Source organism: Chamaea fasciata, unplaced genomic scaffold (assembly GCF_029207755.1).
Source record: "Chamaea fasciata isolate MVZ Bird 193981 ecotype frontalis unplaced genomic scaffold, bChaFas1.0.hap1 SCAF_6, whole genome shotgun sequence".
NCBI classification, from domain to species: Eukaryota; Metazoa; Chordata; class Aves; order Passeriformes; family Sylviidae; genus Chamaea; species Chamaea fasciata.
In genome coordinates, this window is record NW_027094091.1 from 68,352,212 (window position 1) to 68,495,909 (window position 143,698).

General features: G+C 47.6%; 1 protein-coding gene and 1 long non-coding RNA gene across 4 annotated transcripts; one reads left to right on the top strand and one right to left on the bottom strand.

The window, feature by feature from the left end:
• Positions 1-16,263: 16,263 nt before the first annotated feature.
• Positions 16,264-19,661, bottom strand: LOC136291530 (uncharacterized). Of its 2 annotated transcripts, none has more exons than XR_010721595.1 (3): positions 19,549-19,661; positions 18,328-18,655; positions 16,264-16,484 (listed from the first exon to the last, which is right to left on the bottom strand). It is a non-coding gene; the product is annotated as an uncharacterized lncRNA (long non-coding RNA). The 2 variants fall into 2 exon arrangements; XR_010721596.1 differs by lacking the exon at positions 19,549-19,661 and adding an exon at positions 18,755-18,799.
• ANTXR2 (ANTXR cell adhesion molecule 2) lies at positions 19,002-99,277 on the top strand. 2 transcript variants are annotated; one of them, XM_066186712.1, is made up of 17 exons: positions 19,002-19,174; positions 19,642-19,713; positions 22,127-22,198; positions 27,872-27,953; positions 28,932-29,039; positions 29,138-29,206; positions 30,032-30,112; positions 44,551-44,611; positions 45,584-45,679; positions 48,327-48,396; positions 61,574-61,652; positions 63,912-64,007; positions 68,362-68,403; positions 68,962-69,057; positions 71,987-72,154; positions 73,054-73,134; positions 97,447-99,277. In XM_066186712.1, the coding sequence occupies exons 1-17, from the start codon at positions 19,047-19,049 to the stop codon at positions 97,483-97,485; spliced, it is 1,440 nt and encodes a 479-aa protein (XP_066042809.1). In that variant the 5' UTR covers positions 19,002-19,046; the 3' UTR covers positions 97,486-99,277. The 2 variants fall into 2 exon arrangements, with proteins under 2 accessions (XP_066042809.1, XP_066042810.1); XM_066186713.1 differs by lacking the exon at positions 19,002-19,174 and adding an exon at positions 19,327-19,402.
• The last annotated feature ends 44,421 nt before the right edge of the window (positions 99,278-143,698 follow it).

Consider the following 143,698-nt stretch of genomic DNA (forward strand, 5'->3'; position numbering starts at 1 on the left):
GAGCAGTGAAAGGACAGGCAGACGGGGCAGGGGGGAGGGAAAAAAATAAAGATGCAGAGGATTTCAGATCCAGCTCTGCTGCAGCAACTTGACGTGGGGTCTGTGAAGGATCTTGAAACTTAAAAAGATTTATTTTCTCTAGTCATAAATCTCATCCCGTTGTTCCTCTGACCAACCAAGCATGATAAAGTCCTTTTCCATAAAGTATTCAGTATTAAAGCCACAAAGCTCACCCAATCAGTGGCCATCTGCTTCTCCCATAACTGCTGCTCCAGAAGCAGGGAAAAGCAGCCAGAAGAGAAAGGGCACCACTGTTACGGCTCTGGGACAAATGAAGAGGCACTGAATAGCAGCCGAAACCTTTGGTTTGCCTTGTATATCTGTATCTATAGAGACAGAGGAAGAAAGGAAGCATTATATTGATACAACAATTGTAAAACAAAAAAAGGAAGAGGCATCTAAAGGGCAATACAGCGGGCATCAGAGGGCCCCGCGGGGAGGGATGCTCACAGATTCATACAGACCTTTAATTGCTTTGCAATTGAAAGATAAAGAGGCCGAGCAAAAACAAAACCAAAAAACGGAGAGAGCGGCAAAGCGACCTGCGTTACACGGCGGATCGGCGCCTGATCTCTCGCAGCCAGCGAGCCCGGAGCATTGCTGATTGGGGTACGACATTCCCGGGACCGACCCCCCATTGCACTCTCCCCGGCTGCATCTCGGGCGGCCGCCCCGCACTGACCTTGGCTTCCAGCCGGCTGGGAGGGGACAACCCCCCAAAGCCTCCCCGGAGTTCCCCGTGATGTAGAACACGTCCCGCAGCCGCCCCGGCCTTTCAGGCTGCCCCCCCCCGGAGGGGGTTTGGGAGGACTCCGCTGCACCGCCGGCCGCGCTGAAACAGCCGGCAACGATGTCACCCCAAAAAAGACGCGGGGAGGCGGGAGGGTGGTGGACTGGAGAGGAGGTGCAGAAGCCTACGGGGGCTGCAGGAGCACCGGGAAGGCAGCGGCCACCCGAGAGCGGCCCCCGCCCCTTCCTGCGCCGCCGCCCGCCGGGCAAACAGCCGGTGGGACCGAGTTAGGGCATTAACCCATTTACGGCCCCTGAGAGCCGGCGGTTCGACCCGGGACCCTACTGCACGCTCTGGGGAGGGGACATCGGCCCCAGCTCGCGGGGACACGGGCAGGGACCCACGGACACGGGCCGGGATTAGCGGCGGCGGGCCGGGATTAGCGGCTCTGCTGCCGCTCTCCGGGATTACGCCGGGATTAGGAGGCGGCCCCGTCCCTACTCCCGCGCCGGGCGGGCTGAGGGGGTGTCCCGGAAACCGGGAGGGGTTCGGTACGCCCGGGGGACCAGTCTTCCCCCTGGCCCCCCGCTGTGCTCGGCGAATGCTGCTTCCCTCCGATGGAGGGCAGGAGAGGAAAGTCGAAGCCCGGGATGCTGCCGGCGGCGAGATGCAGGTGCCAGGAACCTGCCCGCAGCCATCCCAGCTCCCGAGGGAACACTGAGCCCCCTGCTCGGTTCCCCATTTTGGGAGCCGGCGGGAGGCTGGAGGGCCCAGCAGGAGCCGGGGCTGGAAGCGCAGGGGACCAAAAGAAAAAAAAAAACCGTGGTGGGTTTTCCTTTTAATATTCCCTGGCACATGAGTGAAAGCAACACAAATACGATTTACGCACGGATAAAACCAGGGTCGAGGACCGGGAATCGCGGATGTGCTTCCCTCCCCCCAGCAGGTTTCGTTTCTCTCGCAGAGCATGAGCGGGACCAAATGCCACGTTGAAGGCACGGGTCGCTCCCTGGCTTTTCCTGAGCACTGTCGTGTCCAGCAGCCCTGTATTATGTCAAAAATCTGGCATGGCAGGCAGTGGCACATCTGTTAGGTGTGGATGACATTCATTAGCCAAGGTTCTCTGCTAAACGGCCTGCCAGAGTCTCAGCAGCGCTGCCCAATGCCAATCACTCGTCTGCTGCCAGCTCAAAGGCAATCCTGCTTCAGGAATGGCTCCTTTCCATGCTGGCAGGAGTAAGAGAGGAAACAATGCTTTTAGATGTTTGGGATGTGAGCAGGGTTGCACATGGGAGCAGCAAGCAGATGTAGCAGGAGAGGAGATGAAGTTGTGAAGTGTCATTCAATAATTGCAGCACAAGGGAGATGTGCTGGTGAGCTGAGGTTTGGGAGGGGAAATTGTTAACCCCTTTCCAAACCACAAGGCAGACACTGGTGGATGCTTTTTGGAAAGGAAACATAATGAGGCTAATGCAGCAAATGGCCTGCTTGTGCTTATGGAGGACGCACAGAACAACACAGAGAGATTCATGCCAGGACAGCCGGGAAAACCGCCCAGGCCAGGGGAGGGAGCTGCACTGACCTGCTCAGGGAGCAGCCTGGCTCAGATGTCTCCTTCCCCTCTGGGGGTCTACCTGCTGTAGCCTGGAGAGCCACCCTGCTTGTGACATAGTTGGCTCAGTGCTGGCCCTGACAGCTTGGTTCACAGCCCAAAGGGGCAGCTGCACACCCAGAGCAGGCTGGGCACTCACTGCCCTGCCCTACAAGAGATGTGGAGATCAGAGGTGGAAGGCAGGAGCATCTGCTTGGCACTGCTACAAACATCATTCTCTGGGAAGAGAGGCTCCATTTTCCTCTGCTCAGAAGCTCTGGAAAGATACTTGTTCCTACAAAGGAATTAAAACACCTCAGCTGGAGATAGATATAAGCATGTTAACCTTCCCCTCTTATTAATTTAATAAATTTACAACCACAGAATGAAGCTTGAATTTGAGCCACTATTCCAGGGAGCCTGGGGAGGCAACCTCAAATAGATGCTCAGTGCAAGCTCCCCTCAGTCCTGTTTTCTCTTAGCTTCCATTCTGACTTCTATTTCTGTTTATGTCCATTCAGGTTGTGGTTCATAAAATGTGTGAGATGCTACCTACACCCCCCACCCCCCCGAGCTCTTGCCTCACAGATAATTCCTGTGACAGCCTCAGTTTCTTAAATGTTCCAAAAATTACTTTTGCTTGCACCATGAAAGACCACTGGCCGCTTGCAGCACCTTTCATGCTTCCTTCAGCCAGGCAGGGAATCACAGGCTACTCACCCAGGACTGGCTTCTCTGCAATTACCTGTGCTATTAAATCCCCATGTACACCAAGAGCCCTCCCAGGTCAGCACAACTGTTCCACAGTGGAGCCCATCTCTGACACCGCGCATGCTCTTCCCACAGGCAGTGGCTTCCCCGACATCCTCTGCCTGACCATCTGCGGCACAGCTCAGCTGTGAGCCCTTTCCTTCTGCTCTCACCTCCCCAGGAAGTCGTTCTGCTCCGTCTGCATTCTGGACTGAGCCTTATCCACCTTCTGTTTCTGTGCTGGGTTTGTCTCTGTTCTGGCTAGTTGGTCAGCCTCAACCAACGAATATCTGCACATTATAAGAGATTTTCCCAATTTCCTACTTTTTTTTTTTTTTAACGCTCACTGTACCACATACACCCCAACACACTTCTGGCAGAGGCTATGTGAGCCCCATAACCTCCCATCCTCAGACACTAGAATTGGGTGGCTTTAAGAGCAGGAGCCAAATCAAGAGACAGAGATGCAATGCTTCTCCCACCTCTCCAAACATTATACCTTCGTTTAAATACATGAGTAATCCCACTGGATCTACTCCAGTGCTTAAAGTTAAGCCTATTAAGTGTTCACGGAGCAGTGGTCTGCAGACAGAGGAGTCAGAAGAAAAGGGAAAGGGGAGAGTGGCAGGCCATTCTGGCAGGGAGCCATGGTGGCAAGAAACACCTCCCTTCTCTCCTTCCCCTCAGGGTCACCTTCTCCTCTGGCTACTCCCAACTGCCCCAACACCAGGCTCCCCTCAGTGTTTGGTGCTGTCACTGATATCAGCGATGTGAGGGCAGTAACAGTGAGGCAAGATGAAGCAGGGGGGGAAAAGCGCTTTAAAAACTTGTCAAAACAAAAGCCTGGATTAATTTTTAATGCCAGGTTGGGCTTTGCAGTCACTGTGTTGGGAACTATATTTTGTTTTGTTTTCGAGATGCTTCTTGCAAAACTCATTGTGTTCACCATCATTATTTTCAGACAATGATATGGGAGCGAGAGAAGTTATCCCTGCTCCTACAAGGAGGGCTCTAGGAAAGCATTCATGCACGTGATTTCCTTTGCTCTCCGAGGATTTCAAGCATGTACTTAGATTTAAGCCTGAGTGCTACTTTTTGTAACAGGGAGCATCTCTTAGAAACAGGACTTGATTCAAAACCTGCACAAAACCTGAACTCTGGCTCTTGACACTGCTTCAAGCACTGGAAAATCTCCTGCCTTGGCCGCAACAAAGCTGTGTCCCACCCTTTGATGCATTTCTTGGCACGTGCACATTCTAATTCCCGACATCACCCTTTCTTCCCCTTTTCTTAGCTGGCTTTTCTCTGGGCACAATGCATTATGCCTTCCTGTATGTACTACTCCATACTGCTTGCACAATGTTTTGCATGATCTAATATTCTTTGTTCAAAACTGCAAGAAAATCTAAATAAAGACTATAGCGTGTCGCATCAGTATAGGCATCAGCTAACGTTTTCCATGGCATATGGTACTTCAGAAGCCATATGTACCACTGTTTAGTGATTCTGGCAAAGAGGCGCAGAATGGTGAAATCCAACTGCCAGGATTTCTGAAAACAAATATGTAAATGCTCCAGTGCTTTTGTTATTCATAACATACCTCTAACACAGCACATACAATATGCTGTTCATTCTGTAACGAGTATACTACTAAACTGTATTTGCTTCCGTTCTCATTTTAAAAGATTATTTTGTTCTGTATATGATTCTGCCATCCTCTCTATCAAAATCAATCTAAATTGCAATTCAGAAAAGGCATTTTATCTATTTTAAAGCATACACTATGGGGAAGATTATGTACCTATGCAAGGGTCTCATATCAGAACAAAGACAGACGTTATCTCTGCAGCCTGACGAGTGGAATAAAAGCAAGGAAGAGAAGTGCACTTAAGCAGATCAGTTGCATGGAGCAAAGCTTCTTCAGCCAGGAATAACCTCCCAGGGAACACGGGTGGGTTGCCCCTGCTCACAGGCTACTGCAAAGCAAGCAGGCGGACAAAGCATTTGTGAACAGGCCCTCAGAAACAATAGCCGGGAAGGAAAGAGAGGATTCCAGACACGTGGTCCTAGGTGGATGGCGGCTGCCAAACTCAGACTTGGGCTGGGGTCGGTCCTGGTGAGCCAAGGCTCGGCCAGCAGCCGCGGACAAAGGGGATGGTCCGTGGCTGGAGACTTGTTCCCAGAAGGGCTGGCAGCACCAACACCGAGGTGTTGGGGCAGTGCACAGGGCTCATGTGGAGCACTTGTGCATCACTAAAAGCTTCAGACCCCATCAGCCAAAACAGAAGCCCTCCTTCCAGAGCCAGCACCAGCAGGTAAACTGCAATCAACACACAATTCCATTAACCACCTCTGACAGCGCTACTCCAGGTGTTCCTCTCGTCCGCAGAGAGCTTGCCATCTCTGCCTGGGATCTTGCTGTGCTGAAGGATTTCAAAATGTTGCTGTTTAGCATTAAGCCTCCCCATTCACAGCAAACATTTTAACATTATCTGTTGCCACCATTGCCTCTGTCTTTCGGTTTATCAGTGTCCACAGAGACTGAAATTGTGGGAGTGACCGAGCCCATTCACAGGTCGCTCTGCAGCTCGCTCCTGCCTCAGAAGCAGGGCTCCTGTACATCCCCAGAGCCAGCACTCAGCATCCCGCAGCTCCTGGTGACACCAGGGGACCAGGCAAACCTCGGGAGGAGAGCACAGATACCAGTGCCTCCAAGAAAACCCTCTTGGGTTTTCCAGTCTATTGCTTAACTAATGTTGTTGAAAACAACAATGAACCCATGACTCCCAGTCTCAGCAAAACACTGTCACCCTACAGAGTCCTGAAAAAATTCAGCCATCTCCAGAAATGACAGTGTTATTCAAGACACACAGATGCCTTTTTCCCAAGAGATTGAGGACTGCTGCTCCTTTCTTTGTCAGTCTTGCACTGCAGCATCCCATTTCAGCAAGCACAATCTCCCTCATCAGGGTTTCGTGCCCACCACCACCACTTCCCTTGCACATCAGACCTGCTCATTACCTCCTGTCTCCTGCCAGCCCCCAATGCTTTATCCTAAGCTCAAACCATCTGGGTGCCCAAGCAATTCCTTTTTGGTAGGATTTTTCCCCTGCAACATAAACTGGGATCCCACTTTCCTCCTCTCAAGTTACATAGATACTCTGTTCTAAAGCTTAAACCAGACCTCTGCATGCAGCCAGGCCTTTCACCTCTAAACACTGTTTTTTTCTATTCTATCACAGAAGAAATCCTTAACATAAGCCTTTATGTTTTGGTACTTTTGTAGGTCCTTCAGCCAGAGTCTGGTTTGTTTTTTTTTTTTCTATTCTGTTCTAGCCAGCAGGTGATAAAAAATTGCCATAAGAAATGTTGGCTTTGAGCATAAGTGCCTGGATTAGAAAAAGAGACAATTAGAAAGTGCAAAGTGGCAAAAAGCTCTAAGAAGCCAAAAATAAAAGAACAAACATGCAATCTGGCTATCAAAAAAAGCCATGTTTTCCCCTTGCTGCGGTAAAAATCAACACTGTCAAAATTACAAAGTATTTTGAAAGACAGGAAGTCATGGAGAGAGGGAAAAACAGTCCCACATAGTCAAAAAGGGAAGGCCTGGGAAAAGCCACCTGAAGGAGATGACAAAGGATGGGACAGGAAAAGGCAAGCACCTCGCACTGTGCTGCCCAGATGCTGTAGTGATCCTGCAGCTGCCGGGTGAGACAAACTACCCTGAGTGAAGGGAGCCAAAAAAAGAGCCTGCTGATTGAGCTGGTTCACATGAACCCGCATTTATGGCAGAGCAAAGGTCAGTCTTGTATTACCTCTTGTGAATCCCTCTTGAACGAGCAAGCTGGGGATTTGATGAGCACAGGACAAAGATTTATCAACATGCCAGGGGTTGCTGGCCCTAACTCTTAACCTGCTGGCAGAGGTTGGGGCTTCTCATTAAGAGGGGGCTATGCATGGAATACTTGCAGGCTTCAGCCAAGAGTAAATGTGATCTCAGCCCACACAATTTGCCACTGCCTAAGAGACACCAGATTATTTTCTCTCAGCATGGAAGTCAGCAGCCCCCTGGAGCAGCAGAGAGCACAGAGGGGATAGTGAAGGGAAAGCTGGAAGGGGGTCTCATAATACATTGTTCATCATATCTGTGAGCTCTAGATCAGCAGAGAAAACCCAACTGTCCCTTCAAGCTGTACTCCTGTGCTCCACAGGCACCCCCTTTCGGGAGCCAGGCAAGCACCCACTGCCACTGCCAGGACAGGCCCCTCCTGGACAGGCTTGCTCCCTCTCCTAAATCCCCTGTCTTGATTGCACAAGCAACTGTGGTTCCAGGAGGAAAGAATAACCTGAGCAATTGGGTATTAACAACAACACATCCTTCTGCCTCTCCTATTAATTGTTTTCAAGGCCCATGTCCCTGCACCCCAGTCCCTCCACCTGGATCACATCACCTCTGACTGCCTGTGCATGAGCTGCTTGGTTATTTTCCCCTGCTTCTTCCTGAAGTGTTTCTATGAACACTGCTGAATCCATCAGACTTCATTATTTGAGATCCAGCACCACTTTGAGACTCTTGAGCTTTCCCCAGAATCTAAAATGAAACAACCTCAAAACATGGACTATGGGGTTTGACACTTGGTGTTCTTGCACACTTCACACTTGTCCCCACCTTTTTCTTTTCCTGTTGTGACCTGAATACCCTATGGTGCTGGCTGAGAGGACGTAAATTCACTCCCTCCTTCCCTTCCTGCAGCCTCTGGCAAAGCTCTCAGTTGCCGTGTTTCCCTCTTCACTCAGTTGAGAGATGCAAAGATTTCTCACCCAAGAGACACCATCCCAAGGATCTTCCCAGCCCCTCTGAGACACATACCCCCATGTCTCTTCAAGCACCTGGGCTGCAGCAGGCACAGCTGGAAGAGCCAGGCAAGGACTAGAAGAGGGATTCCCAATGCATGCTCCTGCAGAGTGAGTGAATAATTTCTCTCCTGCAGTTAGTGCCAGCACTTGCTCTTTGCCAATTGGCAGAGGGTTCTGCTTCCTTTTCTGAGGAATGCTTACACATCCACCTTTCCCCCACCCCAATGGGAAACCACAGAGGCTGGGGGAGTCTTCCCAGGCAGCCAGGCATCTGAAGGAGCTGCAGGCTTGGGGGAGGAGGAGGAACCCAGCAGAGAAGCCAGATTTTACTTCACAAACGTCTTTTAGCTGAAGAGGAGCAGGGAGCACATCTCTCCCTCACCTGAGAGTTCCCATGGGAACACAGAAGGGCGGTGTAACAGCAAATTTTGGAACGGGCACGTCTGCAAACAACTTCTGATCTAATATTTGAGTCCTCAGATGTTCAGCCACTTGCACATACTGCATGAGTGCCTGATTTGCATGGGATTTGTATTTGTTGGTATTCACATTCGTAGGAGAATGCATACATTAGATTAATGTCATCACAGTTTATGGAGATCATCTGTGCCACAGCACCAGCTCAGGGCTCTGATTGCATTCTGTGCCCTGTGGCACATGGCAGCCCCTCCTGCCCTGCCAGGGCCACCAAGAGTCAATATGGCTGTGGCAGGCTGAGCCCCGAGGCAGTCCTGCTGAGCTTGCCTCTTTTTAACACAAAAGTTTAAAGATCATTTGGAGTAACTGTCTAAAATTGCTTAGCCCACATCCCAAAGGTAAAATTAATCCAACTATTTGGATTTATTCTCTTGTATTTGTTTGTATGAACCTATAGCACACTCCACAGCCTCATTTTTAGTGCCTACTTAAAGACATTCAGCTGTCAAACAGACAAACTAGGTGGTCCCTTTTTGTCTTGCAAGAGCATCCCTCTCACAGTAAAATGGGATGGTTATAATTCCCTCCCTGTTTGCCATGACACCTGGGTGCTCTCATCTGCTAGACAGCTGTAAGCTGTCACTAGAGATGCTGTTCTCACGGAAGCGTTGCTGGGCTCAGTCAGACACTCTTTGTAAAGCAGATGGAACACCTCAGAAGAACAGCACTGCAGCAACAAAAGCTCATTTTCTGCTAGGGGATTTCTGTTATTGGGCAATGCTTCCTCCAGGTGACTTCACACCCCAGTGAGCCCACATGCCAGCAGAGTCCAATGATGATTCTGTTAACCTACTTCCACTTCTGATGCCTGGCAGTTCCACTTCCCAAGGCTGGCCACCAGACTCCTTTCCATCTCTGCACTTCCAAATCACAGAGGAGCGATAGCAATGAGGGCTCAACCCCCACTGTGGCCTTGCCACCCAGGATTTCTGATAGATCAGGATTTCTACTCTGTCCCCATGGAACGGTGCACACACGAAGCTCTCATGTTGGCACCCACATCCGAGCCACTTCTCGTGCACATGATCTGCAGAATCTGTCTCAATCTTGATGGTGCAACCCAGAGGAAGTGGGTGGCAAAAAGGAAGAGCACACATTTCCAAATGTAGCGATGATTTCACGCTTACCCAAGTAACAGGCCAAGTAATACCTTTTGCCTGCCCTTAAAATCCTTTTCCTCTGCAGCACGTGCCACCAGCCCATGCTCCAGCCCATGCTCCAGCTACCTGCACAATACAGATCCTTCCGTTGCTCGTTACCCAGGCACAGCTCTCCCACCCCACAGCACAGCTCCCATCCCACACCATTTGACACTTGGAGATGCTGTGGTATGCATAACTCACCCAAGAGAAGGGCATACCCTGTTCCAACTTGGGTAAGCAGACACAATTTCAATTTATGGCTCTTACAAACAAAGTCTCGAAAAGGCCTTTCAATATTTGAGTGCTTCAGTCTTATTTTCCAAGCAATTTATACACTAAGAAACCTGGATGGAAACCTCCGAGTGATAATCAAATCCCTTAGATATCTCAGAAAATGTTGCCCCCATATGATCTAGTACCCTCATGACAAACAGCTCTCTATTTTTCTTTGTGATGGTTCCTGCTTCCCACCAACATCTGTCACTGTGATTATGATCTCTAATGAGCTTCTAAATTATATCACAGCATTCTGCCTTGATGAGCTACATTCAGTAACTTTCATTCTGCAAGACATGAAACACTGCCTACAAGATGCTGAATGAAAATTCCCTCAGCAAAACAGCAGAAAAACTGGTTTGGAGGGTTTTTTTGCCTGTTTTGCTTGAGGTTTTTTTGGCGGGGGAGGGGGGGTGGCTTTTAGCATTCTGTTTGGTGTTTCTTGTTATACATCTTATTCCAGGATACCTAGGAACTTTACAAAGGCGGTACAGAAAGTTGAGCCTTCCTACTGCACACCCCTAAAATCTCCACCTGAAGATGGGAACCCTCTCATCACACAGCAACAGAGATGGCCCATTATTTCTGTAAGGCAGGACAGGGGGAAGAATGCAAGCAAAGGCCCCAGAGAAAATTGCCTTAATTTTTATGTTGGCTTCCAGCTACACATGAGGGTTAGTTTCGGTGATGTATCCAGACCCTTGGGATGCTGTACAGACTCAGTTTCCCTGTCCTGCCAGGATGCAGCATTACGCTCCACACCTGCCCCCCACGCACTCCTTTCCCCCAGTTGATCACACCAGGAGACTCCAGTATAAGTGAAACTGGAAAAGTGAATATTAACCCTCAAGGTTTGCTGCCCTGTCTGCAAGGAACCAGTGGCCACTCAGCCCTGCTAACACATGCCCACGCTGCCTAGCAACCTCTAGGGGACTTGGATCTCTCAGATCCATGTTCCTGTTTTCTCAGACAATGCCAGCTGCCCTCAGCATTCTCACTCAAACATGTTACTAACGTGACATCCAGTGTCACACCTTGCACTAATGTCACCTGCCCATCTGGAAAAGTGTGTACAGTGTGTCTGAATACAAGGACAGAGCAGGCTGATGTTTGTGTGTACAAACAGTTCCCCTGAGGCAGCAAGGTGCTGACTCCCTGCTGGTGACTCAGCTGCACGTTTCCCTGCTTCTCATCCAGGATCTGTGACGTGGCTCATGAGAGCTGAGCTCAGAAGGGTTTGATTTATAGGACAGGATTTATGGGGGTTATTTTTTACTTCCTGCAGATAAGGACAGACAGTGCTGATGAACAGTTGCCATGTTTCTAGTTCAGAGTAGCTGTGCTGTCTCTGTAACTCCTGCTTGTGGTCAACCTTGCACCTGGTGCCTGCAAAGCAGCTCCAAAACGAATGGGAAAAAATATGCTGAGCACAGCAAACTCAGGGTGCACATTGTTCACCTCTCCCAGCCAAATTGGGGAGAATCGACTGCCATTTCCCATGCTTCCAGCCTGAGCAAGCACTCGGGTGGGCAGGCAGCTAACAGGGAAGGTGCTGACAACACAGGCTGAGATTGCAATACAGCCCTGAAGTGGACAAACACTGCTGGCACACTGATCCTTGCTGATGAGTTCCCAAGTAAACTTTATTTCTAAGGGCAAAACTCTAATTGCAGAGCACTAGACTGGTTCCAAACAAACCCTGTCTGCCCACTCACTGCGGCTGACACCATCTCCCATTTATTTGCTCTCTGTGTACCCAGTACCTTTCCAAGCCCATGGTGACTCCGGCTCATTCTCTGAAGTGCAGCTGGTTCCAACAGTTCTTGCGAGGGCAGGAGCACAAAATCTTGGAACAGCAAGCAAAACAAGTAAATGGTCCTGAGTAGAGGAAGAAGGAGGGCACAGGACTGGCAGAGAGCTACTGAGGAGCTTATGCACCATGGCTTGTCTGTGCCACAAGATAAGCTGCCCAGGTGAGCGCACACTGACCCATCACTGTCTCCCACCCATGAAATGAGTTTTCCAAGGAACTAAATCACATCTTTGCATATCCCCAGCAGGGGCTGAAGGCCCTTCCTGCTCAACATGCTTCACTACAGGTGTCTTGGGCTATGGTGCCATGGTGCCATGGTGCCATGGTGCCATGGTGCCATGGTGCCATGGTACCATTGTACTGTGAGCTATTTTGCTTCTTGGTTAGCTTTGCTGAGCAAAACATTTCCTTTAAAAGGCCTTCTAACAGGCACAAGAGTTCAATATGAACATGAAAATACTGCCCCATGGGGGATGACAGTTTAGTACCCCAGCTCTCTTCCTGTGGCTATAATCATGTGGCAACTCTAACTGTTCCCCAAATGCAATGCCAAACACACTACCTTCTACACCTTGCTAAGCTGATCCACGAAAACATATGAAGTCCTTGCCAAGGTGCTACACCAGCTTGTCCCTGGGGGAAGGGACACGACCCCTCTTGCCCTTGCAGCATTTGTTGCTCTGCCAATAGCCCTGCAGAAAATGAAGCCTGCAATCCAGTCAACACTGCTCCACCTCTACACATCTTAACTGCCCAGACATAGAAAGAAGAAAAAAGGATAAAACCTTGGATGACAGACAACAGGACACAAGTATATATAGGTTAAACTTTTTACATGTGGAAAAATTGAGAAAAAGGTAATTCAGAGTCACACAGATGTAAACACCAGTCAAATAAAACACATCCCAGCTGCTTCACTCCTGTTTTAAGGCCAGCACAGTCACACTGATGATCAGAAACTTGTCATCCAGGCAGGTAGGGGAGCAGCTCACACAAACAGGGCAAGGCTGATGTACGCCAAGTCACCAGCGGGATTTTGCTGGTGAATAACCAGGCAGGGCAGTGAGTCAGCCAGCAAACTCACCCACACATGCACCCTTCCTGCCCTGCGGTCTGACAGCAGCACAACCAGGAGCTGACTGCAATAAAAATCCCATCCTACCTTCTGAATGTGGTGTTTCCCCAAGCACATCCTCTAGACAGTCTAGCTGGAGTTTGATGTACAAATCTTCACTAACCTGAAATTACGCAGGCCAGTGGAACAATGCTGTTCTCTGACAAGTTCAGGGGCTCTAGGCAAGAAGGAAAATCACCCAATCAGGCTGGAAAGTACCTCGGATAGTTTTACCTTCTGCTCAAAGCATGGCCAAGTCCAGATCAAAAATCTAGTCAGGCCTAAAAACCCCAAAGTGAGCTGACTCCAAGTGAACTCAGTTCTTGAGAGCCTGGTGCTTAAAATGCCAGTCTTGTGGGTTCCATCCCCATATGGGCCATTGACTCAAGAACTGGACTCAGTGATCCTCGTGGGTCCCTTCCAAGTCAGAATATTCTGTGATTCTGATCTCAACCATGCCCCTGTGGCTGTCCTGCCCCAGCGCTCAGCTCTAGCTGTGTGGTGACAAGGTTCGCCTACACCCTGCTGCATGCCTCTCCCATCCTCAAGCACACAGCCAGCCTGCCCCTGAAGAGCTTTGCACTCACAGAGGGCAATCCTTCTCACAGTAATCTCAGATCCACAACCCCCCGGTGTCCACATGGCATCCTGGACCAGCAGGGACAGTTAGAAGTTCTGCTCTTCCCACACTGGCCATGCCACAAGGATCTGCTCAAGCATTCCTTGGAGCTGTTTGACCCCTCCCAAGGGTTCTCCAGTCCTCCCCATTCTGCATGCCCAGTACCTAGAGCCTCACTCCACAGTGCTCCTTCCCTCACTTGCTACAAGAAGCAGGGTCAGACCCCTTCTCCAGCTTCCAGGTGGCACAAGCTGCCACCCAGCCCCACTGTGGAGCCTCCATCCCCTTTCATGGCAGCACCACCTCCAGCCAGTCCCCCTCCCATGTGCCCTGGCTCTTATTTGCAGGCAGGTCACTGCAGAACTCCACTGAAAGTTTGACATCTCTCCACCTTCTCCTCTTGGTGCTACACAGCTCCAAACCCTTCTTCTCCAGCTCTCTCCTCCAGCAGGCTCCCACAAGCCAGACCCCAGTCCCAGCTGTGCCAGCACCACATCTTCCTCAGGACAGCACCTGGTCCACCAGGCATAGGAAGAAGCAGGTACCATGTGGCCACCAAGCCTGTGCTGCACAACCCTGATGTCCTGGGAGCAGTAGCTCCACCTCTCACTGCCCTGCAAACCTCCACACCACCTCTGTGCCAAATGCCCAAGCACCATCCTCTCCCAGCAGCAGCAGCAGCAGCAGCAAGCCCAGGTGATCCCCAGGAGATCCTAGAGATGGGAGCTGCTGGTACAATAATCAGAATCCCACAGTCAGGGAAAAACAAACAGTTCCTGGGGGATGCAGCTGGGCTCAGGAGCAATCAGGAGCAGTGACCCCACCCCTGCAAAGCAGGATATACATGAAAAGACAAATGTCTAATTCCACAAAGAGCTCCTGGGGAAAAGAAGGGAAGAAAAAAATTAAAAAAAAAAAATTCTAAAGAAGCTTCCTCAAAATGTCACACAAGAAAAAAGCAGAAAAAACCCCACAATGCCATCCAAAAAGCCTCTTCCAAACTTATAAAAGCCTCTGTTTAAATACATAAACTAAATAAATGCTCTGCTGGCTATCTTCAAAACTGGGGAACTCCTCAAATTATGAGGGGGAAATAAAAAGAGGAAAAATGGGGGAAAAGCCATAAATAAATTGGCAAAAAACATGGAAAGGAATGGTGAAGAGTTGAGAAAAGCACCAGTAGCAATACCAGCAAGGGAATCTCCCTGGTGAAAAAACAAAGGGGAGTGCTTTTTCTTCCCAATTCCAAAATTCATCCCCCTGCAAGTGAACAGCCTGTCTTAAGTGCTGGTCTCTGCTGAGCGCCTACACTTGTCTTGGAATGTTCCCCCCAGCACACTGCTCCTTTTCAGCAGGCATGATAACCTGCAAGATGCAAAGCAAGCCAAGCAATTGACCCAAATCCCAGTGGGTTGCCTGAATTTTGTTTGTTCCCAGTTGAATTTTGTTTGTTCAAAGCACGGGCCAGGTGTTTGGGCACACAGAGCACACGGCTCTCTGTGACTGTCACTTGCCCCAGCCTTGCAGCCGGAAGAACCTGGCACAGATGACTTCATGAAACCAAATTAGGGGTCATACACAAGAAAGGACATCGCCACAGCTCTGGAGTAATTAGGGCCCATCATCATCAAGGACAGGAAATTGGCACATCTGCTTTTCGGGCTGCTGATCCAACGGTAGCTCAGGCAAGATGTCCTGCTGCAGCCCGCTGGCCCTGCATAAATATTGCCCTCATTGCACCCAAACAGTGGTACAAGCTGTTGTTTTATCACTCAGCCTCCCAGTTGCTCTTTACTCTTTCTCTTCTAGGCCTGGGAGGACAGAATTGACACAATGCTCTCTTGCTCTCCTTTGCAGCACTGAAGGGGCCAAGCCAATGGATAAATGTCAGCCCCTTTTCCTCCAGTGTGACCCCGAAGTGAACACAAGTGATGTTTCTGTTTGGATGCACCCTCAGAAGGTTTGAACCTGTCCCCCTGGAGTCAGTGATAAAACTGTTGCGAACTGGATGACTCCTGGATCACTACCTGTGCTTTTTTAAAAATCATTTTTCTCCATATCCTACTGAGAATTGTGTCATCCTTTCCCTGGGTTGCACTGCTCTGCAGGGAGAGTTCCTGACTGCTCCATTCTTCTATTGCCTCTGGTCGGGCCGTTGTTTCCCAAGAATACCAAAAAGGGTCACTAAAACTCTAGAGTTTTGCTAAACTCCCAACCCCAGTGATCCTGGGTGTTGCTCAGAGCCAGCAGCAGCTCATGGGCCAGAGTGGGATTTCCATGTTTTCTGTCCTGCTTTTTTATTTTGTCTCCCAGGCCAACAGTGATTTATTTTTATGCTGTTGTGGTTTGCACCAGGACAGCCCATCTTTCCCTCTTTGTTTTCATTCCTTCTGCTTGTCTGAGCACTGTGGAAACAAACAGCTCTGGAATAGTAGAAACAAGCATCTCTGCACCTTGTCCAGGGCATCAGGCAGCAGAGAATCACAAGAACCTCAATGGAGCCTGCTCCACTTCTGCTGAGACAGGAGTGAGCAGCAGAGATGATCCTGGCTCCTCAGGGATGAGTCAGCATGCAGGGACATTGCTCCATATTCCCACATTTATACCTTCCGTCATCCAACACACTGCTAGAATTTAGGTTTCCTGGCTGTTGGAACTGAAGGGTTTCCTTCCCCACTGTGTTTCTGTGCATATTTTCAGTGGGTATTGCAAATGTTTCATGATGTTGGAAAGAAAGAGCTATTCAGGAATTCTGAGCTTGCATAATTCCCAGATTTGTCTAGACAGATACTTTCCATCTGTATGATGCAGGCAATAACACATGGACACGAGAGTTCCTGTGTTACTTAATGCTGTCCTTTTTATTTATTCATTTCTACACTGCTTTACAGGATGCACACAGACACAAGGCTACAGCTGTAAAGGGAACAAGGATTTGTAGCTAATCCTTCAGGAGGCAGCTCTCAAACAGCTCAAACAGTTGTATAACTGTTGGAGTCCCTCTGGTTTCTCTTTCCTTGTACAAAGCATGTGACTTCCATGTGTGGTTCATATCCTGTGAGGTGAAAAGAAAAATATTTTCCTGTGAGCTGCCCTGGCTCAAGGCTTCCCATCATCATCACCTATCCTTGCATTTGCACAGCTCAGGAAGCGCTGGCTGGTGCCAGTGCTGTGGAGCTGTCCTGTTCCATGCTGCTCCTGGATGATTTGGCAGAAGGGCAAACCCAGACCTGAGTCAGAAAGGAGATTTAATTCATCAGCATTGCAGCCACACACAGAGACACACCCAAGTTTCATTTTTCCAAATGTTAACAATCACTGAGCATCCTGAAGAAAGCAGGCTGGCTCACAGCTGTTGGGCAGAAGTATCCTGGACCTGAACTGGATTTATCAAGTAATAAAGCCCTCCTTGACCCTCTGCAGTCTATGCAAGAGGCAGTCTGTGTGGCCACCAAGCCGCTGTTTGGCTCGAGTCCTGAGGTCATCTCACCACAGAGCTAAAGGATTTCCCCCCAGGCACAGCCTTTCTGCTGCAGCATTCCTGAGGACCCAAGGGCAGGGCCAGGCTCACAGCCAGGTTACACCAAGGGTAACTTTTCCTACCAACTACTCACTCCCCAAATACGATGAGTTCACTTTAGCACTGTTTGCCTGAGGTCTTCCCAACCAGCCTGGGCCAAAAAGGTGGGAGTGGGTGGATGTTAAGGGACAACATGTGGGGAAACCATCTGCAAATGCTGGAGATGAAGGAGGGAACTGTATAACCCCAAATGTGCTGTACGCTGTTCTGTTTACTACTTTCTCCACACTAAACCTTGGCAATGAACTTGCATTCATTTGCACATCGGCCATCCACATGAAAACTTCTGCTTCTAGAGCTGGGTTACTTTGAAGCTGTATTTTTTAAAGAGTTCTGTTTTAAATGACTGAGGGCAGTTTCTCCTTGGTTCCCCTGGTTTCCTTGCTGCCCCAGCCTCCAGGCACAAGAAGCCAGTGTAAAGGAGGTCCTCATGATTCCAGACAGGCAGGATGGGGAGTGAGGGCAAGCTGTGCCTGCCCCAGATGCAGAACCAACACCCAGAGGCAGCAGGAGACTCAGCTGGGGTTGGGCAGAGGTCTGCAGCTGGCCTGGGTCCCTTGGTGCAGGCAAGAGCCAAGGTCCCCTCCTGCTGCTGCATTATGGTCTTTGTTTTGGCACTGGCAAGCCACTGATGCCCCATCTGGCTCCTCGGATATCATGAAGATACCAGCTCAGGAGGCTGCTTTCCTGTGGGTTTGTGTGCACACAGGGAGAAATGCCTGTCCTGATGGGGCTGGGCACCCTGTGTCAAAGTTTATGCAGCACTATGGTGCTGGAAGAGGGTGGGGAGAGAGCCAAGCATCAGCAAATGAGTTCTGGGAACCGGGAAAGGAGTCTCCAGCCCTTGTGTGAATGAAGCCAAACAGCCATGAGCCACTGCCCTGTACTTCCTACATGCCTAGCTCCCTCTCATCCAGCCATTCCAGCAAAAATAGCCAGGATTTATCTGCTTCTTCAGCAGAAACCACAGGCTAAAAGAGGAACTCACATACTTGGAAACAAGTAAAGCATGAACTGGTAGTGGAGGCTTGTTCCAAACACACTGGGTCACATGTGCTTGAAGCAAGATTTCCAACATCTGGATAACATGACACGTATTCCCAGGCAACGCAAGCTCTTGGGGCTTGGGGTGGACTTATGCAGCTTGGAAAGCTGGAGTGCAGCTGGTTTTGGGAAGCTCAGCAAGCTTCCTCTGTCGTCTTGCACGCCTCTGCACGGCCTTTCTTTTGGCTGGGTCTTTGGCAAAGCCCAGGCTGCTCTGTCCTTAATCTCCCATGTTTTGTGAATCCAGGGGGACTGTAAAACACCGCTTGCTTACCCTTTGACTTTGCTCGCTCAAAGACATTAAGAACTTCGTGAGCCAGATCTCTGGCTGACATTATTCACTGCTGGTCCACGGGCTTTAAGTTTCCAACTTGCATCATAGGGAAGCTTGGCTTGGCGTTGGGGTTGGCATGGAGAAGGCACTGTAACACAGATGTGTTAGGTCAGAGCACTGTGGCTACAGTGAACCATCCAGAGACAGCAGGAACGAGGATGAAGTGAGATGAAAGGAAAACTCTCCAGCAGGATGACTCTGACTTCCCCATCTCCTCCTGCAGAGGGACGAACAAGATCCTTTTTGCAGTTTGATTCACCTCCACAGCCTGTGGGAGACACATAATCACTGTTAGGACGGGGCTTTTTTTGTTTCCAAACCACAGTGCTGTGGTGTTTGTGCCATCCCCAAACCCCCTCGACATTACATTTATTCGGGGTTTACTCTCCGGCACACGTGCAACGCGGGCAGCAACACGAACCGGAGCACGCCTGACGCGGATGGCGGGACGCAAGAGGGACGCACGGGCCGGGCGAGCGGGGGCGGTGCGAGCCCGCCCGCCCTGTCCCCCGCCCCAGCCGTCGCTGCGGGGAGGGAGGGAGGGAGGGCTGTGCCGGGCCGGGAGAGCCGCGGCGGCGGCGGCGGCGGCGAGGGGCGGCCACTTCGGCGAGAGGCAGCACGGCAGCGCCCGCCTGCGCTCTTCGCCGCCCGGAGGCTCCATGGCCGGGGCCGTGCCCTTGCTGCCGCTGCTGCTGCCGCTGCTGCTGCCGCTGCCCGCCGGCACCGCGCCGGCTGCGGGCGAGCCGTCGTGCCACGGAGCCTTCGATATGTACTTCGTGCTGGACAAGTAAGCGGGGAGGGAGGCGCGGGCGGGGTCGGGGGAATCGCCGCCATCGGGGATTGGGGCGGCGGCGCCGCTTTTTGTTCGGGGACCGCGTGGGGCTGAGGGGCCGCGCGCGCGGGGTGGTCTGTGAGGGGAAGCGGCGGGAAACGCACCGAGAGGGGCTCGGCGGGAAGTTCGGGAATCCTCCCCAGGGGATGTGGAGAGGGGCCGTTGGAAGTTCTCCCACCGGAGGTGCGTTTGCGGCCGGAGACGTTGGAAGAGCGAGCGGCGGCAGCGTTTGCCGTCCGCCCCACGGCGGCCGGGCTTTTGTGGGGAAGTTCGGCGGCCGCGATCGCCCTCAGGGCGAGGGGGAAGCGGGGCCCGGGCGACAAACTTACCAGCGAGAGCAGTAATTGTCAGAACATTGTCAGTTTCTCCCCGAATTGTTACCCCAGATCAGGCCGCTGATGTGCTCTGGTTTTCCTTTCTAGGTCTGGGAGCGTGGCGACGAACTGGCAAGAGATATTTAATTTTGTAAATCAGCTGACAGAAAGATTTGTGAGGTGCGTGGTGCTGCTTGTGATGCTGGAGTAATTCTGGGCTGTGTTAACCCCCCCCCCCCCCCCCCCCCCCGGTCTTTTGCAAGCTTAGGGGATGTGTTCCACAAACACATTAAAAGTTTGGCTTCTAAGACACAAATTACTGGAATATATCGGAAACTTTATTTTCTTGTGCTTGGAGCTCAGCAAAAGGGTGACAATATGTGTCTTTAAATACTTAATCTCTTAAATGACTCTCAGACATGATTTGATGTTTTTTAAAACTTGTTTTTCAATATACCATGTGCCTAATTTCTGATGGAGTACTGCTCAAATTCTGTGTTTGGAGATCTGTATAAAGAAACAGTCTTGAACACGTGTAAACATATGTGTAAGTATATAGTGCAGGTCAAAAGGAAGAGAGAGATGTTAAAGCTCAAACGCAGAGGAAGCCCATGCCATGCAACAGTGCATTTGTGGTGCTTAAATATAATCAACTTTGTTACTGTCAGCAGTGTTGTCGGGCAAGTCCAGCTCCTCTTAAAATAGCTGCTGTAAATCCTGGCTGACTGCTCTGTACAAACAGCTGAAGATTGCAGTGCTTTGCTTTGAAAAACCCTACAACAAAATCCAGAGTAAACCGAAGTAATCCCCCACCACACATAGGAAGAGATGGTGTGGTGGTAGGTTTTGTTAAGGAAAACCAAGCACAGAGTGCAGTTGTAAGAAACTTGCTTGCTAAGAAAAGAATACAGTTAGGCTTTTATAATTAAATATTGCTTATTTTCAGCTTGTGAAAAGCAAATCTTCTGTAAACTTCTGTAAAACTAATGTCCAGGGGGCAACAGAAACTTTTGAAAGTTGTTTTGTAAACTCTGAAATTACAGAAAAAAAAATAAAGGAAAAAAAAAGAAAAAAAACCTGATACCAAAGCAGGACTTCTTTGTGTAAGTGGTAAAACATTTGCCCCCCCCAAGAGGGAGGAAGGATTTCAGGGGAAATCTTTCAGTTCAGCATTGTCTCCAGCCAAGAGACACTCCCTCTAGCAACAACTGTGTGGAGGTCTGGCTGCATTCCCATCCCAGTGAGTGCTCACAGAGGAGGCGTGGATGGGCTGGCTTGTGGAGAGAAAGGTTCTGTGGGGATCCTGAAGAGAAGCTGGCTGAAACATAACTTGGAGGGTATAGTGTGTGGGGGTGCGTCTCCAGCAGGGAAGTCTCATGGTAATTGGTAGGCAGTGATGCACTTACCAGAGGCTGGGACTGCAAGTACTTGGTTTTTTTTGGAGGCTCGAAAGGGTGATAATCCCGTGGTTTCAATTCTGATTTAATTTAGAGCCTCTCAGATTTTGCAGAGCCATTGTGGATAGACTGCAAGTTTGGATCTTAAATCCAAGGTCTGTGCAGTTATGTGCAGACTTGCAGTACTTACATTCCCTTGATGTCAATAATTTTAAGTTGCATCATTGACATCAGTGAACTGAAAACGTGATCATTCAGCTTTTCAAGGGTTAAGTCCTTACTAACCATAACCTGATTAACTAATGCTAATACTCATATACAGTAAATTACAAAGTTAGTGAATATATTAAAATTGTGAAGAATAAAATTTAAAATCATGAAGGAGAGATGTTACAACTTACCTTGGGAAGATTCCTGTTCTGGGCCTCCAGAGCATCAGGCAACTCCTAAGTGTTTTCCACTGCTAATTAGATATGATTCCCTGTAAACTTGTGCAAAGAGACAAGTGACCTTCTTAAAAATAAATTTTTAAAAAAGATTGAATTCCTTAATAAAATCAATTCATTCAGCATTGCTTTTTACCATGTCATTTCACTGGATGCTTTTAGGGAAGAAGTTTTCAAGTCTCACAACTCTCTGGTAAGAGAAACAAACCCAGTCTCTCTCTGGAAGACCCTTCATGCTGCTTGCTTGGGGCTCAGACAGTCAGTAGGCACTGCTTCTGTGACTGGGAGGATTTGGTAAACAAAAAGCAGAGTTGGAAATAGACATTGTGTCATCCTGAAAGAAAAGGGGAAATTGATGGGGTTAGTTTCAAAGATGGTAAGTGTGTCTGGTTAGTACCCACAGGAGCAAGAGGGAACCGAGTGGTGTCCCTGCCTTGGTGTTATACCAGTGGCCCTGACAATTCCAAAGGACGTGCGTTAACTTCCATGCATGGGGTGGCCACATCACTGGAGACTAGTCATGTGAAAGAGAGTAATAATTCTGCTGCTTTGGTCCTCGAGCATCTGGGTAAGGAGAAGATGGGCTAAAATGCTTTAACTCCTCTCATTTTGGGTTTGTAGTTCAAAAGTACATTCCTAGGAAGCTGGAGGATAAAGATCACGTGAATGAGACTTGAATAAGTGAATGAAATGCTGTGCCTCTCTATGTTTCTCTGAAATGTGTTTTTGCCTTCTTTCCCTTTTCTAAAGCCCCAAGATGAGATTGTCATTTATCGTGTTTTCCACCCAGGCACATGTCATTATGCCGCTAACTGGAGACAGGTTAGTGCTCTGCTTTTTTAATTCTCTCCCTCCCTCCCTTCCTTCTGCCCTTACTGAATCAGAGGAGCAGTAACAGGTACAGAACAATGGCTGATACCTCTAAGTGGTGGCCAGTCATGAAGCTTCCCCACAGAGCTGATTTAATTTTGTGACCAAATCTCAGGATAACCTCATTAAAAAGGAGGGAGAAGAATGATAGGAAGCAAATCCCTGATGTTAACTTTGCAGAAAAACAAACAGTAATGTTTTCATCTGTGTGGCTTTTCATTTCCCTTGCCACAGTGCAAGAATGATTCTTTCATTTGCTTTTGTAAAGCAGCGTCCACAGAATGGTTATCAGGATTTTTTCATGTCTAGGAAAAGCATAAAACGGTAAATAAATATTTCTTATATTCTCACATAAGGTAGGTATTTTGTTTTGTGTTTCCTAATCTGGACTTCAGGGCCTGTTTTAGACAGTGGGGTTGGTGCCACTTGAAGGGTGTGAGATCTTTCTGACACTGGTGATGTACAGGTGTGCCTGAACTTTCAGTGCATGGTTTTGAAGGCTTTGGAATTCAAGGCTGCTCATCCTGATTTCTAAAGCAAGTGGGGATTTGCAGATAGGATAGCTTAGGATGGGTGGGGGGAAAAAAGAAGGAGGAGAAGCAGGTAGAAAAGAGACTACTGCAAAAATAATTACTGAACTAATGGAAATAGGGAAATGGTCATGTGGAAGGAGTGCTCTCAGCAGAGGACAGTGGCTCTGCTGTCATAGTCCTTCAGTGCCCTCTCAGCTTTTTCAAAGCCAACACGACCTCTGCTCTCTCTCTTCGGTCCAGAAGCTACTGCAGTGCACAACTTTCTGGGTTTTGAACATGTGGATAAATCATTTAGGGATCACTCAATAGATCTCTGGCAGGGGGGAAGTGAGGTGGTCCATTCTTTCTGCTCCCGATAGTAGGGTCAGTGCAAAATGTGATGTGCTGTAGTTGGTTAGTTCTGCTGTGGGTTTGTTTGTTTTAAACAATACATAACAGCAAATACAAGACTTCCTGAAAAGACCTGCAACTGGCAACAGGCACGTGTCATGGTATAGAAATGTAGCTGACATCTGAGATGTCTAAAAACTCAGGTCTGGGCCCCTCCTGTTCTAGCATTTAAAAAGTGGTCTGACTTGAAAACAGCCACTTCCCCCCCATCCAGACTGGGATATTAGATCTGCTGTCTGTGGGCAGAGACAATCTTATAAGCCATTTTTCCAGATGGCTTGAGAGGGGTCAGGAGAGGACACTTGAGCCTGTTCTGAGGCCTGCTGAAGTCAATGAGGTCCTTTCTCTCCATTTCAATAGGCTATCAGTGGCCTGTTCCTTATCAGCACTGATAGCACACAGACCACTTGAAATTCTGGGCAAGATGCTGGAACCCGGCCGCGGGGACACAAGCGCCTTTTTCATTGCCTGTCTCTGGCACATTTGGAGCCACGAACAGAATCGTGTTTTTCTTAGAAGCCTCATGTAAAGTACAGGAAGAGCCTCTGCAGTTCTAGTGGGTTCTCGTGTGGGACCTGGCTCTAGTTCCAGATTGGCTGTTGCTCTTGCAAGTGTGTCAGGGGAAGCAAAGTGCCACCCTTCTTGTTCAGGGGGAATTACAAGGAGAAGGGAGGAGGAGACTTGTAACTGTGACCATATGTACATAAGTAAGTATGAACAGATACAGTTGGAGGTGCTGTACTTTTAAATATTAAGTCAACAGAGGAAAAATACTGAGACTGTCTGGCCCCTATTGTTCCCAACAGAAAATAAAGATAAGCGCACTGCAGTTCTGGGATGGGTGTTTGTGAGGGTGATTATGGGATATTATGGCCTTGGTTTGTTACATACACTTTGGACTTGCAGGCATGTTTTTTTTGCCCTGGCTTACTTGCTGATTTCCAGATGTCAGGAAACCACAATTTCTTCACAGCAGTTAGATCAAAGTAGGGCAGAGTTTTTTTTGTTTGAAAAGCCTTAGGCTTCTGATTGTACAAAGTTCTTGCTGGGTTTACTGCACAGTAAAGCTGTGGATATAAAGAGGGCCATAACTTAGCGCTGAAGCCCCCAAATTCCCAAATATTTTGTGAGTGTGAGCAGTGCTATGACTAACTGTTAAGAGAAGTCATTGTTACTCACAGTATACACAGTGCTATAATAAATTCATAGAGTAATAACAACATCCAGGTGGAAAAGCCTTCTCATACTGGTTAAAGCCCATTTGAAACACACATTTGTGAAGTTGAGCTGGAAACTGTGCAATAAGTGGTAAACAAATATTGGTATACTCACCTTTGGGGCTCACTGTTGGAAAGCAAGTGGTTTAGGGCAGTGGATACCCTCAGGAGTACCATCCTGCTGGCACGGTTCTCTTTTGGCCAGCTGTGCTGGCCAGCAGCAGTCCAGGTTTCTGTGAGCCTGCTTTGGCAGCACTTACCAGTGCCAGTGGCCGGGACGAGCCCTGCTACCTCTGCCTGGGTGAAACTCCTGCTGGAGATAAAGAGAGATTGTGCTAGTGAAGGTGGAAAAGTAGGATGCTTGCGCACCTGGTACATGACCAAATGTAGCGTCCTCATCCCTCATCCAGTGGTGCACTGACTGCTCCTGGTTTCACAGGGATGTGTAAGACATGGATGCAGTTGGGGCCTTGGTCATGTGAGCCACCTCTGCGCTTGGGTCCAAGGCAGCTTGCCAAAACAGACTCATCTGCAGAGAGTGCGTTCTGCTGGGTGTATCAAGTACAGCAGAGTTGGCCACTGATGTGGTTTTCATCTGGAGCCCATGCAGGAGGCTCAAGTTTGAAGCAGAGTAATAAGTGAATCAACCCTTTGTAGTATTTAAGAAGCCAGAAGGCATAAGCCTCCTCCAAGTGATGCATCTGAGGAGGCTTGTGCAGGGTTTCCTTTCGCCAGTACAACAGCTTGCCTTATTAGAGATGGAGCCAGACCTCTTTTTTGTCAAAGAACACTCCCCCTCTCACTTTCACTGACACGTGTGTGTGTTTTCCTGTTTACTGTACATCCTTCCTAGCAACAAACCCCAAGTACCTGTTTTATTTGCCTTCATTTGTTAGGGATGAGCCCATTGCCTTGCAGCACACAGCCTCATTTCTCACCATAAATACATGCCCAGTGAGAGCTATCATCTCCTGCCAGCGCTCATATGCTCATCACATTGAGATAATTCAAGATTCCAGCATTTCATTAAGTGGAATGCAACACGGAAAAGACATACAGAATACTGTCCCTCACTCAGAGGAGCTAAGAACACCCATTCTGGAATCTGCATGGATATTAACAGCTGTGTTTGCCTGGCTGCTGCTGGAAGAGCTGTCTGAGGCAGTTACACAGCTTAGAGAGAGAACAGATGGGGTAGCTATTAAAAATTAGTTGTGCCTGTGCTAAAACACAGAAATGGGCTGCAGCACATATGCTGAGTGGGTAAAAGATATTAAATTTGCACTTATTCAGCCCAAACACAGACAGGCTGCGAGTTGCTGATTCTGTTTTGCCTCTTCATGTCCCTCCCTTTTCTGACTTGCACCACAAAGCCAGTGGCCCTCAGGCTCTGTTAGTGTTCCCAAGCTGTGCTATGGGATGTCCAGGCACTCAGGCTGAGGGCTCTGCTGTCATGGTACAGATGAGTTATACAGCCGGAACTTCCCTGGAGATTTCCGTGGCTTACTAAACAGCCTTACAGAAACTAGAGAAAGGGAAGCTGTGAGAGCACTGAAAAACACAAATGGGGGTCCTGAGTGCTGTGGTTGGTTGACTGCTGAGTCCCATTATCAGGACAGGGCAGGCGGGCACAAGTTCCTGTGCCCAGCCTTCAAACCAGCCAGGGGTGAGTTTTAAAGTGATGGAGCCCACCTCTCCTGCTGGTTCTGGGGCCCCTAGTCCTGCATCCACACTGACCTTCTGACATCCGGACCAGGATCTGCTTGCACTTGACCAGCTTGGAGAATGCAGGGATCTAGTTCACATCTGGCTGTGTCTGTCTACTGCAGCTGTGCCCTGAGGGCAAGAGATGGTGCCTGATTAAATGCAGCTAAAAAAGCTCATGCTACCAAAGATTTTCCTGGAACCCCTTGTAGGCAGAGGCCTGGCAACATGAGAGTTTGCTGTGTGACCAGGTTACAAGACATTGCAGATAAATAAAACTGAACTGATTGTACAAAAGCTATTTTTGCAAAATGAAATCTGTTTCAGAAAACTGGGACTTGAGTTTCTGCTTGTTTCTTGGCAGCAGAGCACTAACGCCTGTGATGTGCTGCCACTCATTTCTGGCAAGCACCAACTCTGTAGTTTATAATCTGCGTTCGTACATAATCACTTACAAGTTGTTTCTATAGATGCTGAATGTAAAATATTTGGATCAAACAGATTGTATTATCTTACATAACTTGTTCCCTTCCATACATTCAATGCCACATATCTCTTTTGCTCCCTCCGCTCTCTGGTTGTATCAGTGGATCCTGTGATGGGAAGCTTATTCCAGCTATGGATTGTACTTTGGAACAGAGCTGCTAAACATAGAGGAAGCCCATCCGTGGAACAAATGACGAGTGGGTGGCATTCAGGCAGTGTGGCATATGCATTCTTTCTCATTTGGTCTGGCCTAAGGAAAGCTTTCACTTATCCCACAATGTATTTTGCTTCCATCTCCTCACCCTTGCTGGGTTCATCTTTCTCAACCTAGATTTGTCACAGTGTTCCGTATATTCTGGCCCAAATTTTTACCCTTCTTAGTTTTTCCGTATCTTTTCCTAGCATGACTTTCCATGGACTTGGCTGAAACTGTGTTTGCAGAAGAATCAAGACCCTTTGGATTTGATTCTTTCAGGAGTCTATCTGCTTTTGTTCCCCCCCACAAGTGCTGATTTCACTGGAAATAATTCCTATGGTGTGGTCTGTGGACTTCTCCCCTTTCAGCCCATAGTTAGTGAGCACCTTGCAGGTGGATCTGCTGTACTGCTCGTGAAAAATCATGGTGCAAATGTATTCTCCTGTTAAATCTAAGTGAGCTGTGGACCTGTGTGGGATGTCTTATGAAAGGTCACACAAAAAGTTTTGACAGTCCAAATTTAAAAACTATCTTCAAATCCTTCTCTTTTCCCATGGGCACAAAAGGTGTCTTGCAAACACTGCATTTGCCTATCAATATTTTCTTCAGGGCAAAGGTTTTAATTATAGAAGTTCAGTTCTATGTGTTTAAATTCCTGCATATTGGTCTGGAAGATTTCTGCTGAAACAGAACTGCTGTTTTGGGGGATTTCTTCTTTGATTGCAGTGTGATTGGCAGCCAAGTTGGTTTAAAGTAGCAAAATAGACCTAATGCAACAGAATTTCCACTGGGCTATGTAATGTTGAGGCTTTGCCACCTCTTTGCAGTATCTGCTCCTCCTGAACAGTTTCCTTGATTCCAGCTTTTTGACTCACTGAAGCATATTGTGTTGCATAGGTCTGAAATACCTGTTCCCGCAGTGCCAGTTCTGTCATGAATACACAGTCTGCCTCCACGTGGGATCCTAGCTAAAGGCTCTAATTTACAGCTTTTCATTTCAGCTGTCCTTAAGGACAAATACTTCTTTTCAATTGATAAATTACACGCTTTCCACACTCCAGGTCACAAGAATAGTCTCTTACCTCTTTTTTGTTCACAGAGAGAAAATCAAGAAAGGTCTGAAGGATCTGGAGGAGGTGATACCAGCAGGTGAGACATACATACATGAAGGACTAAAACAGGTAGGTTTTACTCATCTTCTTGCAATCAACACATCCTCTGTTCTCACCCTTTGGGTAACAACCTGTAACATAAAGAGATTGATTGTACACCTCAGTCTGTTGTGCTTAAATCTTTCTGGTTGCCTGAGTGATCCCAGGGTTGCCCAGACACTCTGCAAATCCCATGCAGAAGATGATTAGCCATCACAGCAATTTGCCATATGAAATTTTTCTGACTTGCTCCTTCTCACAGAGCATGGGTCTGTGTCATGGATCTCAGAGCTCACTCGGCATCCCAATGACATGGTAAATAGTCACACGCAACTTGGTAGGGCTGCGGGGCTTGCAGTGCCCTCCAGAGTGCTCTCCTTGGGAATAGTTTACCACACAGAGCAGTGTTTGTGAGACAAATGCTCTTCATTTTGGACTGTTTTAATTATGGAGTTCCCAGCTACTTATATTTTTCTTTGTTCAAATAATGCAGTTTTGATGAAGGCCCTGGCCGTGAAGGTGAGGATCTAAGCTTTCACTGTTACAGACAAATCAGTTCTTTCCCTGTGACTGTGGAGCCATGTTTGTAACCAGGATCTGCACACTGAGGAGCTAGGCAAAGGGAATTTTGTTGCTATTAAAAAAAAATGGTTTTAAGCCATTCTTTTTGTATCTTGGAACCTGCTGACTGCATTTGAAATCTGGGGGGTAGCAAAGGAAATCCTAATGGTGCATTTGAGGAGATCTGTCCTGGAAGAGCTGTGTGTTGGCAAAGGCTGTCGGGTCACTGACCCGAGTGCTTTGGAGATGGGCTCAATGGTGGCTGGAAAGGACTAATGAGGGGTTTCCCTGCTGGTAGCAAGTTAAGGGAAGTAGAGGATTGTCATGAGAGAGAGGTTTGAGGATGAGGCTGTTATTTCAGGTATCGTATTAGATGCTTAGAAAATGCATCATGGTTAAAAGTTTGGGTGTAGTTTTAAGGTGGATAATTTATTTTGTTGTTTTCAGGCCAATGTGCAAATTGCGAAGCAAGGAGCCTCACGGTTCTCTAGTATCATCATTGCACTGACTGATGGCAAGCTGGATGGTCAGATTCCCTTGTATGCAGAGAAAGAGGTGAGCACAAGCTGGCAATACATGTCATGCTTTGCAGAGTTTGGCTGCTTCCTGTTGAATAAAAAAAATGCTTATTTCTCTGTTCTATGGCGCCACAGGCGAGGAAATCCAGAGAGCTGGGAGCGAGAGTTTACTGTGTTGGTGTCCATGATTTTGAACAAGAACAGGTAAGAATAAGAACTTTACTATTTTAGAGTACTAGGCAGTACCTCAACCTTGAGTTTTACAGAGTTAATGTTAAGTAGTACGGAACTTTAATTTTACTTACGTTAGGCAGTGTAATGTCTTCTCTGGCTCAGGAAACACTCAGATGTTTATATAGACATAAATAGAATGTGTGGGTGTTGTGCTCACTGCCAAGGAGACCTGTTGGAAATCCCCTTGTTAACTGGGAACTGCCAACGAGAGGGTGCAGGCAAGCCCCTCTCACTGGAATGGCAACCAGGTCAGGGTCCTGATCACGTGAACAGAGGAGCTGTAGACAAGATTCGAGCAGTGTATATGTAACAGTCTTGGGATGAGGAAAAGAACACAGGATTCATGTCCTTCATTGAAAAGCTGTTCCAGAGGTGCTGTGTCCCAGTGAGGGCTGTAGCTACTCCTGTTCAATGTGGCTTCAATGGAGAGGTACATGAAAGGCTCCTTCCTGCAGAAGATGCAGAGAAAGGGTTTATAGTGAAAGGGAGAGCAAACAGGGAAGGTAAATCTGGACAGAGGTACAAAATCACTGCCAAGATACAGGCCCTGAAAGGTTTCTTCTGTGTGATGCTTGCCATGATGACTAGCCACCATTTTGTTAGCTGCAGTCAGCTGTGGGAAGTCCTCCAGTTCAGAAAACTCTTAGCTGTGAGAGAGCGCTAAAGTTTCCTTCTCTTCACAGAGTTGATGAGGGTTGCTTTTAGACATCCATTTAAATTTTAAGGGTGTAAAGCAGTGTGTGGAATTTAGTTTGCCAGATGATTCATGTGTTTGCATGCATTTTCTCTCCAAAGCTGGAAAGAATTGCTGACGTGAAAGAGCAAGTCTTCCCTGTCACTGGAGGATTCCAAGCACTTAAGGGGATAATCAATTCTGTGAGTACCAGGCAATAAGTTTTACATTTCCTCTAGATTAGAGCATACTGTCCAGTCCCGTTTCCTCTTCTAGGCAGAACTGGTTCCTAAGGCAGGAATTGCAGCAGATGAAGTTCCCTCCTCATTACGTTAGAGATGCAGTTCTGTAAATCAGCACTGCTTGCACCTCCTGCAGTTATTCATGCTCAGACCTCATGCAGAATTTGAGGACTCTTCACAAGGAGAGGGGAGTTCACGTGGGAAGTCTGATGGATGCTCTGATAAATGACTGCTTTGAATTTAGTCCGGAAATCAGGAGACTGTTACACTGGAAGACTTGAGAACAACTGCTTAAAACCTGGGGAATAAGTGCAATTTAGGAATTATCCAAATCTTTACATACAGAGAGAAGCATTTTAAATCCATGACTTTGGCCACTTGTTATCCCAGTAAGTGGTAAGACTCAGTTCCAGTTTTCAGCATAGGATGAGAAACTCCCATTGGTGAGATGAGGCCATTCAGCTGATTACTGTGATTTGCAGGAAGGGATCAAAGAGAAACATTTTGGTTGTGATCAGTGGCTTCACACTGTTGCAGCCGTGTGTTAAGACACCTGTGGTTGTGCACACAAAATTTGTCTCGTTTTAGGCTGAAGGCCGTGTCTTTTATGCAAGGTTAACAGTGCTGCTGCTGCATATGGGCAGCACAGTGCAAACAGGCTTACTGGCAGAAGTCAAAAGCAATAATGAAATCATTTTTCTGAGAGAGAGCCAGCTGTCATTCATTTCACTTTTCTTTTTTTTAAATAACAGAGGTATACTACTCACGTACAGGATACTACACAGTCATGACTTTATCACTTCCCTTGAGCAGTGTGGTTTTTGGGAATACCATAATGCAACAACTTGTTTTCCTTGTTACTTTAAAGAAATGTAGTTCCAGAATCTTCCCTGTGCTTTCTAAAGAAAGGTAATTGATACAGGTTAGCAGGTGGTCAGAGTCTTATAAAGTATGTGCTACTGTTTCAATCTTTGAGGGTCCAGCCTTTACAGAGTAGTGGCTGAATTAATTTGCGAGACTGCTCTTCAGATATGTTTTGTAAAGCAGAAGGTTTAATAAGGAAAAGTAACAAAATACAAATGGAAAGGTAGGCACAGGTGTCTGAGAAACTTCTGACGCCCTGCTAAAACACTCCAGAAAGCTCTTTCCTTCCTTTATGCTCTTTCCTAAATACTGAATATTTAAGGAGGGGCAACCTGGCTGGAAGCCAACAGAGAGAGATACAGAGTTTGAAGAACGATGACAAGGTCCAATAGATGCTTCTCTTCTGGTACTGAGCCAATCCCTGTTAGAACAGCAAAGAAATTTCTGGGTTCTTTTCCTTGTAATAACTGCAAGGGGTGAGTCTTAAACTTTTCCCTATATGGAAAACACTTACTGGGTGTGGGAAATGCATGCCTACAGGTAATCAGTCTTTTGATGCATTGGCATTTATTCTCCTGAAAAGACAGCACAGCCCATGTGGTACTGCCTAAAACCTTTACTATTTAAAATCTCATTCTGTGCCATTTGAAGGCATTAGAGGATTCAGCTATGCAGCCAGTGCAAATGATCCCAGTGCTCGGCTTTTTTATAAGAGCTGAACGTTTAACCCCAGATGATGATGTTTTGTTTCCAAGGATACTGCTTTGCAAATAAGTATGTCAGGGATAGAGGAGTAAAGCATTCCCATTCAGTGTTTCCCCTCCAGCAAGAGTTACTGACCTGCAGATGGGCACATTCTGAGGGGTCAGGTCTCCGCGCTCCTCTGATCCTTTGAGAAAGCAGCACAAGTATGGTCGCTTGGCACTTCTGAGGAGCTCAACTGGAAGAGTCAGTCATTCAAACACATGGAAGGTTAGCTTAAGCTGAAGGGTGTCCCATTCTCAGCCAAGGTGGTCTCTGGCTAGTAGCACAGCCAGCCTGCCACGTCTATACCTCCCAGGAACTTAAAAGCACCTTCACTTCTGTGTGATAGGGAGGGAAGCTTTTCTGATAAGATATGCCTGATGGTGTTTGCACAAACCTCAATCCAGCTTCTTCTGATACTTACAAAAAAACCTGGCTGTAAAAACCCCAGATTTGGGCATACCATAGCTGTAGAACAGGACCAGACACATGGAATGGCAGTGCATTCTTTCAAGGTAAGAACTTAGCAGTGACAGGAAAAGGAAACTGATGTACACTGTTCTGCAGCTTACATGCAAGGTCTGCTTCTGCAGACTGAGCTCCTGAGTTGGTTCAGGGTTTATTTGCAGCCCAGCCACTGGACATGTCAACACTTGGCTTTTACCACAGAGCATGGATGGAAGTATCCATTGCAGGGTTTCTGGTCGGTTTGGATTTTGTGTGTGGGGGGGGGGGTTTGTAGTGCATGTGTGGTGGCAGTATTAATAAGATATTTTGGTATGTTGCAGTTAATACTCAGTTTTCTTTGCCGGGGTTTGGAGTGATTGTGACAATTCGTTCTCATAACAATATAGCACTGATAAGTAGATCTAATTGAACATGAAATAGTCAGTTTTCCTTTTTAGTCACTACTATAAATTCATTTTGGTTTGTAATTTAGCAAGAGAATACAGACTGAGAGACACTGATCTAAAGGGGAAAGCTATTTTTGAGCCAGATGAAAAGGAGATACGTGACAAACATGCAGTAGTATTGCTCAAAGTACAGTCAAAGGTGCAGTTGTGAAGCCCACCGTGAATGTTGTTGAACAATTTCTGTTCAGAAAAAACATTGTCTTCAGAAATGGTAGCAACCCAGCAATTAAAACCCCTGAGCAAAACTATAACCCGAAACAGCTGAATAGGTGATGCAAGAGCCTCTACTACATTGATCTCTCCAGGTTTGAGACTATTTGGCTGCTGTCCTGTTATATTTGTACTGTATTCAGGAGAGCCAAGCAGTTAGTCTACGTTTGTTAGTGTTTAAAACAAGAAAGTGATGAGTTTTAGTGCAGACTATCTGTAGTACCTGCTCCTGCAGTTGCTTTCAGTATAAGCAACTCTTCCAGTTTACTTTCTCTGGAGAGATACACATTGTCTGTTTAATCATGACCAGGGATTAAAATTTAAGACAGTTGAGATGAACATTTAAAGTAACCTTGGCTTAGATGCTGGACAGCTTGTGCCATGTTTTGACATTAGTTCTGATAAAATCTTAGGGAAGTGAGAAGGGTTGAAGCACCTCCATGCCGTTGTGTTTCTGCTGAATAACATCCACTACCAATTCTAAAAGTCTCTGCAGACCTGTGAAGAGGGAGCTGCTTTGCAAAGTTTCTTGCTCTGCCAGCATTGCTCATAGGTAGCTTACAAGGTCATAACTAAACAGCATTGTCAGGGTGAATAAATCTGAGCAAAACTCTAAAGCTTAAAAGCGAAATGCTGAAGGCAAGTTACTGCACTCTCAGGAACAGTTACTGATGGGATTTGGCTGATTATTACACAGAGTGTAGCCATGTGAGCAAGCCAGGACAGGGTGAAGGCTTTGGGAGGGCACAGTTTCTGTCACCATGCAGCAGATCAGTACTAGATAAGAAAATGAAACCCTTAATTAAACTCAAGTCCTGCTGATTTGTGAGTGAAAGTTATCTGGTTGTCTCTGCAGGCAGAATTGGACAAGGCTGGTACTTTGAAAAGTTACATTAAGGGAATTCACTAAAGTAACATTATTAGAGTGTATGACAACTCTAAGTAGACAAACACATTTTTATACTAAAGTAAGTTGACAGCACTTAATACAGAAAGTTAAAATATATATTTTTTTTTCTTAGGAAACACCACAAAAACTTACCAGATAAGACTACAGGAAGTGATACATGCAGAACTTTAGAGGAAGTAGTCAGTTCAAAAAAGGGTCATCCTAGAGTTGTTTTATCTTTCAGTGTTGCAAAATTTCTTAAAAATTCTACCTGGAAAGGATTAGAAATAGAATTAGTAAAATCTCCTTCTGATTTTTACATTTTACAGGTACTCAGTTTTTTTTGTTCATTTTACATGGGAAACCCACTGTTAAACATAATGGACAAAAAATCCCAGATCAAGTCATGTGAACTGAGTAGTTGCACCACTCAGAGCATTGTAAATTGACGCAAAATTCTCTCCAAGTTGGCTGAGCCTTCTGGGGAATAACCCTATGCCTCAGCATTAAGCTGTCAGTTTGTCCAGGAAAAGTTGCAAGCTGGGATACTCGAGGATTTGCTTCCTGGTGAAGGGGTGACTGGGGGAAAGGAGACCTCAGGGTTTGCAGGGTGCAGACTCCCAGGCTGACATGGACTGACTTAGACCCATCCAAGGAGTGCACCTGGGACCAGTGAGGCCAAACAAAGGATTAAATGCACACAAGGTCCTTAAAAAAATCCTAGATTCACCCAGTGTCCGACTCTGGCTAAAGGGATACAAACAGGGAGTGCTATAAAAATCTAAATTCTCTGCTGTAAAAGTGTTGTTGTAGGACGCAAAAGAAAGATGAGAGACTCCAAATGTTTGGAGGCAAACAGCATAAAAGGCTTTATTGTCTAAAAGGCAAAGAGCATAAAAAAACGGCTTTATTGTCTAATTCTTACTACCTTTTATAAGGTGTTCCTGTATAGACTTAACATGACTGGTGAATAGCAATGACACCTCTCTAATCCCATTGGTTAAACTAGAGAAACAGCAAAACACCACCTGGAGAAAGATTGTTTTGAGAAGAAGTTTTCTTGAGAAATTTTTCCTTGGGAAAAAGGTAGCAGCTGCTAGCAGGCTAAAATCTCTCAGACCCAGAAATATCAGGCCCACATAAAAGTATAGATTCTCTCCAGTAAAACTCTGGAGTGTTATCATCAGTGGGTGATGGTGGGAAGTCTGCTCCTGTTGCAAAGAGCAGTCAGCAAAATCCCTCTGGCATTTCGATCCATTTGGACACCAGTGAAGGGTATCTATTGAATATCCCGGGGGTTTCCATGTCAACTGGATGGTTCCTGTGTCACTCGCTGTGCATGGCAGTGCGTTGTTGCTTTGGAATTACATGGCTTGGTGACAGCCAGCGCAGCGGGGCCCGCAGGGAGCTGCTGCACAAACTGTGCGTGGCAGTGGCACACTCAGCGCTGCCGGTACCTCACAGAGTCACCTCTCATCTGAAGCATGGTGACACTCAACTGTCACCACGCTTGTGCCCCAGTGCTCAGCACAGAGAGGGGAGAGGGGCCCCATAGGCTGCTGACAAGACTTGGTGATGAGCAGATTTGTCCCTGTTTTGCTGTACTAACACAAAGTCAGCAGGGAGGGAAGCCCCCAAACCATGTTGGATAGCCCATTGGTGCCCAAGCAGGGACAAAACCAAAGTCTAGTGAGAGGCAGTCAGTTTTGTTGGGGTAGACAAGAAGTACTCATGTGAGGAACAATTTTAGCCTTTATGTTTATAAAACTTACTGCTTTGGCTTTCCGAAGACATGCTCAAGCCTCCCTCCATGAATCTGATGCCTTCTTTTCCAGCTGTGCTGTCAGCAGCACTTCCTCAGGCTGACCTGGCTTTGGCACTGGGGGAGGATAAATTACCAAACTCACATGAGTACAACAGCATGTCTCACTGGTACCTGCTGTAAGGCAACAGATTTTGTGTTTAGGGAGGGTGGGAAACTTCCTCACTGCTGCAGTGGTGCTCCAGTGTTAGACACCAGAGAATGCTGCTTCTGTGTCTCTAACGTGACTGCTTACCAAGGTCCACTGTCCAAACCCTGCTGTCTCGAGCCAGGTTGCAACTTGGGTACTGAGTGGCAATCAGGGACTACACAATTTTCAAGTAATCCCTACTGTTGTCCAGCCCGTGCAGCTCCCTCGAGCTAGGCTGCCTCCCTGCACTTCCTTGGGCAGTGTGCTCAGCCTGCTCCCTCCCTAAGTGCTGTCCCTCCACCGCAGATGAAGGGGGGTCAACCAGCTGACTGGACGCGGTTAAGATTTTTCAGGGCCAAAATCAGCTTAAATGGTTCATTATCAATTATATGTCAACTTAATTGGATCATTTCCTGTAGGAAGAAAATATGCTCGGTTTGTGCGCTGGGAATCCAGGAAGCAAACTATTAGACCTTTAAGGAGGTGGAGGGAGGAGAAATGCAGCAAGTTATCATTAAAAGAATTATTCTGATTAAATCAGTCATCTTATTTAATCCCCTTGGATGGTCTAATTTTCAAGCTGCACTGGGTGCAAGGTTCAGAACTAACGCTGCGCTATGTTTTCCATGTGATTGAGACTGAGGAGATAGTTTTGGGAATTACTGCATGTAGTTGTTAAAGGGAATCAATGGCCTGGAATAGAAATGCTTTCTGCTCTACCTTTCACTGCTGTGCAGCCCTCAATTTGACATTCTCTGACATATTACAAACCGTATAATGTTCTCCTGGAGCACAATGAGCTTGATAAGCCAGCACCGGCACTGACACGACTCTGGTTAGAGTGAGCGTGCCTGCACCCTGTGATTGGGATGGGACTTGTCAGCCAGCCCTGCACGGCTGGCAGCTCTCTTACATAAGGGATGCTTGTACAACTGGCTCCAAAGGAAGTAGTCACAGGTCCAAATGAAATCCAGCAACTCCTTAGTGAGAAGTTTCTTTGAGCCAGATTTTTCTTACTAATTAGAAAAAAAAAAATAAATGGTCCAAACAACTTTTTTTCCTGTTATGGAAAGTAACAGTTTGTCTTGATTCCTAGTTACATTAGTTGGTAAGTAATGGTTTTAGGGTTGTTTTTAGTAATTGAGGGGTAAAGGTTCCGATTCTGTTAGAATACGCATCTCATGACCTGCAGTTTTGTCATCTCCATTTGCTTTCCTCAGTGGCTGCCAATGAGGTGCTGCTCAGCCTTGGTGTAATTAGAATATTCTCACTAACCTAACGCCGCGCCAGGCTTCTCTTGGGTGGTGATTTTATGCAAGACCATATGTCTCAGAGATTTTTTTAATTTAGATAGGGGACAGGGTAGCAGCCTTCCTCTTCCCCTCGCTCTTTGTTCACGGCACTGCTGAGCAGCGTCAGGGAGCAGGCCAGGCTTGGCAGCGAGGTGTAGTCACGAGCACAGATGTTTGGCAGCAGAGAAAGGTAGGACCCATTAGATATTAACTGCTGCAGTTCCTGCTCTCACTTTGTGGGAGAGAAGCACCAAAATGGTGATTCCTTGAAAAGCATGTGTTTCATTCCAAGTCACCCTGAGTTGATTGCCTTCCGTCTAGTGTGAGGTGGTCCTGCTGCCTTGTGCATTTCTGCACAGATCGGCACTGGGGAAATAAATGACAGCAGTTGCTTGAACACAGCAGTGGCACGTGATGTGAAACCAACACTAGGAAGAATGAAAGGCTTCACTTTGGAAATAGTTAATTTCAGGGAGTTCAAACATTAATTGCTATATAGGTAGGCTGGCCTGTCCAGAGCCTAAGGTAGGCTGTGGAGGTCTTTCTGACTTAAAAAGTTTGATTAAGGATTAAGGTTTGAGTGTAATCACAGAAATCAAGAGCTCTACTTAAATTTATTTCCTCTTGTGACCTTCTCCAAATTTTTTTTTGTTAAAACCTAGTTCTGCCACACTATTCGGGGGCATAGGTACTATTTACATTAAAAAGCAATAGCTCATGAATGAGAAACCTGTATCAATGCCAGCCTACATACACCTTAAATTCTTCATCACGTTGATTTCACACATGCTGACTTTACATGCCATAAGAGTAACTTGATTCAGCTCAAAAAATCCGCTCAATGCACAGTCAGCATTTCATTCTCTAGAACAAAACCGGTGAGTCCAGCAAACCAATTTAAACACCTCCTGCTTTACTTCTCTTTCCTTTTTACTGTCTTAGCAGTAGTGGAAAAAAAAAAGTTTTGAGTTAAAAAGAAAAAAAAGGAAGCAAGCTGCCAGTAATACTTCTAGGTGACTCATAGAAAAACAAACCCACATGGAGACATGGAGTAAGCCCAGTCCTGATTCAGCCAATTGGAAGGAATGAACCAGAATAGTTTTAGGAACTAAACAAAGCACCTGGGTGAGCTCAGCTAGACACAGCTAACTGAGCACCAGTACAACGCTGCCTTCATCATCGATTCTTCTGAGGAGTTCCACAGCCCCAAGCGGGGATGGGGCTCCAGAAGGCATTAACTCACCAGAGAATGGCCTCACTCAACAGCAGCATTCTGTAGACTGGGACAGCTTTCCACAGCTCTGATGTGGGCTTCTGAACTCCATCTACATGCCCTGCTCCACCTGTATACACAGGAGCCCTGCTGTTGCCTACCATTTAAACAGCTGCCCCCTACATCCAGTGGCATTTCTGAGCAGCTAAACCAGGAGCCCAAAGGTGCAGGCAATTCCTCATTAAGAAAAGGTCCACAACTGGCAGTCGTGGAGGCTTTGCCTGCATGTGTAGATCCACCTGAGGCATGCAATGATCCAGGTAGATTTGAACACTATGTTATCAGGGCCCTTTCAGGCATCACCTTCCATTACTGCCCCCCACTTGCCATAAATTTATCACACTGGCAATCCATGTGTTGCAGTGACAAGTACATGAGCGTGCTTACCACTGTGTCTTGAAATACATATCCTGATGAGAGGATGTAGCTCTTGATGAGGCTGGTTTTGTGGTTACCTGAGGGAGGAGCTTGGCACAGTACAAGAGGAAAGCACATCCTCATGGCGTGTCACACCATCAACAGTGTTTAGTTTCTAGTTCTGTTTTCCTTGAGGTTACAGCTTTGTTCACCAGCTGTTCTGTTTGTAGCATTTCTAGGGAAAACTATAGACCCCATGTTTGGGAGGGTGAGAGGAAAGAAAAGGAGTCTCCACAGAAAAGCTACTACTGCCTGCAGCTCTGAGACTGCCATGCAAGGGGCCTCTCAGGGCTGTGCTGCCATCTCTGGCTTGTGCACACTCACTGGGCACAGTTTGGCTGGCAGTGTGTCCATGGACTGTGCTTCAGGACATAAAACTGCAGGAACATTATCTGTGCACACACAAAGTGTAGAAGCGATCTTGTTTGCGCTGTTGGTGGGTTTTGCACAAGCCTTGCCATACGGCACTAGAACAAAGATGAGCTTTTAAAGGTGAACATTTTCTTTTCTTTAAAAAGGGATTCTGGAAATAGCAAGTTGGATGCATTTGTTCTGCTGCAGAACATACACTTTTGTTCAGGGGCTCATGCTACCTTTCCCCAAAAATCACAGCAGCCTGATTTGGGGTCAGCTTCCGGTGAGCACTGATGTAAACAGAGGTGCAAGTTTGAATGGATCCATAGGGAGGAAAGGCCACTGGTGTCCCTAGAAATCCTTAGTTGTTTAGAGTCATTAGCATGCTAATTCTAACCAAAACGTGTCAGCAGCTGTCTCCTTCCAGCAGTTCCCAGTTATTCTGACCTCTGTCACAGGAAGCAAATGCTTTATACAGCCATAGAGCATTTTCAAGACTTGAAATCATTACTGTGGTTCAGTGAAGAATCAAACTGTGATGATGACCTACCCAAACCCTGTATGTAGTGTACGGTTCTGGGCAGGAACAGATGCCATGCAAGTTATGATTTATGGTGCTGCCTGCTGCCAAAAACTTTTGAACTGCATACGGGGCTAAGCGAAACTGAGTGAGGTTACAAGACAAAGTGACACTTAGCGTATCTTGTTAATTGTCTCTGTACGGTTGGGCTGCTCATGGTTTGTTACTAGTGCATTGTTCTCACAATTTCACAGAACACAACCTTCATTAGAGTCCTGGAAGGGAAAGCTGTTGTTTGTGTAACACTGTGCCTCCTGGTACAGCTCTGTTCCACAGCATGTGCTTAGGGTATGGCAGGCCAAATACTCAAAAAACTGCAGGAGCCATCCTACTTTGCTTTTAAATAGTGAGAATTTGTAAGAGGCAGGAGCAGGGGTGAAAAAAGTGTCCAGGCAGAGCCAGGCTTGGTCTGTGACAGGTTAAAGAAGTCCTGGAAGATCCACAAAGCACTTTTCCACAAGAGGAAACATTGCATAAAGCAGGGAAAATATTGCTGACAAGACAAAATTGATAAACAGAGGTGGAGTTTGCAAAGACCATGAGCAGTGGGGAGCTTGATGTCAGCCTGTTAGTTGGCTGCCTTTGTGCAGCACACTGCAGGGACATCTGCCCTTTCAGTGCTGACGTCAGAATTTGTGTGTGGGGTGTTTCTGCAGCTCAGAGCTGACAAAACCTGAGTGTGTGGTCAATTCAGATATCTCCAGGTCTGAAACAGGCAGTGTTTCTTGAACAGCTCTAGCGGGAGGAAGTGTGTTAGTAATGACAAAAGTGGGTATCCACTGATTTAGAAATGGTGAACTGAAGTTTGTGTGAGCCTTCAGGAACCTTTTAGTGGGAGGTGCATAGAAAGCCATGGGGGCAGAAATGGATTTTAAGTACTCGTTTACAATCAGATTGGTCTGGGAAAAACATAGTAGGTGAAAAGTGGGGCCACATGGAAAAGCTGGTAAAACTTTTGGTAATGGATAAGTGGATCTGATAAATGAACTTCCTCAACTGTTTTAAGAAGATTTACATGTGTGCTTACTTGTAAGCCACTGAAATAGCCTGAAGACAGGTGGTTTAAAGCTTCACAGCCCCAGTTGGGATGGCCATGGTGTTCCCAGAGGAGCTGGGCAGCCCAGCAGCTGGTTGACAAGCGACCCTTTCAGCAAGGAAAAGCTAAAGCTTGTTTGGACTGGTAGGACCCAACCTGTGCCAGCAAGTTTGCATCAAGGGTGAGTTGGCTTAGGAGTGCCCCTGGGTATCTTGGATACTTCTCTTCTTGGTAACTTCTGCTTTCAGAGGTGTTCTGAAATGATTACCCTGCTTTACTGAGAAATGCTATAGAAACTGCACAGGGTCCACTCAAAAGCCGTAAGAAGGAATTTCACTGAAGGGGTGGGAGGCTGCCCTGCATCCAACCATCCCTGCAGAGCAGTGCCCGGCAGCAGAGTCAGCGCGGAGCACAAGCTGCATTTTTGCCACTGGTTCTTGTGCTGGCTGCTCCAAGATCTGGCCCTAAAAACCACCAGGATTTAAAACCTGAGATGCTTGGTTGCTGCTGCTGCAGTGTGGCAGCAATGTAACAAGTCCTGCATATAGACAAGCTACAGAATCATTTCCTCAGCAGTCTGTTGCGTTGTTGTTGAACAAGTGGATGTTTGGGGCCTGGATTCCGTGTCTCATTTTCTTACAGTCCAAGAGACTGACTACCTAAGAACAGAACTACTACTGTTAATGAGCTCACAGCTGTGGTCACTTCAACTCCAGAGGCTCTGGTTCCAGCTGAAACCAGTCCCGCACTGCACAGGTCACCTCAGAAGGCAAAGAACACCCTCTAGTCTTACCACAGCTCTCCACTTCTGAAGCTGCAAGACAGCAGGACAAAGGCTGACAGGTTTCTGCTCTATTTTGTACTTGGGTTTGTGGGGAATTGATTCTCTCTGGACAAGCCAGCACTGTGAGAAGAAGGAGGTTAGGGAATGAGGGAAAAGCCTCTGTGAGCCTGGGAACAGAGTCCTATATTTGTGTGGACCTCTGGAGACAAAGCGGATGACATCAATTCTCAGAATCTCTCCTTGCATGCTGTGAAACTAAGGCAATTTGTCTTATTTGAATTTATTTTTTGTCAGCAGCATGCTTAACTATCCTGTCCAAGGATGGCATTATAGAGTTACTATTTCAACTTTTCTAGTGAGCAGTAGGTTTCTAAATAATGAATTTGCAGTATCTTGGATTATCCTGAACTGGAAAAGAGGGAGCATTGTATAGATTTTTGTGGAGTTTGTTTTGGTCTTGCTGACTTTGCAGCCCAGGTTTCCATATCAGCATAGTTTAAAGTTAGTTTTAACTTCTAAAGGACAGGGACACAAAGGCATGTTCAATAATGCACGTGGATCATAGGGAAAATGGGTAAGATGACTTCACATCAGTTCTCCCCAGGGGAAATAAAATTTGTATTGGAGTGCTGGAGTGCACTGTGCTGGCTGGAAGGAATAGCTTGTGTGAAAAGGGAAAAAAGATTTAAAACAGATAGAAAAGAGTGAGTGGGAATAAAGAAAGGTGTCAAGTTTCTGCACCTTCTTCTAAGATGTGCAAATATGTTCATTTCCTCCACACATGAAAGCACATGCAGTAATTGCTGTATTGAAAATATTCTCAGTTTTCCATGGTGGTGTCAGAATCCTTGTAAGCCAAACTATACACATGGTTGGTGCTCAGGAGAGCTCGTGGGCTTGGACCCTGTCGATATGATGGCTTTTGTTTTGCTGTGGGAAAACTCAGTACTGAACAATGTTTCCATGTTGCTTAGGGGGAGCTTTGAGGAGAACCCAGAGCATAAGTAGAGATTAAGCAAAGAACTGTATCTATGTGCTTCTGATTGGCTCTGAGGCTTGATGTCTGCTTTTTAAGGTAACTTGATTGTTAAAGGGAGGGGTTTTTGAGGACAAGGCAGATTTCTCTACCATTATAATTTTTTTTTTTCAAGTGTGGACTATCAAGAGGCATTTTGAAGGATAGCAAAGAACCTGATAAACTTACAAATCTAAATTTTAGTAGTTTCAGAGGTTTTTTCACCCAAATATAGGCTTTGTTTGGGGGAAAATGTTAGAATTAGGCCACCCTTGCAAAGAGAGGGTCTCTAAACAGTACAGCTTGCTTAAGCTAAGCAGACGATGGCAGTAATAAAATTATGAAAATTTACTGTCAAAGCAGATATTTCTAGGAGCAGTATTAACACCCGGTATTTTCTGCCTTGGCCAAGAGCATGTATGAAAATGAATTGCAGGAAATCAGTATATTCTGACCCCTGTGTTGAAATTTGCTTTTGTTCATGATTTGTGGTCATTTTATCTACACCATATTTCAGCTTGGTTGGGGTTATTGTGTCTGCCCCTCCCAGTTTGTTCTTAAATACAAAGGTAGTTAAATATATCCAGGTAGGTTTGTTCCTGATTTATATTGCATTTGGAAGCACAGTGTTAGAAAATTCACCCTGGGATGTAGTGAAATTAGAGAACCACTGTTTGCAAGGGAAGTCAGGTCCTGGCCCACACTGTCATTGCATCTCCCTGACCTCCAGTTCATACCACTGACCCTTTCTCAGACACTGGACAAATGGGGCCAGGACAGGGGTTGAAAGGCTCTCCCTCTGAAAACAAGATTACTGAATTCTGTGCCACCTGCTGGATCTGTGCTTCACATCAAGCTGGCCTCTAGCCTCAACCTCACTTGAGCTGTTTATCTGACTCCTCAGTGAAAAAAAACTGAACATGCTTTTATAGCAAAGGAATAAAATGCTATACAAAATCTTCTCTAGCCCCCAAACAAGCCATGGGAATTTTCTCTCCACACTGCAATAGGAATCACAAGGCTAAAGCCCTGTTTTGGAAGCAAGATCCTCAGCTAATACGAACTGCTTGTCTTGCACTGAACTCTGGGCTACATTCTTTCATAAGATCTCTGCTGCTGTGTCTCATCCAAATGCATGTTCTTGCGAGGTCTCCATTTTTTAAAAATACTACTTAGTATTTAACATGGGTTTTAAAGCACTAAAAAATTAATTTGTGCACAGCAGTTAGTGGAGAGAGAGGCAAGATGGGAAGTGTTCAGTGAGGCAAGATGCTCTCTTTCTTGGAGCTTGGTGACTTGGTTACAATGATTACATGATTGTTTCTGCTGGGCCTGGATATGTAGCAGCCTGAACCACTGGGAAGCATTACAGAATGTAAGGAGTCTTATCGAGAGGAAGGCAGAAGTTAAGAGTAAGACAGAGGGACATTCCTAGTCTGGGCAGCTCATCAGCAGGCACAGGCCTGGCAAATGGAGATAGAGAGGGGGCAGTAACAGGACTCTGTGCTGTGCACATGATTACAGGGACCTGAACTGATGCCATGGAATGTTTACGGATGCCTGCTAAAAATACCACTTACAACAGGGAGAACTAAAGTGAGATCCCTGTACAACGGCAGGCAGTGCAGTCAGGATCACCACTGTTACTGTGCCTCTTTACATAGGGCAAGGTGCCAGCACTCACAGTAACATGCACTTGGCTTGACCAGGCTTCATTGTTGGAAGTCTGCTTTTGACTGGATGAGGTTTTGGATCAGGCTCCTTGTGATTAGTTTTTGGCTTATACATTAGGATTGGGGTTCACAGAAAATCAGGTTAGGGATCTGGATATCATTATATTTTAAAGGCTCTCTGGGGTTTAACAAACTAATCCAGCCCTTAGGAACTCCTGGACTTGACTGTGCAGGTATGCAGGAGCTTTGCATACTCCAGAAAACATCCTGCAAAGTTAGACTTAGCAAACCAAACCTGTAGCTGTAGGTGTGTTCTAAGGATAAGCATTTGTTTTAAACTGAGATTGCTCATTGAAATAGAGCTATGAAACCTATTTGTGTCTATTTCCTCCTTTGCAATAGGTTTTGAAACAATCGTGCACCGAGATTCTGTATTTGGAGCCATCGAGTGTCTGTGTAGGAGGTAAGGTTTTATAATTTTAGTATACTAGTCAATTATTATAGGACTGTGGTTTCCCTGTTTTATCCAAAGGAAAACTGCATGTCTCTCGAATAAAGCATCTTAAACTTAAGTCCTCAAGAAGTTAAAGAAACATTGGATTTCTTGGTTGACTTCTTGCTCTTCTCAGAGGAGCTGACCACCAGGGCCTGCTTCCATAGCTTGGGTAATGCACGTGGAAGTTTGAGAGCATTTACCTGCCCCTCTCCCATGAGACTGCTTTGCATTTGTCCTAGATCTGTCCCAAAATCTGTGGAGTGTTAGAACAAAGCACGTGACTGCATTTCTGGGCAGCAAGAGCAATATATTAATGAAATGGAAGAGTTGCACAGAATTTTAAGGCCTTTTCTTCCTTCTGAGCTTCATAATCCACGCATAGTTGGATATCAATCAAAATAAGGTAGTTGCAAAATGTTACTTGGATATTTTTGTGAAAACATGGATGCTCTGGGTGAAGTCAGTGTTCCTGGTAAAAAAACTCTTTTCACTCCTCCTCTGCACAGCTCATAGATAGTGTGGCCCTCAGGCAACTTGCAGAGAAATAATACTCTGGAGAAATGTTTTCTTCATCTGGCACTATAAGTGAGCCTGATCTGGGTTTGGGGAGTCTTCTGGTTTTGAGTCCCAGATTTCTCATTTTTCATTCACTGAGAAACTGTGTCTTACTGTGCAGCTGAGCCCCGGATCCTGGTGATAGCCTGAATCCACTTCCAATTTCATAGGGCTGTCTCAATAAAAATTTGGGAATAAATCTTGACTTTGTCCATTTTTAAGGTGAATTCAGTACAAGGGTTCAGGAAGAAAGGAGATCTCACTAAGTTGGAAGCATTATTATGTTGTGCTTTGTTTATTGCAGACTAAATGAAATTGCCATGGTGTAACTTACTGCAGTGCACGGAAGTTTGGTGATTTTGTTGTGTTTGCTTTTCCCTCCAGAGGAGTTTCAAGTTGTTCTCAGAGGAAGCGGCTTAACCCTTGGTGGAAGAACCAACAGCGTAACTTGTACCTATCAAGTGAACGGAACAACAATCCGTAAGTGTGGGCATTTGCAACTGTCTGCCTTTGTAGTCCTGAGGCAGTGTTTGATTTTGCTTCTCATTACCTCAGCTGATGAAAGTTGAAAGAGAAGAATATCAAAGAGGAGGAGAAAGAAAAGCTCTGAAGATTAATAAAGGGAGGAAAGTTGTTTCATGTTCTGCTCATTTTGGTACCAGGTGCTGTTAGCTGTGATTGGTGTTGGCAGTCCCCTGGCTGTGGGCATTAGCATGGGTGAGAACTGTTTGGCTCCTGATGTTTGGGCAAGCAGATGTTTGCTGATGAACAAACCTGTCACTGCAATGTACTGACTGAGGTCCCTTTCTGCAGGATAGTCCTGGCTAAGACATCTCATTGCAATTCCCAGAGGTACTTGCCTTGTTTTTTGCAAGGTCTCTGCCCATTCTGGGTGGTGTGCCCAGTGTGCTGTGCATTTCATGGGCATGTCAGTCCTCCTCCTGCAACAGCACAGAAAAAGGCCAGGTGAGAACAGTGGTATATTTTATCATGGTCCATGAGCTCTGTGTGCACAGCATCTCAGGGCTTACTGCAGCCACATCCCAAAGCTATTCTGTTTCAGATGGTGACCATGACACTTTGTGCAGGCACTTCCCTATAGCTTATATGTGAGTTTGCTTTTTCTCTCCAGAAATTCAAGTGGATGGCTAGGATAAGTACATCCAACTTCTAGCTCTAAACAGAATTCTTTAGAAGCCAGCCAGACTGGAAAACAGCCAAAAGGGAACTTGAAGGAAAAACTACAACTGATTTTTTCCCTGCCTACAGTCTAATTTCTGTATTTGCCTGTCTTTAATTCCTACATAATAGAACTTGTGTTTCCAGTGCAGTTTCTTCCTTACCCAGGATATTGTATATATTGGAATGGGCTGCCAGTCTCTCCTGCCTGTTAAATACCTACAATAATTTGGCGTAATAACAGGATAACCCAGTAGTTCTGGATGCAGGCAGCCTGTGTAAGTCAATTCAGCTTGTATAAATTTCCCTTCAGTTTCCATTACAATTGTCACCTCTGCTTCCCATTGCCCACAAACACTTGCTACCATCTGATGTGAGACTTGCCAACTACAGCTCTGGGCTGCTTGTTTTTTCTTGGCTTCAGAAAGGGGTGTGCTGGAGCACATGAGGGTAGGGGAATGGCACAGTGATGTATTGATTATAAAAACACAATCTGCTCTATGGGGTCTTGCCAGGGCCTTCTGCATCCCCCCGGTCCACATCTTCAGCAATGGACAACAGCAAGTGGTTAGGGAGTAGTACAGGAAGAAAACAGGGAAATTTCAAGTTGCTCTTTCTGCAATACACCAGGTCATTCTCTACAGCTCTGGATTCTGATTGCCTGCTTCAGAGGAAGCCTAAAGGGGGCCAGTGGAGCCAGGATGAACAAGAAGATAGGCAGGGTGCTTGAGCAATAGCAGGAAGAAGGAGATGGTCCCAGGAGAAGGACAATCATCCCCATTTCACTGCAGTCTCCTCTACAGAAGACTGGCAGTCCCTCTGCAGAACTCTCAGTATGTGAGGGCACAAATGAAGGCACTCGGGTGAGGATCTGCTGGCATTGGAGCTCCCCTCACGGAGAGCCTGGGCTCTTCTTTGAGACCAGCCTCTAAGCACACCCTTACTGTGTCTGTTCCCCTGCTTTTAAAGGATGCATTTGGCATCTTTCTCATTCTGCATTTATAAAGAACCATTACCAAATGCTAGAAAGGAAACCTGCCAAATGGAGCTGTGGGATAGAAAAATAATCTATGAAACATACCATTAAGACAAAAACATATGGCAATGTGCTAATCCCTCTTCCCCACCTCACAACTAGCCCCAAATCTAGGCCAAGCAGTCAGTGCAGATTATAGCACATATGAAAAGCTCATTTATGCCAACAGCTCCTCCTTCAGCTGCCCCTGAACTGCTTGTCTGTCTGCCTATTCCTGAAATGCAGAACAGAGTCATCTCCAAGTTGATCTGGCAGATCACTTATCTGCTCTCACCCCACAGTCAGGAAATAGTCCTTGCACAGAAATCATCAGTCCTGCCGTGGGGAAGTTCAGGAGGATGGTTCTGCACAAAGGGGCTGAATTTTCCCCAGTTTACCAAACACATGAGGCAAAAAAGCTCTGTTCTCCGCTACTCACTCCTGCAGAACAAAAATGCTGTACTGGACGCAAGGCTCTACAAATAAGTGCTTGATGTGCTCTACACATAGGTGCTTTGTAAGTGTAAGATGTCTGCAAATCACACAGACTCTAAAACAGAAGAAACACTGGAGAAAAAGACACTCGAGTCACAGCTAATAAAACAGTCCTGTAACACAGTGCACAGGGATGGAGCCAACTAGAAACAAACCTTCATCTTCCAACTACCAGGAAACTATTTATAGTGTTCTTACTCTCCACAAAGACAGCGCTGATTCTAGGAAATGTTCTCTCGAAGAGCATAAGCTGACTGGAGCAGCTCAAATACGTGCTGTAATGTGGGCTCACCTGGCATTTACAGCCAGCTCTGGGGCTCCATGTTCCTTACCTTGGGCCTGCCTTGCTGCTGATTTCAGCCAGGATAGACCAGCAAAGAGCAGCTCCTCACCTAAGCTGTACAGCATAGTAAGCTCATGTGATTTTTTTTTTTTCAGATGAAAGGCCTAAAAAAGTAGAATCTGATTTTTTGCTCTGCCCTGCACCGATCCTGTACAAAAGTGGCCAGTAAGTACTGAACCAAATGCCAGCCCATGTTATGCTGGAATTTGGCATTGTTATAGCTGACGTTTTTTGGGAGGGGTTTGGCTGAAGGCAATATTTTGTTGCTTTTACGGGGGGTGGTCTGTTGTTGTATTTTTCCCCCCATTCCTGTGTTACTTCCCTGGTGTATATGCCAGCTTTGGAGCGGGCTTTGAGTAATCATCTGTGAGCAAACCATTCGGACAATGCCTTAGAAATGAATATTCAGCCGGTTTTTGAAATACTGGAAAGATCTGTCTTAAGTTTAATGCAGATTAGCTGTTTTAACAGTCTTGTCTGGATCATCTTCAGGCCCACTGTTAGAGATGACATTACCACTGACACTTACAAGCTATTATTAAAATTAGGTGTCAGGACATGTACCCCTGCTCCACATATCCTGATCCAATGACTTAACAGCTCCAGCACTGGGGCTAAACTGTAGCTCTGGCCTTATTCTCGGTGTCACTGGCCAGGATTGCACATTACTTCTGGCCCTTGGAGAACTAATCCTTCCCTCCTCCTCTCCAACTCAAACGTGCCTCAGGGTCTTATGATCACTTGGACTTCATTCTGCAGATTTCTGAAGACCCTAAGCTAATCTGAAGTCAGAAAACTGCACATCAGATCTGGGTCCTGTGGGAGGGCAAAAGCTTTGGCTGTTGGCTCCCTCCCTGTTTATCAAGTAGTTCTTCCCAGAGACTTATTAGGAATGAGATTAATGCTAATCCAGTAGGAAGTGCAGCAGTTATGCATTGGCATTTATCTGTGGCAGTTCAGCAGCTGAAGAACTAAGCATGTTGTATAGATGACTTGTCTGTAGTAACATTTCTGACTTGTTCAACAATCAGCTGCCACAGTTGTGCTGTCAGATGGATAGCAAAGCTCCAAATGCACATCTGGTTTGTGTGTAAAACAGCAGGCTGGGAGAGGGAAGTTGGAAAGCTGCAGAGGAAAAACATTCAGTGCTTGACCCCAGTGGCGTGGTTTGGGGCAGAGGGTCTGCCTCCCAAGCTGCGTCATGGCTGGCAGGGAGAGCAAACACAGAGCAGAGCTCTACATGGAGAGCAGAGGAAGGTGGTGAGGGATTCAATACCAATGTGTTTCATGATGTTGCTTTTCACATCTTGTGCCACGTGCAGAAGAGTGTCAGGCCCCTGTGCCTGCTGAGTGGCCTGTGCATCCCATAGCGCAGCAGCAGTGCTCAGCTGGGAGCTGGTGGGGGTGTGTAAGCATTCAGCACAGCAGCTCTGCAGCTCCTCCTTAGCTAAAACCAGTCAGCACCACCACAGCTTTAAGGGAACTGATGTCATCAGAACAATGCCCATCAGTCGGGTTAAAATGCCTCCTCCCCAGGCCAGGTATTTCAGTGTAGTTACTGTACAACAGAAGAGCAGTAGCAAATTAGATCCCAGTATGGAGCTCCCTAAAAGCTGATGCTGTGAATGCTTTTCCACACTCAGTTTGTCCCAGAGTATGTAAACAGCCAGTCCTGCCAAATGCATGTGAAGTGCATGACACATTTGTTTAGGTTAAAGCTGTGGAAGTTAGTTGCACATGTTGCATTTTTCCTTACCCTGTGGAGTGTTACTGGACCAGACAGCTCTCACCCTGGAACTGCAGTGTAAATAATGCACATCAGCACAATGCAGTTGGAGTTTTACAGGTTCACAGGAAAATACATTTTTCCAAGTTACTATGTGGAACACAGTTCCCTGACCTGCTATTGAAGGAGTTGGAACTTTGGCCCAGAGCTGAGCAGTTTACTGTGCAGAAGACTGACAGCTATGAAAGTTATGTACATACTTGAACTCTTGACTTCCCATTGGCACAGCCTAGACTAGGGCTGGATATCTCCCAGTAATTCCTCATGTAGTGGAGCCAATATTAATCACTAATATAGCAACAACTGCTTTGTTCTTTTTAGTACTCTTTTTGGTGGAATTAAGAAAACACAAGCAGCCAGAGTTAGCTTGCTGTGTAGCTTTTAAACCTGAAACTTGGTTTCTGGGTGAACAGTCAAGACTCATGTAACAGGTTTCATTGTATGTTTTCCTAGCTGGAGATATTTCTTTTTGCCTGATGAATCAGAAATTTTCCCAGGCAGAATAACACTAAGCTGCGTGGAATAGAAAAAATGCCAAAGTGTCCAGGATGTTGGGTTGGTGAACCTCTGCTGTCCTGGACTTCAGCCATGGTGTGCTTCTGCTTCCTTCCCAGCTGTTGGCTGCATTGAGTCTGGAGCTTCCCAAATGCCAGCTGTAGATCTAACCCAGGATTTTTTTCAAAGTCTGCTTTTCCACAGTACCCTGTAGCAGATGGATGCATCATCCTTAGGCTGGGTGACAACACGAGTGTACTGCCTGTGCCATTTAAAATCCCTTCTTGTCATGCTGCTTCTAAAATGCAAAATTCCATTGTCTGCTTACAAACCCAACTCACAAGGCTCCTGATCAGCTAACACCTGACAATTATTCACAATTTTCATATGAGCAAACCTATGCCTTAACACATTACAAATTTGAAGTAAAGCAGAAAGGGAAAGTACACATCCATCTTGCAGGAAGGTGAGGGGGCCAACCCAGGTTGAACTGCTTTGAGAGATCACTTATGCACTTGTGATGGCTGGTGTAACAACACAATCAAGCTGGTTAGTAAACCTGACTCTGATTCTACTGCATTGCCCATTTAGAAGTCACATTTTGGAGGTCTCAGAATATTTGAGAAAATCAGTTCCCCTTTTTAGCTGAGACTTGGATTTGTTGTCCTGCCACAGCGCAAGAGAATCAAACCAAACCAGAGGTGGCTGTGACGCCTCCATTACTGTACATCTTTCTGTAGTCATTGTGGTTTGGAAAGCAATCAGAGCCCTTGTCTCTTTGAACACTAGTACAGGAAAAACAGTCATGTTTTAAAAGTCTACATTCCTTGCTAGCTTCACTTTTGTTCTCTTCCTTCTGCCCTAAGTTCTGTGAGTTTGCATCCAGACCAATGTCTGTAAGCTTGGCTTCACCTCCAGCTGCCTTCTGCTCTGGTGAGCCATTGGTGAAACCCCCTCTGCCTTTTATGGAAAGGCCAGTGGAAAAACCAGCATTTCTTCCACTGCCTGAACACTTAAAATTTGCTTTTATTAGGTGAGTGGGTGACAGTAGCTACTGTGGAAGTTGAGACGGGCGCTGCACTCAGAGTACTTCTTTAAAAACTTCTGGGGGCTCCAAGTATCAGCACTTTGTTGTTAAAAAGTCCTTCATACCTTTTCTCTGTTGCAATTCCATGGGCAGCTCCATACAGCTCTGGTTCTTTCTCTCTTTGTCCAGTTCTGGCTCGCTCCTTCCTGCCGCTAGCATGACTACCTAGCCCTGTCGGTCCTACACACAGCATCTTTTCCTTTCTGTCCCTCATATGACCTCCTGTCCCTTCCTCCTCACAACACGGCCAGCAGACTCCAACTGAATCCCCTCCTGGCTCACTCACTCTTTATCACACCCACTGCTGGGAGAGAAAGGCTGTTCCTACTCTTGGATAATTAACACAGCTGTAATATATCAAGGATAGGACTGCCTTCAGCACCACCTCTATCTATCTCCCCACAACTACAGTTTAAACTAGCACAACAAAACACTGTTTTACTGAAATGCTTCTAGTGAAGAGTTATGTGACTATTACTTATCTCTGTCGGTTTGAACTCTCATTTCTCACTGGAAAATCACAGTAACATTTTGGATTTGATGGTGCCTACTGCAAACTTCCAATCTTGTGCAGACTTTCCTCTAAGCCAGATGAGAAAGGATGGATGTAGGCTAGGCAGTGGATTATTCAAACTGAACCAACAGGCTGAGGAATTGTCATTGTTCTTAAAATAGTTCAGAGAACTACAGAAGTCTGTTCTTTCATGCAGCTGCAGTGCTGGCCAGCTTCCGTCTTTGTGCATCCTGCACTTGAACTCAGGTTTTGCTAGGACAGAAATATGCAGTGTCCTTCTCCTTGGGCTCGGAAGCTTAAGGAATAACAGAACCAAAAAAGACAAATCCCAGCCTAAATCTGAGTGTAAGTGAAACTTCTCTCACAGGTACCTTGACTTGATGATAAGCTTGCATGCCAGGGTGGGACATTGCACATTGCTGCTGTTAATGATCTTGTTTGCCCTGTATTCAAGTACTGCTGTCTCCAGCTTCCATTTATTGCTTCCTGCATCCTGTCCAACACAAACAGCTGGTGGCACTTAAAGAGCAAAGATTCAATAGGAATTATTTTCTGGGTGGTAGGAAGGCAAATGACTACTCCTGTACTGCCAAATTCTTGGTTACCTGCAGTTTCCAAGGAGCTGATGAAGTCTGGGGCAGCTCACTTGGCACAAAGCACACAGCAATGCAGGAGGTAATCCGTTACCCATCACATGCCTCACATTCAGCTCTAGGGGCTCTAGGATTTCTAGCTGCAAGATGATTCCATGACAAGGGAACAGGGGTACCTTGAATCTTGCTTTCTGTTTTCCAAGTGTCATTTTTATTAATACCAGCACCAGATATTAGGGGAAGAGCATGGACACATGAAAGCAAACAGGCACAGAGAGGATGAATGGATTGTGGGCTCCATCCTTCAGATTACCTCGCTGGGTTTCTAGACAGCTGTCCCTTTGGAGAGCAGCTGAAAGGTGTTCTATGGAGTGGTTGTCATAGCAGGCGCCCAACCAGGGATCTTGACTGTCCTTGCTACCTAAAGATAGATTTTCTTCTGCCTTTACTCCATTCACTGCTGCCTGTGACCAGGAGGCTAGGAACTGACAAACTGCTTTTGAGTCTCATATCTTGTGGAACCAGAGCCTGTTCCCTTGGGACAGAGGTGGTCCCAAATTCATCACGCATGCAGGAAAGTGTTTGCACCCCGAGGCATATACCCAGTACATGAAGCAGCAGGGAAGCCAGTCTTTGCAAATTTAACTATACCAAGGAATAATTTTTTCCACTGTTACTTCCCTTTTCTTCCCCATCAGCTGCAGGCTCTTAAGTCTCTCTGCTTCCTCCCTCGTGCCACTGTGCCGGCACCATGGAGAGGCACTCAGCTAAGGCATTACCTGTGCACTCTAGCATTCATTAGGACACAGTGAACACCTTTCACACATTTATTTCTTGCTGCAGCTCCTTTATGGAATGGGTAGTATTCCCCTCCGGTTTCCTGTGCTTGATAAAGGCACTCAGGAAGTACAAGCAGTGTTGAAGAAGTGATGCTTTGTAAGGTGACTGATGGTGAATATGTTTGCCTAATTAACTTGTGGCTAATAATTCTAAGCCATTAAGTAGCTAGTTAGTACATGCTTTGAATAAACACATCTGGTGCTGCCCTGAGTGGAGGTTGTGGCTGTGTGTGGGTGACAGATGTGCTGTTTCCCCAGTGCTCCCTTTTCCATGCCAAGCAGTACGGCAGTGCCACAGCCGGAGCCAGGCGGCCTTGCAGCAGCTGTGCACTCCCCGAGTGGCTCCAGGGACTTGTGTCTCCTCTCCTCAGCTGCCCGGCCACTGCAGCCTGCTCTGGTGCCTCAGAGCTGGCGTGCAGCTCCAAGGAATACCCTTTTCAGTAGCTTAGAGACTCCTGCCTTCCAGGCTGAAAGGCAGCAGGAGGGGATAAAGTGTCAGGCCACCCAAGGAGCAGGGAGTTTAGAATTCCCAAGCCCTGCAGATTGATCTCTTGCTGAACAGAGGGCATTGGGAATGATCGTGCTTTGCTGTGTCACTGCCTGGAACAACCTTCCAGGGAGGGCAGAGTCGTCCTCTGAAGGACAAAAGCCTACTCCTTTCTGTGGGCAGTCACTTCCTAGGTTGGCACAGCTCATAACTCTCATCAGTCTTAGAAGTGAGAACAGCTAGGATCAGTTCCATGCAGGAGAGACCCTTTCTTCCAGTTAGGCTGTTTCTTAGTTTTTCAGGTTTTGGCTTTTTGTGGTAGGTCTGTTTAAAGTTGGGTGTTTTCCAGACAGAGGAAGGAGTTACGGCAATAAAGTAAACAAACAGCAGAATAATTTGCAAGAGGCTAATTTGCACAGGGATTATGTCTTAAAAGGGAGAGTTGAGTTCTTAGTTACCAAGGGGCAAATTAAAGTTTATTCCTACTTCTGAGGGCCCATGAACCCTGATTACCCTGTGACTGCCCCATAATGTCCAACACAAGCTGTCATTAGAGCTAGAGCTGCAGGCCCAGCCCATGACCTCTGTTTTGTCAGACACCAACAATAGCACAGCTGCCCCTGCCTGGCTGGGATCTCAGACCTGCCATTTGGCACAAGGAACAGAGCAAATTGGATAAATGCACATAAACACATTGGGAAGGGAGGGAAAATAGAACAGAATGAACCAGAGCAGCATCCCACAACTTGTTTGATAGGAATGATTTAAGTAGGCATATGGTATAGTTAAATGTGCTTTCAAAAACATTGGCCTGATTCTTGAAGCAAACACAAAATAAATATCAGAATAGCATGCGAGCTGATCCGGCACCATTAGTGCTCTCAGAGGATGCACTTGAGTGCTTGGGCTGACACACTGACATTCCCACATCAAGTGTCAGTGCCTCATGTTAGCATGGTGCAGTTGTACTTCCCTCTAATGGTGCAAGCCTCAAAAGCAAGCAGGTGACAAGCTTGTAATTATACCTGACCCAGCGTCCATTGTCGTATCTTACTGGCTCAGTGTTGGCGGAACAGCCCAGCCACACCTCTCACAGCTGGATTCATCCAGCAGTCCCCCTGCCCACACACACATCTAGCTCGGCAGCTCACTGGGTGCTCACCTGACACCCCTCTGCAACACTGGGTTATCTGTTACCTCAGCCACACCTGCAGGTTAAACCTCACCTTTGTCTCACCGAGTTTTACCAGACAAACAGACAAAGGCAATATCCTCAGACAGTCTGTGTTATCACAAAGTCCAAATGCACATTTAAAAGATGCTCCTGACAAGCACCCCAGTGTGTTTCGGGTCTTTCCCCCACAGAAGCCGCCCACAAATACTGAAGTACACAAACCCCTATGATTTCCAGTGCATACAGGTACACACACGGCATCATCACCTTTTTAGTCAGACAGGCCCAGAACTTGGTCAGGGTCATGGAATTGTGCAAAACATCCCTTTGCCTGCCTGAATGAGTGCTGAGAAAGATGTGTGGAACTTAAGTGAGTTTTTGGACAACGTGGAAGCGAGTGGCTAAAAACCAGAGGGAGGAGAGAGTTAGTGTTGCTTGCTATGGCTACCTTTGCTGCTGCTATTTTTGTTTTGTCACTTTTTCTTCCTCTGCTGAGAAAGGTAAAAATTTAGAAAAGCTGTTGTCAGTAAAGGCAGAGTGTTTGCAAGCTGCAGCTCAGTCTCACATGTCTTTCAGGGTCACTCAAGAAAGGATTAATACGCTGTGGCTGTGTTGAGCATTTCTGTTCTCTTTCTAATTAAGAAGCGACACTGAGCTCTTTCTGTGGTGTTGTTCACTAAGAAGCCTCACCACAGCCTTTGTGGCAATGCAGACAGAGGTGCCATTTGGCCACAGAGTGAAATTATTCACTAACGTAAGGGGCAGTGCTTGTTCTGAGCGCTGAGCCACTTGAGAGCTTGGCAGCTGGTGTCAGCATGCAAGTGTGGGTTTAAGGACCAATTTACCAAGCCTCATCCTTAGTCTGAAGTCTACATGGTGACTACTTATCACTTGGAAAAAAACATTGTTCAGAGATAAGGGGACCAATTAAAAGGAGAATGCAATAGGATTTTCTTAACTTACAAAAGTTAAGAAGCAGCATGTTGACTAAAATATTTCTCACTCCGCATAACACTGGTCACTACTGTGAAAACGCAAAAGTACAAAGAACCCAGTCACCTCTCAAAAGCCAGCTATCCTTTGAGACACACTGAATGGAGGAGAGCAGGCAGGCTGCTGCTGCTGGAAGTCCCAGCCCCCAGGATGATCTCTGGGCTCTCTCAGCTTCTTGGTCCTCTTCCAGCCTTGCTGGCCAGCAGCCCAGCAGCTCTCTGACATGGGGAATGCAGCCATTCCCAGCACCAACAGAAAAGGAAGTCACCTGTGCTTCTCCCTTTTGATATCCTGCCGCTCAGCAATTGGTGGGATGCCAGCTTCAGGTCAGGCTGTTCACTGTTGTTTTCAGCATTGCAGAGCCCCTGTGCCCAGGTGAAGGCAATACACCCCCCTCCCCCATATCACTGCTGTGCCCATGGCCAGTCCAGACCTGCATGGGATATTGACATTACCCCTCATTGCAAACAGCTGGGCTTCCCCTGTAGCCCTGGGCTGGGAGCCATAGGGGGTCAGAACTGCTCTCACCTGCACCGATTCTTTCCATTGCAAGCTCGCTGAGGTGAAGTGTTTATTGTAGGCATTGTCTTTTATTTCCCTACACAACATTTTGTTCCAACAAAAAGAAAAGACAGTATGGTTCCCAGTGTCTGGTGCTCCCATGGAACAATCTCCCCCCTCCAGAATAGCTAGAGAAATCAACTCAGGTGAGGAGAAGCCAGAAATAGGACTGGATTAGGCTTAATGTCTGTTATAAATATTAATTTCTACAACTATTTTAGAAATACATTTAGTCTGACACAATTAGGGTGTAATGGGACCTATTCACAGATGGAAACATCCTCAATGAATTGTATAGGCTAACAGGCCCCTCAGCCATATGGATGTGGTGTTAAGATCAGTAGTAATTTCTGGCGCAGTCCTTCACGTCCCTCCTAGGGCACACAGTGTTCCCAGAGCATTAGCAAGGACTGCGTGAGCAGAACTAACTGCTGCACATTATGCAGTGGCCATAGGATCCCAAGCTGAATTAATAGTCTAATTTAACAGAATAATGATGTTTCATACCCTGCTACTGCAGGTTCCCATGATTCCATAAGATCAGACCTAGTTCCTCACTGGCTTCCAGTTCTCTCACATTCCCTAGGAGTTCCCAGCAGTGACAGTTTGTGTCTCTCTGCGCTTGTGTCCTGTTCCATGGAAAGTGAAGCCCAGACAGCATATTGGACATGCAGCTGGAAAAGCTAGAGGGTTCTGAGGTAACAAGAGGGAGTCCCAAAGAACCATCACCTGAATTTGTATCAGTGCTAAGCTACACCAAGAAGGGCAGGGGGAAAAGTTTGTACTAATTACCAGAATCCCCAAACACCATAATGAATTCCAGGATGAGTGAGTCTTGCTATCCTCTGGAAAATACTCAGTGCTCCTTTTTATGCCCGTGTGACTGATGGGAGGAAGACACCCCTGACTTCTCCAAACTGCAGGCCATGTCCTGTCCCACTCTCAGTTCCCACTGAGTGGATGGTCCCAGTTCTCCCTTGGTAGAGCTGGCCTGTGGCATAGTGGGACTGCACCAAACATGACAGGCAGGGACTGGTAACCTGCTCCAGAATTGTCCCTGCCCTTGTGCAGCTGAGGCTGTAAGTCTGCGAAGAGCACCATACCCAGAAACCTGGCTGGAAATTCCTTCCTCTGCGTGTTGCCTCCTCCTGCAGCAGAGATGAGTCCCTGGATGCAGAGTCATCTTTGTGGTCCAGAAGTGTTTGTTAACTGAGCCCAGGGAACAAGTCCTCTCTGCTTGGGTCAGGGAGAATGGAGGGCTAAATGTTTATTGTACCCCAGCAAGCAGTGGCCAAAGACATCAGAATGGGTTTGGTCAAATGGAGCCTGTATTATAAAACTATCCATTGTTTCATGGAGGCACTGTTGGAAGGGAAAGTACCCTTTAAATACACAGACCTATTTTTTGCCTTCCTCCTATGTACAGCATTTTTGCTATTTTAGTCAGACATTTAATTCTAGAGTACCTTTCTCACCATAATTTTAGTAACTTTTTGAGCAGTCGCCAGTTTAATTTTCAGTGAGTGAAAATTGGAGGTAAATTATTTATTACTTCCAGCAAATGTCTTTCACAATTGTATTTAATTTTTTCATCTTTTTTAATGGGTCATAAAATGGCAGTAAGGAGCAAATGAATACTTTGCAAATAGGTTACCGTAGATGGAAACATCAGCTGTATTTCACAGGGAATGGGAGGCTTTAGACCAGAGTTGCAGGGACATATGGCACAGGGCCACATTCCTCGGCTGTCTCAATAAACCTGCAGTGGGCACGATGGAAGGAATTGCAATTGTTTCGTCTCCTCAAGTTACATTTTTGGGTAAATTAGGATGGGTAAAAATTAAATTAAATTTGGGTAAATTAGATATATTAGGATGGGCAGTGGGCCAGAACCAATGCAGCTTCAAGTTGCAAGAGTCTTGTGGTTAGTTTTGGTCAGAAATCAGAACATTTTTAAAAAGCTCTTTTCAGGTTTAAGTTTTCCAGGATTGGTTCCCATCCAAAAAGTGATATTGCACAGACAACAGATAGGAAAATCCCTTCCACGTGAAGGAAGGGCCATGAATTGTAAATGAAAAGCAATTTTCCTAGTACAGTGAGAAGGGCTTGAAGTACAGACTGCTGGGAAGGTGCACTTTAGGGCTGAGGTGGAGGCAGAGCAGTAGGGTTTGTGCTGCACAGCACTGTATTTACTCGTGCTCCTTCACCAGCTCTCTGATCCCACCTTGCTCAGATGCGGTGTCAGAAGGGAGCAGAGGATGGGAATGAGCATCCTGGCTCAAAGCCCTGGAAAGCTACTGTCTGTGGGCACTGCTGGGGTTCTGAGGAGTAATGAGCAGGGCTCGACTGCCTTTCCCTGGAGCCTGGCCCCTGCAGCCCTGCATGTCTAGCTGCACAGAGAGGAGCTGCTCAGCTCCACGTGATCCTGGTGCCAGGCTGCAGGATGATGCTGCGGGATGGCCCCGGGGGGCTGTGCCAACAACACTGCCCAAATCTTGAGGGGGTTTATTTGAGGGGCCCTGAGGGGATACCCCACTTGTGGCAGCTTTCCAGAGCTCAGTCCTCAGCGGGGATCTGTGCTGGTACAAAACTAGTACAGCTTCACCCTTCACTGGTGAACCAGGGCTGTGCCCAAGAGCTGCCTGGCTGCAGGGACAGGAATGTTCTCGTGACCTGGCAGTACTGAGCTCTGCTGGAGGGACTCGGCCCTTGCACAACACTGACAGTAACCAGTGGGAAATGCAGGGGCCCAAGAGATGGAATCACTACTGCTTGTCATTTTCATGTCAGAATATTTTCAGTTTCGGCAGTGCCGAGCTAAAAGTCTCACACACGTGGCCAGTTGCTGGTAAACACTAGGATGTGTTTGTGTACAAGTCTGTCTTTGAGCTGTGTGTGAAGGAGTAGCAGCAGCAGACACCTCTTTCTGGGACTCACAGTTTAAGGGGCAGTGTTTGTATGAATCACAAGTACCCACAGCCCAGCAAACAGGTGGCTGCTCAAGAAATGAAATAACGTATTTGGTATTCCCTACAGCTGTGACAGTCTCAGGGAAGGAGTGCTTTTCTGTGTTGACAGGTTCATCCTTTTGAAGATGAGGTAATTATCTGTGTGAGTTCACTCTGTGGCTTCCAGAACTGAGTGGGTATGATCAGCTCCAGCGACATCTCCAGTGGCTCATCCCTGCAGCAGTGTATCGGGGTGGGAATGGGTAGGGCAGGGCTGCCCTCCTGCAGTGTGTCCATGCTGGAGCTGATTGCTCAGTGAGCCTGCTCCCTGGGATCTGTCAGTGCGCTCCAACAGCAGGAGTGTAGGGCCAAAGAGCTGCAGGCATGGGGTGGTACATGGCACCCAAGCTGGGAAATGCAATCCCAGCTAGTACCAATTATAACTAGCAATGGTTACTGTGTTGCAATCAGCAAGGTGTACAGTGGGCTCCAGTCCACTGGGAAATCTTTGCTATTTTACAGAATGTTTCATACAACCCAGTGAGCTTAAGGATATGTTGAGGTCCCCAGGATGCCAAAGAATGATCCTTTTCTTTACTGTGGCTTATGAGTTTTATCCAGGTGTGTTTCGTGTCCCTGTTTTGCTCCATTTCCTAGCAAAGACTATCTACCAAAACAGCCTCATTCCTCACTAGTGGCATTTGAGGCAGAATTCAGAGGGCTGCCAGGGCACGCAGGACTGGCAGAGCAGCTGCAGGAGTGTGTGAACAGCTCAGCCTGGGGGTTCTTCTCTCCACCAGGGGAGGCAGGAAACCCTCCTGACCTGCAGTTTCAGGAGTGTTTGGCCAAACCTAAGCAGAATCCTTATGCTGGAATTTCCCCTAGCATTCCTCATTGCATTGCCGAAACAAATAACTGGAATTAAAAATAATAAAAAGCACCACATCTTAAAAAAAGTCATCATTGACCAAAGTTTCACTGTGGTTTGATTTATTGCTCTGCACGGGAATCAAATAGTTTTTGGTTTTTCGTTGGTTCTGATTCACTTATTCCAGTGAATTCCAATTAGAAGGAAATTAAGAGTTATTCTTTCTGTTGGATCAATTATTCAGAATAGATAATTTAAAAATTAGTTTAGTGGAAGCAACTCACTTCATTTTTGCTAAAACTGAAGAAGAAATTAGCCAAATTAGCTAAAATAGCTTTGAACTCCATATTGACTACAGTGTTTGTGCCAGAATAAAAACTCATGACATGTAAGAACGGTGTAAATGATTAATCATTTTAGTTCATGGATATCTACATTTTTATTTAATTACATCTATGCATAACATAAACTGTCTGAATCCTGGGAATCCAAGCCAGAGAAGCTGAGGAGTCTTCTTCTGTTTAACATCCACCATGTGTTGTTTTCTTGTAGGGTTAATTTGTAAAATGTAAACCACATACCATTTGTATGCAGTGTTCGGGGCTATTTATAGCAAGTCCTGACCATTTATAATTATCCAACATCTTTAACCATAATGTCTGTGTAGGACTAAGGCGTTGGTTATGGAACAGACAAAACAATACTACTTTTACAGTTGAACTTCAGTTTATTTTATGCCAAAGTTTTGGGAGTATTTTCTGCTCTGTGGAATGGGGAAGGGATATTCTCTACTTGGACAGCTCTTTGTCAAGGAGACCAAACTTATTCCCGAGGAGACCAAACTTATTCCCAAATAGGAATAAGCACAGGCTTCCATTTCCCCTCTGAGGATGCTCCCTGTGGAGCAGAGGCTGTAGGTACAAGTGCCTGTGGAGCAGATATGAGCCTTTCTTGGCTGTTCCATGGCTGCTCATGTTTTTTCTTTGTCTCTTGGCAGAACCCTGGAGGTTTTGGTGAGTTTGAATGAAGGCCAGTCTTTCATGTCCAGCTCATTAACCATCACTGCTTCGGAGTGTGTAAGTGAATGACTTCCAGAACTCCTTATAAAATCCCCGCACCCCGTTTCTCTTTGGGTTTTGCTATTGCAAGACCTCAGAGCAGAGAACCTCTGCTTCCACTTTCCTGTGCAAAGCTGTGTTTTTCAAGGTACTGGGAGGCTTCCCTGCCCTCAGAGACCTGCTCACTGTAGATACCATGTCCTAAGGGCCAGGCATGACGGTCACCTGGGGTCCCATTCCTTCATGGCACTTCCTGGAGTAGGACTGGAGGGAGCAGGTGGGCACAAGCTTGGCCCTTCAGAGTGTGGAGAGAGGTTACGGTCCTGCAGAGGTACTAACGCTCTGTAACTCTGGGACCTCACTAAGGAGTGTAGGCTCTTAGCTCTTGTTCGTCCAGGGAGACAGCCTGTCCAAGCAAAAGCCAGAGTATCCCACTTACACCTGGAAGTGAGGCAGTGTGAACATCCTGCTAAGTCAGATCACAGGTTGTAGAAGAGATAAAAACTGCTTCTGGGAGAAACGACACACTTGTGCAGTCAGTGACTTTTCTAACTTAATATGTATATTTTCTACTCTCACATTTTTGCTCTCCTTTAATTCCTTTTGTGTTACACAGGACAGCTGGAATTTGTGGAGGGAAACAACAAGCACACAGTGCTGAGCACGTGCTGTGCAAGTGAGCCTTTAAAGATGTCTTACCTCAAGTGTGACTTGAGAGCAGCTTTTCCATTGGGCATGGAGCACAGAGAGAATCTCTTTTGACCATCACCATGCATTGCTCCCAACAGGATTTCTTTGCTCACAGATCAGTAACTGAAAAGAGAAAAAATGAGAATTATTCTGTTCATTTAAAACCTCACCATTCGTGCAGCTGTAGAAATCAGAGATCCAGTGCAGCCCTGCTGTTTGAGGAGGGGAAGCCTAATTGAGCTGGGAGCTGAAGGAACACACAGAGCCCAGATCACAGTTCTCTGTTTCAGGGCCTCTGTCAGTTGGCAGCATGCCAGCTGTACACCCAAACAGGGTGGCTGAGGGCTGTGCAGCACAGGAGCTGCCGCAGCCCAGCTGCAGCCTGCCTGTACCTCAGCCCTTGCAGAGAACACAGCACATGGTGCCCCTGTAGGAGCTGCCAGGAGTGCACAGAGAGAGAACAGAAAAGCCCTGACGCAAAGCAGCTCAGAGTGAGGTGCTGGGCACAACCTTTCCACTGTGCTGCATAGCAGCTCTGCTGCTCTGTGCTCACAGCCTGCCCTGGCAGGAAGCAGAGAGGTACAGATGTGCACAGCAGCAGGAAGAGCTTCTCAGCAGCCTTTTTTGTCTCTTTCTGGTTTCTGCTCTTGGCCTGTGCTGCAGCAAAGGCAGCTCCACACAAGAACTGCTGTTTCCATAGTAGCAGATGGGCAACTCAAGAAATGGGTCACTGCTAGAACTACTCACTAATTCTGGGAGCTGAGCAGCTGATGGCTGATTGGGAGATGAGTTACAAATTACAGGCTCCCAATAAACACACGTTACTGCAGTGAAAACAAACAAAAATACACGGCATTAGGCACCCAGGCACCCATTGTACCTGTGTGCCTCACCGCACCGGGGATATAGCTCTGTTCCATGCCCATGTGCAGTGGAGCACCTCTGGGTCAGGACTGTTCACGCAGTATTCCAGTCTCAGTGATTCCTTGGGTGTCTTTTTTTTTCCCAGCTGAAGTCTGAATAACTTTTATTTTTCTAGGGATGCTGTTGCGTTTCTGCCATTGTTGTTCTAAAAGCCTAGAAGTGTAGGAATAAAGACACCCCCAGGAAGTGGGTTGGAGATGTGGGAGGTGGGCTGCTCAGTTCTGCAATACAAGTGTTGCTGGAAGCAGGAACACTCCTTCCTTCAGTTTCAGGTTCCCACAGCATAGCTGCAGGGACTCAGCACGCCACAGTCTGTGCAGGAGTGTGGGCAATCAGCATCAAAGCCTCACAGGTGTACTGTTTGTAGAGATGCCTTAAAATCCCCGCATGCTCCCCAGTCCGTGTGTGAGACCTGTGTCCTCATGGAGGAGAAGGGCACCTCTTATCCACAGGCTTAGGATGAGACTTTCCTGTGTGTGATGGCTCATTCTTTAGCAGGCAATGGACTCTCTCTTTTCCTCAAGCTGGGCCTCGTTCTGATCTCAGGGCTATCAATTTTATGAGTTTTACATCAGAAGGAACCCCTGACCTGAGCAGAACTAACGCTAGCTTTTGGGGTGAGCAGGTGAAGCAGCACTGACACTGTCCCTGCTGTCTCTGCAGTCCAGTGGTGTGGCAGCGCTTATTGCCGTCCTCGTGCTGTTGCTGCTGGTGGCACTCGGCCTGCTCTGGTGGTTCTGGCCCCTCTGCTGCAAAGTGGTGAGTACAGACTGTGGGGAACAGCCCCTGCACCCAGAGCCACGGGTAGGAAACACAGATCTTGCAGGAAATCGGATAAGTGATGGGGAGGCAGCTCTGGGGGAGCTTGTGACAGGCAGGAAAGGGCTGGGGAGAGCAGCTCCCGCACTGGGTCTCCACTGGGCATGGCCCTGCCTGTCTGAGTTGCACACACAGGAACCAGCACCAACACAGTGCTGTTACTGGGAATGGGGTGGCCTTAATGGTGTGCAGATGTTATCTTGAAATCAAGGACCACTTTAAAACTGCTCTCAGTAAAATTGGTATTTGTAGTCCATTACAGGCTCTCAGGTTGGAAATCCCTATTTTTTTTAATAATCCCTGCACACATCCATCTCTTTATCTAGAGTGCACTCTTTATCCACACCCCAGCAGCAGCAGTGTTGGTCACTTGACTCCTGCCATTCGTTTTTGGGGGAGCGGGGAAGTTTAGTATTCATCCAGCTCAAGGACACCGTGGAGGACTTGGGAAATGGAGATAGCTTCCCTGGTCTGGGTTCCTGTTCTTGTCAGGGGCTGGTGGAATGTGGGGCAGAGGGGAACTGGCCTTCTCAACTGACAGTGCTGCAGCCTTTGTGACCCAGGGGGTCCATCGGGTCCCTGGCTGTCCAAGGGCAGGAAATCTCAGCCTCCATCTGCACCCTCACAGTCTGGGGTTCCTGAGATGAGAACAAAAAGCCTCACTTGTTCTCCACAGCACAGGCCCAACAGAAATCCAGGGAGCTTCCTGTTAATCGTACATCCACTTTATTTTACATGGCGAGTCTCCCTGTGGAAAAGGAACATTGGAAATCAGTAAAAGAAGCAAGTTCCTGGTTTTCTTATTTTAAAAAAAAATCTTGATTCATAAACCAGCTTCATAAGTTAAAATGCCTACATGAAGCAGTGCAGTGGATTGGTCTGTATTATCAATTTCCAGCCTTATAAAACCATAGTTCTTCAAATGTGTTTGCCCTCTGTGTTTCCTCCCACCTCGTGTGGATACTATTTGTTACTTCAAAAGAAAAAGTAATCTTAGGCCTTTTTGGTAGGACACTCGTGAGTTGCAAGCCCAGATGCTGTTGCACTGAACCTACTGTGGAATACTGATCCTTCTGATTTTGCTGGCTGGTCCTCGTGCTGTGCCTCAGTTTCTGCCCTTCTCTCCTACACATGAGGCTTGGACATTCATCATGTGGAAGGGCCACTTGTGGCTTAGGAGTCCTGGACTTCAGGGCAGCATCCCTGAGGAGAGAGGCAGCATTAGGGCCAGGCAGGACATGCTCTTCCCTTCCTCTGGCTCTGCTTCCCTGGCAGAGCACAGCACCTGGTTTCCTGGAACAAAGAGCAGGAGCACAGGAATCAGATTCCGATGGAGAAGAGAGGTACAGGGTGTTGTGGGCAGATCAAGTGTCTGGAGCCAGGCAGGTGTGTTGCCCCTGCTTGCAGGCCCAGCTCCATCCTGGCTGGGGCTTGGTCTCACAACACTCTGTGGTGTGAGTCCCATGGACACTCAGAGGGTGGGGCAGGGGGACTCTTCTTCCTTTTCCTTCCTTGTCCCCCACTTTCAAGGGTTTCACTGTGACAGTTCTGTCACTCGTCCCTTGCTGTGGAACGTATGATTACAGTAAGCTGGCTGTAGGCTTTGTGCTGACATTTCCTAATGCCCACATCATGGAATAGCAGAGAAGTGTTAATGAGTGGATCAGAGGCACTGCTGCCTCAAGCACCAACTCCTTCTTATTTTTAATGATTTTTTAAAAAGAAATCAGCTCTTCTCCAAACCCAAACCTTCATTCTTTGAAACTCACTAAATGAGATGGAGCTTTGCCCAGAGAGGCTGATGATAAAACCAAACAAACTGAAAAAGCTGCCCATCTCTCCGTGAGGATGATGGCAGCATTATTCAGAGGCTTTGTCATTTAAGCAATCTGAATCCTGCTCAGGAAAAGTTAATTTGCAATAGTCTGGTCTTCCTCTGTGCAGTTCTGTGTGCAGCTCCATGCAGAGCTGCATGTGTGCCTTGGATTTCTCTTTTTCATAAACAGCTTTCTACTGACTTCACTTGGAATATCACACAATTGAAAAGAATCCTTGTGTGTGCACATGTGATTCGTGTGTGTGTGTGAGAGCCTGTGGAAGCATAAGGATGCAGGCATTGACATTCCAGTGCTGTCAGCAGGGTGAGGAGCTGCTACTCAAAGCAGATTATTTTCTCACACCACTGTCACTTTTAAAACAAGTTTCATTTTCTGAAGCCATTAGAAATAACAGCTAATTAATAGATTGCTTGGCTTTAAACTGAATTTCCCCTCAAATTTCAGGGAGTTCAGGAGATGGCACAGGATTAGATCCTCCACTTGAGGAGATGAGCAAAAACTGCCATTGACTATTGCCTCAGGAAGCCACAGTGAGCTCAAACAAGTCAGGTTTCCCTTGAGTGTCCAGGGTGGAAATTGTGATTCCTACATCTCCAATAGGCACAGGACCCACAGGAATTCCATCCCTCATCACAGAGAGGTTTGCTGGGCAAAGCAAGGGCAGTGCCCTTTCATATGGGTACCTACAAATCTACCTAGGAGGACCTTCTCCTGTACAGTCTGCAGGCCTGACAGAGAAAGAGACTGTTTTGAGATGATGGTTAGGGACAGGTGAAATGGAAATAAGGACAGAAAGGTGGCCCTTCCTTGAGTGAAAGTGCTGCTTTACTGTTTCCAGTCTCCTAATTGCTTTCAGCGAGAATAAAATATCTCCAGGCTTTGGGAAATCCTACTCAGCATCCAAGTATCTCTCAGGATCTGTCCCATGATCCCTCTGTGTTGTTGTTTCATGTAAAGTTAGGGTAACAATTCCAGCGTAGCTCTCAGGAATTTTCACTAATTAAATGATTACTTTATGTTAAGTATGCTGGAAACTCCTGATGGCTGGGGAGAAAAAGTGTTCAGAATGATTTAAAGAAAAGTAATGTCTGGCATAGTTTTGCAACATTCCAACAGCAAAGGGATGTCTAGTTGAAATCCACAGGTCACTTTCCAACCCACCCAAATCACTCTGAGCTTGACAAATGAGCCATTCTGTATGTTAGACCTGAAGGGCTGTGGAAAACTGGTATGAGGGGTGCCATAAGTTTTTTCTCCTATTGGTCAGAATTCCTTTATGCACTGCTGAAAGTCCATAGCCTGTTTAGGCAGTCAGTAGTAACTATCTGGGTCGCACTGAGAACTGAAATGTAAATCAAGATGGAAAATGCTATTGATTAAAAAAAAGGTTTCTTTCATGTATTATGCTGACCGTCTCTGCAGTGATATTGTTATAGGCAGTGTTTAATGGAAATACTAAAATTAAATAGCAGAGAGTGAATAAAATAAGGCATATTTCAATTAAGTTACTTAAAACCTGTATTAGATTGAGGTGTTTGTCAGCATGGACAGTTTTGGATAACTTTATGTAATATCATGGCATAGCAAGAACAGACTCCCTGATATTCATGGTGTGTTTTTTAATAATTTCCAGGCAATACCCAAACCCAAAACATGTCCCAGTGTCATGAAAGAATTTACTGTTAGCTTGCAAACCTGATTTTCTCGTGGAGGAACGGCTGTGCATTCAGTTTTCAGCTGAATCAGTGAAGAGGGTCCCTTTCCTGCCTCTCGCCTGCTGGGACTGTCAGTGCTGGGCATTCTCTGAGCTCTACAATGTGGGTGTGACAAAGGGAATGGGAAGAGACTGTAGAAGAGATTTAAATAGAGGTGTAAAAAATGCTCTCGGGAGTGGGCCTCACCCGGAGCAGTGTCAGAAGTGTGGGAGTGTGACTGCAGTGCAGGCACTGCACAGTCATGGAGCTGGGAGGTGGGAAATGAGAGGGCTGCGGAAGTGTTCGGGACATCCAGAGGTGAAGCCTGAGCTGCCAGAAGGCATTTCACACTTGTCACTGGGCCAGAGACTCCCCAGCAGCACAGCAGCAGTAGCGGCAGCTCAGCCCATGGGCTTCACACAGGCCTCGGACACTTTTTCTCCAGGATTGCTCAAGGACTCTGGGGGGTCTTGGCACTGGCTGTTCCTCACAGCGGCTGAGGCTCATCCGGCCAGGAAGTGCGGTGGCAGACACGTCTGCCTAGAGTGTCTGCAGGCCAGGGATGGCAGGTTCTGGCAGACGGATGGTGGTAATTTCCAGAAGGCCTTGCTGATGGATGCCCAGGGGAGGGGGCAGCGTAGGCTGCCAGCTCGCTGGCGTTCATGGGGGCTTGGGTGGAAACGGGTCACTCTTGCTGTGGTCTGTTGCCTATGGCTGCTGCCAGTGCAGGACCTTATTCTTTCCTATGTTTGGCTCTTTCAGGTCATCAAGGATCCCCCTCCACCTCCGCCAGCCCCAAAAGAGGTATGGTCTGATGGTGCTAATCTTACCACAGTGCTCACAGGGAACCATTCCTGTGTTTCCCTGCACACTGTGTGTCTGGCTCCTTGTCCGAGTGCTGCCAGACAAGGGACTGCCCTGGGGGGCACCTTCAGTGGAGAACAGAGTTGCCAAAGTCCAGATCTCTGTCTCAGCTCAGTGTGGCCTGATTTAAGCCCAGATCCACAGAAACACTTAGGGCCTTTATTTTATTCCAAGATAGCTTTGTTTTTCACATTCTGCACTGAAAGCAGATAGCCTAAATAGCTCTTGTCCAATATCTAAAGATTCATGTAAGCAGCATTTCCCCCCAGCTTTGTCATTCCAGACACTGAGGAGTTCCCCTTATAAGGGAATTCCTCTCCCTCTTACGAGCAGTAACGCAGTAACCCATTGGAGGCTCTGCTGTCCTCAGTGTTTGCACTGTTTTCACAACCAACAGGGTATGCTCCAGGAACTCCAGTGAAATACATGGAAAAGACATTCAGTGTGTGTGTGTGTAAGTGTCTTTTAGAAGTAAATACCATTTGAATGTACTTACAGGAAGAAGAACAGGAGCCCTTGCCTTCCAAGAAGTGGCCCACGGTGGACGCTTCCTACTATGGTGGTCGAGGAGTTGGGGGAATTAAAAGGATGGAGGTTGGTATGATCTGGAGGTGGCAGTTGCCTCACGCACAAGCTCTATGAGGCTGCAAGTGTGGAAACAAAGACTTGAAAGTGCACTGAAAATACAAGGCCATAATGTGTGCTTGTCTTCCCACTGGCATAAGCCTTGGAAAATTCGTTACCATATCGAACAATTCTGACCTTGCCTCTGAAAGAACAGCTTTCAGTAGTTCCATTTGACTGGGACTTTAAATAGCTGCCTCAAGACATGCTCTTTCCATCAAGCTAATGAGAAAGAGAGAGTGAGAGCCTTTTCTGCGTGTTTTGGAAGGAATTACAGTGAAACATAAGTCCCCCAAGTGTGGGCCAGCCAAATGCGCTGACAATGGTGACGCTGAGGAGAGGCTTGATCCCAGAGGGACTCACAGCGACAACAGAGCCTGTCTTTGAAGAGACATGATAGCATCATGTTAATTAAAACAGAATGAAGAATGTGCATCCTTATGGGCACATCCTTATGGCAGGTTTTGTAGTGAAGTCAGCCTATATGGAATGTGCAAAGCAGTTTGTAACTGCAGTCCAGGAAGCTGTCTCTGTCTGAAAAATCCACCTAGGCCATACTGAGGTGTCTTGATGAAACTTTAAAGGGATTGGCCTAATCAGCTTTGCTTGAGTACTTTTTAAATGCAGAAGCAGAACATGCAGGTTTGAAGCCATGTTGCTTAAATGCATTTTCTTCAGCAGTTCAGAATTGCTAATTTAGAAGAGCTTCAGATTTCACAAAAAGCAAACATTTTGTGCAGTGTTTTTTGAGGCAAAGTAGGAAATGCTTTCCAACATCAAGAATTACAAGCCTGGATTTGAGGAAACTATGATAGCCTCCAGGAGGGGCTCCCAAATCGGATCCTGCACAATGGAGCAGAAACCTCATGAACACAAGTGACACCAGGACCACAAAGAAAGACGTTCAGCCCATGGCAAAAATGCAAATGAGGGTAGAAACTGATGATTAGGTTAGAAAACCTTTTCATCTGTGGTAGGAATTTTGTGCAGGACTAAGGGCTAAAGATGTAAACCGACTGAAATTCCTGCCAGCGTAATCATGGGCTCTTGAAAAAAGCCCCCCTTCTGTGGGGCTGTGGCTCTGTCCATCCCTGGGACCCCAGAGCAAGGACACGTCTGGCTGGGCACCGATGGTCAGTGCCTCCAGGTTTGACTGGGGAGCTTCACCTCTGCCCTGCTGTATCTGGGTCTGGGGCTGGGAAGACAGGCTCAGGCTGTTGGGAGAGCAGGACAGGCCTCACAGCTCTCCCTGGCTCAGAAGAGCATGCTGCTCCTTTGGGGAGTTGGGGCAGAAGTGAAAGAAAACACACCCCAAAGGAGGTTGTTCCTTATCTGGCAGTAAAAGATGGTTTCTGTGCCATGGCCAGTGACAAACTTGCTGGCCCAGTCATGACATTTCTTCCATGTTTGCAGTCCATGTGGCAGTGGAGTCATCTGGTTTTTATTACTTCTCTGGCCTCTTCTCTTCTGCCATTCCTCTGGCAGTTTGATTCCTCTGGCAGCTTCCCTTTCTGGAAAAGAGAAGGGACTGAACCAGCACCCTTGCTCTTCCCACTCCTGTGCTGGGGCAGGTACCCATCCATTCCTGCCTTCCCCACTAGCTCCACCCCTCTGTGACAGTCCCAGATAGCTTGGGCAGGGCTGTTTGCTCTCCTAGCTTTGTCTTCTGGCATTGCTATAAAGTTTTGTGATACTTTTGTGATACACCTGTAACAGTTAATTCATTTTTATATTTGGGTGGTCAGACTCCATCACTTCTGGTTTCTTCTATGTGAAGTGACTTCTATCTGAAGGAGAAGGTAATTTTTTCAGTGAGAAATCCACCACCTAATGATTTCAACAGTGTTTAAAGTACATTTTAGTTGCCATATGACTACTAAACCCTGTAAAAGTGTAAACTACACAACCCCTGTAAAAGTACCACTGATCACATTGAAAGACACAGGTGTACAGGGGCCTCCTGGCAGGCCAGATCACAGCAAATGGCATGATTATGGCAAGTCTTGCTGAAATGATCCAGGCCACTTTTATTAAGGACTCTCAAACTCCCGCCATAGCTTTTAGCTGTTCCTTTTCAACTGAGAAGGGAACAGCCTTGTCCAGGCTTGTTTCTGTGTGCAGTACAGCAAACACCCCTGCTCAGATTGCTGCATGGTGCTTTCAGTTACACGGTAAAATGGAATTCCTGTAGCAAGGTGAATCATTCCTCTTAGCGGGAAGGTTTTTCCATGTATTTCATCTCCAGAGCACAGTGAGTATAGCCTGCATGGAAGTGGGAATATATCTGTCTCTCTGATAGTGATAACCCAGGTTTCCTTCTCTATATATTATATACACTTGGAGCAGTCATTAACATACACATTACTACATAGCCTACATGCATGTTCTACATGCACTTCGGCAGGTTAGACTGCTTCATCTACACTTCTTCAGTGTGTATCTTCCTGAAGGACAACATGGAAACCTGAGCAGGTTCAAGGAGCTTCTGCTCAAACTTGCCCAAGCATCACATTAAATCTGCACTGGGGTTCTCGAAAACTCTCTGGGCTAGGAGACCTGGGTTCAGAAATCTTGGCTTTTATGGCTGCCTGATTAAGGTCTGGTATTTTAGGATAAATAAGAAGTGGAAATTATATTTTTATATCATTACTTAGAGAAGATTTCACAGATACCCTGCCTCCTGTACAGCCCATGTAAAGCAAGATAGGATTTTCTTTCACTACTGAGACTTATTTACAGACATTTACTTAAGACTGTTGTTATCGTAATGAAGAGGTAGTGTTCTCCTCAGCACCTCCTCTCTTGTTTATCCAGCTCCTCTTCCAGATTTATCCTCTGTTATTTGCAGTAGTTTCCCTGCCCTGAGGTGCAGTCACACCTGAACTCTGCCTTTCCTCAGGTGCGCTGGGGTGACAAAGGCTCCACAGAAGAAGGGGCCAGGCTGGAAAAAGCAAAGAATGCTGTGGTGAAACTCCCGGAAGAACCTGAAGAACCTTTTCACCCTAAACCACCTAAACGAAAGCCTACCTCACCAGCCATACAGCAGAAGTGGTACACGCCAATCAAGGTATCTGTTTGGTCTTTTGGTACAATTTATTACTAAGGGCTGGATTCTTTGTGCCTTATGCAGGCTGAGCTCTGTGTTACTTTCCAAGTGTTCCCATTCAAGTGTAATGTGCTATTCTTGAAGGGAACACCTACTCAGCAGGAATGGCAGGAGCAGTTTGTAGCCCTAAATGCAGTACTTGATCATTACTACCACATTCTGTTTGCCTCCCCTTAAAATGGGACATATTGTACAGTGATAGCATTAAAATCTATGGGGGCTTTGTTGGCTCAGTAGAGCTAATTAAACCCAAAACTGCACAGTTTGTAGCTGCTACACTAACTTTTAAACACACATTGTCATGACAAACCAAGAAAAGCAAAAATTATATAAAACAATGTAATGCAAGAAGTCTGACAAAAAGCAAATTGTTCTATCTGGCTCATAAGAATGGTGCTCTGAGTCACCTGCAAACATGGTGCACTGCTTACAAGTGGAGGGCAGGTCTGTAAATACCTTGCCTTTTGGGTGTTAAGAGCAGAAAAAAAACAGGTGTAGCTGGGACTTTGGATACTTTGGATGTCTTCCCAAGTGCCTGCGAGTCCTTTCTGACCCCCAGAAATCCCTGAGGCCATGATGTCCAGACACACAGGCAAGGTCTGGAACCATCTATGCAGAGTGGGATGCTCCCAACCAGCTCTGCGACCCAGGCAGGTGAGTGCCTTCCCTGGCACTCCAGGTGGGCAGGAGCAGCACCACAGTGGTTGCAGGGGATGCGGGCCAGGCTTAGCTCTGCTTGCCTGGCTCCAGGGAAGTGGTGCTCCGTTGTGGCACTCTAGGTCCCTGGGATGCCCCCAGGCAACCCCCACGCGGGTGGGGTGTGCTGCTGCCCCCTGACTGAGCCCGCTGTGTCCCCACAGGGCCGGCTGGATGCGCTGTGGGCGCTGCTGCGGCGCCAGTACGACAGAGTCTCACTGATGCGGCCTCAGCAAGGAGACCAGGTGGGTGTGCAGCGCGCAGCCGGCGAGGGGTTAGGCCACAGCCAGCCTGGCAGCTCTGGTGTGGGGGGCAGAGAGCCACTGGAATGGCATGGCAGGAAGGGTGACACACCAGGCAATCTGTGCGGCAAAAGGGGCATAGCACTGGCCCGGAGACATGGTGCCAACACGGGGCTCCCAGAGGCAGAGGGAGGAGTGCTGGATGTGGTGTGTGCTCTGGTGGAGAACAGGAACACAGCCTCGTGCAGGGTAATCTCTGTCACAGGCACACAAATTGGTCTCTGACCCAGCTGTTTGTAAGAGCAGAGGCTGGCAAAAAAGTTGAGAAAATATATTTCTCAGACAATCCTTTCTCCTGGAATATCTGTGGCCACTGAAAAATGGGCCTCTCCCCCAAACGCTGCTCTGATGAGGACACAGAGCTGCTGTTTGCACCTCCGACAATGAAACCAGATCAAGTATTTCTGATTGCTGCTCCTCAGGAAAGTATCACTTTGAAAGTCAGCATTTACCTCCTGGGCCCACTCATATTCCTGTCTGTGGCACTTGGGAAGAGCCACAGGAACAAATGCTTTCCTTTAAATAGGATAGCAGCAGGTCACAGTCTCACATACTACAGAGTGCTGCTGTGCAGGAACACTGTCTATGCACCATACGACATGAGGCCCACATAAAAGGATGTGAGAACTTACATGTGGTAGAATGGGAGGTAATGGGAATTCTGATTATTTTCCTGGGATGAAGTTTGGTGCTGTTCAAAAGGACGAAGAGATGAGACTAAGGTAAGACAGGTATTGGAAGCAGCAGAGTGGCCAAGTGCCATGCTGCAGGTGGAGAGCACAGCTGGATACAGCTGTTAGCACTGTTACCTTGGCAGGTTAGTCACTGTTTGCATGAATGATGCATGTGACATGGAGCAGCAATAACAACAGCAAATGTACACACAAAATACATGGCACAATACAGTTTAACAGCTAAATTCAGTGTAAACAGAAACATAGGAGTGGTGCCTTAAAAGGCTAAAAAAGTGTCACTCAGGCCCAGTTTTGGCAATTTCTGCCCGTAAAGGAGTTACTGTAAGGACTGCCCTCGGGGCAGGCTTTGCTGAGCCACTGGGCAGTCAGATACCTGCCTTCTCTGGGACTTACAGAAGCAACACTGGCCAGCACCTTGGCTTGTGAAAACAGAGCGGTGGCTCAAGGGAAAAGGAGTGATACTTGTGCCTAAAGGAATGGTAGGTCAGATGTGACCTGTGTCACTGCAGAGTGCCATTTCTGTCTGCGCAGTGTTTGCTGTCTTGGGGAAAAAATGGTGTCTTTTTCCTTGTTCCTAACACACTGGGTCGAGATCCCATGGTGGGCCGGCCCCTGGTGTGTGTCAGCGCACTCGTGTGCAGGGGAGAGACACACACACACACACACACACACAAACACACAGAGCTGTGGAGTTGTTCTGTTTCATCATCTTTCTGTTACTGTTTAAGAACTCATCAGTTCCTTTCGTAGACATTCCAAGAATTCACTGCTGAATTTGAGTCCTTGATTAGGCAATTGAAATTTAGGCATGAAATATCAAAGGAGAGCAAGCTGTTTGTGCATCCCCGTGCTGTCCTGGCTGTGCCGTGTGGCAGGTGGTGCGAGGGCCATACTGGGAGGCTGCCAGTGTGGCTCAAGCCCCGGGAGCCGCAGCTGCCAGAGGCGGGCAGCAGCCAGGTGTGGGCACACCAAGCAGGCTGTAGGCACAGCTGTGTGGCGGCCGCAGGAGCACAGGGCAGGCCGGGGCACATGGGGCCTGGGGGCTGCAACACTAAAGGTAGCATGGCTTGGACACAGCTGCTCCCCAGCTCGCCTCAGGCACAAATCCAGAGATCCAACACGGGCTGTGCTGGGGGCTGAGGACACGCAGCCACTTCAGAGACAGCTGCACGCCACGGCAGCTGCGCTGGGCTCCCAGTGAGGGACAAGGACAGCAGGTATGGATTGAGGGCCCCACAAACAGCCTCCATTAAGCCACAAGCGCTTTTGAAGGGCTCCCATCAAACAGAGCAAGTCCGCAGCAGGAGATTTCGGCTGCAGAGCCATGTGGTGTTTTCTGTGCTAACAAGGTAATTTATAAATGATGCATTACCCTGTGTCTGTGCTCCTAGCTAGACTTACTTCCTTTTCTTTATTAAAGGGCCCAAGAAGACTGAGCCACAGTAGTCTGGGCTACTCTGATGAACCAGTTCAGTGTCCGAGGGTCTGTACTGAACTTCTTTTCCCAGGAATCTGGGTCTTCCCAGGAACACAGCCTGGCACAGGGGCACAGTGCCAGCCTCAGGGGCCTGGATTTTCCTCTAAATCCTTGTGTTTGTTTTCCAAGTCATAGTTTAGCAGCAAGAGGTGATCAGTGGTTTGGATTCTTTGTCTGAGCTTGCTGTAATGTTATGGTGGCTGAGACTCTGATCCTGTGTGCATTTATGCACACAAACGTCTTTAAGTCCACAAATAGCATGGCATTTGTCATGAAGATATTGCCCTATCAGGATGGAAATAGGAGTCAGTGGTAAAGGAAAACAAAGACTGTACTTCGTTCTAGAAGAATCAGAAGAGAGGAGAACTATAGAATGCTTCCAGCTTGTACTTCCATGTACAAACCAGCCTTTTAAAAAGAAAAACACTTGTTTTTGATTTTAAGCCTGTTAGTATTTACCTGCTTTAAAGGTCTTTTCTAATAATGGCTGCAGAGTTAACACAAACATCTGTTTAAAATGTTACTTTTGAGCAGTTCTGCATAATACGAAAGTAACGCATTCTGCATGTGCAAGATGTGGAAAGCAGTGCTCCCTCCAAAAGGAAACTCCTGGTCACTGGAGTCACGGCCTAGTCCTGTAACCTGAGCTGCTTACAGGAGGCTCTGGCTGGCTGCCTGGCAGGTGCCCATCCTGACTAGAGTGGCTCTCCTGCCAGTTGGATTTTCTGTCAGTCAGTGGAAGCGGGAGGGATCATCTTGCTGAAGAGAGGATGTTGTGCTGGTGTCAGGAGAAACAGGGATATTTTCCCAACTATGTAGGCAGCAGTTCTTGGCACTGCCTCCCTTGGTGCAGATGAATCTGCTGCTCTCTTAAAGGAGCCTTTGGGACTCATCCCTCAGTGAGATTTTTTAGGAATCAGAGAGCAGGAAGAAACCAACCTGCCTGTCAGTTCCAAGGCCATGTGGCATGGGATGACAGCCATGGGGAAAGGAATGCCGGTGCTGGGGGCAGCATGGATGTACCATAGCTGTCCCACAGCTTCCCTGCCAGCTCATGAGCAGTGCAGCCCCCCAAGCCAAGCCAAAGGAAACCTTTCCTTGGGCAGGGCAGGGGCTGGTAATCACCAACTGTTCCACTACGCGGGATTCCCAAGCAACAAACAATTTGTTTTCCTCCTTCTCACAACACCTTTCTCATGGAGTGAGTGCAGTAGTGATGCACCAGGCCTGTTCCCCTGCCCAGATTATTCTTCCCCTGTGAGCTGGTGGCGCAGGGCAGCTGTCCGAGCGGCTGGCCGGGATTCAGGAATGGCCGCTGAGCTAATCTCAAGGCTTTGCAGATGAAGGAGGCAGCAGATAACAGGATTAAAGTTTCCCGACCCAGGGTTTTAACAGCCCGAGAAGCGGGCGGAGGGGGAGACAGAATGACTTCTGTCATTAATCTTAATTGATTGCCAAGAGGTTTTTAATCTGGCTTATTAATTAGGAAGGTCCTTAACACACTGTCTACATATCAACATCAGATGCTCTTTTGGGACTTTGGGGACATATGGCCTATCTATATTTACATTCACACAATTTACGCATACATACATCGCTGTATGGGAGCTGCTCGCATGGGTAACGCACACGGAGCGCCGAGGAAGCGTTTGCATTCACACACTCTTCAGCAAAAGGGGATGGAAATGAAAAAACAGCTTGCACAAAGGTTACATTCCCACACGTTGAACTCACATACCTCTGTTTATATTGATATGCATATTAATCCAGATCAATTTTATGTGCCATTTATGTAGATTAGTGTTCAGATGGCATTCTTGGTTTGGCAGATTTGAGAGGTCCCAGTGTTCTTCCACAGTGACATTACACATTTTAAAAAGTCTGGGTTGTGGTTCCACTGCCATTTTGGAGGAGATCAGCACAAATAACAGTCAGGTGATCCTGCAAATCAGTGACCAGAGCCAGAGAGGCTCTGAGATGGGAGGTGGTGACAGAATGAGGTGAACAGAACTACACTGGTTTCCCTGTCACTTCACTGGGCTCTGCTCCTCTAACCAACAGCACAGGCATGTGAAAATACCTTGGAAAAGCTGTTTTTAGAAAATGAGTTTCTGTCTCACCTCACAGGTGTGGCGTCACCTGCTGTAGCTGTGGCAGCCTAAGCTTGTTCACTCACCCACGGTGAACTGTTACAAACCTGTGGTAAACTGCAGCTACTGGAGTTCAGAGGATGCTCAGATGTGCCCACCCAGGCCCTGCCCGACCTGGGGCTCTAAAGCCTGCAAGCAGTTGCACGTCCAAACCAAGACAACGTGTTAATCCTTTCATGCACAACATTATCCAAAAGAAGGCAGGGGGAGGGAGCTGTTTTCCCCCTACAGCTCTTCAAAAATTGGAAAGAACTACAGCACACTTGCTGCTGGATGTGACTGCTGCATAGGAGAGGCAGACAGTGGGGAGAGAGAGAAAAAAAGAGATCCAAAATTATATTTATTGCCTCTGATCTTATTACTGTAGTCCCATAATTCAAAATTACTTTTGTTCTGGAATCAGTTTTTGCATGTTTAAGTCCATTCTCAATTACAGATCCATAAAGAGTTGACAAAACCCCCATAACACTTCAGTTGTTTGCATTTTAAACTGGCCAGGTGTTCCCCAGCCAGAACATTTCCTGACCATTGACTGTGAGCTGGCTGCATCACAGCCTCCTGCAATTTAAACACAGGCTCCAAGGAAGTTAATGCAATTTGCAGCAATGGTTACTGATGCTGCTCCCTGTCACAGAGGGTTTGTGGGTGCACATGGGTCTGTCCCCTCCCAATCACTCTGAAAAGAATTCTGTAACTTCTAGCAACTAGTGGGCAGATGCTACATGAGATCAACCACTGCAGTTTAGGTGGGCTTAGCTCCTTCCAGGCTCCAAGCATGCTGGAAAGGTGACCAAGGAAGAGGAGTAGTGTCCCTGGCCTGCAGCCTCAGGATGGGTGACACACCTGTCTGTGAACACAACCTTGGGGATGGGCTGACAGCCTTCCTGGAACAGTGCTTCCATGCTGCAGCTTCGTGGGTGCTCTGGGGCTCAGTACTGCTCCTTCCTAGGTAATGGGTTTTTTTCAGACACAATTCTGTCTGCAGTTTTCTCCCACAGCATTGCCCTGTCTTTATTACTTAGTCCAGAAGGCCACAGCTGGCAGTGTAAAAGAGCTGGATCCAATGAAAAAGGAGTAGATTTTCTTGGAGTTCATTATCAGCTTTTTCCAGTGAAACAACAGAAATTCTTTACTAGTGTGAAATAGAAGTTTCCTTTCTGGATGCAAACTGTGCCTGTCAGAGCAGAGGGGAAGTGAAGGTGCAAAAGGAGCTTGTAGCATGTTTTGTATCGTTCTGTACCCAAGTAGATGGATGATATTTTATTTTTCATTATAGTAAAACACAGAACCTGCTAAAATCTGGAAAGGCTGTAAAATGATGGGCAGAATAAGCATATTATGATCCAGAAGAAAATTGAATATTTAGAGTTGAACATTCAGAGCAGAGCCCAAGGGCTCTGAGGATATCACTCCATTCTGGGAAGGATGTTGCCAGCCCAGCCGAGCACCCTGAATTAGGGAATTCCCCCAGAAACTCTTGAGCAGTGCAACTGGGACCCCTGTGCTCACCCAGGATGGACAGAGGATGTCTGAAGGCACCCTCTCTTCCCAGGGCTGCTTCCTGCCTCCCAGGACTGCCTTGCTGCCCTGTTTCTGGCTCTGTTTGCCCCCTTGGGGAGCTGTGGGTGCCTGTCTTGAACCTGGAGTATCTTTCACAGCCCAACCACAGGCCATTTGCTGTCATGCCTTTATTAAAACAACAGCTCTAGACAAAGGCTCCCCAGTGAAGTGGCCAGGGGCGGCCAGTGGCAGTGATGGGAATGCCCCTCCCAGCCCACCTGCTCCCACACTGGAACAGCCATCGGTCCCCTCTGGTGACATTGCCATGCCCCCAGCAGGTGGTTATAGGTCATCAGGGCCAATCAGCTCCATGATTATGGTGGCTCAGTAAGGCTTTTCCCACTGATAGCAAAATTTAAAACAAAAAGGAAAGGTGTTTGAAGGATTAGGAAAATACAATGGATATAACTTTTCCATTGTACCTAGGAATCTGTGCATTAGAACTGTGGGAATTCTCTGAGAGAACTCTTCCTCTTTCCTTAAATTTTTCCTATGCTGATTGTAATTAGGGCCCTTTCCTTCTGAGCCAGCCGCATGCCCAGCTGGCAGTCTGTGAACGCTCCAAGGCACTTCTCAGGGTATGTTTGATGTCAGTTTGTCCTGGTTTATAAACCCATAAATGGTCTCCTTAGAAAAAGGAGAGTAATATTAGGTTTTGGCTCAAAGAAGTCAGGAGTAACACAGTGTGTTGTGTACCCCCCGCAGCAGGGGGGAAGTGCCTTCCCACTGTGCCATGGCCATACACCCCTAAATGCAGTATATCCTCTTGGCAGAGTAGCAGGGCTCTCCTGAGGGTCATGCGGAACCGAGGCACATGTGCAGAGGTGATGTGAGCCCCAGGTAATGAAACAAACCCATAGCCAGAAGGGGGAAGGAGAGATGCCCCTGGTGAGCTTTGAGTACCAGCTGAGAGCAGAGGGTTGCTGATCCAGGTAAAGGGGTTCACACTGCATTTCTAGGGGATAAAAATGGGAGAGTTAAACTAAAAACAGTGACAAGGGCATTTGGTGCCAAAGAAGAGCAACATAAAACAGGTTTTCTCCCATCAATACATTCTTATTTGTTTTGGAGCTTAAGGTGCAGAGATTTCACCTCGTACGCAGACAAAAGCCAAGCCAAGTGAGATCTTACACGAGTCTAGGATGAGCTACACAAACCCACCTGCATTTATCAAGGACCGCACTGCTCAGGTAGAAAGTTGTGGCACAGAGGCTTTGTTCTTGAGATGGCTCTGAAGAACAGTTCTATGAATAACTGCCTCACCTACTGTGTTGAGGCTGAGCCACGTGTCCTATGTCACGTGGCATCACCTGTCAGCCAGGAGAAACTGAAACTACTGATCCCCTGGTTTGTCCAGTGCATGCCCAGGGACAGCGTTTGCTGTGCTTTTGTCAAAGGCTGCTGTCACTGGAGATGGTCTGGAAAGGCCAGTTTGGTGCTAATGAGATGGCTGGGAGGAGGGAACTCTGCAACAGTGGTGGGAAATGGTGCTCTGGGCTTGCTGCCACTCTGGGATTAGGGTCTGCCTCCCACCTGTGACTCCTGGTCTGACCACTCAGAGCCCTCAAAACCTGCAGCTCGACAGCTTCCCAAGCATCCTCCCACTAGGGACCCTGTTCCTGCAGAATCCACGTGTGTGGGAGCAGCAGGAGATGTCCCTGTTTGGGAGATGACAGAGCACATGCACGAGGGTGACCTGACCAGCTCACACCTGCAGTACTGCCATGCTGCCTGGTGCGAGAGGAAGGGTTGGGCTTCCCATGCTACCAGGGCTACACGTTTGTCTGTTTCCATGGTGTAAGTTTGGGCACACACACCCCAGCTTCCTGAGACTGATATTTTCAGATGTGCTACTCAGATCTATTTTAAGGGTTCTTCCCGCTGCAAGTCTGTGATGAGCATTAGAGCTTTAAAGCGCTGCTTTGGGAAGCTATTATCAGTAGGTATTAATTATTGAACACTACACCTTCTGGAAAAGTTGTTTCATCACTGGAAAGTGACCTTGCTAGAAGAGGCAGAGGGAAAGAGAGGCGTATGGTGCCTCCTGAGAGCAAGTGGAGTGATGCATGGCAAGAGAAGACACTAAAGATTTATTGTCTGTGGCAAAAGAAACACAGATCTCTGCTTGTGCAGTAAATGTTTTTGACATCATACACCATAAAGAGTGATTGGATGCTGTAGTTAAAAAGTGTTTCACTGAAGGGAAATAATAGATATTTTCACAGTGCTGTGTCTATTAAGTGTCTAACTGTGTGGCTGTGCAGCTAAGCTGGCCCTGAGAACTCCAGTGTCGGAGTTCAGGCAGTTCTGAGTTAAAAGGCAGCTGGATAATCCTGAGAGAGGACACTGAGAATTTATCTGTCTTGGAAGAAGATCCCTTTTGACCTTGGCTGGTACAGGTTCTTATTGCCTGACAGCACACCACTGGACAAGTTCAACATCAGCACTGTTTGGACGCCTCGCATGGAGATTTCATTTATTAGACTGGCCCTGGCCTTTTCCCTGGAATTTCTCTTTTTTCCCAGCTGTTAGTGCAGCAGTGTGCTTGTCTCCCAGTGATACTGGGAGTTGGAGTTCTCCCTTTGCTCCAATGGTTTAAAAACCCCAAGAGAAACAGGCATTCAATTTAAAATAAAAGCTGGAGAGAAGCCAGCACTCAGGCTCACCTCTCACCCTGTGGCTGCCTCTGCCAGGCTGGAGAGCAAGGTGTGTCCAGAGAGCTCCTCGATAAATCATCATTAAGTCCACGTGCAAATACAGCAGCCAGGCCCAGGCGCACAATTAGGCAGCTAATTATGTTGAAAATGCAATTGCACACTTTGCTACAATGGCCCCGTGGCTTTGGGCGCCAACCAGGGCCCATCCTGGCCCAGTGAGGCACTGGGATGACACCTCTGGAAAGTGTCCTGTGAGGGGCAAAGGTGTTCACGGCACTCAGACGGGAGTCTGCCTGGGTGCAGCATGGGTGTGTGACCCTCATCCAGCTGGGAAGGAGAGGGGACAGGCCAGAGCACAGGTGTGTTATTTCTGGCTCTTTTTGCTGCAGTTTCTTTTTCTTCCTTTTAACAAAGCAAAGAGGGAATACCCAGCCAAGTGGGATTCGTGATTCAGATGACAGTGTATGAGTGTATGACTGACTGAAAATGCAGCAAGGCTGATTCCAAAGGAACACAGAGTTTAAAATAATGCTGTCACTGTTCAGGGACAGCATTTTCCTTATGAAAATGTCTGATCTGGGAGTGTTGTCAATGCCATGGTCCTAGGGGGGCCAGACGGTTCAGCCACTGCTCCCACTGGCAGGGCCCACCTGAGAGTAGCAGTGAGTGACCTGGGAGCTGAGGCCGGGCAGTGGGGGAACTGCTTCAGCCTCATCTGTTCCCTGCACAGATGAGGTGCCACCACTGGCTTCAGTTCTGTTTACCTGTGCTGAAAGTTTTCAACCTGGACTTGAATGCTTAGCAACCGAGGGAGGAGCCCAGTTCCCAGTCAAGAAAAATGAAGTGCACTTGTTCTGTGCCTGTTCAATGTCCTTATGATGCATTTTCTTTATTCTTAGTCTTGTAAAACCAGCAGTCACTTCTCCCTTGATAACGTGCTGGTAATTACTTGGAAGGAATGTCAAGGAATTCCTCATTTGGAATTGAAAACTTATACTAGAAGTCTGAGAATAAGACTTGTTGGAGAGAATTTACTAGCCAAGGAGTAAAGATACAGTCCTACATTATAAAATCATAGAACTGCTAAAATTACTGCAGTTTTTAGTTTTAAAATGCATGTAATTTGTACAGTCTGAGGTGCTGCTCAAAGGAACTTTGTCTGTGTCAGGGGATTCTCATTGGGTTTATTGTGTGAACACAGTAAAACCAGGATTTCTGTATGGATTCAGGAGGAGAGGCTGCCTGGGCCTCATTTCTGTCCATTTTCACCCCACCTGCCATGGTCAGTCTAGCAGCTGAGAGGTGCTTGTGTTTCATCTTTGTGCTCACCACCACTACTTAATCCTAAGGAAAGCCATCATTTTGCTTGAAAGAATGCAGTGTTTCACATTTTTTGCGGTTTCTCACCTATGATTCCAAAGAACGGGTCCATGTCCCAAAATCCCACCAAAAAATCCAGCACCAGAATTGGGAATTGTATGTGTATTTGGGAAAGCCAGTTTCACTGCACTTTGATCTAGTGTAGGTGCAAACACAGGGTTATAACCTGGGTTAGAGGCACACCTGCACTTGTAAGCTCTTGCATCCCTGTCTCCTCAGGATTCCCCATCATTACTATCTCTGTGACAGAGAAGGAACAGGCACTATATTTTCTGATTGTTACTACCAAGTCTGCAGTGATTTATTCCTACAGGCTCTAACTGAATTAAAATCTTAATTAAGCTTATGCCACTTTTTTCTTCATTTTAATTAGGAACAGCCAAATCACTTGTCAGGGGGAAGGAGAAAGAAAAAGATAAAGAGCAGCAACACTTTGTTCTGTTCTGTAGTTGTGTTAATGAAGCTGTGGTGAGAATGTCCTCCCAAAGAGGTACCACAGGACTGGATAGGTAACACAGCATAGCCAATGTGGTGGTACAGGAAACCTCAGTCTTCCACAGAAATACTTTCCTTGAGTGTTTCCTGGTGTCATTTCACACCTAACTTCTACAGTTCTCACTTTGATAAGACACCAGGAAATGACCCATTACAGCGGTGAATTTTTGGTGCAGTCACAATGAAAACCCTCTGAGATCATCAAGTCTGGCCGCTTCCCCAGCACTGCCAAGGCCACCACTGACCCCCATCCCCAGGGATGCACAGGCCTTGGAACACTCCATGGAGAAGCATCACTTGTCTGTCCTGCTCATGTTCCACCTACAGCAAACCGTACACAGATCATACAGGCTGTGCCTTGAGCAAATTAGAAGTTTGCACTAAGCTCTCCTAACTTACCAAATGCTGTCATCAATGAACTGTAAATCCCTCACTTTTAGCAGCAAAGGGATTTTTGTGTGCTCCTCTTTCTGTGTTACCTGTTCCTTTCTCCCCAGCCAGCCCCTCCAAAGGCTGCAGCTTTGCACAAGCACAGGCTTGGCTCTTTGTGGGGAGACCCTGGCTGAGTTCATGTGCTCCTCTACAGGGTGGAAGATGTTTTTTCCACACACTGCCCCACAGGGCCCGTGGCAGGGAAGTGGCCATTCCACCAGTTCCCCATCTGCAGGGGCATGCACTTCCACCAGCAAAGCTGGTGTGGCAGGACAGGGGGCCCAGGCTTTCCTAGGACTTCTTGGAGCAGGAACCCTCCCAGAGGGACCTGGAGGCTCTCAGTGCTCCTGTGAATCTCCTGCTCAACATTTGCATGTTGACATTTTCTACTTAAGAGGCCTTTTGGCATCTCTGGCATTAATTTATAATGCTGTGGTAGTGAGGCTGTGGCACTGCAGGAACAGCCTTTACTTTAGAAAGACTTTGCTCTGGAATCTGACTGGATTCAGTGACCACATTCCAGCTGCTCCTGCTGGGATTTGGTTTGTTGGATTTTGAAATTTTTTTCTGATTTTTTTGGCTAGATTTTACAAGTGTATTTCCTAATTGTATTTCCCAGTATCTTTACATTTCACACATTCTAATAGAGTGTTACAGGACACTGCTGGATTTTGTGCACCTTCCTGTGTGAACTGAGGCCCAGGATCAGTCCAGAAAAAAAAGGGCTTGAATTTGTGTACTTGTTCGGCAGATGTAACTCACAGACTCTGAAACCTCCTCTGGTTCATGCAAAGGTATAATTAGAACCAGGGGGTTTTACAAAAGCAAAGTGGGCTCAAAAGGGCCATTTATGTCAGTAAGGCCTTGCTCGGGCAAAGGACAGACCAGCTGGATTGAATTTTATTACAGCTGGTACAAGGCCCCTTACAACATGCATGGGTCATTTAAAAATTTTAGAAATCATTTAACTTCAATCAGCCTTTCACTAACTGCAGTTAAATGCATGTAAGCCATTTGAGGACAGTTCACAAAGCTATTTTTACTCATTTAACTACACCTGTTTGAAAATACAATTTGAAATATGCAACTAATTACTATAATTGAACCTGTGTTTCATTTTTGCCAGAGAATTTTTATTTAGAAGTTTCTAATTTGCCAGTGCAGGCTTTGGTTCTGTTGTGCTTTCAACTCCAAAGAGCTGACATGCTCATCAGTGAAAGGATGTAGAAAAGGCACCAATGAACCCGTACTGCAATTAAATTCAGGCTTCAGTCCATGTGTGGCTGCAGCTTTGGAAGGTAATTGTGCACACCTCATTGCTTTTTAGTTATGAATGCTGCTGTGGTCATTTACCAGGTAATTCCAGAGACAAGGTCTAAATTATCAGTGATTTCATGAAGTTTAAAATATCTATACCTAGCGAGAGGATGCCAGGGCACTGGCTCCTGCCTCCCAGACTGTGAGTCCAAAAGTCCTGGAGAAGCCCCAAAGCTGGGGGGGAGCAGGGCGCTGGGCAGCCCACAGCTCAGTTCTGTGTACAACAAACACGGCGTTGCCATGGCAACCACGCTTAATTAGGTTTTGTAACAGCAGTGACAAACCCTGCCACTTTTCCCAAATTCATCACTTCTCATGGCATTCCTACACCTTACTTCCAGTTAACCATTCCCAGACATTTCCCAGCTCTCACACAGGGATTTTTGTGGGGGCTATTCCTTTCCTTCATCCAGTCTAATCTGATCCCTCAGGCAGATCAGTGGGATAATTCAAATTTTTGTCAAACCCCTTGGAACTCTAGTGTCCTCCTCCTGGTGGCATTCCCAAGCATCTCCTCAGGCAGAAGGCAGGAAGCAGCTCCGAGCAAGGCTCCTGGTGACACTGGGGGTGTCGTGTTGTGCCCACACACCTGCCAGCTGGGTCAGGGCCCTCTGCAGTGCGCATAGCTCTTTTGGAGAGATCTGACTGTGCCCTTCCTCATGGCCCAGTGCAGCCAGGGCTCAGGCTGGGCTCTGGGAGCCACCCCCGAGCACGCTGTCCCTGGCAGTGCCATCCCCCAGCCCCCGCCAGTCTCCCAGGCCAGGCAGAAATGAAACAGTGGGGAGTGTGTTTCTCGGTGTTTCAGCGCTGCTGGGTGATGCCCATCCTGGCCTAGTCCTGTGCTGTGCCCAGGTGTGTGCCCCCCCAAGCCAAGCCATCTGCACTTCCACACCCAGGAGCAAATCTGGGTCAGGCCAGACAGGACGGGAGGGTGCTGAGCAGGGGCCTACGCACCCGGCACATGCTGCTCAATTTCCTTTTGCATCAGTGCAGCTTTTCAGGAGAGGCTGGTTCAAGTGTTACCCAAGTACTCGAGGCCAATTCCTGAATTAAGTGGAGGAGCTTCCTTCCCTATTTCCAAAGCTGACAACTCCATCACCACCTCAACCAGGCTGTGTACAGCTCTAAGCTCTGGCCAGCCTTATCCATACTTTGGTGGGAACCAGATGTTCCCTCTCCACAGCTTCTCTGAGTTATCTCCCATTCTGAGACTGCCCTCAAGGGTGCTTCCCCCTGCCTGGTAAAAAACTACAGAAACCCAGAAGCTTTGGATAATGAAGCAAACATATTTTTGTGGTGCAGCGTGGGCATTTTTTTTTTCAGTCTGCTGCTAGTTTTTAAATATAAAGTATAGCATATGTTTAACACAGAACATATGGAAAGAATGAAAAAGCAAATCTTGAATTCCAAGTATCATATTCTAAGTGGAAAAGACTCCACAGTGTGAAAGTGGTCATTCAGAAAAAAATCTGAAAGATATACTTATTATATGTAAATACTTATAAACTTAGTTTTGAGAAAGACAGTTCTCTCGCTCTGGGCAGTGTCCAGGCACACACAGATGAGTCCTGCTTTCAGAAGAAGGTATGACGACTCAGCCTCAACAGAAAGGGTGCTCAGTTTGGGAGGCTGCTCAGCATCCCTTGCCAGGAGCTTGTGTGCTCTTTCTGTGATGTAAGTTAGGCTGGGTAAGGCACCTTAATTTTCTGGACAGACTGACACTGCAATGATGTAATCAATTTCTGAGCCAGATAATTCACTTCTAAATTCTTGGCACACAGTTATGTTCAGTAGTTCTTCCATTTGTATTTCTCTCCGCTCTTGTACTTTGTACCTGCCTGTGTAGGACAGATCAATCCAAACTTTCAGCTGGGAGTTCATGATCTCTAAGTGCCCAGACTCCATCCACATGGACCTGGGTGCTGGGAGCAGTTCATCTCCCCACACAGGAATAGCAGCAAATGCTCCCTTGTACCATTATTGTTAGGGAAAACTCCTGAGAGGCCATTTCACACAGGAGGGTTTTTTTACCAGCAGAGACCCTGAACAGAAGGCAAGTGGGTAAACCAGCATGGCCACCCCTGCATTCCCTCCTGCCTACCCCCAGTCACATGCTCACAGAACCAAGCAGAGCTTGGGGCCCAGCAGCGCTCAGGCCCAACCCTGCCCTGAGGGAAACACTGCGCAATGCAAAGCCCAGCATTGTCCCCAAACAGTCCCCAGACTGCAGCAGCTTCTTTTCTCGTGTCCTGGCACTTTGTCTCGAAAACTGGTTTGAATGCCACGAGACAGGTATTCTCTCTTATTTAGAGAGAAAGGACTCAACAGTGGCAGGGAGGGACCCCAGTGCAGGTCTGTGCTCCCCAGACCCACCAGCACACAGGAAGCTTTAGATGCCATCCTTACTGACTGTCCTCCTTCCCCCTTTCTCTTCCCTCTCCTTTTGTGTGCAGTCCCAGATAACTGCCAGTCACTTGGCTGGGCTGGCTCACAGAAGGTGCAGCAGGCACAGATGGCACTAATGCATAAATGTGATCTAGTGAAGGGATGCCAGCACCAACCCCCAACAGGTTCCAAGGAACTGCAGTGCACTTAGAGGGATACAGGGATTGGCAAGGTGAAAGCTGAGATTTGCAAGAGCTCACTGTTCCCAAATCAACAACAGAACCCTACAGCAAACGAGCAGATTTCTTTATTAATTTAGCAAATGCACTTAATGCCACCATCTCTGGGTTTATGTGTAACAAAGCCCCTCCAAAGCCCTCACTCATTATACAAATTAAACTGAGCGAAGGAAAAAAGGAAAAAAGATGAAGGTGGGAACTGAAAACCAGAACAAACTCAACAGTCTGCTCTGATTCCCATGGTTTTTGGAAGAGCTGCTGAGAGGATACAAAGGCACAGAGGGGTTGGGAGTCAGGGGATCTGGACAGCGTCTGGCAGCAACAGAGTAAATCCCATAAATACCCTGTCCCTCCTCAGCACTGAGAGCACACAAACACCCCACCAAATCCCTTTTTCCAGTAGTCGCTGGTAATGAACATTTAGGAAAAACAGGGAAGGGAGTAAACTCAGCCTGACCATGTTTCCACAGGACATCTCTCCTGACTGCTGGAGAACAGGGCTATCTCCACAGGCACATCTGTAGCAGTGACTTCTAGTGAGGAAAAAACATCTCAGGGATATAGAGCCTCCACCCTCAGGCCCTGTTCCCAAGGCAGGAAGAGAGGACACCCCAGTGCACCGATCCTGGGGGCTCCCAGCACTGTGTGTGACAGGCCAGCTTGGGGGGCCAGGATGGAGCCCCCTGACAGACTGCACCCTGTCACTGCGCAGTCCAGGGGTCCTTCACATTCCAGTGCCATGAGCCTTATGCAGCTGCCCTTAAAGGAACTATTCCTGATTTTCAACAAGGCACACAGGAGCAGAAGCAGCATCTAAAAATTAACAGAGCTGGTAACTTAGTGACACTGGCACCTGCAGGGGAGTTGTAGCAAATGTCTTGGCAGTATGAAATCAGAGAATGCTGCTGGGGAGTGGGATGCCCAAATATCTGAAAAGTGTGAATTACTAATCCCTTTGGCATTCCAACCAAAGCCTAACAATGTGTTGGGGGGTTTGTCTGCAGGAAGAACAGTTTACTCTTGTGGTACCAGGGAAGCTGATGTGGCTGAGGGATGGGGAACAGCCTGGCACCCGTGCCCTTCCTAGCCGAGTGCTTGGTGTCAGCAGCACTGAATTGTCACCAGCTATAGGGCTGGAACAGCTGGGTCACAGTGGCATCTAGAGGGCTGCCACGTGCAGTGTGTGTGCAGAACAAGGGTCCTGCTGGGCTCTCCCTTCCCATCTGCAGAGTCAGTGCCAGAGCCAGTGGGCACAGCCTCAGGGAATTGCACCCTCCTGCTGCAGTCTTGCTAGTCTTCCTCCTAAGAGCCCCCACTTAAACCCTGCCTACTGCTTCAAACAGATTGACATCTTCCCACAGGTGGATTTTTTGGTCATAGTAATTGTATGATAACTATCTTAAAATGATTTCAATAGTGTCCTAAATACCACAGAACTGGGCTGCCTTCTCTCCTTAGAAGCCACTGCCATGTGCCAGTCAGATGTTGTATAATCCATGGGCCAGGATCCGAATGCTGTGCCACTGCTCCATTATGGGCTCAGAACACAACCCTTGGATGATTTATGCACCTAAAGCCATGGAGCACCAGGGTCTTCAATCTCTGAGCCATTTGAAGAGTCTCTCTTCAGAAAGGCCCAGGTTAGAGAGTTGATCAGGAAAAAGACACTAGGAAGTGTTCCTAAAGGAAAGGGATTTTAGGAGAGGCCTGAGTTGAGGGCATGATAGAGGAGAAGTGGAGTTTGAGAAAGGGTCTTCTGACAGTTCTGGTTTATCTGTTGCTACACCTGATTTCAGAGAAGGATAAATTCCTTTCTTCTCACAGTGGTTGCACAAATGTGAGGAAGGAAGAATAATGAGAATGTTTAACTTGTGCTTTAGAGATGCCATCCCTAGGAACTCTGTATTTCTGACATCCTTTGTCCTCATAGATAAAAAAGACCCCAAAGCACTAGGATTTGCTAATTTATGGTTTCACCAGGCTGATTCTTGATTCTATGATACTTGAAGTGTGATGCTTCTATAGTAGCAGATTATCTTTCTTTTCTTCCTAAAAAGATGTACCGAACTCAGGAAGTTGGTTTGGATGCTGACATGAGGAAACTGGCACTAGAGATCAGGCCTGTTGCCAGTCTGTCTAGAGACACCCCCATAACAAAAATGGGATTCTCATTCACCTCAGGAATTCATTGCAGAAGATTAGGGAAGAGCTCAAAGAGCTGATACATGACTTAGAGAAAACCTCTCCCCTGTTCTTCCCCACATGCTGCAGTGCTGCACGTGTGGCTCGCAGAGCTTCACCTGGAAGGATGAATCACAATCCAACCCCTCAGTGTCCCATGGGAGGAGAGAGAGCTGACCCAGGGACAGCGTTGCATGTCACTGTGGAGAGGGCAGGAGATGTGTCCTGGTTTTGGCAGCACATGCATGAGCAGCTGAGTGTCCGCGCTGGGCAAGGTGTGCGCTGGGCCAGTGCCAGGATACAGAGCACCTTCCCTGTGGCAGTGGAACAGCCTCGCTCTGCCTTCCAAGGACTAAGGAGAGCTGAAGGAGAAGAGCCCTCCATTGGCAGGCGCCTGCAGTGGAACTGAGAACATGTCCTTCAGGAAAGGGACAGATTTTGCCAGGCCGGGAAGGTACTTCCAGAGAGGCAGCAGTGCTGGGAGTGAGGGTGGCTCACTGCCAAGGGTGAGGGAGACTGAGCTAGGGCCCTCGCTCCAAAGGATCTGTGCTGGAAAAACAGGGACTCTCCAGGCCATTTCCACGTCCTTTCCTTTTGCATAAGCAATGCTTGCTTTGCATGAGGAAAACAACAAACTCCTGCCCTCTAGAGACAGGAGACCTCCAGCTCTGCTGAATAAAATATTTGCCACAACCTCCTTTTGAAGCAGATGCTACAAATGCAGCCAGTTTTATCCTCCCCCAAGGCCCACTGGCTGGCTCAGCAGCTCAGCACTCCCTCCTCCCAGCCCTGGAAGGCCAGCTTGCAGGAGAGGCAGCTTGTCACAACCACTCTCGGTCAAGGCAGGAGTTTATTTGGAGAACTGCTGAATACAGCAGCCACAGAAAACTTGGCAAATGAAAGAAATCCCTCCCTTTTCTTGCTACCCAAACCTATCAGGGCAGGATGGCCAGTGCTCACGCCAGCCCAGTGCCAGCTCCTGCCAGCTCCCTGGCTGCTCACAACCCTATGCCATCTCTATTCTACCTTGTCCACGACAGGGTGCAGGGCACTGGGACACAGGCAGAGTGCAGGTGGCTCTCACTGGGTGCCACAGAACACAGGGAGCTGCAGAGCCCCTGCAACCAGGTTCCACGGGGATACACCCCTGGTGACTTGCACTCCCAAGATGGAGCAACTGTGCTGACTTGTCCATATGCCCAGTTCCCAAGTAAGTGCTGCTTATGGGTAAAAAGCTGCTCTAATGGCATTTCTTCAAAGCTGCCAGCACACTAAAGATATCCTTGGCTCCCAGAGCAGCAGCAGCTGTGTGGAGTTCCATCCATGCAGTGCGTATGAAGTGGGTACGAGCCACGCCACGTGCCAACAGCAGCATTTCACAGATAAACGTGCCCTGCCCTCCTCAGTGCATGCTCCAAACAAATGTCTAAATCACAGGCACTGAAAAATAAAATCTTCCAACCTAGCATCTTTAAACTACCTCTTTGGAACCTCGCCCTGGCAGGTTTGCTTTGTTGGCTGTGCTCCAAAATACAGCATTTATCAGGTGCGAAAGATAGGAACTATTTTTTAAAACAACTTAGTCCTGTCTTCCTGCCCTTTTTTCCCCACAGGTAAAGCAGGTCCAAGGGTGGAAGGTGGCTGTGAGGTACCTGTAACTGTGCTGGCAACTTCTCCTCACAGCAGCCTTTTTTTTGGGTTCCCTTGTGAAACCAGTTCCTGGACCCCAGACCCTGTGACCTTTGGAAGCTGACCTCCAGGACTGTGGGATTGCTGGGAAAGATCATGAGGTTCATGCACACACGCTAAGGAGGTTACATTACCTAAATCTGATGAAAATACACAAATTAATATGCCTTTCCACTGAAGCTGCTGGCAAAATTTTCTCAAGCTAAACCCCAAATTCTTGCTAGGGCCCAAACAGCACCATTCAGTTGTAGTTTCTTTTCAGGACTTTGTTACTTTAGGAGGCCTTTGAGCCCACCCTGCAGTGTTCTCGGAGCTCAGAGCTCACCTCAGTTCTGTCACAAGTGTTTCAGCCAGCAGTTCAGGAATTCTGGGGAAAAGCTGCCTCAAGCAGCCCCAGGAACAATCCTGGTGGCTGCAGCAATAACACCAGTTCAGGAGCACTTCTCTAAGGAATTATTGCTGATGATTTGTGTGACAAAAGGTCCTTCTAGCAGCAGGTTGTCCTGTGAGGCAGCTCTCTGGGGGTTAATGTCCTACTCCCACACCATGGCTAAGGGGTGCCCACCAGGACCTCTGCAGGTGCCACCTGCAGAATGGCAGTATGTGGGCTCTGCCTCAGGTGAGACGGTGGAACTGGCAATGGATTTGTCTGACATCAGACAGACGTGCTGGTGGTAGCACACTTGGGCAGAGAGGAGTGCTGAGAGCCCGGCAGCACAGCCCTGGGCTTGGTGTCAGCAGGATGCAAAGCCAGTTTCTAAGGCCCACAATAACCTGAGCTTCCCAGGGGTCTGGGACGAGGGATTACCACATTGTGGTACAAAGAGCAAGTGGGGGAGAGATGCCAGCATCCAGTCCCTGAGGGCTGTTCAGAGCTGTACAGGATGGAGTGGGTTAGCAGCCCTTCTCCACAGTAAAGAGTGATCTTAAAAAATATATATAAACCTTCCTTCAGATGTACACTTGTCACTGGGTATTTGTAGGGTGAGGGAGTGTTGTAACTGAAATATATTCCAGGCAGTGAAGCCAGGGAAGGAGTGGTCGGATCTAATGCCAGAGGAATTTTAGTGCCCAGACTGGCCAGGTGACACAAGCTCTAGGTAATGCTGCTTCTACCACCTCTGTAACAGGGAGGTCACTGAGGGCCCTGTTGGACAGCAGGGTTTGGCCCCACGCAGGCACTCTGGTTCCACTCCCACTGCCCAGGGGAAGTGCCAGGATCAATTCAGCAAGGCAACAGGACTCTGAGGCAGGTGCTGCCAGGCACTGGCACCTCAGTGCCCAGTTTGAATCCCTCCCAGCTTTACACCCTCAGAATTCCCTTTTATTGTCACCACTGCACACAATTGTGCAGGTCCAGAGCACATTTGTTATCCCAGTGAGCAGCAGATGGGGAGGTAATGATTCTGAAGAGGTGTGGAAAGCAGGAAATGGCCTGTTCCTGTCCATGAGCAAAGAGGAAAATGTGTACACAGTCCTGTCTGTTAGTGCAAGGGCTACAGGGAGGAACCCACTGCCCTCAATTTCAGTCCTTAGAGAGAGGCAAAGTGCACGCTGGACCACAGGGTACATGTGAGAAGAAATAGAATGAGATAAAGCGGGTTCTTGCCTGCTGACCCAAACTGCAGCAGCAGCCTGCTCAGGCTGCCCTGGGGAGCTGTTGGGACCAGACCGCTTCACGGGGACACAGGCTGTGCTCACAGGCACGTGCCCATGTGTGGGAAATGGATTTGTAGAGAATTCTCAAAGCCTGACAGAAGGCTCACATAGTGTGCATCTGTATGCAAACTTTGAGATAAGAAATGCTGACTTAGAAATGCTATGGAATAGTACAGACATTGTTGAGAGAGAAATGGAATTACGGACAAGTTTCAAATGATGGCCTTGCAAATAAGACTAGATGCTTTGGAGAAGTAGAACTATGGAAGATGTATTGTAGTAGGACCCACGAGGGGTAATTTTAGATGATTGGCTTTAAGGCATTAACAGCATTGTGTGGCAAAAGCTGATAGGCCAAGAAACACTTATAATGTATTGTAATGAGGAAATAGTTTGGCTTCTGATTGTGATGGTGTGAATTGTAACACCTGTACTGTCTCACCCTTCACATGAGACTGAAAATGGAATAAAAGTTTTTAAAATGACTCTCAGTTGCCCCATCTCTGGGTCAGAAAAGAGCACAATCCAACACCCATGGGGCATGGAAGATGCTCTGGTAGTGCTGAGAGGATGGGGCAACAGAAAAGACAAGTGTTCAATACATGTCTTGGGAGGGACATTATTCTGAAGCTCTCTCCTTCCTCATGGCTCTGTAGGCACCGATCATGGAGTGCAGGATCAGTGCCAGATCCCAAAAGGGCGTGTGCTTTTCATGGGACACTGCAGCCCAGGCAGGAGTACATGAGTCTCAGCAATGGGCAATGGGGATCCCAGTCCTCCAAGACCAGGAGAAGCCAAGCTTTTAGGACATTGGATACCACACGGAACAACAACTGTCCTGGCAGAACAGCACTGCCAGGTGCTCCTCTGGGGAAAGCAGTTGCTCTTAGTCCTGAGCCAGATGCTGAACACATCAGCAGTGCCATCTATGGAAACTTTTCCCATGGATACAACTACTCGGCATGCTAAAGGAAACACAGAAGGACATGCACTTGAGACCAAGCAGAGCGGCTCAGCCTGGAGGCTCAGTGCGGTCACATCCCATCCCAGATCCAGCCTGCATCACCTGTCCTTTCTGAATTCCTGATGAACATTGAAGATGAACATTGGAAGAGCTCCAGAGGAGCTCTTGTTGTGTTCTCCTGCTCCTGAGGAGCCCAGAATTCTGCAGGGATCTTGGGACAGCAGCATACGTATGCTCACACACACACAGACACCCCAAAATGCTTGTCACACTTAGCTTGCCACTGTCAATGGCCAAGCTCCAGGCCCACAGTGGACACTGTCTCAAAGTGATCTCTCCTCCCTCCTTGCCCCCAGCACTGCCCACAACGCCTTATGGGCTTGGAGAGGGACATGATGGGGAGAGCTGCTCCTGCTGGCCCCTCTTGGTGCCGTGTTTTGGGCATTGCCAGTTGAGGCTCTAACCTGGGGTCTGGTGAGAGCACCTGCCCCCTGAGGTCCCATGCCCTGTGAGAATCTTTTCCACCTCACCCTGTAACTTAGATGCGGTAAGAAATTCAACAACTAAAGAAATGGCTTTGATGTAATATAAAAGGATTCCTTCTTGGGTAAACCCCCTTGCCATAGATCTCTTTCCTCTTTTTTGTTGCTGTTCAAGACCTGCCACATTCTTCCCCTGCAGTACCTCTGGTGCATCTGTGAGCATGAAGGGTGAGGTTTCTCATATTGGATGTGGTGCATGGAGACAGATCTCATATTCCCTACAAAGATCACCGAATGCATGCATAACTCATTTTTTAATTACTCTAGTGCTAAACCACTAATTTAGTGCAATTTCATACTGACTACATGTTGGTATTGTTAAGGTTTATGAGCCAGTGATTTACAAGGCATGGTACGTCAGAACTCAAATTGGTTGGACTGATGGTTTCATTGAGCACAGGGACACGAGTGTAACAGTAATTCCCCACACTAGGGTATCCTGGCAATGCCACCAGGATGGGAAATGCATTGGTGGAATTGGTTACATGGAATATGCATGTTTTAATTGGGAAGTTCAAAACCAGACTGGTGAGACTAAGGTTGAGTAAATAGTGCTTCTACTTCAGTAAATAGTTCTTTCTGTAAAGGTCAGATTAATCAGAAGAAGAATTTAATATTCTGTTTCTAAAAGCTGGTCTTAGTGATCACACAGATATTGCTGCATGGGAGGTTTTGGATGCCTTTCGAGGAAGTCCGCAGCTTTTTCTCCACACCAGTTTGCAGGAGACAGTGCTGTTTGTCACATCACTGAGTTTCTAGTAATGAAAACCTGCAGCTCATATTGATCTGAAGTGATGAACCCCTAACAAGTGAGCATCAGCCTTTTATGTTCCGCCTGCCTCAGTCTGCCAATCTAGAATGCAAATGGTTGAACTTAAATTTGTTATTACATGTTACCGTCTGATGCTGACAGTGTTTAGAGAGATGGTATTTCTTAGGGCTCTGAGATTGCCCAGTTCAGGGTGTTTTCCCTGCCAGTGACATGGGCAAGAGTCTGCCTGACCACACAGCTTCTTTCTTTCCTTCCTTTTCCATGAGTCATGGAATAAAGAAGTTGGGGGCAGAGATGTGGGAGATGAGTAGGGGACCAGAAAGGGCAGTGATTGTTTAAGGTTCTCCTCTCTCCCTGCTCTGCTTAGAACCACTCACTCTAGCAGAAAAGCCATGTGGATATGGCACTTGGGGACATGGTGGTGGCCTTGACAGTGATGAAGGAATTGTTGGAATGTGTGATCTTAAGAGATTTTCCAGCTTAAGGTATTCCATGATTTATCTCTCTGCATCTCTTACATTTATAATACAGGTGGTGGCAGCCAGAAGTTCATACAGTTCCCGTCCCCACCTTTTCACTGACTTCATATTTCTTAAACAGCTGACAGAACCAGAACTGAAACATTAGGAAACCCATTGATGAGAACACTGCCCCTCTCGTGCCAGCCAAGACCCGCTTGAGTCATGCCAGATAACTGTGCTATCACCCTCCTTGATACCCAGAAAAACTGTACATCAAACTAAATGAATAACAGGAATATGAAACCCATCCCAAATTTTATTTGACGATTTCATAATTTCCCAGGTTTGCGCAGAAAGCAGTACTTTCCCTCCAACAGTGCATCTCTTAAAGCAGAAATAAGGATTCAGAGCACAAAGCAGTGCTGCCTGCTCCAAAGCCAGCACTGTTCACATGGCACCATCCTTGACAGGTGCCCATGACCAAAGGGAAGGAATTGCTGCTGTGCCAGAGAGCTGCTTTGAGGCAGCACACCCTACTCCAACACCCCAGGACCCTGTGGGAGTTTAGGCATTTAAATGAACTCCAAGTGAATAGAAAAGGTTTGAGATTTCGCTGTTGGATTTGTTTCATTCTGCTACACTGAAAGCTGTCAGGATTCACCTGGACCCCTTTATAGATGTGGCATCACAAGAAACCCTTTTTCCCTTCTTTGCACAGCAATTTACAGATTGTAAGTACAGAGTCTGTAGATGCAGAGCTAGGGTTATTGCTAATAAAATGCAGTTTCAGATCAGCAGCAGCTCTGCTAACTAATAGTCACATTTATCTGCGCTCACTGCATGAAGACCTGGCTCAGGGAAGGTTTGGGGGCAGGATCTGCCTTTCCTATGCTCTTCCCTTCCCACGGTCAGATGGGTTTGGGTTTGCTCACTGCCACTTGCCAGAATTTGTGAATTATGCTCACAGAAGGCCTGGGAGTGTCGGAATGTGTCGCCCGTGTCCTTGTGCTTGCCTAGAGCCTGCATTTGTGAGGCAAATGCGATGCCTCACTCTGGGTAATTTCCATTAATTCTTAAAAGGTTTTTCATGGGTTTGTTATTTTCCCCAAACATCTGAATTTCAATTACAGCCTCCTCCTAGCATCCAGAAACCTCTGTCTGTGTGCTACTCCTCCAGTAACAGCTTCTCTCTTCCCTCAGGGCCGCTGTATCAACTTCACCCGAGTTCCCTCTCAGTAGAGGAGAAGAAGCAGATACCAGGAGGAGAGACAGCCACATTGCCACTGTCCTACCCGGCTGAGAGAACCGAGCCCTTCCTTGCATCCCTTGGACCATCATCCAGCCCGAGCTCCGCAGGTTCCCACATCCCTGCTCCGGAGCCCACATTCCAACTGTGCACTGGTGCTCTGCCCATGCCCCAGAGAGCAGCGCTGTCACGCGTGCCTGGCTCTGTGCAACACTGAAGGGACAGCACAGACACCAAAGATGAGAATGCTTTTCTATTTTTATTATTTCCTGTTTTTTAAGGACTACAGATTCTCAGGACGCAATGTGCTTTTAGCGGCGATGCAGCGTTCCTCAGCTGCAGCGGAGGCAGGTGGTATTTACACAGGGACTACTCGCCACAGGCACAGGATAACAATTCCCACCAGGCTAAGCAGGCGCAGAGCCGAGTGCCTCAGAGCCATGTCAGATCCCCAACCCTCGCCAGCTCCCTCCGTCGTGCCTTACGGGAACCTTCTGACTGGAAATCTTGTCACTCTAACACTGAAAAGTGCACACGCATGACAAAATGTAGACAAGGATGCCTCGAGGTATCAATAGCAAGCAAGACTTTGCCCTTTAGTTTTTGAAGACACCTTTCTTTCACTATGCACCCGGGACAGGAAGGAATTACTAGAGCGTTATTCCACGGGAAGACAGCCTGTAAGCAGAGATCTCGAGCTGAGTTGGAGGGACTGATGCTTCAAGACCTTGACACTGTGGCTGGTGGTTTTTTCCCCTTCCCTGCATTTACAGTTCAGTAGCGCATAAAACATCATCATCTATAAACATACCTAGCAGTCGTAGGCTTGTGTGTTTCTTTTTTAGATTAAAAAAAGCAGTAGCCACTAAGCTGGTATCTCAGGGTTTTTTTCCCCCCACAAATCTCCAAGGGCTCTTCAGCGTCACAAGCCAGCAACTCTCTTTGCATGAGAATTTCAAAGTTTAATTAATATAATTAAAGGCAACAGCAAGCAGCAGCCTGTGAAGATTTTGCTCATCTTTTTTATGCCTTGTGACATTGAATGACCTATTACTGTATGTGCGTTCCTCAGTGGCGGAGGGGGCGCCGAGTGTTGGGTACGATTCCGCAGTGGGGAAGACCTCTTTCCATCAATTCAGAAATTAGATTTATGGAAGCGCTGGCCATCACCAAACATCGACAATGTATGTATTATAATTTTTTAGAAAAACCAGTGTCGTGTCACGTCGACGATGCCAAATTATGTTAGCGTGAGCGGAAACACTGTGGGGGAGGAAGGAGGGAGCAGCTGAAGAAAAAGGCTCAAATGATCCAGTCACTTTCGATACTGTACTTCAGAGGCAGAATGGATATTCGAGTCGAAACCTGACAAAGCGCGCCCGCTTTGATGGGAACTGGTATAGACAATGACCAGTGGCTGGGTCAGTGGGATGTCTCTCTGCGAGCAGGGAGGCTTATCAAATGACACTAAAAATAAGTTCAACAACCATCACGTTGGAGGGGAAAAGGCGAACATTTCACATTTGGTGGGCATGAATGTGTGCAAGATGGAAAGAGCAATGCGGAGCATCCTGGGCTAATTATCTCCTTTGTGCTCTTCATTGGAATCGCAAGGGACAGAAATAATTCTCTTGGTCCATGTCCAAATCCGTGGCACTGCCCGAAGATGCTTTTACATTTATCCACTCGCTTACATCTTCTGCTTGAGTTTATTTATGTCACTGGTAGCCTCATCAGCAACAGTCTGCACATTAGACTATAAATAAAATTATTATCTTAGTTTCAGTCATTATTTCCGTCTTCTCCTCCCCCATAGCCTCCCCATCCTTCCCACAGCTCAGACCTCCATTTTCCAGGGCCATGGTTGACCCACGGTACTGACTTCCAGAGGCACCCCACTTTCCCATGCACAGCATGGATGGGAAAGCGGCCACACCCTGGGGTCCTGGCTGCCCACGGCCAGGGAGAACCCTTCCAACACCACAAGGATGCTGCTCACACCTTGTGAAGCGTCAGCCATGCAACCAGAACCCCTGAGTGCCCACAGCGACGCCCTGTCGCTGCAGAACCAAAGCTTGGGTTGCACTGGCCCTGGGCTAGGGACGACTGACCCACAGGGGCCCAACCAGCAAGCCCTTGGCTGAGCTCAAGCCCCTCACAAAATCTCTGTGCAGTCTCCAGCCCAATGCAAGACCAAGAGCCAACACTGGGCAGGTGTGCCAGGACACAGGTGAGGTCCTGCACTGCTCCTCAAGGTGCTGAGGCGGCACAGCTGGAAGCACCAAGCTCAGCAGATGCTAGGTTAAAACACAATCAGCTCCCTCTTACTTTTCCTCTTATTTTCCATGTACACGACACATTCCAAGGTATTGCTGGAGTGCTGACTCGTGTTCTGAACTGCACTGTGTAACAGGGCAACATGCAGATGAAGAGGGTTTTTGCCCTTGCATTTATTTCCTGCCTCTCAAAGAATATTTGTAACCAACTGAGACACAGAAGTAGAAATCCACTGACCATTTTTGTCCTTTCTGCCTGTGTCCATTGAAAACCATGAAATGACCAGTTCTTCACAGAAAGGCTGATCCCAAGCAAAACTGCATTTTGGGTCTCCACAGATCTTCCCTTCTAACTGGCACAATATCACAGCATGTTACACTTGGTATTTTGGTGCAGATAATACCTGAGAGCTTCCTTATTACACACTGTGGAATGTCCGTCACAAGTAATTTTAGGGGCGAGAGGCAGAGGATGATATAAAATCCACTGATTCAGATGACACAAATGAGACTTCCTTGGCAGGAGTGCTCAGAATGCCTGAGAGAACCCTAAAGAGCCATGTACAAAGAGCCCAGCAATGCCATCAAGCAATTCTGAGGGGCTCCTCTCACCAGTGAGGCAAGGGAGAATAGAATTAATGGGAATAAGAAGATCCTCAATATAACAAGGCTATGTTTATTTTAGTTATTTTGATAATAGCAAAAATGAATTAGCTGGAGTTAATATGAACTAAAAATTAATTCTGCTGTGTTCCCTTTCAGTTTTTTGATTTAACAAGAACTGCAGCATTTGTCAGGCATGAACCTGCTGTGTGTAACCTGGGGGAGCTGGGTCAGGCTGATCTAAGGCGAAATGGAAGGGAATTCTGAGTGCTGCGATGCAGGCTCATCCCAAGCCCTAGGCACTGCAGGAGAGCCCTGGCTGGCTGATACTAATTCCTGTTGGAGATCTTCCTGCAGGAAATTTCTGTGCTACATTCCTCTTCTTCTGATCATCCCTTATGTGACACCACAATTCTGCATTTTGCATGCTGCAGTTTGTTTTACACACTTGACTCAGCCTCATCACACTGGAATGCTCCCAACACAGGGATGCATTCCCACTCCTGGGGATGCTGAGGTTTATCTCTGACCCCTCTCAGCTATGGCACCTCATGCAGGTTATGGGTTTGCATCCCTTTCCTGGGATTCTCAAACTCCCAGGATGCAGGTGTCTGGCCTCTGCAAAACCCGTGTTTACATCAGACAGCCCTGGTCACCGTTGTCACCTTAATACGTCCTCATGGTTCAAATCATGCTGACAAATTCCAAGGAAAAAACAAAGTTTTAAGTAGTGGAGGTTTTAGGATTTTCTTTCTGCTGTTTCTCCTGCACATGTAGGAGGAACTTGGGAATTCTGTATTATGTTGTTTCAGACCAAACCTTCCTTTCCAGCTGTGGAAGAATTGGCTGTTTTATTGGTCACAATTCAGACTGTGGGGCAAGATGAAAGAAACCCAGTGCTATCAATGAGGGAAAAGTCCGCATTTGATCCTCTGTCATTGAGTGCTGCCTCATGACTGCAGGAATCCTGCTCTGCTGCAGGACAGGTGTTTTCCTTAGTCCACTGGGAAGCAGCAAAGGCACCAGCACCACCTGCCTTCAGAGTTCAGCTTGGGGAACCTCTCCTTCACCAGAGGAGCCACTGAGGGGAAATTTGGGAGCTCAGCTGTGCAGTGCTGGGAGGCAGGACCTGTCTCTGACCACCCCTCTATGCACTGCTGGGCATGCAAAACGGTCATGGCAGTGTGGCCCTGGGAGCAGGAGGGGCACAGGTGACAGTCCACCTGCTGCAGATGCCAAACTCAGGTGTGGCCAGAGCAACGTCCCTTTCCCGACTGCTCAAGTGAGCGAGGGGCTTGGCCGCTGTCCTCACCAAGACCCAGGGCTCTGGCCCACGGACCTGCGCCACAGGGGTCGGCACAGCACTCCCAGGAAAAGCCACGGCAGGGGCAGCGTGTTGAGCAGAAACTTCAGAGGCTGCAGTGAGCAAGTCAAGGCAGTGCTTCACTTGCTAAGGAGCAGCTTCTGAGTACTCCTTGTGCCATTACAAAATTAACATCACAATTTCTAGGGAGGGCCTTATTAGACCTGGCATGTCCTATTTTATTTCACAAATCTGTTTTGCATTGGCTCAATTAAAATTGTTATATATTTTTGGGTCCTGTATAGGTGCCATCTGTTTAACAGTGCAAGTGGGTCCTTGCGATGCACTTGTAAATTTTGTGCTGCAGTATTTTTTTTAATATAATGAGGGACTTCGGATGCGAGAAACTGCCTTTACTTGATAACTTTTTTTGGGTTTTAGCAGTGAAGTCACAATGGTTCTTCCTGTGTTACAGGGATGGCTCCACAGCCCATGGAAAAGCAAGACTTGATTTCCATGTTTGCACCAAAATCGTATTATTTAATTCACACATTTTTTTTTTTATTTGCTTGCTCTGCCTGATTTTGTAAATGAACTTATTTTCCCAATCAGGAATGCACAGGACTGCTCAGCTGGGGCCTGTGGCTGCTGCTGCTGCCTTCTGGTGAGCTCAGGGGCCCACTGCAACAAACCACAGCCATCCTCACTGGGACTGGGAACAAACGCACCTTCTGAGGCAAAAACCCTACCTGCAAAGCTGGATGTACTCTACAGCACAGCTGAGCCCAGGACAAATCTCTAAAGGAACAGAATTCAGACATGGCTTTATACTCTGGGGGGTTTTAGTACAATTTTTACGTCTGCTCTGATGTCATCAACACTGAAATGCCATTCCTGACTCACAGTAAATTATAAGAAAACTCCAAACCCAACCCATTGATTGGTTCTCCTTTAAAAGCACCATCTCAAATTCTGCTAAATTCTCCAACACATTGTAGGAGAGAAGCATCTGCAATGGCACCAATCCTGCAGTGTTTGTGGGGTTCTCAGGTCTGCTCCACAGCCAGGAAAGGGACCCCAGGTCTCAGCATTCAGGTTCTCTAAGTTGAACTGCTTTGTTCTGGATGGTGAATTGGGCAGTACCCAAAAATCTCCCAGCTCCCTGCAGCACTGCTCAGCAGGACATTTAGGAAAACTTGTTCCAAACAGCATGCTGCTTCTAAGCTGCCTTCAGGGACACGGATGTACCTGGAGCACGAGTTCTGCCCATTTCAGGATATAACAAGACATGACTAACTCATGGAGAAATTCCTCTCTGACCACACCACTAGTGTTAATGTTAACTCAAGCTCCACCTTGGCCCCAAGCACCTGCCCAAGCTCCAACAACAGCCCTGGACAATCTCCTGAGGGGCACAGGGAGACCCATCTCTCCAACTTGTGGCACTGGAGCAAAGATTTACCTGGGATTTAACACAGCACAGAACCTGACTGCTTGATACCCTGCTGCAGCAGCACGGACTACAGTGGCCCAAAATGCCTTCCCCTCTTTCTCAAAACTGCTCCAGGCTATCCACACACTCTGTGGTTCCTTGGGACAGCTGCCTGGGATTGCCAGCCCCTGGGATAGATGGTGTCTACTGACAGAGCTGCAAGACGCTGATTAAATTATGTGCTTTGGCCAACCTGTGTGGGGAAAATTAATTTAAGTGCCAAGTGATGGGTTCAGCACTGCCTTGTTGGAACGGGGAGGTTGGGCTCTGTGATGCTTCATCTCCTTTTATTTGATTAGGCAAATTAGGAAACAACAGTGTGAAATGCATTATTGTACTGATCTGATGTCCAAAATGTGAATCTCATTAGAGCTCTGGTCTCAATGCTTTTTATTTGGTTTCTCTGTAAGCTGAGGAAGAGCAAGTAAGTCAGAAATAGATACTTTTCAAATTACATCAGGATAGCCCAGTAATAAACATCATATTCTGTACAGGCTTCAGTCCCTGGAACAACTCCTCATAAAAAGCATCTCTAAGCTTCAGGAGAAATTCAGTACAACATGTGCTAGGAATGGAGGAAATGCACCAGTGGAGCTAGAGAGGGTGATCCATTGACCCAAGTTCCCTTAAGGGCTCTGTGGGGTGAGACCCTGGGTGTAGGGACACTGTACCCCTCCAAAGGGATACTCCGTTGTCCTAAAAGGGGTTCTGGAGAACTGTTCTTGATGAGGGTACATGCTGTAGTGGTTTGGGGAGAAGAGAGGAACACAGCAGGATGGGTGGCAGGGTGCCACAAGCCCAGGGGACAGCCTGGCACCATCCTGCCCTGACACGGAAAGGGGGGCTGGCCCCAGAGGGCTGTGCTCTGCCCAGCCTGTCCCAGGGCTCCCTGCAGAACCTCCTCCCTACACTGGGCCCTACTCTGAAAAGCTGAACTCAAGGTCACTCTGTAACACCAGGGGAGAACAAACATACAGTATCAAAGTGAAACAACACAACATTTCACTGCAAAGGGCTCTCCAAGAAGAGCCAGTGCAGGTATCATTTGGAAAAGGGTCACTTCACAATGCAGCGCTTCCAAATTGCAGCTCCAACTCAGAATTAATTATCCTTTCCCTGTCTTGGGTCTTCTTTTCTTCTTTGCTTCACATTAACTGCAGCTGAAATTATTTTAAAGCAATGATCTTGAACGTCATGTCCTTCAGCTGGCCCTGAAAATCCATTTTCTATGGAAAGTATCCTTTCCTCTCCAAGATTTCTGAGAGTGTACAAAGCTCATCCAAGCTCTGGTTCTCTAGGGGTGTCAGATGCTTAGATAATACCCAGGTGTCTGCCTGCTGGACCAGCTCCAAGGTACTTTATTAGCATGAAGAAGCCTATTTGGAAGCAGTTTAACTCCTTCGGCTCTCAGGGCCTAGCGCATGTCCTGCAGCAGCAGACAGACACCAGCCTGTGCATGGCTACAAATACAGACTGAGTCACCACCACTGACTGCCACATCTTGAAGAGGAAACGCTGGAGATGTCCTGTCATCACAGCTGGAAAAATCACCTGGTGGTGTCCCACCTGCATGAAAGCAGAGAAGAATTGCAGGGCCAATTGCAGACCACAGCTCTGGGGGCCCCTGATTGCAGGGCCAACTGCTGACCACCTGGGCCTTAGCCCTTCCCCAAATTGTTCTGGAAAATCCCAGCACGCCCCTCTTGGTAGCCATGCCCTCCCTTCATGACAGTGGCAGCATGATTGGACACTGTGGGGCCTGTTTTCCAGGCATGACATGGAGCTCAGCATTCCCAGGCATGGACTGTCACAGGACCCCAAGATGCCCTTGTCTGTGGCACCAAGCAGGGCAGGGGCAACAAGGGCCTTTGCTGTACCAGGGGGACCTGGAGGGGCAAGGGGAACTTGTCCCTGATCCATCCGAGCACACACACACCACCAGCAGCAAAGCAATGGAGCACATGAAGATCCTGTCAACACACACTTATTATAAGAACTGTGAGCAGATACCCTTGGGTTTCCAAGGACTGCAGGAAACTTCAGCTCCTGGTTCCAGCAACTTGCCCCAGCAGTGGCAGGATGTCTCAGCATGGTCCCACAGATGACACCCATGCCCACTGGGACAATGCACCCTGCTCTGTCTCGCTGCTGAGATCACACGGTCTGCATCCCACCCTTTAACATGAGATATTGTCTTTAATTTCCAGAATGCAAAATTGGACTATACAAAAAAGACAGAAAACACACAATTCCCAGCCTTAAAAAATCAGTTCCCACTTAAAAAGCAAAGCTCCTTTTAAACTGCACACTGTGTTGCTTCAAAGCTTGCAGCAAAGGGCTAAAAATCTGAGCCACCAAGATACATAAGATTTGAACAAATACAGTCCCAAAGGCTCTGTTTAAAGTTTTAAAGTTTTTAAGTTATTTGTGAGCTGTTTGAGGCCTTTTCTTGGACTACAGAGGCGAAACCTTCCTTGAAGTTTGGGCTGTTTCCAAGTGGGAGTTGGCAGCAAGAGAAGAGTGGCACTCACAGCCAACTGTGTTCTCTTTCTCCATGCTGCTGCCCAGGTCACAGGACAGGACACACGCAGCTCCTCTTGGAGATGATTCCCCCTTGAATGTCACAGCCACTGCCACATCTATGCAACCAAAGAAAACATATAGTGCTGCCAAAGCATTACACAGTTGTACGGGAGGCTGTGAGAGAGTGAGGTTTCTGTAGTTGAACTTCCAAACATACTGAGGAAACATGGATTTAGGGGAGAGTGAAAGGAAGTTCAAGCCCTCTGTAGAATGAGGCTCCAGAGCCCACAGCAGCTGACCGGGGAGAAGAGAAACTGTTAGGTCTCATCCCAGCTGGAGGGAAAAGCAGCATTATTGATCTGAGCCACAGAGAGCATCAGGGGCCAAGGAAAAGCTCTCACAATTCTGCAGCAGCATTTTATCTAACACATTCTCTTCCAGCTCCATGTCCTTTTGCTCCCAGAGATGTCCCACTTCTGACACAGATGTCTCTGGGGGATGTCAGCTGAGGGGATGTCTCCTCTGACCCCTGCTCTCAGGGATGTCCCCAGCCCTTACAGAAGGGCCGTCACACTGGCTTGTGCAGCGCAAACCATTCACAGTTTCATCTCCCTGCCAGGACAGCACTGCACAGAGGGTTCCTCGACCAGGACCTGGACATTTCTCAGGTGAACTGCCCTGATGAAGCCAATGCTGAGAACATTGACACTGGAAAGTGATTCTTGTGTTCTTGTGTCGTCACAGAACATCTGGAAACCATGCTGGGACATCCATTGCCACTACAACAAGGTCAGGCCCACCAACGTGTCCACTATCAGGCTCCTCCTCCCAGAGGTACTAAAACTGCACTTCCTTTCTCTCTTCAGGGATGAAGCTGTTCCTCTGGCATGTGCCCCAGCTAGAGGAATTTCACCTGTAGGGAGGTGATGAGGACTATTCCAAGTGGCTGATGTGGCACTGGCTGTATACAGGGTGGCTGGTGGCACCAGCTGCCTGCTTTCCCCTCCAACCCTCCGCACACCCATGGGATCAGTTTAAGTGACAAAACCTTTGCAGGACCAGCAAGACTTCCCTGTTACTTCTGTTTGTTTTCTGTTACACAACAGCTTCTTCCAGCAGCTGAAGCTGAAATAGGACTGGCTTCAAAGGTAAACATTTCTCACAGCTTTCTCATCAACTATATTAAATACAGTCATAGCCCCTCCCAATATTTTCTGTATTTGCTGAAGGATGACGTCCTCCTTGCCTTCAGTGTGTGCCAGATTACTCATAAACCTGGACCATATGCCACTGCAATTTACTGATGGGCCCAAGCTGTTTTGGTAGATACAAAATCCAAGGGGATTAGGGAGGCTCGAGCCGTGCTGAAAACAGAGCAGCAGCAGTGGGGCAGCTGCTTGCTCTCTTTGCCCAGCCTCAATTTAGGTCAGTGGACAAGAGCTACCCCATGCCAGGTTGGAGAGCCAGGATGGCTGTGGGGGCACACACAGAGGGGACACCAGCCATGAGTGTCTGCCCACATGGGGGGGCTTGCCCTTCCGTGGGGCAGGTGAGAACCTATGGCTTCCTTGGATAGGGAGTCTGGCTGCCACGCCCAGTGAGGAGCCCTCAGCTCCAAGACCAAGAAGGGGAGCTTCCCCCCATCCCATGGTGACCCCGGTCAGGCAGTGTGCCTTGGGGTGTGGGAGAGCACGGTGACAGCCAGTGGTGGCTCCCAGCAGAGGTCCCTGCTGAGACCTAGCTGGTGGCCTGTCCAGAAGGTGGCTGGTGAGTGGCAGGTCACCACAACTGTGTTTCTGTGTCCCTGTCCCAGGGAAGGATGTGGTCAAGGAGAAAAAGGACAGCTGGAAGGACCACCTGAACCAGGGCCTTTCCTAGGTGTGGGTTATCCAGCCCAGAGGTGCTCAAAGGCAGCCTGTGACTCCCAGGCCTGCACCTTGGCTGCTTTCTCAAGAGCCTGAACTCATACAGAACATGAAATGACATAATATATCTGCTGACTTTAACATTGCCCATTTAACACCTGGCAGAACACACAACGCAGCTGCAGCAAGCTGCTAATTATTCAACAGCTTCTTTGCTGGTGCACTGGAATCATCCTTCCCCTCCACAGTACCTTACACAAGGACCTCTATCCCCTCCAACAAAGCTGCTGCTTTTACCAAGGCATTCCAAAGGTCTATGGAGACCTCCAGGGAATGGGGATCAGAGTGGTTGAGCACAAGCACCCCAAACTATCCCATATGGACAAGAAGCAATCCTGACTCAGGGCTGCTGTGCATGGAATATCAAACTTCAGTCATGGGAACCTTCTTTCCAGAATATTCCTCCGCTGGGTGTAATTTGGGACTTCTCATCACTTAGAAGATGCTCATGATCAGCATAGCCCGACTGGATTTCCAGATTTCCCTCCACACCACAATGTACCCCATTGCAAGGAGGTGCTCCTAGGAATTGCACTGCTTGGCACAATTAAGTAGATTAGAGCAACCAATATGACTTTCAAATAAGAGTTCCTGTTTCACCTCTCATGTCTCATCTCGACAGTTGAAATGCACCAAAAAACTGTGGACCTCTATCTGCTAGGCTCCAGAGGGGGAGCAGTGCCTGACTGCAAGAGCCTGCCTCGGGCACCCTGTGTCCAGGTCCCTGAGAAGGATGAGGCCATGCCGCATCCTACTGGCTGCCAGCTCTGGTGGGGACATCCCTTTGTGCTCACCCTGGACAGCCCAGGGCCTGCAGGGCTCTGTGCCTGTGAGCCCTGAGCACCCAGCGGCAGCTGCCAGGAGACTGAGCACAGGTGTCTACTGCAAGGGTATGACTGGGCTTTTCTGTGTATTTTACAGATTTTTCTCCTGAAGTTTGTCACCGCTGTGCCCCAGAGTGACCCCAGACCCCCCACACCTTCCTTCAGACTCAGGGCAGGTGGGATGGAACATGCTGCTCCCTGCTCCATACACCCAAGATGTGCCGTGCAGGTGGGTCTGCAGGGGGGGACGGGGTCTGGCTGCCAATCACTGTTTACAACTCTTATTAAACCCATTCTCCTTTCCTAATTATTATAACAGTTCCTGAAAACACCACCCGTGGACTTTAAATGTTTGATGTGTGCTCTAATGAAAGCTGTGGAATTATCCCATGCTCGCTGCCACATGGCCCACACAGCAACAGAGATGCTAAATAATTTTTAAAAATTTATAGTTTACAAGATGTATGTCCCATCTGTGACAATGCAGCAGCTCCCAAATGCCCTGAATTTCACTGCATTAATAACACCTCTTAAAACCAACTGGCTGTGCTCCACAGGAAGGTTCAGTTACGACCCAAGGGGTGCATCACAGTGTACACAGGTTGGAGACTGACCTTGTTGGGACTGAATGCCACTGAAGCACATAAATTCCATGGCCAAACCAAGTGCTTTACACCTCCAAGTAACGCACTGCTGTTAAAAGCATTATTCCGGAGAGAAAGAAGCTCCTTTCAGCACCTTTGCCAAAGCTCAGCCTAATGGCAGTCATGAAAACAAAAACCTGGTGAGTTCAAGTGCAGTATCCCTGGAATAATCGATCCCTGTAGTGAGATCAGGAGTCACTTCTTCCTCCTCTCCCAGGAGACATTCTCTGTCACAAGGCAAAATCACACAAACTGTGCCCAACTTAAAAACTGAGTTTGGGATGGGAGCCAGAGCAGATGGTTAGGAAAGCTAAACACCGCTGATTTATTTCTTACCCTTTATGCAGCAATATTAGAGACAATGGCCCTGATCAGAACAAATGAGAACAAACACAGGAATGCAGACTCAATTGAGAATTAACAACCAGCACTACCAGATTCCATTATGCTGTGATTAATTCTGAATTTGTGGCAGGATTATCAGCAGCAAACCTCTAGCTCTATCTAACAGAAGCAGTGCCCAAGCATCCAGCCTTTCAGGACTCTTCAGTCTGCAAGGGATTCCAGCAGAAAAATGGTGTGGAAGATGTCAGGCTCTGCGCTGTAAATTCAGCTGGAAAATGAACTTACTGTGCCTCACATCCACCCTGCACCCCAAGAAAATATCAGAAAAGTCTGGACAGACACCAGAAGGAGCTGCAAATCTCTGAGTCAGGGAGGTCTGAGGGATGTTACCTGCAAACATGAGGGACACAGCCACAAGGCTGTCACCCTCCCTTGTCTGGTCTCTCTGATGTGAGCACTGGCCTTCAGCCCCCCATTTCCCACTAGTCATACTGTAAAGCTGGGGGAAACACCACCAGGTACTATCCAGTTCCTCTTCCCCAGCCATGGCTTCCTGGGGGCTCCAAATTCTGCTGCAGGACATACAATGGCTTTAGTCACAGGGTTCCTCAAGTTTGCTGGTCTCCAGCACTCTACAGCTTCCCCCCACAGAGCTCCCCTCCCCTGGCAGGGACAAAAAGTGTGAGACACTCATTACGGCCTTGTCACCATCAGCATTCCTATAAACAGGCTATATGAATACTTAACAACTGCTCCCCACTGTGCCATGTCACCCCTGGCTTGCCTGTCTGTGCAAAGGACACCTGGCCTGGGAACTGCCGCCAGCAGCCACAGGAAATGGACTTGCTGATGAGGGTGTTTAAGGCCATTATTTGTGAGATGCAGTTGAGATGGGACGCAGTGAGTTCAGCCCTGTTTTGCTCCATTTCCCATAGCAAAGCACACAATAACAGCTGAATTTATACCTGGAGCTGCCATGCATGAATATCTCATTATAACTGCAAAGACCTTTTATTTGTATCAGGCCCCACACCAGTGCTGCGCTGTGTTAATCACCAGAGCCGGGCTCTGTTAATGACCAGCTCCTGTGGGAAATAGTTTGGTTCCTTCCATCCTCGACCATCCATGATGGAAAGCAGGGGGCTGCTGCCAGGCTGGGATTTTGGCTGGCATATAGTGGATTACGGCTGCAGTCAATGGCAACGAATTCCTGTGTGTCACCAGTGGTGAGAACACAGAGGTGATGTCATGCCCTGAGCTGTGCTCAGCACAAATAATCCCAGTACATTACCACAGTCTGCGTTTCAAAGAACTGGTTTCTTACGGCACTTGATCATTCTCAGGAACAGGCATGAGAAACAAGCCAGTGGCACTGGTTTGATGGAAGTTTCTCAGGACTTTTTTAGGATCTTGCTGAAAGTTGGGACTTGTTTCCTCCCACCTCCAGGCAGGGGAGCTGCCCTTTTCCACCTCTGTGGAAAAGGGCTTCTCTGCACAGAGCTTATTTGCCTGTAACTCCTACAAGGTCCTATCTCCTTGCTCTTCCAAAATATCCCTAAAGCAGAGCCAAAAGAGAATGGAGTAGCCGGGAGGAGGTGGGGGACATTTAAGGGCACTTTCAAAGGCTACAAACGGTTTTTCCTTCTGGAAAGCTGAAGGCTTGGTAAAAAAGGGACAAGAATGAAGGCATGTGGGAGGGAAATCGAAACACAAAGACGGAGCCAGGTGATGCAGTGAAATACCAGCACATGAAACATACAGATGCTTATGAGGTAACATAAACCTCCAACCCAAATGTCTTTTACAAAACCAAATCCTTAAAAACCCTCAGTGCCGTTTTTCCTTTAACAAACATTTATAATTTGGAAAACTCTGGGCTGGAAATTGCTCCAGCTGTTCATGCTCCAGGGGCTGTGGCTGCAGTGAGTCAGTGCCGCATGCAGGGACCTTGTGAAAACTCTCTGCAGAGCCCAGCAGCAGCTGCTAGCACAGCACTGAGACAACACAGCAACTCTGCTTTTTGAGGCTACTCAGACCCCCTCCTATGTGATCCAAACACCTTTCTCCTTCGCTCCTGGGTTTTGGTTCCAGCTTAAGAGACCGTGAAGCAAGAGGAAAGCTGAAATTACTTTATTGCTCAGCCAGGCTAAGCAGGAACCTTGCCTGAAACTCCTCCAGTTTGCTGGACTTGTAGTTTGGCTCCAAGCTTGTACTGAGCTGTAGCCACAAGCTTGGAGCCAGCTGTGGGATCACCCGGAGAACCGAACAGTGGCTGCACTCTGTATGGGGTTATGCAGCAGTTACTACACCCAGGGTCATATCTAACCTGCACCCAGAAACTGGCCTCCACACCCACATTTTGGAGCTTGTAATGCCTGAATGACTTACCATGGAACATGAACACCTGCTTTAGCAATCTGTGGACAGGAAAGCTTGAGAGACAAAGATCTGGCAGTGCTTTTGGCACGACGGCAGGAAAATGGTGGTTCAGAAGTTCAGAGATTTGACTCTTCAAAGGAAGCAATTAGCACAGCTCTTCAAAGTATACATGGAATGACGGGAAGGAATGGGATGTCTCCCTACAGCCTTTAGCAAAACCCAAATCTAACTCATGCCTATGTGAAAGTTGCTGCTCTTAAAACTGGTGCTAATAAAACTGGTGCCAAGATGCTGAGAAATGGCAATGGGAAATATACTCTGAAATGTTTTGAACTGTAAGTCAAGAGCACTCCTAGAAAGTGAATTCCCAGCTCACAGATCCAAAAAAAAGCTCCCCCAGCCCAAGAGGCAACAGTGGGAGCAGGACTGGGGATCTGCTCTGTAAAAAAGGACAACATGGCAGTGGTACATCCCACATCTCAACAGCTTCTGTCCTGGGTGCAGGGGGGCTCCTAGGAAGGGGTTCATGCTCTGTTGCTCCCTACTCCCATCTCCTTATCTCCTTCTGTTCCGGGGCAGTGGGATGGATGGGATGTGCTGGGAGAGGGGATAGTGACACATGTCTGGCTTCAGCAGTCACCCCATGTGTTCTTTGGCCCTGGCAAGACAGCAACGCTCCAGCTCTCTCCTTTACAAGGGGCTGTGGAAGTAGAACTGCCCTGGGAAAGCCAAAAACATGGACGTGAATGGAGGGAGAGCTCTGACCTCAAACCTGAGCTCTGATTCCACAAGGAAAATCCCACTAAAATTAGAGAGAAACAGAGGTCACACTTGAGTGACACACAGGGGAATCCCACATCTGGAGGACTTCTGTGGGGGCTCCAAGTCACCCACTTACTTTACACCAGACAGGAAACAGAAGCAGCAAGGGCAGTGCCTTCCTCACGGGTCACAAACCATTCTAGCTCGGGGTATTCATCAATTCTCAATAAAGCCCTGCCTCCTGCTAGCAGGTACAGAACATGGTTCCTGTCTTTAACCCAATCCTGTTCACTGGGATTCCCCATGCTGGGAAGTGCTGATCAGTCTCCTCTCTCTCCCCACAGGCACTAATGGCATTTTTGGCTTGTCACCCTCCTGACATATACACAGGAGAAATTCTTTCTACACAGAGCAGGAATGAGACAGGGGAGTAAAACACAGAATACCCCAGGAACTCTTGTTACATCCGATATAATATCTTTCTTGGGGTGAGCAGCTTGCACATCTTTTCTCCAGTTTCTCTTTTATAAATATTTTATCTAATTCATTTCTTTCCCTTAGTAGACTTGGATATCAAAATAAATGAAATAAATGCAGCTCTGCTGTAGGCTTTGGTAGAATCCCCAACAACTGTGGCAAATGCTGGGGAGTTGGCATTCCTCTTAAAAAATCCCCTTTTTAATTCCTGCTTACATGATTAGGTCCTGAAGCACAGATACATTCAATCACCACCTTGGAGTACCTCATAAATCTCTGCTCAGTATCAGAGCAATAACAACATGAAGAACCTAAAGTGCTTCAGGCAGAATATTCCAATTTGCGGTGCTTTGAGCACTGAGTGTGCTGGCCCACACCAGGGTGTAGGAACAGCCCTAAATTCCTCTCAGGAAAACTGGGCTGTGATAAGCACCTGCAGCTATGCTGGACATGGCACCCAGGTACCTGCACCATCCCTTTCACGGGCTGTCACCTCTGGGCTCCTCAGCCAGCACAGCTCCCCCTCCCTTCCCTATCTCCCCCAGCTGTGCCTGAGATCCCATGCCCTAAAACCACTTTGGAAACTGAGCTGGTTAAACTGCTGGAAGCATCTGTACGGGTGATTCAAAATCCACTTCAATTCACGTCAAATACAGCTTAAATCCTCATGCGGATTTAAGCACCTGAGTGGTGGGATACAATGAAACCACTTTATACCAGCACTGCCTTGTGATCTAGTGCCCTACCTGCAGCAGCTCGCTCAGCCAGAGACTGTGAGGCACAGCCACCAGTGCAAGTGAGAGAAGAGCAGCTTTAAAGGAAGGATAGAAGCACAAAATCTCTCTATGATGGCAGGGGCACAGCGCATTCGGCTGCCAACTCTGCAGGTAACCACAAGGGTGAGTGGTTTGGGGGGACTGCAGGGGGTGCAGCACTGGGATGGAGGGGATGGACAGCAACTGACAGGGAAGGATACTTGGTGGCCCACGAGGAATTGTTTGATCTGACCAAAGGCCTCACCTGAAATGCTTGGCAGGTGTTAAGTGAAGCAGAAGAAATGTGGACAAAAATACACTGCATACTGGCTTGGCTCTGAATGCCATTTGCAGTTTGGCTACATGAAAGGACCTTACAGGTTTACTCCCTGTGAACGCAGATGTGGAGCCTTGCTTCAAGAAAACATGGAATGCTGACCTTAAATCCTCACATCCAACTTCCAAATGAGAAACAAACATTTAACACTGATAAATTAAGTCAGCGCTGATCCATTAAGACCAGCAGAAACACAAGCCATGCCACAAACAATTCTCAACCAAAACTGAAAACCTTCTGCATGCAATTTGTGTGCGGCCAGCAGGCCAAAGGACGGGTCTCCCCCTCTACTTTACTCATTTCAAGACAAGTAGCAGTGTCTCCTAACGCAGCCATCCCTGACCACGGCTGCTTCGAGATTCTTTGTGCCTCAGCCCTGAATTTGTGTGTGCTTCCCAAGAGGAACCTGCCCGTGCTGACCTGGCCCTGAAATCAAGGGCACTGGCAGGCTCCAGTGACAAGCACGGTGCCCACGGTGCACTGCTCTGGCCCCCTCTGTGTGACAGCCGAACTCCGCTGGGCTGTGCCCATCACCCCTGTCCGCCCTTCCCCATGGCCCCGTCACCTCCAGGGTGTGAGGAGCACCAGCCGGAGCCACGCAGAAAATCACAGGCTTTCAAGTGGCACTTCACACCCCTCCGAGTGCAAATGCCCTGGGATCAGGAGCCAGCACGCTGTGACACCTCCCCCACACAGGCTCCCGTGGCTCTGGAGGGCCGAGCCAGCCCGGTCCCCTCATGCACCCTGCCTGACAAACCTGCAGCAGCCGTGACCTTGCCACTGTACTCTGGCCGCAGCCCCCTTGGGAGGAAGCACGTGGAACGGGGACGCCAGCCAGGAGATGGGCTGTGAGACACGGAGCTGGACACGCACAGGGAGCAGGCGCCACACATGCATGGCTGGTGACCTGTGGGACTCAGGCTGGCAGCTCCTCCGGGGCTCGGGACTTGGCAGGCTCTGCTCCCAGCCCCTTCTGTGCAGTCACAGGCAGGTGCCAAAATGCTGCCCGGCCTGCACCTGCTTCAAAGGGTGAGGGGAAGGTGGAACTGGGCTGCACCAGAGCCTGTGGGCTACCAGGACTGCCTCCCAACACCTCCACCTGCTGTCACCTCACCCCATGGAAGGAACTCACTTATCACAGTAGCATCAAGTTCATAACCTCTTTCCTACCATTTCACACTGATTTTTTTTCAACAGAAGGTGGTAGTGAAGAACCAGAAAGGTTTCAGCAGCCTCCTGATCATGAGGCGTAGAGAAAAGGCAAGAAGGCACCATAGCCAGAACTGCACACTCTAATAAGTCACCAAAACCAAGGAACTTTGCTATTGGACACAGAAAGACTGGGGTAAAACATGGCAAATGCTTGAAATCAAGGCACATAAATTGCAAATACTGAATTTGGAGCAAAGAATAAGAATAGCATTTGCTAGACTGAATAAAAGCAGCAAGATACAGATGAGGCAGAGGGCTGGGACACACAGCAAAGTTTTCCAAATGGGGCTTACTAGACCTCCCAGGTGCCTCCATTCACCAGCACAGGTGTCTCCTCTGTGCCCCAAAGCACAGCCAGTTGCCTTCTGGACCCTATACTGTCTTTCACTTTTAATTGTATTTTTGTAACTTTGTATTTAATTGTATTTTTCCTAGACTTTGGCACCATCAGTTGCTGCTCCACTGGACAGCTTTGCCCAGCAATAGCCTGGACACAAATATGCTAATTGCACAGTGTGTGTGGGTGTTTAAAAACACAAAATAAAACTCAAACAATGGTTCCCTTCTGAACCAGCTCTGCATCCAGCAGCCTTTCCTCACAGCGAGCACAAACCCACCTTCACATGAGGGCAATGTCCAGCCAGGCTCACTCCAGCCACCCAAATACCAGGAGACATCTGTTCTCTGGAGTGGACTGCAAGGCTCTTACAGACCCCTATCCTCACTAAGGGGGTGCCATCGGAGCACCTGGGGGGAACCTGGCATACTTGGCACTTGCTCCCAGTTTAAGCAACATCCTTAATGACAAAGAATAGTTGCCATTGCAAATGTCCATCACCCAAGCTCCATTCACCTCCCCACACACTGGCCGAGGGCGGCTGGCACCGGGAAGCGAGCTGGGCTCCCTAAAACAAGGTTGCTTACTCAGGGAGGGTTATTGCCAATGTTATTGCCATCCATGTATAAATATGTACATGGACCATCATTTTCTTGTAACAAATGGTGAAAGCCACTGCGGTGACAGTGAGGCAGCACGGGAGCAAGGTGACTTTATCACCTACCCATGACTATGTTTCCCAAGCAGCCTCCTCACCAATCCGGAGCCCTCCGTGATCATTAGTTCCTGCACATGGCAGCAATGAAATTGTCCCTTAAAGTAAATCATTCACGGATTTTTATAATCCGAAATAAAATTTTCTAATATTTTTTTCCTAAGTTTTCCAGGTTTAAGGTTTTAATCTTTTATTATTTATTGTGCAGCAGTTGTGAAGGGCATGATGAGCAGCGTGGCGTAAATAGTCACTGGTGGAGGGCCGGTGCCTGACAATGCTGCATTGAATAAATTAATTTCTTTTCTTTTTCTCATTACTACACGTTCTCTCTGAGGGGGGTTTGAATACAGCCAGAAAAATGAAAGAGTAAAACAAAACAAACTAAATCTGCACTTCGGCTTCTGGGTGTTTTCCTGCCTGGTGGCTGAGGCTGCTGATAAATATTGCCTGGAAATGGTACTGAAGGAGGAAATGGCATATAGATATATTTTCCTTTCTTCCTTCACACTCAGAGCATCAAATTCAAAAGATAACAATTTTCTGCTGCTTGAGATGCAGAGTGTTCCTCTATTTCTGCACTCTCCAGGATTTATTGCTCTTTTAAACTACTGCAAACACAATTTAACCTTTGCTAGCTTTACCTCTGGTCATTTCCTTTGGCCCACCAGGCCTGAATTAATGCTAATCACAGCAAAACACTGGCTATTCTCCTAACTGTAGGCTTAAAAAATAATTCTTTTTCCACAGAAATAGACATAAAATATCTCATTAGACCAATAGCACTACCAGGCACATTCCAGCCTAGAGTATAAAAAAAATTATGTTACGTATCATTTCTTTCTACCTAAATTCTCTGACTTCTGGAACTCTGAGGTAGAACATCCTGGTGTGCCTGCAGGACCCACTTCTCTGTGGCACAATAATGCTGTGAATTGAGGACTCTCCAAGTGGCACACTACAGGTGACACAGTAACGCCAGGAACTGGGGACTCTCCAAACCGTACACTACAGATGACACAATAATGTGTCTTGTTGTCACTGTTATGATGCCACTTGTTTTCTCTTGAAAACAATTTTCCCTTTAATTTCCCTCTGCATTCAAACTGTAAAATAACCATTTCCCAGGAACCATTTCCCCGTACAAGGATCCTACAGTATTTCAATTGAAATCTCTTATCTTTGGACCATTTTTTTCCTGGACACCCCTCCGGTTCCACTCACAGCCGAGGCGCAAAACCCAATTAGTTATTAATTGAGGCATGTTAAAATTCATTAACTCTGCTTGTGAAGCTGAAGCTATAATTGTCTGCCCAGGCCTTTGTGCTTTCATCTCCAGGTAGAAGGTCCCACAGTTAATAGGATAAGGCAGGATCCCACCTCCTCTCTGCGGCAGACAGCCCAGCTCTGGTGCAGTGGGAACATCCCACTTTAACACCGTCCTTGCAGCTGCTGCCTAATCTTGTGCCTCAGGTCAACCAAGGCACATTTGGAAAGAGTGGGAGCATCAAAAAACCTTGTGGAAATATTTTGCAAAAGGGTATTTCCCACAAGCTCACCATCCTGCTGCAGGACAGCCCCAGCACTTTAATGTCTGAGAGCTGCTAGAAACACAGCTCAAGGCAAATCCCGTTTCACATGTGGAGCAGCACCAAGCTGGCCTTTACTGCAAAACAAGCACGGGAATTCACTCTCATGTCAGGTCCCTGTGGCAGCCTCTGCTCTGGCAGCTGCACACACTGCTGCACCTCCACTGGCTTGTGAAGAACACAAGCCCAACCTAACCTGCATAAAACTGGCTCTTCTCAACTGGAGCTGCTTTGGGGGGGTATTTCATAGACAGCTCAGTGGAAGCAACTTCCTGCTTCCGGTATGAGCTGTCCTTGGCAGAATGGGAATAATTTGGATTCAACCTGGGACATGGTGGAATCTGGGCCCGTAAGCACCGTCAGTAAAGAGAATACAAGGAAATGGTGTCAACCAAGAGGAAAAAGGGATGTCTTGTCCTGGACATTTTTCCACCCCATGGAGCCAGGGCCATCAGGGGCCAGGGCAGATCAGAGGTGATGGAGCCAGGACTGTTTCCACTTCTTCTGCCCCACACACACATTCCCTGTTCCTGCAATGTGCCAGCCTACACATTGGAGCTGGCACAAGAGAGCTGGCTAGTGCCAGGAAACAAGTCTGGTGCAGATTATTTCCCAGCTGGAGCAGTGAGGGAGGCACAGAGACTCTGGGAGTTGCAATATGGTTGCTCACTCCACTCTTACTGCCCCATAAGTGCACTGGTTCAGCCCCTCAACCAGCAGCCATACAACCTCTCTCCTCAGCTCCAGCCAGGCTATGAGGGCAGTATGGGGATCTAGATAAACTTCATGAGTTCCAGGTGGCAACTGGGAGACATTTGGGGAAAGATCTTTTTCTGTTCCCACAGCCAGAGGCAGCAGCAGCAAAGGAAAACGAAACTGGAGATCAGAGAACAGGCAGAATAGTACATTTTCTGCAGTGCCCTGTGTGGGCAACTAGAATTTGTCAGACCATTCCACCTCACAGAGCACACAGACGCAGAGTGTCTATCCCCAGAGACAGCCTTCAGAGGGGTTTCCTGCATTCAAGCTCTGATAACCCAGCAGTCCCAGAGCTCCATTTGGACCCACCCCGATCCCTCCATCTGGCAGAGCCCCTGAGGGTTCCTGACTCATCCTGCCAAGTGACTCGCAGCAGCACCAATCAATTCATGTCCCTGTGTGAGAACCAGGGAAGCAAACACGGCCTCCATGAAAGCCAGGAGAAAAATGGCAGTGACCTTGCCCAATTTCTCACATGGCTCCATATCCATCACACCCATCCCATCCTCATACACTGCACAAGGAGCTCTAATGCCAGTATTGATGATGCTGTCAAGCCTTCACAAAAGGTGCCTGACAGCCCTGAGTAAGGCAGAGATATGGGGAGCTCAGTCCATCAATAGCTGCAGAAGTCTCAAACAGAAACCTCTACTCAGTGCAAGCACAGACTGCCAACAGCTTCTTCCTCCCTTTCCCTAATCCTATGAGGATAAATGGGCACCTCCTACTCTGCAACAAATACACTTATTTTCACAAGAGAAATCAAAACCATTAAAGACTTGTTTCTGTCCAGGAGCACCTGGGGCTGGGACCTTGCCACTCTCCCTTGAGCATTAACTGAACAGGACACAGAAGATGGTGACAATCCACTTTCACTTCCACCTTTCAGGCTGGGAATGCCGCCGTGGAGTCTCACCTGCCGTCACTGGGCCTTCTTGCCTGGGTCTGTGAGCTAGCAGGCCCCTCACCCAGCAGCCTGGCTCTGCCCAAAATCCAGGTGGCTTCAATACTTCATCAAAATATTAATGGCCATATTTTAAGACCAACATTTGTTTTGCCAGGAGCAATGAATAATGCAAACAACACCTACCTCAAATCATGACTATTTTACCTAGATCAGAGGCAGAGAGCAACCCTCTGATCCCATGCTAAAACTGAGGGAAAATAAAATGCCTTTGGAGCTCATGAGAGAGAATAGGTACAAAGGCAAAGGGAATGAATGACTCTGTTTATCAACAAAACACAGAGTCAACACAGCCTCAGGTCCCCAAACTGCACCAGCCAAAGAGCCCTGTATCTCCTGTGCCCTCTGAGCCTGGGCCTCTGGAGCTTGGAATGCCTGTTTCTAGAAGAAACAAGTTTCCTGGTTTGCTCCTTTCCGAAAGCAGTGACCCAAACCCTCTACCATCAGTAACAATAATTAAAAGGTGCATTAAGAGGGAGTGTATGAATGGTTGCCACTACAATGAACAGTCTTATAAATCTAGTACATATTTTTAAGTTCTTTGTCAGGACATGACTTCATCAGGATATGGCTGCTGAAGGCCATTTAGGACTCAGGGGATACTCTATGCTTTCGGCTCCCCCAGGACTGTCAGGAAGAAGGGAGCCAAGGAAGAGCTGGTGGCTGCTGTGTAGTTTTGCCTATGCAGCCAGAGAAGGTATCAGTGTCTGTCCTTCAGACAAAAGAAAATATCATCCTTTCTCTGAACCTTGCTTACCAAAAAACACTAAATACAGCTTTTTTTTAGCTGGGACACAGCAAAGACCCAACAGCTCTAAGCTAAGTGATACGTCAGGATGGGCACTGGGGAGAAATTCCTGTGTCAGACAGTGCCCAAAAAGCAGAATTAACCAGTGGTCACAGACCCAGCAGACAGGAAGCACCCAGCAGCCTCTCCAGTTGAGCAAAGATAGGGAGATAGGGGCTTGGGAATGCTCCCAGAGCCAATTCCTGACATCACACACAACTGGGAAGGCAGATTTGTAATTTAAGTCTACTTTAAGATAAACAGGAAAGCCCTGTCAGGAATCATAGCTTCTATTACACATGTTATGCAACTATTGGATCTACCTGATTTCTCTGACTGCCCCTTCCTGGCAGTCCTACAGCTCCCAAGGATGTCTCTGCAGAAGAGCACATGGAGTCAGGAGGAAAAAGCCCTTGGAAAGCTCCATGGGCAAGAAGCTTCCCGAAAGACGGGGCTGTGGGCTTCCCACCCTTCTCACAAGAACCATCAGCTGAGACCAGCAACCACTTAATGTTTCCCAGCTATAGACTAGTTGGAGCGTGTGGCAGGCGCTTAGAATGACAAGCAAGGCCAAGGCCTGCAAACACAAGATGTGGGCCAGGTGGAGGTTTTCTGGGCCACCTCCAGCCTCCTGCAGTCCCTGAAGAAAGCAGCTTTAGGAATCAACATACTAGTATTTTTGCCTCAGAAAAAAACTTGCATCTGAGCAGAGTTTTACATCAAGTTGTTCTTACTCATCATGACATTTCTGGGATGCTTTGAGGCATGTACCCCAAAGAAGGTGGCTGTGTTTTTTGTTTCACATCTGGGAATTGTCTCTGCTCTCCTTTACCAGCAGCAGCTTTTTGCTATGTTTGCTTTCCTCCTAATCACAGTCAGAAGAACAGGTTCAGGTCTCTGAACAGAAACCATCCAGAGTGAGGTAGCAGGGTAAAATCCACCCAGCACAGTAAAACAAATTAATATAGGCTGATAAAGCATGAGCCTTTAGTTGCCAGGAATCCACTAAAGCCTGTAGAGATTTATTCCTGCCCTGCATTTCAACAACACAGCTGGCCTAGGTCCCCCCAGCCCAACCTGGCTCCCTCTAGCTCAGCTCAGCTCAGCTCAGCCCAGCCCAGCCCAGCCCAGCCCAGCCCAGCCCAGCCCAGCCCAACCTCATGGCACACAGGTCTGGATTAGGTTTCTCAGCCAAATGTAAATAAAGGGATTTCTACTTACTGCTAACACTCTACATGCAAATAACAGTAAGGAATCTTTAATTAAGGCAACCTCTGGTGCATGGATTCCAGTGTCACCAAATTAAGACCTGGAGGGCCACCAGTCTTGCAAACAAGTGCAGATCCCCAATGTTTGAACAGCCAAGCAACAGGGGAAAGAGTTCCATGTTCTACCTTACTGCCTGCCATGTTCTTTTCCCACTTGTTTTTGTTACAGTTCTTTGCATACCCAAAGATTTTCTTCACTTCCAGAATTGCTCCAGCCACGGTCTAACCACATCTCCTGTGGCCATGCTTGCCACCAGGCACAGCACCAGGCCCCCACAGGCGGTGCTGGGATGAGCCAAGGCACAGCTCAGGGTGCAGCAGCCTCTCCTTGCCCATCTGGCACAGCAGGTACACAGAGCCTGGCATTGCCAGGGGATGCGGCAGCAACCAGCGCTGCCAATTGGACACCTGTAGCTCCAGGACCAGGGGAAAAAAAAAATTGTATTTTATGACTAGGATCTAAAGCAAATTTTATTGGGAGCTTTTATGTTGGTAGCTTTGAGTAGTTTTTATAGAGAGGAGTTCTGAAAACTGCCATAAAATTTTGCCTTGGGGGTTATGATTACATTTGTATCTCTCCCAAACTTAGATAAATAAAGACGACAGGTTTTACTGTAGAAGCTTAAAAGGTTAGAGTGGTATTTGGTCTGTGATGAACCTTTTATAGAGATGATGTTGTAAGAATTTATTCTTAAATATCAATAAAAAAATACAACTTAACACTTCTTGATAAAGCTAGGGTGATTAGAAGAGCTGTCAAAGAGGTGGCAGCACTGCTGGTGGCTTCCTTCCTGCTCAAATCATGCTTTAGTACATTTTTGGTTGCTGGAAACTATTAACTAATTTGCATTCTGTTGGAGGAAAAGTGCACTTTCAAAGGACAATGCTTTGTGGCGTCCCAGTATTTGAGATGAGATTCACCTCACAGCTGATTTTGGGGTGAGCTGACACACCTCCTTTAGGAGGACCTTGTACAGCTCCTTACTCTTTACACTCTGTCTCTTTACACTCTTTGCAAAAGGTAAATGAGACACGACACCTGATTTCGGCAGCCCAGCACGTGCCACAGCCCTGCCCCAAGCTCAGCACATTCAGCTGCCGAGCAACCCATGCTCAGGCTGTGCCCCTGCCCCACACCTGCCCAGAACTGGGGTACCTCAAGCCTTACCTGCACAATTCTCCTGTGTGATTCAGCACCTCAGTAAGAGCAGCAGGCCTTTCCCAAGAGGCATTTCCCAAGGTCTCCTCTCCCAGACACTGCACCCACACAGACTGTTAGAAGGACAGACTGTTAGGAGGACTGTCACAAGCCTACAGGATGTGGGTCCAAACCCTCCATGTCACAAAGAGGTCCCAGTTCCAGGAACACTGTGCGCTGGTTGAAGCAGGCACTGCAGCTGGTCTCAGGGGAGTGAGGCACACACAGCATTAACACACTGATTTTCAAACACACAACAGCTTGTGTGAAAGTGAACACTTGAACAGTGTAAACAAGGACTGTTGAACTTTCTCTCCTTCCATCAAGCACAGACATATTAGGATTTTAAATTTCAACAAAAAGTAGTAATAATCTTATTTGTTTCAGACAGAATGACTATAATTAGTGAGAACTTCCTCAAAGCCTTCAGCAGAGCAGCTCTTGGCCAAGCACAGCATGAGCACAGCCACCTCCCCACCCAGCCTGACACCCCCCAACGTGTTCCACAAGGCAGATTAAACCCTGCTCAAAGCCTCTATCAAATCAGGTGGTCTTGAACACACATCTGAATGAAATCTTTGCCCACAAACATGTTAACTGAAACAAACTGGACACCATCAGTAAGAAATCACACACATTGCAACAAGTGCTCACAGTGAATCAGGGCTCTGCATAGCTGGCAACAGACAAAGTAAAATGGAAATCACAGCATCCAAAAGGAGCCAACAAAGGCATGCACACCGAAAAAAGCTGCTTTATTTTTTTTTAATCCCCTCCGTCTTACCTTAGTTTCTTCAGTCCAACGCTGCTCAAACAGGAGCACTGTTCTGTTCCAGCTATCAGAAGAAAGGTAGATGTCCTGGAATACCCTTGGAATCACAGTGTTTCCATCTGTTTGTGTGCTTCAGCCAGTGTTAAAGTGTGTTTGTGTGCTTCAGCCAGTGTTAATGTGCGTTTGTGTGCTTCAGTGGTAATATGTTTTTCGATGTATTCAGTGTGTATATAAGACTGAAACATCTCCTACCTTAGCCTTCATCTCCTGCTGTGCCTCATGGTTGTCACCTGGCAGGTCTGCCGTGGCTGTGCTGGGTTACCAGAGATCCAGAGGAGACAGCTGGGCTATGAGGCACTGCAATGCCTGCAAAAAGATGGCTCAGGGTTAGCCAAGTCACAGGAAAATGCTCAAACATTTCATAATGAAAAATTTTTCAACCAACATGTATGTGCCTGAGCCCCAAAGACACAAGTTAAACGTGTGCTGAAGCACCTTGGTCAAACTTGAAAGATTCCCCAATTCACTCGTATCGACGGAGGACAAGTACCCAGGAAATGCACAGCCACCAGCAAAGCCAGTCACTTTCCAGCAATTAGACATTGACCAGCCCCACACAGAGTGAGAGGTGAAAAGCAAATGTTGGCATCTCAAAGCTCAGGAAATAATGAAAAATGTTTGCATCCATTATTACCAGGGGACTTAAAGATACATGTTTTTATTAGGAACCTCACTTGTCGTCAGTGTTTCTCAGTGAAGGAAAGAAGCTTAAATCATAATGTAATTTATTTGTTATGAATTCTCTCTTTAGGTCTTGCTACAGCTATTAATACTTAATTGTGTCCATGTAAGGCTTAAAAATGTCACTGACAATGACACAGAGTTTCACCCCAGGCCAAAATAAAACAAACTCAGTAATTCAAAGGTCTTTGTGTTGCCTTAAAACAGAGATGGCTGGTAGGACTTGAGCCTGTCCCCAGCTGAGGATTGCTCAGCTCTGCAGGCTGTGTGGTTGCTGTAAATGCTGCCTGGCCCTCAACAACCTCTCCCAGACTCCCAGCTTCCTGCAGGCTGATCATCAGCTATTCCACGTAATTCCTGCAGGCACTCCAAGAGCACATTTCACATCCCGTGCCTGGCTCTGAGGACTGCAGCAGGTGGATATTGCCCACGGGTGAACAGGGTTTCAGAGGCACTGGAACGTCGCCGGCAGCTGGAGGCTGAAGGCAACAAGCCCGATCAAAGGAGCTGCTGTTACCTGAGGCCATCCCAGCGCTGCCCCTCCAGAGAGACGCCGTGTATTTGCTGGGCTCACAGCGTTCCTCGGGAATGCTGGGGACTGTCTGTGCACGGGGCTTGGGGGGCTGCCCCAGCACCTGGGCCCCCGGCTCTCTGCGGTGGAAACTGGGAGCCAAGGCAGCACACGAGGGAGGGACGCAATCTTCATCACCCCAAGTGCACAGGGGAAAGGGAGGCACTAACATCATCCTGCTGGGGACACACCCAGAAAAAGAGAACCGAGAAATGCCAAACAAAACAAGTGAGCTGAAACAGGAAGCCTCCAGAACACCTTCACCCAGTTTTGCATTCTTTCTTTTCTTTTTCTTAAATAAAAATGTTCTGCATGCCCCAGGCTTTACAGTATTTGTGTTGCACTGGTGGGCAGCACCCTAAGCTCAGCCCTCAGATGGGATGAGCAGAGACTCCACAAGAGATGAGGCTGCAGTTCCAGCACCAGCCTCGTTCCAGAGCCCCAGTTCAGGGATGTGAAGGCTCAGGACACCAACAGAGGCATTTGGATACCACATGCCTTGCTTATCACAATTCTGGCAGAAGTACTCATGCTCTACGTGGGCAGGAGACCGAGGAATGTCTTGGAGGAGTTGGGGGAGCCCCAAGCCCCTTTGCTTCTTACCACTATCCCTGTCTCATTGCAGTCATTTTCCTGCTCATGGTAACACACAGAAAGCACAAGCAGGGGTTACCAGAGGGCCTCCTTACCCCACAGGCCTTGCACACAGGATGAAGATAGCTTCAGGGAGGAATTTTTGCCAGCATGTATCTTTTTGCTGTTGTTACGGGTTGGCATCTCCACAGAGCAGCGAGAGAGAGCCAAGTTTATTACTGCCCAAGTTTATAATTTACAACCTGCACGACTGAAGGCTGAAAACACACAGCAATTTTGCAGGGTAATTCTGGGAAGTAACCATCCTGCAGCACCAATTATTAAAACCACTTGCACACAATAAAGCTATAAAGATTAAAAATATAGCACACTTGTCATTAACTATGGATGAAGTAATGTAATATGTATTATAGAGCAGCGCAGGGCCAGCCGTGCACTACGGCACAGCCCTGCTGAGGAGCCCAAACCCCAGTCCCAGACCAGCACGTGTTTTGTCAGAGCCCAGGAACAAGTTTGTCATGCAAAATAAACACAGATGTTCCAGCAGTGACTGCAGCTCCCAGGCAGGGCCAGGCAAAGCAAGGGCTTTGGGAAACGGGGTTCTACTGCTGCTCTGCACCCACCATGGCATCTACTGAGCTGTGAGTAATGCAGAGGGCACGTCCTGCTCTTGGGCCTCATCTGCTCTGTTCTTCACTCCATTTGTTCCTGGATATTCTGTCCTGAAACACTCAGACTGGCTCAGGGTACTCTTGGGCCTGGCACTGAAAGGTTAAATTTGTGAAGTAAATTATTGACAGAGCGTTCTTCTCCCAGCCCCACTCCAAGCTGTGAGCCTGAAACACTGGATTATGTATTTCCAGTACCTATGAGCTGGGCACAGATAATCCATTCCCAGAATCTCTGAGTGGGTCTGCCCAGTTCATTTGGCACTGCAGATCTCATTAGGTGTCATTAAGTGCTGTGTTTGTCCCTGGGCACCGCAGGAGAGGCCATTTGTTGGTGTGAGGCAGAAGTGGGGCACAATTCAAATCTGCTCCAGCTTCACACAACCTGTGTGCACCCAGCACTGCAGCCCATGTGGGGTGGGAGGAAGGCTGAACAGCAGGGGAAAATGCTCAAGGGAAGTGTGAAAGCAGCACCAACACAGGAAGGAGGCACCAGCATGGCTGGGGCTTTTGTCACACTGATCAAAGATGGTCTTTGTGATGTTCTGGCCTTTGTGGCCAGGAGAATCCCACTTGGAACTGGGGTTGGTAAAGCTGTGACACACAGGTGCCTGAGTTAAGCACAGACTTGGGGTTGCCTGTGGTCTCTCCTCTCACATTACTAAGCCCCTGTCATCTAAACCTTACCGTGCCCGAATACACACAACTTCCAATCAAAACCCTGTCCTGGCTATGCTCTGCGCATGCCGGCACAGGCACTACACTCCACCAGGCTGGATTCTCAGCTGAGGCATACCTCAGTTAATCAACTCAACTCTGTCAAGCAATTTCACAGCAGCTGCCAATGTGGTTTCTTGGTTTTGTCATAATCCTGCACATGTGTCCCCTGGATTGGCTTCTGCTGGTCCCTGTAGCTCTGCAGTGGCCCCTGAAAGGGGAAAAGTCCAGAGGCAGGTCCTTGGCTGCGTCCGTGGGTGAGCACCAGCCCTGTCTGACCCATGTGAGGCCACATGGGAGGACTTCACCTTGCCCCTGCTCCTGGGGAAAGCCAGCCAGAGTCCAAACAACTGATCCTGATTCCAGGAGGCACAAGATTGCTTCCGTTTTCTCCTCGTAGAGAAATCTGCAGCCAGCAGCTTGATTTTGAGCCAGAGCCATACATACAGATGAAATGGGGTCACCTCTTATTCCCAGGAATTCAACATTCATGCCCAGATGCCTGGACTGAACCCAGTGTGTGCTGCACTGGTGAGGGTGGAACTGGATCTCTTAAACCATGCAAGGAACAGAAAGGGTAAAGGAAAAAAAAACAACCCCAAACAAACAAAAAGAATGGGGTTGGAACAGTATTTCTGGTCTTTTCTGGCACTGTCAAGCAGAGAAATCTGGAACCCACAGTGTTAACGAGTTTAAACTGCTTCGACAAGGGAATATATACTGTTAAATCTTGGGAGTTATTTAAAATGCCAGTGAGTATAATAGCAGTGCTCTGAAATAACCATTTCATCTGCCTACATTACTCTAAAATTAATGAATAATGAAACGATGCCCTTCACATTCTCTTCCCTTTCCATTCCAAGATATATTGATCAGATGACATTTATTTAAGTTTGGGATAATGTATTAATTTCAAGATAATTATTCAATATACTTTTGTCACTGTTGATATGCTTCAATGTCATACAGGGGCCAGGGGATGAATAAACTGTTATCTGACATTGCTGGACAGGGTGCTAGGAATAAATGCAATCTTTCTCCTTGAGAATCACTGCCTTAGTTTTCCCTTTTCTTTTCTCCCCTCGGTGGGGGGGAAGGCGTTCTGATGGAGCTGAGCCAGGCAAGATGGATACAGGGGGTGGAGGGAGAGGGAGCACCGTGGGCTGAACTGCTCTTTCCTTGTCACCAGGGTCAGCCTGACGTTCAGTAGAGCTGACAGAGCCCATCCTTAGTGGATGCCACTGCAATATTAACACTCATTTGGAACAGATGTGGCTAAAAGCATGAAACATTGAACAAACAGCTGCCACGGATCCAGTGCCATTGCAGGAGCACTTATGGTCCATTGATGCTGTGTTCCCGGGCGGGGAGGGCAGCCCTACTCCCCTCAGCACTGTGGCTCCAGCGGCCCACCTGGCCCTACCCTCCTCCCACACACCAGGAGCACTTGCCTCTGGATTTATTCCCACACAGAAATGGCAACTTTTTTCCCTTTTTTAATCTCCAGTCTTTATGTGCCCCTCCACATATCACACACAAGACAAGCAGCCAAAGGGGACAGTAAAACCTCAAACACCCCAGCTCAGCTTGTGAGAGCTCCCCTGTAAATCTGCTGCCGGCATGTGCCGATTTCAGGGGGGACAGAGAGCCCAGGTCTCAGCTCAGGGGCACGGAGCAGACAAACAACATGAAACCTGATCACACAGATATCTGCAGAGAAAAGGAAACACAGCAAGCAAGCCATGAGCCAGGCTGTTCCCTTGGGTTTCAGCTGAATGCTAAAATTGGACCCAGCCAGACCATCAGCACATTCCTGGAGCCCAAAGCTGAGCACAGCAGTGATGGAGCTCTTGGTCAGCTCAACAGCAACTCGTGACACCAGCCAGGGGACAGAGTTGAACACACAGCTGGAGCTCACCAGCCATGAGAGTGACAAGGGACAATGTGGAGCTGGAGCTCACCAGCCAGGGATGCATCAGGCTGCTCTGGCTCTTGGGCAGCTTCTCACATATCCACCCTTTTAGCATCTGAGGGGTTTCTAAACCATTCCCTTTAAGGCAGTCAACCTTCACCTGTTACTAACCTAAGCTCTCCAACAAAATATTGTCAGGTATTAAAAGGAAGTCAAGCCTGCTGAGGTAAACACTATTAATTTACTATTAATAACCATAAAGCACCATTAACCAGAAGTCCTCTTTGGATAGGAAAAGGAGTATATGGTTCTGCCCTGTTTAAAAACTAACTCCTGAATAGGATCAACAGCAAGAGGTGCAGAAAGAGTAAGAGATGTGGGCATACCTGTACCTTCAGTACTACTGCAGATAGAAGGTCTCACCAAGAGGGCAGTTAACACAAGGACATGGAGAGCCAGGACCCCAGTCACTGTCACCTCCTCATTCCATACCCTCCACCTTGCATGTGGGTCACCAGCACACCAACTGTGCCCTTACTGAAGTGCATATGGTGCCCTAGGCATGACAAAAGGGCACTTCGAGTACCTGTAGATCTCCAGCAGTTTACCTGAGATACATTTGCCATCCTAACTGTTACACAGCTAAGCCAGCTGCCCCATTTACTCCCAGCACTAGGATCTTCTATTCAGGTTTTCCAAAAGCACAGCAGCCCCTGGGACTTGTGAGCTCACGGGCATAGGCAGACACAGGACTCTGGTTCCTGATGGCACGCAAACTCTTCCACTGGTGCAGGGACTCACCCCTGGCTCTGCAGTCTGTGCTGCTGCCAGCTGAGAGGGACTCCCAGCTTCCTTTCGCTTGTCACAGTTTTCCAAAGGCCCCTTCGGCTAGCTGAACCTTATTTAATTTTAATTGTCCTTTAATGCCTGCGGTTGTCTAAGCCACAATGGTGAAAAAAACCCAACCCAAATCAGTGAAGGAAGGACCAATATTCAGGGGAAAATCCTGTGTTTTCAGGTAAGTGAGGTACCCTGAGAGCACTGTGGCACAGAGGTTACACCAATACATCAAAGAGCATCTCTTCCCTCAGCACCAGCCACAGGTACTTACAGCAGCATAATAAAGTGTCACTCCCATCATTAGTGACATGATGGACTGCCCTCCATTACTGCACCTGATAGTCAGGCCTGCCCTCTGCTCCTGTCCTTCCACCTCTCACCTCTCAAGCGTGTTCTGATCCCTGGACTCTAGGAGGCACAGGCCATAAATCACACTGCCAGCAGCCTCTCCTCAGAGGGAGAAAATCATCTCAACTTCCTTTTGGAAGAGATGCTCATAAATTATTTTGGGAGATATTTGCAAAATGCTTGTGTGACCTAGGCAGCCAGTGAGAGGCATGTTTTCAATTCACAAAAAGCTTTTGTACATATCACTATGGATATATATAACTGATTAAAAACATATTGTACAGCCACAGGAACACATCATTCCCAAACCACCTGGAAGAAAAGGCCAGGAAGTTTGCATCTAATTTATGCTGTATTTCAACAGGAAACAGAGAGCTGCTCCTCAAGACTCCTGCAGATGCTGCTGGGTTTGCTTCTGGTTTTCAGGACGCCAGTGACATTCCACAAAGGCAGCAGGTCAAGCCAGCCCCATGCCACCCTGCCCATCAGGCTCACATGAATTCCATGCCTCCTGTCCTAAGGCTGTGGGAGTGAAGCCCAGCATTGGTCTGTCCTGAGCAGCAACACTGACACTCCGGGGCACAACAGTTTGGTTTGGTGAAGGATGTCCAGCCTCTGGCAACAAGTTCTCCACTACAGCCCTCCTTTCTTCCCTTTGGTTTAGTGATGGATGTCCACCCTCTGGCAACAAGTTCTCCACTACAGCCCTCCTTTCTTCTCTTTGGTTTAGTGATGGATGTCCACCCTCTGGCAACAAGTTCTCCACTATAGCCCTCCTTTCTTCTCTTCAAATTTCACAGGGAACTTGTGCCAACTTTTCCACTTGACTTCAGCTAAACAGGTAGATTCTTCCATACATTCCTTTGCAGTGACAAAACAATAGAAAAGCCACACAAGCACAGCAACATCCCCAAAACCTACACTGAAGAACATGGCTTTCATGTTTACTTCTTCCAAGGGTTTATCTTAAGCCTCTGAATGAAGGAAAGAAAAGCTGCCCAATAAGGCAGGTTATTCTGATTGCATCTGACAGTGCTGAAGTGCATCCCTTGCTCCTCAAGAGACTCAGATTCCCTGGCCAGCAGGACTTGAAGCTGCAGAGAATTACCTTGTCACGTGCAGCCCACTGCCCTGGGCTGCCACTGACAGAGCAGTGCCAACGACCGAAGCAGAGCAGCAGAGTTTGGTAACTCCTAACCAAACCAGCCCCTCCTCTCCCAGCGCTGCTCCCTGTGATCCCAGCAGCAGCCTCCTGCACTCACCCTGCCTCAGCAAGCCCAACACTCACTAAAAATGCAGACCCAAGGCCATGGATAAAGAGCAGAGATCCCCAGAAGGGTACATGGAAACTTGTCAGGAGTCTGCCAGCTTCTGCACTCACTGGCAGGCACAGAAGCGGCTGCACTTTCATTGTGAACTGAGGCTACATCAGAGAGAATCCCCCAGCAAAAGGTCAGCGACTAATCCACCGAGCTCTGGCACAGTGTATCACTCACTCTGCCTTGGAATGACACATGGAGACAAAGGGGAAAAGAGACAGAAAATCTATCCTGGTAGAAATAACACCTCTGGCTACCGGCTGTGGAAAGTGCATTTCTGAAAGCCTCAAATCATCCACAAATGATTGAGATAAGCACAGGAGGCAGCAATAGCTGAACCACCACAAGGGTGAAGCAGACAGGTGAGGCAAAAGCATCACATGTCTATATTCAGTCACTGGCAGCTTCACAGCAATGTCCAACTCCAATAATAGCCAATTCCTTTAACAGGAAATGCTGAGCAGGATGGAAAACCTGTGGACAAAGCGCAAAGGCACAAATGTTAGCAGGTCATCAACCCCACGGATGCTCTCAGGACTCCCAGGCTGGCCAGCCCATCTCTACTGACCAGAACCAGAGTAAGCACCCTGCTTTGCCTATCTGCAGAAATCCATCTGGCATTTTCTGTTCAGGAAGTGGCACTGGAAATCCTAGAGGAGCTCCATGTTCCCACTGCAGAGCACACAACCCAGCTCACTGCCTTGGGGCAGCTTGATCAACCTGTGGGCATGCTTGGCTTCTCTGGCCTTCATCAGGATTCAATTTGATTCAATTTGATTCTACTCTACCCTAGAAACAAGCCCTGCATGCTTTGAATACGTTTCAGACCAAACACAAATATCCAAGCCAGAGCAATTTGCCTCTCTCTGCTGTAACCAGGCTCCCTCACAGAGCTGCTGCGGCACCCTGGGCTTCATCAGCCCTCTGAGTTCAAAGGCTGCAGTAACAACCAACAGCATATTCCACAAACAGGGCAAGCAAATGAGGGAATATTTTAACCAGCGCTCCTCCTCTGCCTCACAATTGGATGTGTCAGTTGTTAAATTGTCTGCGTTTTTCAGCTCCTTTCTGAAAGGCCATCACACAGTCCCCATTTCCACTGCAAATTGCTTCACAAATGGGAAATTAAAGGATAACGTTACATTTCCCACTGCAATTAGGCAGGGCTCCTGACAGACAGGGATAATGTGTTCCACATACAGGCTGTTACTTACTAGAGAGGAAGCTGGGAAGGTCTGTGCTTTCACAAGCCATTGGATACCAATAAACCAGAGGCCAAGGGCTGGAGGCCCCGGTGTGTCCCTGTTTCTCCCACAGACCCAGGGAGGGACTCCTCTGAAGGGACTGGCCCCACTGCAACTCTGCACAGCAGCAAATCCCCATCCAAGCCCTGGCCAAAGCCTCACACCCTTCCTTACAATTCACCAGGAGGAGAGAAAGTATCCAAGTCCACTGACAGGTAAGTTTCTACGTGAGCTAACCCTGATTAGATCTGACTGAGGTCCAACTTAATTTCTCAACCAGGCTGTGATCTTTATTTACCTGGATGCTCTGCTGTCAGGTGGAATAACTCTGCACTGGGCTTCTCTAAGTCACCAACAAAGGAATAATTGAAGGGGAGGTTCGCTGGGACCTGACAGAGCAGCCACAATCCACTGCTCCATTTCCTGGCCTTTACCTCCTGGAATAGCCTTTAGTCACAGTCTCTATGCACAGATACAGGGGTGAAGGAGGTTTCAGATTTAACAGCACCCCACCAGCAGACTCTTTTTGGGGGTCAACAGGAATTACTGACCAAAATGTGGCTCACCCCTGTGTGCCAAGTGCTCATGCAGCACCTGCTCCTGTCACAAGTGAGGATGATCTCAGGCTCATCCAGCATGGGAAGTTCCCACCAAAGGGGGGCGAACAGCCATCCTCTCTTCTTTTGGGATGGCAAATCTCCCCAGCCACAGAAAGCTCCAGCAGTGTTTATAGCCAGCACAGCTCTAGCATTAAGGACATTACTTGGCCCATCAGGCACTGCTACAACAATAAAGTGGACAAAACAGCAAGTCAGATGAGCACAGGAAACATGTTTTCCACACTACCTGTCTGGTTCTGCTGGAGATAGGATTACAAATTATGTAAATCCTCTGCAGGACAAAGCAACCAAAATTATTTTTGTGGAGAAGAGAGGTAGAGGAGGAACTGAAAAGTTAATATCTAAAATTTAGGGACCATTCTTTTCCTTCCAGCCATTTTTATAGATCAGATCACTTTTCAGCCCTACCAGCCTGCATTTAGTTTGTGAAATAAAAGGAAATTTTATTGACAAGTTATAGTGCTGATTTAGTTATCATTAGTTATTGCTGCTGTTCAGAATAAGCAAAGTGTGGTAACAAGAGTTGAAGAGTTGCCTGAGCACAGATGAAGTCAAAGCAACAAACAAAAGATTAGGCACTTGCCAAAATAATCTGTGCAGGTTGCAGGGATGAGTTAAATGATCCTCAGCATGGAGGAAGCAGAATTGAGGATACAGAGGCTGGGCTTTCTTTTACATTTTTAAGGCCCCCATTAAAAAACAAAGCTACCATGCCCTATGGAAAGACCATCTGGCTGCCTGTGGGTGTGTGACAAAACTGCCCTGTGCAGAAAGGTTTACAGCCCTCTGGAAAAGGGGCCTTTTCTGGTGAGCCAGGCATGGGGAGCAGGAGCAGTGCCAGGTTGGCACATCTGTGTGGGACACATAATCAGTTGGGTGCTCTAGTGTGTGACTCCTCATAAAATCCAGTGCAGGAACAGCTTACACTGCTCCCACCTCCACCCATCTCTTCTGCATCTCATTGGCATTTGAGAACATTAATTGACTCATTATTTAAATTCCTGTTCAAGGGAGGAAGCTGATTAAGGCAGGCAGATGCAGGATCTCCAGACGGCGTTGTTGTCCCGGCAGTTTACCCGAGTTATTACAATGCTTAGTAGGTAATAGGCAGAAGAACAAGGAATGAGGCCTGGGAAGGGGGGTCCTCACAGGATGGGCTTTAACCCCCAGTGACACAGCCCTGACCATCTCAAACCCAACCCAGCAGCAGGGGCTGGTTCAAGACAACCAGACGACTTCTTTCTACAAGAAGTCTGTGAAACATTTTCAGCAGCTTTTGTACAATGAATTGTTATTAAAACAGCACAACCTTCCAAATTGCTGTTAGCTAAAGATGGGTTTTGTATGACTTGATATTTATCCATTTTGACCTTTAATGCCTTTTACAGTAATTGTCGATCCAATAAAAATCTACAAGACTAATCTTGTCCTGGTGGAAATATGACTGCAAGCTTTTGCTAGTCAGCCCCATGGCAGTCTGCTACTTAAAGTCCTGATTTTGTTTAACTCGTTCTTCCCTGTGTGGAATCACAGAATGGTTTATGTTGAAGGGGCCTTGAAGATCATCTCATCCCAACTCCCTGCCATCGTCAGGGATATCTTCCACTATCCCAGGTTGCTCCAAGCCCCATCCAACTTGGCCTGGAACAGTTCCAGGGATGGGGCATCCACAGTTTCTCTGGGCAACCTGTGCCAGGGCCTCACCACCCTCACAGTCAAATATTTCTTCCTAACATCTAATCTAAACCTATTCTCTTTCCGTCGAAAGCCATTCCCCCTTGTCCTGTTACTACATGCTCTTGTAAATAGTCTCTTTCCACATGTTGGCCCTCCCTGGTCTATGATGAATTGCACTGAATGATCTGCAGGCACAACAGCTCTTGCCTGAAACTGAAAGCCCCACCGCTGGTCCCTTCACTTTCAGATGCACAATCACCAACCTGAAGCAGGAAAATATCCCTCATGGAAGTCTATTAGGAGTAACAAAACAGACAATAACGGCTCCTTTGGTGCTGTTATGATTTGTCACATAAATACACAATTAAGGACTTGTTAAAAGGCAGATTATGTAAATATACATTAAAGTTCTTCTAAAAATGCAGATTGTTGACGCTGGAACTGACCAACTACTCTGGAGCTGTTCAGAAACACACATGAACACTTGGAAGTGCCCTGCATTACCAACCCTGAAAGTCCTGCAGCTTCTCCCACAGTGACTTTTACAATGCCTGTAAATGTATCTGTGTGGAAAGCAGATACCTCTGGAGTCTGCTTGCTTAGGAAATTGCTCTTCCACAACTTACAAGGAGAATGGGCCAATTCTATCAAAAGGTAGCGTTAAAAAAAAAAAAAAGAAAAAAAAAAGATAAAAAGAAGACAAGCTAACAATTGTTCTCAAATCCAGACTGCACGTGGAGCCATTTCAGAACCTGATGGGTGCACTGAATTTCCATGGAAACTCAACCACCCAAAATGTACATACACTTGTGAAGCCAGAAGTAGTCAGAATCTGCCAAGGTAGATTTTGCTCAGCAGAAGGGAGTTAAGCACTGAAGAAAATTACTGGTTTTTCCCCCTAGCACGGTTCAGACACTACACTAACCCAAAGGTCAATCTCTATCCACATCAGCACCTCAGTTTTTCTCCCTGAGAAAATCCTGCCTCTAAATGTTTTCCAGCAGTGTGAGGATGCCAACTGGATGCGTGCTGGTACGAGTGTGGAAAACAGTGCCAACAACACTCCTCCAGAGACTCACAGCCCAGGGAAACTCTTCTCAAAGAATCCCTTTTCCACTGTACTTTCAAGAATGCTTGGATCCTGAAGGGAGCTGGGAGAGAGATAGAGCAGGTTTTCAGAGGAAACAAAAGCCAAAATTCCAGGTGAAGAGCTAGATCAGATTTCACTGCTGCCGCGGCAGAGAGCAGCTCTCCTGACAACAGATATATACGACAGCTTAAAAAGTGTGATATGTGTGCCCTGGAAAAGGGGACAGGCAGCCAGCCTGATGTGGTAACAAACAAGAAACTTACCCGATTCTGCACAGTATTTCAGAGGTGCTCAGTTTGCAGTACCTGTCACTGTTTGCAGCTTGAGATCTATGCCATGCTCCACCCTGTTCCACTGCTGGATCTTCACATCTACTTTCCACATCTCCTCTCCCTCAGTGGCTGACCCACGGCTGGCCCCAAAATGGCAGGAAGGGACCGACAGCCTGCTGAGAGCCCCAGAATGGTGGGAACCAAACCACAGACTGCTGAGCCCCAAAGTGGCAGCGACTGACCCACAGCCTGCTGAGAGCCCCAAAAGAGATACATCTCTGTGAGTGTGTAAGAGGCAGACACAGATGGGGAATAAAGTCAAGTTTCTGTTTGCAGGATTTCAGTAAATTTCATCAGGTATCCAAACACTTCTTCCCGTAAAAGCTGATACCTGTGTATTGAATAAACACAGCAACCAGCAACTCCTATGACCGAGAGACACAGCACTTGGCATGTCCACTTGGCCTCAGCTTTTGGAAAGGTTGTTTGCAGGACTCCTCCAGCCCTGCCCAGCTTTGCCAGGTTTGTTGTGCTGACACTGAGGCAGGGGCTTGTGGGAATCGGAACAGCTCTGGGAGAGCAGGAGCTGCAGGAGTTAAGCACGAGTAGTGCTTTAGGGAGAATAAAAGCCGCTGTAAGAGGAGAGCTGGCTGCCTGACAAACACGTTCCAGCAAATATCATGATCTTTAAGGTCTGTTGCTCTACCAGTCAGCAGTAGCTGACAACAACAGACACCACAAGAGCTACTGACTGAGGGTAGAATATTCCCCGTAAAAACCCTGATTTACTTGCTCTCTCACAATGACCAAGCTGAATGCCCAACCCACGTGTCTGTGCTGCAGGAACGGGAAGACAGACACTCCCCGCCCAGCTGTCCCTCTGGGGGGGGCACAGGGGGCCTAGGCCAGCTCCCCACCCCTGGTTTTACTTTCCATTTGAAGCTCAGTGGAGGGAACTAGGAGCTGCCAGCTTCCTGTGCTGCCGAGGGCTGGTGCTGATGAGCTGGGCAAAGGCTTCCCAGGCTCTGGTGCCAGGCAAACCGGTCCCTCCTGGTAGTGCCAGACCGGAGCCCTAGAGGCAGGAACAGAGAGCATGGCATGGTGGCACTTGCCAGCTCACAGGCAGAACTAAGAAAAAATCAACCGTTTGCTTCAATCCATGACAAAAAATAGATTGTGCCATTCAAAACATGACAGAACTAAGAAAATGCAGAGCAAAATGATGCTATAATTTTCTAGTTTTTGTGCAGTCGTACCTCTGGTAGATTCTTCTAAAAAGGAGATTTTACGGAAAGACAAAAGAAAACCAAAAAACAAAACAACAAAATAACCCCCATCAACCCCAACCTTCTGCAGCTACTTTTGTCAGAACTGTTTAGACCCAAAGGAAAAGAAAGTCTGTTTTTAAGGACACAAAGCAAGTTAAATCCAGGTAAATGAGCGCTGTGATAAAGTCTGCACCACCTCGGGGGAATCTCTTCCTTTTAATTTGCCAAGACTGTGTCAAGGCAGCTCGAGAAGCAGCGGAAATCCCCAGGCCTGCTTAGGCCAGGGAAGTACACGTGCCTTAGGTACTGCTGCCCTTACTGCAGAGTGTACCCTGAACTACAGTGATTCTGTTTGTGGGGACAAGCAGCTGACAGCAATATCTGGACCCTCTGCTTCTGCTGGGGAAAGACATTTCCTACAACTGCTCCTTTACTGATAAAGGCAAACATTGGCCCTCAATTACTGCTTTGGACTGCCAGTGTCCAGAGCCTAGGACTCCTCCTTTCTTCTCCACAGAGCTGGTGATATTAGTGTAGGTTTTCCTTCTGTTTTCAATTCTTTGTCCATGACAGATTTCACAGTAGGGAACAGTTCTGTGGCATATGGCCACTAAATTACTGAAACTTCAGAAACTTCTGTCCATGAGTTAATTTTAAAACTGAAGAAACAGATTTTTTTAAAAAAACCCACTACACTAGACCGCATAAAATCCTTCCCTCTTTCCCTAGCCTTGGACACACTCTCTCCTGGGTTGCAGAACCAGCCCTGCCATGGCTGTCCCTGTACAAGGGTGTGAAGTGCATGTAATTGGCATAAAGTTCTGTAGACCCCTCAAGACTAGGGAGGAACTGGAAAAAAGAAAGAGTCATCAAAAAAAGGAAACTCACAGATTTACCAATCCAAACCTACAGAATGACTGGAAAATCAGACAAACTAAAGCCACACATGTTTTGGGCATCTCCAGTTCTCCCTTTGCCCTGTGCCAGGATAGATTCTCCTCATCTCAGCCTGAACACGTTCCTTCTGGAGTGCACGAGACAGCTCTGTGGAAGCATGTGGTACAAGTAAATTGTGTCTTCAGGCTCTAGCCAAAATACTGTGAAAAATAAGATGTCTTGGGTTTGGGTTTTTTAACTTGATAAAGGAGGAACTGGGCAAACCTAACAATTCCAATAAAGGAGTTTGGGTAGAATTTCCTGTGAGGATACACCACCGGCAAGGCAAAGCTTACAGGTGCAGGGGTGGTGAAAGCAGGCAAATACAGCAGCCCTACCCAGGCTGGGCCCATGGGGCTTAAACTGCGCAGAGCCAAGAGCCCTTCCTTCCCAGTCTAGCTCATCAAACCATGAAGGTAACACAAGCACTGCAAGCCAAGACGAAACCACCCTAGAGCCCCAACAGAACCTCCCTACAACACAGGGAGTTCTTCTGCAAACCAGGAGGCTAGTGCTGCTCCCTACACCCTGATTGGATCTGGCACGACCAAGGTTTCTCAGTGAGAAAATGTACAGCTCACTAATGCTGTTGACAGAAAGCCACACTCAGACCTTTTCAGAGGCTCTCAGGAGTTATTATCACAGATTAACTATGGCGGGAGCAAAAAGGTTTAAAGTCTTGTTTATAGTTAGCCCGTGGCTCTAAATTAGCAACTTCTCTCTGAAATGATCAATTGAGTCACAGGCGTTAATGAGTCAGGCTTAGCCAGGAGGGGTCAGGAAGGAGAGAGAAAGATCTGGAGCCACAATTTTGCAAAAAGGCAGTATGAAAATCTCCGTAATTTCTGAAGTCAAACTGTATTTTAATCAGTGCCTCCTAAATCAGATGAAGAAGCTACACTGTGACTTTCCCAGCTGTAAAAAATTGAAGTCTGGTTTCACATTTGCATGATTTTGAAGGTCAAATGCCTGCTATCCAAGTCTTACTGATCCATATGGACTAGAAATGCCACAATATGCAATCATCATGAAGGCAGATTGTCTCCTGTAAATCTGTCCTTTTTGTAACACATTCCGAATGTACCGTATTGGATGGATTATAAATCCATTCAGGAAACACAGACACTGCTGTACGGAGAGGCACCAGTTTGTGGGAGGGATATGCGGGATGTGGTGTGTGCATGGCTCTGGGAGCGGCAGGGACAGATGGCCCAGGCCTGCCCTCCCCAGAGTCAGCGGGAGCACTGCCATCCCCTGCACATGATGGAAGCCTGCGTTTGGGCAGAAAGGGGCCTTTATTAGCACAAGGCTGAGTCAGTCTGCATCTAGGAATGAAAAACATTGGAAAAACAGGCAGGCAGGGCTGTGGGAGCCATCCCCTGAAGGGAGCAGGCTGCTATTTGTCTCCCAGCTCTTCCTGAACGGTCTGGGTGGCACGTGGGGCTGGGGAGAAGATGGCTACAATACTCTGCTCCTACATTCCTCGGGCAGGGGAAAGCACAGAAATGCTGCTTCACATGAAACCAACAGCCATTACTCCCAAGTTAGGGACTTCAGAACAACATGCATTTTCCTCGGAGGGAAGGGCTGGGTGGTCCCTGCTCTCTCCTGCAGCCTCAGAGCGCATGGCGCTTCCCTTTCTCCACTTTAACAGATCCCTTTACACATTGCCATTTTTTCTTCCAGCACATGCAATTGAAAAGAGACATATGGAGACCAGCATGCAAACCCTGCAAACATTTCAGCTTTGCTTCAAAACTAATGCTAATCCATTTTTTTAAACTTCTTTTTTCTGCTACCTCTGGAGCGAGTTCCCAAAAATCCAGGGGGTGGTTTAAGCCAACGCAGCAATCCTCAGCAAGTGGCAGGGTGCCTGCCAACCAAACATTCTTCCTCTTGTCTTACTTAATCACATGCAGACACAGGGTCACCCACAGCATTCCCACAAGAGCCTGGGAGCTGCTGGCATGGAGAGCTGGGATCAGCACATCTGGAAAACCACGTCCTGACAGCAGTCCACCCAGAGTTGCATCATACACCAGTTACCCTTTTTTTCCCCCGGTGTCAAGGAAAAGCCCCGTAGTACAAGCTGTGAAAATCCTGCTGCAAGCCTGTGCTGAGCTTTACCTGGAAATGAGGCAGGCACGAGTTGAACAGACCTTTACAACAGAACGTGCATCTGCCAAGACAGAAATACCCGGCGAGCTTCTGGTGCTGGCAGCGTGTCAGGCACGCAAGCTGTCTGCACAGCGGCTCCCGACGGGCCTCCCAGGCTCCACATGTGGGTCCACGCTGGCCACGGGGCCCACGGGCCACACACTCCCTTATCCTGCCACCCGAGCATGCACCAGATCGGCAGGGCTCCGGGAAACAGGAACCCTTCCAGGGCTTTCCGTGCAAATGCTCTGCAGCAGGCGCAGAGCTGCTTTTCCCCCTCTCCCTCTCTCTCTTTTTGTTCAGTTGCCTGGCATCCGCTAACCCACAAGCTGCTGTTTCCCTTTCCAAAGAAGCTCTGATGGGTGGAGGGCCAGGAAAAATTAGCCCAACTGATGAATGCAATCTCGACAGAAAATATGTTTTTTATCAGAGACCACATGTTGCCAACAGCAATTAAAGTAAAACTGGGAGATTTCATCGGATATAAGCCTGCATAAAAACCCCCTGGACCCACTGATCAGGTGTCTGTCAGCTCAAGAGGATTACTCGGGCACTCCAGAGCCTTCTGCTGCTGGGAAGGGCAGCCAGGGCCCGGGGAGGGTGCCAGAAATGCCCAGAGCAGCATGGGTGCTCACTGGGAGCCTGCTGCCCACCCAGTGGTGTGGCTAGGACAGTGCTCCCAGGCCTCAGAGGGAAGCACTTAGAATGCCAGTCATGGTATGGCAGAACCTGGCTCCAAGGTGTATTTTATTTACTGGTCTTGCCTACAGCCTAAGGAACAAGTGACCAGAGAGCATCAGAGCTCCAGATGATGAGGACTTCCCCTCATTAGTACCATTTGCACCATCCATGTCACACTCCTGAACTGACAGAGGCTCGGCCCATCAGCCGTGAGAGGAGCTGAATAAATCACCACAACTGGCAAAGCAGTAACAGGAGTAAACGGCTCCAGTATCCGAGTATCCAGTATCCGAGTGTGTGCAGCATGTGCAGCAGGCAAGCCCTGAGGGACCTTGGTAGATGGATCCAGAGAAGAGAGAGCAGTGTGGATAATAAAGGATAAGGAGATTGTGCAGTGGGTAAACAACAAGGAAGAGGAGTAGGGCAGGAGCAGGTGAGAATAGCTGAGCACTTTCCTGGGAAGCTGGAAACCGAGAGGATTTATTTTTTGACTGGATGAACCACAGACTGGATGAACAGCTCCTGGGACCTAACTACAAATCATTTTAAAAGCCTCTGTATAAATAGTTATCATTGTGCCCTAACAAACCACTTAAACCACACAAATCTGCTTTGGGTACATCATCACACCAAAGCATATGCCAAGGTCAGAGCCCTCTATTTCCATGAGTCAGATGTTTGTTTTAGTTCTGGGTCAGAAGATTTTCAGATAAGAAAAACAAAGCAGGATTTGGGGACTATCCTGGGCTTAGGGGGAAGAAAATTCATCAGTCCCAGGACTTCAGCCTAGACTGACTGTAGTAAGATTCTACAGTGACCAGAAGCACCCACCAGAGAAGCCAGAAAAGTTTATTCTTCAAACTAGCATATGAGATCATGTAAATGGATTTATCTCACTCTGCATATGTACAGAGATAACTACACTCACATACACACAGATACTCCCAAACTCAGCCAGTCAGGGTGACAGCCAGCTCAGGTGTCTTGGACACAGACATCTGGGGAAGGTTTCTGCGGCAGCACATCCCATGGGGCTGCAGCACAGGGCTGCAGGAATAAGTCCTTGGTGCAAACCAAACCCCAAAACTCTGCCAAGCCACTATACCCAAAACACAGTACCTCTCCCAGTGTCAGCACTGCCTGCACCTCACAGTGTCCTCTTGTTGTCACTTGTCACTTAGTGGAACACTTATTAAAAGGATAAATACCATTAAAAGGCTGCTGTACGTTAGACTGCAGTGTGGCTGTTTGAGAGCCAGGTCGGGGCTGCCACCAGAGCACCTGTCGTGCTCCTCCACAGGCAGAACCACCAGAGCTAGGAATCTAGGAAGCCCCGCACCTTTCAGAGCACAGCTGGATATTAACATACGACAAAGAAATGCCCACATCGCTGCCTGTGAGCCCTGATTATCTGTGACCACCAGTGTCACAAGCGATGATTTCAGCATTGCTGCCACGATCTGCTCTCCCAGGCATGGGGCTGGAACCTGTGCCACAAAGCAGTGACACTCTCACGGCTGCACTCATCCCCTCCAACAGTGACACCAAGTGACATCTGCATTTGGCCCATAAGCAGGGCAGTTCACCTGACACAGGGTGGCCCAATTACTGCTAAAGACCTTGTCGGTCTGATCCAGAGATGGCCCTGGATCCCAATACAGCTCCCATTTAAGAGTATTACAGAGAAATCAATCACCTGTCCAAAGGGAGCAGCACACGGAGCCTGGCTGTCAGGAGAGGCTGCTCCTTGTGAGCAGTGCATCAGGCTCTGCCTGAAGAGTGGAAGTGACAAAGAGCCAGGCTCAGTGGCCAGTAGTGACCTCCAGTGAGAGCAGCAGCAGCAGCAGAGCCAGGGAAGCAGCAAGTCTGCCACTGGGAGTGCCAGAAGCACAGGAGAACCCCCGGAGCAAACAAAGCCTCCTCCTCCTGCCTGTGTGCAGGGAGTGCCACGCTGTCCTGGCCAGCCTGCATTACCAGGGCAAGTCTGGGCTACAGGGAGAAGAGGTACCAAGTGCCATCCTGGTTCACACATTGGCTTCTGCATCTGTTCAGGGCAAATACCGATACAGGGAACCATCTCCTTTTGACCCCTGGTACCACCAGGAAGTCACTGTGTGTGCAGCTAGACAGGAGCAGAATTTTGTCAGGTGTGTGGACTATTTGCTCTATAACACACAAAGGCAGGGAGAAGAAGCTCTGGTTTATGTAAGGTACCTGCCTTGTTTCCCATAGAACAGCTAACCCCACATGAACACAGCACCAATTGCTTGTGTTTGTGGAGAAAACAGAGAGCAAAAGGGTTAAAGAA

Coding starts and splice junctions, on each gene's coding strand:
- ANTXR2 (XM_066186712.1), top strand. CDS start 19,047: ATGGCCGGGGCCGTGCCCTTGCTGCCGCTGCTGCTGCCGCTGCTGCTG. Junction 72,155..73,053: donor AGTGGTACACGCCAATCAAG/GTATCTGTTTGG, acceptor GTGTCCCCACAG/GGCCGGCTGGATGCGCTGTG. Junction 73,135..97,446: donor GGCCTCAGCAAGGAGACCAG/GTGGGTGTGCAG, acceptor CTCTTCCCTCAG/GGCCGCTGTATCAACTTCAC.